The sequence below is a fragment of the Hemibagrus wyckioides genome, linkage group LG15 (assembly GCF_019097595.1).
Source record: "Hemibagrus wyckioides isolate EC202008001 linkage group LG15, SWU_Hwy_1.0, whole genome shotgun sequence".
Taxonomy (NCBI): domain Eukaryota; kingdom Metazoa; phylum Chordata; class Actinopteri; order Siluriformes; family Bagridae; genus Hemibagrus; species Hemibagrus wyckioides.
In genome coordinates this window covers 1671800-1815837 of record NC_080724.1, presented here as the reverse complement: position 1 = coordinate 1815837, position 144038 = coordinate 1671800, and the positions used below count along the sequence as shown (strand labels likewise).

General features: G+C 41.2%; 7 protein-coding genes and 1 long non-coding RNA gene across 14 annotated transcripts; 2 read left to right on the top strand and 6 right to left on the bottom strand.

Annotated features, from left to right (window-relative positions):
• Positions 1-22725: 22725 nt before the first annotated feature.
• On the bottom strand, positions 22726-26948 carry hsd17b10 (hydroxysteroid (17-beta) dehydrogenase 10). Its single transcript, XM_058409069.1, has 6 exons — positions 26856-26948; positions 25346-25510; positions 24920-25084; positions 24598-24726; positions 24391-24499; positions 22726-24258 (listed from the first exon to the last, which is right to left on the bottom strand). Exons 1-6 carry the CDS (start codon positions 26877-26879, stop codon positions 24068-24070), a joined length of 783 nt encoding a protein of 260 aa, XP_058265052.1. The 5' UTR covers positions 26880-26948; the 3' UTR covers positions 22726-24067.
• A 489-nt stretch (positions 26949-27437) lies between these two features.
• Positions 27438-35733, bottom strand: LOC131365668 (uncharacterized). The gene is made up of 3 exons (XR_009206726.1): positions 35685-35733; positions 29982-30067; positions 27438-28557 (listed from the first exon to the last, which is right to left on the bottom strand). It is a non-coding gene; the product is annotated as an uncharacterized LOC131365668 (long non-coding RNA).
• A 5367-nt stretch (positions 35734-41100) lies between these two features.
• On the bottom strand, positions 41101-54895 carry fam120c (family with sequence similarity 120 member C). 3 transcript variants are annotated; one of them, XM_058409278.1, is made up of 16 exons: positions 54365-54895; positions 51093-51339; positions 50894-50976; positions 50658-50786; positions 50403-50505; positions 50154-50254; positions 49773-50053; positions 49011-49257; positions 47578-47749; positions 46953-47202; positions 46542-46656; positions 46245-46454; positions 45902-46118; positions 44574-44709; positions 44397-44460; positions 41101-44137 (listed from the first exon to the last, which is right to left on the bottom strand). In XM_058409278.1, the coding sequence occupies exons 1-16, from the start codon at positions 54893-54895 to the stop codon at positions 43856-43858; spliced, it is 3168 nt and encodes a 1055-aa protein (XP_058265261.1). In that variant the 3' UTR covers positions 41101-43855. The 3 variants fall into 3 exon arrangements, with proteins under 3 accessions (XP_058265261.1, XP_058265262.1, XP_058265263.1); XM_058409279.1 differs by having other exon boundaries at positions 50154-50227; XM_058409280.1 differs by having other exon boundaries at positions 54323-54456.
• Positions 54896-56057: 1162 nt separating this feature from the next.
• LOC131365599 (isocitrate dehydrogenase [NAD] subunit gamma, mitochondrial-like) lies at positions 56058-68198 on the top strand. The gene is made up of 13 exons (XM_058409281.1): positions 56058-57284; positions 58228-58275; positions 59468-59565; positions 59636-59751; positions 59848-59908; positions 60863-60995; positions 61162-61295; positions 62198-62300; positions 62591-62737; positions 62848-62942; positions 63410-63470; positions 65370-65487; positions 66287-68198. Exons 1-12 carry the CDS (start codon positions 57207-57209, stop codon positions 65472-65474), a joined length of 1179 nt encoding a protein of 392 aa, XP_058265264.1. The 5' UTR covers positions 56058-57206; the 3' UTR covers positions 65475-65487; positions 66287-68198.
• An 18003-nt stretch (positions 68199-86201) lies between these two features.
• On the top strand, positions 86202-108630 carry avpr2ab (arginine vasopressin receptor 2a, duplicate b). 2 transcript variants are annotated; one of them, XM_058410799.1, is made up of 6 exons: positions 86202-86609; positions 93479-93822; positions 95264-95509; positions 101080-101226; positions 101833-102472; positions 105841-108630. In XM_058410799.1, the coding sequence occupies exons 2-6, from the start codon at positions 93481-93483 to the stop codon at positions 106041-106043; spliced, it is 1578 nt and encodes a 525-aa protein (XP_058266782.1). In that variant the 5' UTR covers positions 86202-86609; positions 93479-93480; the 3' UTR covers positions 106044-108630. The 2 variants fall into 2 exon arrangements, with proteins under 2 accessions (XP_058266782.1, XP_058266781.1); XM_058410798.1 differs by having other exon boundaries at positions 86203-86609; positions 93473-93822.
• A 10805-nt stretch (positions 108631-119435) lies between these two features.
• On the bottom strand, positions 119436-127205 carry sephs3 (selenophosphate synthetase 3). The gene is made up of 8 exons (XM_058409673.1): positions 126796-127205; positions 125491-125594; positions 125231-125338; positions 123341-123495; positions 122802-122892; positions 122582-122681; positions 121308-121520; positions 119436-121224 (listed from the first exon to the last, which is right to left on the bottom strand). The coding sequence occupies exons 1-8, from the start codon at positions 127076-127078 to the stop codon at positions 120935-120937; spliced, it is 1344 nt and encodes a 447-aa protein (XP_058265656.1). The 5' UTR covers positions 127079-127205; the 3' UTR covers positions 119436-120934.
• Positions 127206-127666: 461 nt separating this feature from the next.
• On the bottom strand, positions 127667-130253 carry ssr4 (signal sequence receptor, delta). The gene is made up of 6 exons (XM_058409675.1): positions 130093-130253; positions 129637-129755; positions 128513-128587; positions 128329-128418; positions 128144-128209; positions 127667-128034 (listed from the first exon to the last, which is right to left on the bottom strand). The coding sequence occupies exons 1-6, from the start codon at positions 130154-130156 to the stop codon at positions 127930-127932; spliced, it is 519 nt and encodes a 172-aa protein (XP_058265658.1). The 5' UTR covers positions 130157-130253; the 3' UTR covers positions 127667-127929.
• A 1160-nt stretch (positions 130254-131413) lies between these two features.
• On the bottom strand, positions 131414-142505 carry ikbkg (inhibitor of nuclear factor kappa B kinase regulatory subunit gamma). Of its 4 annotated transcripts, none has more exons than XM_058410382.1 (14): positions 142379-142505; positions 140737-140930; positions 140349-140635; positions 140164-140235; positions 139426-139614; positions 136657-136718; positions 136405-136452; positions 136114-136216; positions 135912-136027; positions 135622-135774; positions 135087-135177; positions 134823-134966; positions 132409-132583; positions 131414-132042 (listed from the first exon to the last, which is right to left on the bottom strand). In XM_058410382.1, the coding sequence occupies exons 2-14, from the start codon at positions 140918-140920 to the stop codon at positions 131918-131920; spliced, it is 1749 nt and encodes a 582-aa protein (XP_058266365.1). In that variant the 5' UTR covers positions 140921-140930; positions 142379-142505; the 3' UTR covers positions 131414-131917. The 4 variants fall into 4 exon arrangements, with proteins under 4 accessions (XP_058266365.1, XP_058266364.1, XP_058266366.1 ...); XM_058410381.1 differs by having other exon boundaries at positions 142158-142499; XM_058410383.1 differs by having other exon boundaries at positions 131414-132039; positions 142158-142497.
• Between the last annotated feature and the right edge of the window lie 1533 nt (positions 142506-144038).

The window sequence follows — 144038 nt, the reverse complement described above, 5'->3', positions numbered from 1 at the left end:
TCCTCTTTGGCCTTCCTCTTTGCCTCCTGCCTGGCAGCTCCATGTCCAACATTCTCCTACCAATATACTCACTCTCCCTCCTCTGAACATGTCCAATAATCTGGCCTCCCAAACGTCCCCCAAACGTCCAACATGAGCCGCCCCTCTGATGTACTTGCTCCAAATCCTGTCCAACCGTGTCACTCCCAAAGAGAACCTCAACATCTTCAGCTCTGCTACCTCCAGCTCTGACTCCTGTCTCTTCCTCAGTGACACTGTCTCTAAACCCTACAGCATGGCCGGTCTCACCACTGTCTTGTACACCTTCCCCTTGATTCTCGCCGATATTTTTCTATCACACAGAACTCCCGACACCTTTCTCCACCCATTCCAACCTGCCTCCACTCGCTTCCTCTTTCCCACACTCTCCATTATTCTGGACTCTTGACACCAAGTACTTAAACTCCTGACTCTAGTTACATTTAGTTAGGATTTTTTAATTTTAAGATTGCAATAAATCAGATTTAAGATGATTAAACCTATTTATAAAGATGTCTGTTCACTTCAAGCTCGCGATAGTCTCGTCCTATTGGTTGATTTATTTTTTGTTTCTTAAAAGATTTTTTTTTCCATAATGCTGATAGAATAAAAATATTTAAAGCTTGAAATTAGTTAAAGAAAACTATAATTAGGATTATATTTTTTTATTATATATCTCATATATGTTTTATTGTAACCTTATTAACTAAATGTGACCAGATTTAAGATATTTTCGCTTGCTAAGATTTTTTTTTCCAAGTGAAAAATCCTTTAAAAACACATATGGACCAACAGCAGACTGGACGATTAGTGGACGTGACAATTTGATGTGCTACGTACTCTTGATTTCAATCAAGTAGAGGCACTCGTCAGCAGGCGTTCCGCGTCTCGCTCTCTCTCCGCGAATACAGGAACAAATGTGTTTACTCTCTTCATAATGAATCACCGCCTGAAGAACACTTCAAATGTTTAACAATGATTCCCGTTCGCACCGTTTTCTATAATTAGTGTGCGTGGCACAAAATAGAATTTGTTCTTCAGCCATAATCGTGCAAAAAGGTCCATGCAGCTAAAATTGTACTAGAATCTATGTAAATCTAAGCGAATTATAAACTGTAGGTTCTATAAAATGAAAATAAATGTAAAAAGCTGCCAAAGAGAGCAATGACAAATGGTAAATGTTCTGACTGTAATTGGATTAACACCCAGATGTTTAATAAATCAATAATGATGATAATAATTCCACTCCTATCTTCGATCTTCTATTCGTTTTGTCGATTGTTTTCTAATCACGATCTGCACTATCACTTGCCTGCAATGTTGTTACATGGTTTTCATTACAATACACTGACCAGACTAATAATTTGCGAAGATAATATCTTATTCACTCCCACTCTCCCTGTCTCTGTTTGATTTCTTCTCTCTTGCAATCTGCAGTCTATTTCAAGGGCAGTGGTGTGAAACGTTTGTGTTGCTTTGCCTTGCTCCGGCTGCTGTGACTGTACAAGTCTAGGAATAAAAAAATAACAGTCAACCCTTTCATCACAAAAAAGAACAAAAGTTCACAAAACCCGTAAATGTCTCATGGACACCCTAAAGTTCAGGTGAGGTGAGGTCTGACCTATTCCAGTGCACCACCTTTGATCTCTGTGCAAAATAAAAGTCTGATCTGATGTTACAGGGTGATGTCTTGGGGAAAAAAATAACCATCCAGGGAATACATCCTGGAAAAAATGCCAAGGTGCTATGTATACACACACACACACACACACACACGCACACACACACACGCACACACACTTGCAATAAATATAAAGATGCTATAAATATTTATCAGCATGTTTTTTGGGAAGTTGGTGTTGGAGAACCCAAAGGAAACCCACATGGACACAGAAACACCACACAGACAGACCACTGATCCTCACATCTTAGTAAGTGGAACTTCCCTGAAAATAAACACATTGATTACAATAAACCAAATATATATATATGATAATTAAACCGACACTATATTGGCAAAAGTATTGGGACACCCCTCCAGATCATCGAATTCAGGTATTGTTTTTCAGGGGTTGGACTCGGTCCCTTAGTTCCAGTGAAAGGAACTCTTAATGCTTCAGCTTCATACCAAGACATTTTGGACAATTTCATGCTCTTTGTGGGAACAGTTTGGGGATGACCCCTTCCTGTTCCAACATGACTGCACACCAGTCCTGACCTCAACCCCATAGAACACCTTTGGGATGAATTAGACCGAAGACTGTGAGCCAGGCCAAAACTGGGACCTTTACATGCACATGAATGTAATATGGAGTTGTCCCGCCCTTTGCAGCTATAACAGCTTCAACTCTTCTGGGAAGGCTTTCCACAAGGTTTAGGGAATTTTTGACCATTCCTCTAGAAGCACATTTGTGAGGTCAGGCACCGATGTTGGATGAGAAGGTCTGGCTCACAGTCTCCTGTCCAGCTTTGATGAATTGGGATCCTAAAGCTAAAAACTTTAACATACTGTACCGAGGTTTTTATATGAACTGTATGGATTTTGTGGAACCACACGGAACACACATGATGCTACAAAGAGTTTTAATGCTGCATTATGAATTCCGAAAGCAAAGTATCTTCTACAGCAGATATTAAACACAACACTGGCATTTACATATGACAACTGCCAAATTCTCTGATACACAATCCTACTCAGGGAGACACTGTATATTACAGTCAGTGTGAAATTATGTGTGTCATACTGAGTTGGATGTGTGTGTGTGTGTGTGTGAGAGAGAGAGAGAGAGAGAGAAAGAGTGAGAGAGAGAGAGAGAGAGAGAGCGAGAGAGAGAGAGAGAGAGATAGAGAGAGATTGTGTGTCATAGGTGTTAATCCAAAACTGGGAATCATGCCGCATGTGTATAGCCGCCTGTTTAAAGCTCACTAGTGTCCTGTATGGGTTTCAGTCTGCCTCGCTGCTTTGCATAATTGACCCCCTGTTTGAATATATTTCAATATATTAAATCTGATTGGTCATAAACTCTTGCAAAAGTGTTTTATATGCGGCAGCAGGTTTTTTATGTCCGGTCTCCAAGGTGATTATTGATGTCATCTCATATCAAGAATTTTCCCTCATTTGAAATGAGAGCCATGAGGAAGCAGTGGACAGCTGTGGAATAAAAATATGAAATGGAGTCCTGTATGTGAGAGAAAACACAGAACAATTCATATACAATTCCGTCGGATTTTACCGGGTCATGATTTTGTAAAAACAAAAAAAAAATATATATATATATATATGAATAGTCAGCCAATCATTTCTCCTTGAACAACTTGCAGAGTAATCTTTAATCTTTATCATTAAAAACTGATCTTCATGGCATTAATGAAATTGATTTTAGTTTAATAGTTCAACCTCTTTCACCACCATGATGATATTTCCTACATTAGTAACAATGCCATTGCTGAGAGTGGCTCCACTGGGATTAAGCACTAGATACAGAGCTTTGTCCAGATCTCCGTCTCATTTGTACGAGCTTCTCAAACATATCACGCTTGTCATCTGCTAGACCACCGACTAGCCAAACTGAGTCTCTGCTGTAACTTGCGACTGTCACTACGTTTTAGATCTTTGAGTCTGTCATCTGTTGTCTCTACTACTTCTACATCAGAAGATTTTTCTGCTTGTTGTTCTTCAGGAGCTAACAGAGGAACCTAACCATGCGATGGGAATGATGGGAATTATGAAAATGCAGCACTAACGTACAAATTAGCACCAGAATCATGTTTTATTTAGGATGATATTTTTCCCCCTAAAGAAGAGAAGATTTCATGTAGAATTATTTTTTTTTTTACGTATGTACTTATCTTCTGAAAGATCTGGAACAGCAAGGCCAATGCTTTTGTGTTTCTTTTACATTTGGATTTGAGATCCAGCTTTCATTTTCTGATATTTATATCTAGCTGTGCGATGTGGTAACTCAGTGGTTAAGGTCCTGGACTACTGATCTGAAGGTTGTGAGTTTCAATCCCAGGTCCACTAAGCTGTCACTGCTGGGACCCTAAGCAAGGGTACGCTTAATTGTACAAAAAAGGTAAGTCGCCCTGGATAAAGGTGTCTGCAAAGTGCCAGAAACAACTTAGAACATGACCTGCCCCTTTATTGGCAGACTGTACAAATGCTAGATGTGCAAAAGTTTTGGAACAGATGACCCTTAAAGTAAAATATCAGTAAACCGAGTAATTTGGAATCTGTATTTCTGCTTCTAATGACTTTTACAAATGGTGGACTGTGATACCTTTACCTCTGTCTGGTGGAGTTTGTTGGTGATGTCACTGTTTGTTGGTGATGTCACTGTTTGTTGGTGATGTCAATGATTGTTGGTGATGTCACTGATTGTTGGTGATGTCACTGATTGTTGGTGATGTCAATGATTGTTGGTGATGTCACTGATTGTTGGTGATGTCAATGATTGTTGGTGATGGCAGTGATTGTTGGTGATGTCAATGATTGTTGGTGATGTCACTGATTGTTGGTGATGTCAATGATTGTTGGTGATGGCAGTGATTGTTGGTGATGTCACTGATTGTTGGTGATGTCAATGATTGTTGGTGATGTCAATGATTGTTGGTGATGGCAGTGATTGTTGGTGATGTCACTGATTGTTGGTGATGTCAATGATTGTTGGTGACCAACACAACTGATTGTTGGTGATTGTTGGTGATGTCACTGTTTGTTGGTGGTGTCACTGATTGTTGGTGATGTCACTGATTGCTGGTGATGTCACTGATTGCTGGTGATGTCACTGTTTGTTGGTGATGTCAATGATTGTTGGTGATGTCACTGATTGTTGGTGATGGCACTGATTGCTGGTGATGTCACTGATTGCTGGTGATGTCACTGATTGCTGGTGATGTCACTGTTTGTTGGTGATGTCAATGATTGTTGGTGATGTCACTGATTGCTGGTGATGTCACTGATTGCTGGTGATGTCACTGTTTGTTGGTGATGTCACTGATTGTTGGTGATGGCACTGATTGCTGGTGATGTCACTGATTGCTGGTGATGTCACTGTTTGTTGGTGATGTCAATGATTGTTGGTGATGTCACTGATTGTTGGTGATGGCACTGATTGCTGGTGATGTCACTGATTGTTGGTGATGGCACTGATTGCTGGTGATGTCACTGATTGCTGGTGATGTCACTGATTGTTGGTGATGGCACTGATTGCTGGTGATGTCAATGATTGTTGGTGATGTCACTGATTGTTGGTGATGTCACTGATTGTTGGTGATGGCACTGATTGCTGGTGATGTCAATGATTGTTGGTGATGTCACTGATTGCTGGTGATGTCACTGATTGTTGGTGATGGCACTGATTGCTGGTGATGTCACTGATTGCTGGTGATGTCACTGATTGTTGGTGATGGCACTGATTGCTGGTGATGTCAATGATTGTTGGTGATGTCACTGATTGCTGGTGATGTCACTGATTGTTGGTGATGGCACTGATTGCTGGTGATGTCACTGATTGCTGGTGATGTCACTGATTGTTGGTGATGGCACTGATTGCTGGTGATGTCAATGATTGTTGGTGATGTCACTGATTGCTGGTGATGTCACTGATTGTTGGTGATTGCACTGATTGCTGGTGATGTCACTGATTGCTGGTGATGTCACTGATTGTTGGTGATGGCACTGATTGCTGGTGATATCAATGATTGTTGGTGATGTCACTGATTGTTGGTGATGTCACTGATTGTTGGTGATGGCACTGATTGCTGGTGATGTCAATGATTGTTGGTGATGTCACTGATTGCTGGTGATGTCACTGATTGTTGGTGATGGCACTGATTGCTGGTGATGTCACTGATTGCTGGTGATGTCACTGATTGTTGGTGATGGCACTGATTGCTGGTGATGTCAATGATTGTTGGTGATGTCACTGATTGCTGGTGATGTCACTGATTGTTGGTGATGGCACTGATTGCTGGTGATGTCAATGATTGTTGGTGATGTCACTGATTGCTGGTGATGTCACTGATTGTTGGTGATTGCACTGATTGCTGGTGATGTCACTGATTGCTGGTGATGTCACTGATTGTTGGTGATGGCACTGATTTTAGTTTTTTTCTTCACAGCTGACCCAGTATTTCTGTTATGAGCTGTTGTTCTTCACCTTGGCCGACCTGTTCGATGTCTGATTGTTTTTAAACCAGCTGCTTCTTTTTTCCAGACATTCCAAATTTCCATTGTTGTGTTGGTTATTCCCAATAATTATGCAATTTTTTTTTCAGCCTCAAAATTTTCAGGTTTTTCTCCCATATACAGCTCTCTGATATCATCCAGGGATCATCCTTTTTCACAACAGATGCTGCCTGAAACCCATGGCACAACAAGTGCAAACGTTCAGAGCCTTTAATTGTTGAAATAATTTATCTAACAGGGAACATCGGGGCAACAAGAGACACCTATCAGTCATGTGTTACAATATTTTTGACCATTTGAAAAACGTGTGGGTCTAAACAAAAAGTGGCATGTTCTAAGTTGTGTAACCCATCCAGATGTAAAATATCCAAAAACAAAAGCAGAAAATCGTATCTATCGTCTTATATTCAGTCTCTGATCTCAAACCCAAGAATTGGCCTTGCCGTTCCGATACTTTCCGCAGAGACTGTATAAACTCGGTGCATGTGAACCTGCACTAGTAAAAGCACAGAGCACACTGTATGTGAAAGAAATGAGCATTAGATTCGAGCACAGCGGGGAGTCTCAGTCCGACCCTGAAATGTTTAATAGCCGTTCTTACAGCTTAAATTTAAACTCTTGTGAATAGAAGGTACTCTTCTTTTCTTCTTCTTTAGAAGCTCTTCAACTAATAAATTCTGACTGGCTCAGTCTCAGTCATGTACTGCACTCAGAGTGAAAGGGATAGGAGGACATTTATACAGACGATTGAAGCAGGCTGATAAACTAAACTCCACATCTCCTGGGTCATTATCGTTACGACTAAAGCGCTTGCAATAATTATTTGGAATAACTATACGGTATGTTCTGTACCTGCTGGTCAGTAATGGCTGTTTGGTGATCCCATTGCCTGGTAGATGAGGGCTTATGATCTGTAAACATTAGCTACAGTCGGTAAGTGTACGACCCCATAAAACAGCCAGTCGTAATCACAGGTATACCTGATAAACTGCTGTAGAAGTACATATTTAATATCTATACATATAAACCTCAAATAACCTTCATTCTCATTAAACCCTGAATTCAGACGCCGGATCTTTTGTCAAACTGCAAAATGGGTCTTTGTGCTTTAAGTGTTGCAGGCTGCAGTATATTACTTTTTTATTACTTGCTCTTTCAATCCGTGAGTCATTTAAATGCCTTGATTAGTGAATAGAATGGTCTATTAGCATATAAAATCAAAGTACATGCAAAATGGATGTGTGTATATGTAGGTGTGACAAGAATGTCTGGTTCGAGCAAGCCTTTGCCCGAGGCTTGACGAGTCACATTTCTCAACTCTCGTAGCATAGAGGCAAGCTGCCATGCTTCACTGGCCCTGATAATTATTTCTTATCTCTTCTGCCTTGCTCTTTCTCTCAATTTCCCAAAAATTTCGCTTGTATGTGGAGTTCTGGACTTCCTGTCCCCATCCCAGTGGACATGGCACAGAAGTTGGAGCATCATTGTGGGCTCGGGTCTAGACTAGATTAGATACTGTTCTCTAAATGAGAAATAAAAGGAATTAAAAAGAAACGTACTCTGTTATCACGCCGTTTGAGTTGACTGTGCGATTTGTGGTCCGCACCTGATAAGAAGTCTCTACGGTTATCTCAGCAGGGCTTTTCCACAGCTATATCTAAGAGGAGGTTTGAAACAAACAAGATGATCAGAGGGCCAGATTTAGCGCTTTCCCATACAGATTGTTTGTGAGGAGCATGTCCTTGTGCTGCGCTAAAATGATTTAAGGTCTAATGCACATGAAGTGGAAAGGGCTACGGTAGGTGGTTTTGAAGATCTAAAGAATGGTTCAGCTGCACGATATCGGGTCTTAATCTGACCATCTTGGGGTTTTTTGTTGTTGTTGTTTTTGCTTTGAGGTGAAAGGTACAGAAACCACTTCAGCTTAACAAATATGTGGGATGGGCTGAGAAAACCTGATATACGTCACTCTAAAGACCGGAGTCCACACAACAGATTGTCTGAATTTAATCAGCGATTATTTCCCCACTGACGTACGAGCGAACCAAAGATCAGCGGAGTAAAGAGACGAAGACGAGGCTTGTGTTTAAATGCCCTTATTAACTTTTACCTCAATCAAAGTGAGAACTCATAACTCTTTAACATTTGGCAGTCATGCTCAAGATTAGATTATAAATATAGAGGTAGAGGTGTCTTTCAGTAGCACTGGAGGTAACCTTTGCATTGCTAGAACTTTCAGTTTTGTGCTTGGGTTTTAACTGAGATATATTCAAAAGAGAGAAAAAAATAAAGCTTTTATGTGTCTGGATTGGGAATCTGTGCACAGCGCAATAAAGGATCTTCATTTAATTGTGTAGACAGCTGAGAAGATCATCAGAGTCTCTTTTCTCTCTTCACCACACGCTGCATCCACAAAGCCAACAGCATTGTGGACGACCCCACGCAACCCTCACACACACTCCTCACCCTCCTGCAGTCTGGATGAAAAAGGTAACGAAGCATTCGGGCCCTCACAGCCAGACTGTGTAGCAGCTTCTTCCCTCAAGCCGTCAGACTCCTTAATACCCAGAGACTAGACTGAAAGGAACATATACACACACACACACACTCATATTTAACTGTACATGTCTGCACTCAATTTTTGCACACCAATTTTTAACGCCGCTTGAAAACTGCTGCTATATATCTAATGCTTACAATTGAAGCATCTTTACTTGCCCTTTATAAAACTCTATAGCGCTGCTCTGTGTACTCTACTGTATTGTTGTGTAGTGTATTGTACTGTCTGTCTTCTGTCTCACACTGTTTGAACAAGTTTGCACACATGCACTTGATGTAGAACTGTGACTAAGAAATGTACTAAGCCCTTAGTTCAGGGTTATTTTATGTAGCTCTGCGTTTTTATGTTTCATTTCACTAAGTACTGCTCCAGTTATATAGTCATTTAGGCCTTCAGTAGTGCATAAGACATAAAAAACGTATTTCACACTGAAAAAAACCCCCAAAAAACTGGAGCTGACTATTTTATAGAGTACACAATGTACATCTACTCACATATTGTTGTAAGTCACTCATAGTCAGAGTTAATAGTTTTAAACTGTTCACTTAAACTGAATGGATTTAACTAAAACCTATAAATAAATCCTGATGTCAAATTGGATCTAATTTTCTGTATAAATACAAGTAATAACTAAATCTTTCTAATGTACACTGATCAGGTATAACACTCTGACCAGTGACCGGTGAAGTGAATAAGACTGATGATCTCCTCATCATGGCACCTGTTAGTGGGTGGGATATATTAGGCAGCAAGTCAACACTTTGTCCTCAAAGTTGATGTTAGAAGCAGGAAAAATGGACAAGCGTAAGGATTTGAGTGAGTTTGACCAAAAGGGCCAAATTGTGATGGCTAGACCACTGGATCAGAGCATCTCCAAAACTGCAGCTCTTGTGGGGTGTTCCCGGTCTGCAGTGGTCAGTATCTATCAAAAGTATCCTTTAAGTCTTGTGTTGCGAGGTGGGTGCGTGTGCATCTCTTACCTGGGGAACACATGGCACCAGGATGCACTATGGGAAGAAGGCGAGCCGGCGGAGGCAGTGTCCTGCTCTGGTCAATGTTCTACTGGGAAACCTTGGGTGCTGCCATCCATGTGGATGTTACTGTGACACGTACCACCTACCTAAGCATTGTTACAGACCGTGTACACCCTTTCATGGAAACGGTATTCCCTGATGGCTGTGGTCTCTTTCAGCAGGATAATGCACCGTGCCACAAAGCAGAAATGGTTCAGGAATGGTTTGATGACCACAACAACCAGTTTGAGGTGTTGACTCGGCCTCCGAATTCCCCAGATCTCAATCCAATCCAGCATCTGTGTGATGTGCTGGACAAACAAGTCTGAACCATGGAGGCCTCACCTCACAACTTACAGGATTTAAAGGATCTGCTGCTAACATCTTGGTGCCAGATCCCACAGCACACCTTCAGGGATCTAGTGGAGTCCATGCCTTGATGGGTCAGGGCTGTTTTGGCAGCGAAATGGGGACCAACATTACACAATATTAGGCAGGTGGTCATAATGTTAAGCCTGATATAGGAAAAATGGTTGTACAAATGTAAATGATGAGGCTAATATTGAAGCGGTAAATAGAACTAGTTGAAAAATCTTTACTGTAGGGGTAGGTGTAAATTATTGTACAGTTAAAAGGTTACAAAAAGTGTGCAAGATAATCGAACACATTATGGACTGGAGTGTGTGAAGTGTCCTGAACATTCCAGCACTGAACAGCATGTAAAATCGGCCGGCGTTGTACTCAGTTTGAGTATGAAGTCTGAAGTATATTTGGTCAAGTACTTTTGACTTGCAGCTGAACACATTAACTCTATTGTCTAGCTGCTTGCCTAATGAAAGGATATAAATAAGAAAACGTGTCTCCAATGCACATATGAGTTCGTGATATGGCATATACAACAGCTTGAATCGTTTTAACTGTCCTTACCGCCTGCATTCATGTGACGGGAGATTTCCCCCCCTGCAGGTTATCCCAGAATAGTTAAAAAGATGTAAATGCTGATGACAGTCAGTAAGCAGCGAGTGTCCACAGTCATCCACCCCACAGACATTCATTTGTGCCAACAAGCACCACAAATAAAAAGCCTGCTCCATTATGGAAATGCAGAATAGTTTGACTTGATTGGCAGCTGTTAGCACTGAACCCAGAGCCTCAAATGAACCAGAGAATATATTTGTGCAGGATTGGCTTGTTTTGATGAATGCTGTGTGAATTTCTGTTCTCCACCCCTGAATGTGTTGCTGGCATCTCCTTTCATTCACACACACACACACACACTCACACACACAGAATCTCTCTCTCTCTCTCTCTCTCCAAGCACAGGGTCTATAGCCTGCACTCCACAGATAAAATTGTGCACAATGCCTCTAAAAGGCTCCATAAAGACACAGAACCCAATGTTTCAGACAAATGTATTTGCGTCCATAAAGACCGAGAGGTAGATTAGCCGTGTCAGGCTGGGTTACAGTATTGTTGCTTCTGAAAGATGTTGTAAATGTGGATTCGGGTGATAATTCATGCTTTCAAATCAACCCATGAGGGAAGGATCTCTGAGGTCAATGAAATGTGATGGTTGTGTGTGTGTTTGGGGGGGGGGGGGGGATCATTTAATAATCCTTTGACGTTGTTGTTGTTGTTGTTGTTTAGCATTGTCAAGTGTGTTTATGCATTTCTGTGGAGGACGTTACAGCCTTACCTTCTTTCATCTTGACAGAGAAAAAAGCTATTGTCCCAGATATCCCAAATGCCTGCATTGAAACCAGGCTGTAAATATGTTGAAAGAAAATGAATGAGTGTAGTTTGGACTAGATACACACTCCCAATGTCTAGTCCTTCAATATTAAATCACTGCCTGCACGGTACACAGGAGCTAATAAATGTGCTGTAATCTATAAGTAAAAAAGACCGGGAGGAATGCCATCTTTTTTCAGCCGACGTCTGTATCTCTGAGGTACTGTATATGCTTTTGTGTGTGTGTGTGTGTGTGTGTGTGTGTGTGTATATATATTCAAGTGTGTGTGTGTGTTTTTCTGAGCATCTCAGAGATGGATTGTGGCATGTCAGAACAGCTCTCCCTGACCCAGATAGATGACACTTCCCAGCCTTCCAGCTTTCTCCTTCCCTCCACGTCTCCCATGGGTCCATTCTCTCGTTCTTCTTTTCTTTTGACTTCTCTATGGAGTAGAATGCAACCAATGCTGAGGGGAAAGAAGAAAATAGAAAAAAAAAAAAAAACCCGAAAGCTCAAATGTGCCTCAGTGAGCCTGTTCTTTATATTCCATGCACTTTTGTTAGGAAACACATTGTTCCTTAATCCCACAAACAGATGCAGCTCATTGTACTCACAGAAGGCTCTGATGATGTTTTGTGAAGTCTTTGAGATTCTCGTTGCTCAGCGGTACACAAACGGCTGCTTCTTGTTTGTCCCGCTGACCAATTACAAGCGGAAATAAAACACAGCTGATAAAAAAATGGAATTAATATTCACTGCCCGATGTTGGGTTGCGCCACATGCACACGTTTACTCGTGATTCTCTCAAGCCTGCCTATAGTTATATTCTTTAACAAGGATTTTATCTTTGTTTTTTAATCAGGAGTGAATTTCTAGGATGGGAGATAAATAATGATGTGTTGGTGTGAGTGTAAAAGAGATGAACTTCCAGCCTTAAGCCTTTTTTTTTATTTTAGATTGGAATTTTTTTTTATTTTTTATGTTTAGTTTGGAAGGTAACAGATGGTGTGAGTGCATATGTCATACACTGGGGATTTTATTATTTTGAGCCAAAACCAAGAAGTACCAAGACTAGAACTGTGATATTGATAGTGATACTTTGCAATGTCCTTATAAATATCCACATAATGTGAAGTGAAGTGAATAATGTAAAGTAAATAAAAAGACTTGCAGCATTCGCTTTTAGCACTTAACGTGTAGTTACTGGACATAAACGATAAACTGGAGGAAATGGAAAGATTTTACTAAAATAATGCAACCAAATGCACTTTATTCATTCTTATATTTTATTTATTTAACACCGATCAGAATCCATAAAATATATAAATAACAGACATAATCCGAGGCTCATCTCATACTCGATCACCTGTGTGCTTTACTTCCTGTTCATTTACAGACCTTTCCTTATATAGGCGTAGGAGAAAACTAATGAACAGGGCGGAAAGATCATCATGTCCTCGTGGAGATGTCTCCTCGTTGCTTTAAACACTCTGAGTATTGCTGACATTTTTAGTTGGACATTACAGAGCCCAGGACAGTCACTAACACATTTTATGTATCTATTTTAATGACAGTAATCGGAGCCTAAAGACATTTAGCCAAAGTGTTCTTCAGAAATTACTTACAGAAACTTTACCCTGCTGGGATTGGTGTCTGCTCATTCAGGTAGAGGAGTTCAGGAAGACGAAGCCACTCTCCTTCCTGCATCCATCTCCCTGTGTAACAATGCCAGAAGGGGCAGTATTTCTGAAAGACAACAACATTTCCACCCAGGCTCTCATCACATGACCATGAACTGTCCATAAACTGTTCAATTACTAGGTTTTAATGGACGTGTCATAAAGACATCTGTTTAAGAGTGAGACTTATATTGCCAAAAGTTTTGGGACACCCCTCCAAATCATTCGTGTTGTTTTTCAGGGGTTGGGCTCGGCCCCTTAGTTCCAGTGAAAGGAACTCTTAATGCTTCAGCTTCATACCAAGACATTTTGGACAATTTCATGCTCTTTGTGGGAACAGTTTGGGGATGACCCCTTCCTGTTCCAACATGACTGTACACCAGTGACCAAAGCAAGGTCCATAAAGACATGGATGAGTGAGTTTGGGGTGGAGGAACTTGACTGACCTGCACAGAGTCCTGACCTCAACCCCATAGAACACCTTTGGGATGAATTAGAGCGGAGACTGTGAGAACAGACCTTCTCGTCCAACATCAGTGCCTGACCTCACAAATGCGCTTCTAGAGGAATGGTCAAAAATTCCCATAAACACACTCCTCAACCTTGTGGAAAGCCTTCCCAGAAGAGTTGAAGCTGTTTTAGGGCGGGACAACTCCATATTACATTCATGTGCATGTAATGGCAGACGTCTCAGTTTTGACCTGGCTCACAGTCATCGCTCTAATTCATCCCAAAGGTGTTCTATGGGGTTGAGGTCAGGACTCCTCCACACCAAACCCGAAAAAACAACACCTGAATTCAATGATTTGAGGGGTGTCCCAAAACTTTTGGCATTACAGTGTACAATAAGAAAAGACAACTTATTATAGATAAACACTTCTTTATTAAATGTTTACAAAGTGTATTAATGATTAGTGACTAAGCCATGATATTGAGTGATTGCTTGATATTATTAATGTGTCATAAAAAATGAAACCAAAAAAAAAAAACACTGAATTTGAAATTAGGATCTGATCCTCTCAAATGCACATGTGGCAATGAGGCATAGTTAAAGCCAATGGGTATTATGAAAACTGCCAAACATCTGTGCATTTTAGAGCAGATTAACTGGCATCAATCAGGCTTTAGTTCATGTAATCACAGTCCGCATGTTCAGCAAAGAGATTAACAGGCTGTAACCAGTGTTTCACTCTTGCCGGCTCAGTGATGACATTATACTTTCCTTCAAGATTCAAATGAATTGAATTCTAACTTCATGAATTTTACATCTTTTGTTTTGATAGAACATGTCTACCTATTTGTCTTTCAGAGAAAATCATTGTCAATGACTTTCAGGATATAAAATGTAATGAATTCAAGCTGTAGTCAAAGATTAACAGAAATTGTTACAGTAATATACACCGATCAGCCAGAACATTATGACCATCTGCCTAATATATGTGTAGTTTTGGTCCCCCTTTTGCTGCCAAAACAGCCCTGACCATGGACTTGAGGCATGGACTCCACTAGATCCCTGAAGGTGTGCTGTGGGATCTCGCACCAAGTTGCAAGGTGGGGCCTCCATGAATTGGACTTGTTTGTCCAGAACATCCCACAGATGCTGGATTAGATTGAGATCTGGGGAATTTGGAGGCCGAGTCAACACCTCAAACTGGTTGTTGTGGTCATCAAACCATTCCTGAACCATTTCTGCTTTGTGGCACGGAGCATTATCCTGCTGAAAGAGACCACAGCCATCAGGGAATACCGTTTCCAAGAAAGGGTGTACACGGTCTGTAACAATGCTTAGGTAGGTGGTACGTGTCACAGTAACATCCACATGGATGCAGGACCCAAGGTTTCCCAGTAGAACATTGACCAAAGCAGGACACTGCCTCCGCCGGCTCGCCTTCTTCCCATAGTGCATCCTGGTGCCATGTGTTCCCCAGGTAAGAGACGCACACGCACCCGGCCATCCACGTGTAAAAGAAAACGTGATTCATCAGACCAGGCCACCTTCTTCCATTGCTCCGTGGTCCAGTTCTGATGCTCACGTTCCCATTGTCATTGCTTTCTGCAAGGGGTCAACATGGGCACCCTGACTGGTCTGCAGCTATGCGGCCCCATACACAACAAACTGTGATGCACTGTGTATTCTGACCCCTTTCTATCAGAACCAGCATTAACTTCTTCAGCAATTTGAGCAACAGTAGCTCGTCTGTTGGATCGGATCACACGGGCCAGCCTTCTCTCCCCACGTGCATCAGTGAGCCTCGGCCGCCCATGACCCTGTCTCCGGTTCACCACTGTTCCTTCCTTGGACCACTTTTGATAGATACTGACCACTGCAGACCGGGAACACCCCACAAGAGCTGCAGTTTTGGAGATGCTCTGATCCAGTGGTCTAGCCATCACAATTTGGTCCTTCATCAATCTCAAAGCTCAAATCCTTACACTTGTCCATTTTTCCTGCTTCTAACATCAACTTTGAGGACAAAATGTTGACTTGCTGCCTAATATATCCCACCCACTAACAGGTGCCATGATGAGGAGATCATCAGTCTTATTCACTTCACCTCTCAGTGGTCATAATGTTCTGCCTGATCTGTGTAATTTACATATAAAGATCTAAGCCTGCTTTGTGTTATTGTTCATTTTTCCAGGCTGCTCCAGTTTTAATTTTCAGTTCCGTTGCATTTACAGTATATAATGACTTTCACAACACTCATCATCATAAAGCTGCTTTGCAGAAATCTGGGTTTTGGGCCCCTTGAGCAAGTGAAAGGCGACAGTAGGGAGGAAAAACTAAACTCAAAGATAGAGAAAAAACCTTCAGAGGAACTGAGTCTCAAAAAAGAAGAACCCAGCTTCCTCTGGTAGACACTGCGCAGTGGAATTACAGTAGGAGGAGTGAGAGCAGGAGAAGTATGAAGTACAATAGTGAGATTATCAGAGGGATTCCAACACAGTAAAGATTCCTGAGGCAGCTTGGGGAAAAAAAATGCTCTTCTTATAAAAATCTATAAATGAATACGAACATGGAAGATAAGGAGTGCAAAATGAATAAGTCATATCATAGCAGGAGTTGAAAAGAGAGTTGATGAATGATTGTCTGTGTGGACTCACTCAGTCTTAGCACAGTGTCATCGTCTGGTGTATATGGACTCGGCGTATATAAGTATTTCAGTGGCCTGAACCATGTAACAGAAAGAAAATCCTGTAGCAGAAGTGATGAGTGAATGAAAAAAATAGTGGCTAGATCAGCGACTAGCTTTCTAAACACAATAACTACAAGACAAGTCAGCAGGGGGATTAGCTCTCACAGAATTTTCATTTTACTTCTCTCTCTGGTCTGATTAGCAAAGTAATGATATTTCTTTTTTGCTTTTTTAATGACAAAAACAGAATGTTTAAAGACAATTGCACAGAGAAGTGTGCATTTATACTCTCCATGAGCACATTTTTGGAGGTTAACTCGTTAGCTCGTTTTCCCAGAGGTCAAAAACAATGGAAATTTTTGTTGTGTTCAATGTTTAGCATTGAATTTCTTTGTTATGTCAAACTCCACAGTGGTGGTTCATGACACATATGAAAGTAGAAGCTTCATGAATTTGTACTTTTTCATCAGTAAGGATATGTTTTTACCTAGCCTATAGGGTCAATAGATTTATAGAAAAGTTTTCACACAAATGTTTACATATTTATGTTTACATATTAAATTTTTAGGTAAATGGAGACATCAAACCCGCTTGTTCATGAGCGTCTAAAATTTTATCTGTTATCTTATATGTTTTATCGTCAACCATTAAAACTGTGTAGGGTTCACATTAACCTTCTGTTTGTCACATACACAATCTTACACAGTACAACATGTAGTGGAATGTTTATTACGACTGTCCTAACGATGGAAATAAAAATGTAAAACTAGATTATAAAAATATAAGAAATAATTTAAATAAAAAGATAAACCAAGAATATAAAATATAAGAAATAATTTAAATAAAAATGTAAAACTAGAATAGAAAATATAAGAAAATACTCCAGAAGAAAAGAAGAATTTAAAATAAAAAGAATATCAAGTATAATAAGAATTTAATACAAAATAAAATGTATAATAGACTATCGTTATACAATATATACAAATAAAAATAGAATAAAAATAAACAATAGGATATTAAACAAATGGAATAAACAGAACAGTTTATCCCAAAAGAGGTAAAAAAAAAAAGTCTCACGCTGAAAGCCAGCAGAGTCCTGACTAATTTTATATCAGACTTCCAGTGATAAAATAATTAATTTAGTTATATTAATTGAAAATGTCTGATAAGTTGATTTCCATTATACCAGCAGAATGGAATGCCAGTGTACTGGTAAAAAAGAGTTAAAGATCCAAGGAGTGCCTTGATGGTGCAGTGAGCAGCATCTCCATGGTCCTGGGCCTGATCCTGTGTTTACACTGGGGTTCTGCTGGGTTCTCTGTGTCCAGAACCATGCAGGTAAGCAGCATGGCTACATTAAAATGGCCTTAGGAGTGGATGAGTGTATAAATGCATGATGAATTCTCCTGCCTTAAGACCACTGTTGCTGGGATCGGCTTCGGATCCACCAGGACACTGATGAGGACAAAGCTGAAGATGAATGAATGAATTAAAGATAAGTACATAATATCTGATTAAGCGGAGACTCCAACATGCCTAGATATAATTAAATCTAGAATGAAAAATGGAAAAGGTAGAACATAGTGCAGTAATAAAGGAAATTTGAAGGAACTTCAGCTTCTCTCCTTTCATAATTTATGGTAGGAATACAACAACATTTCTACATGATGTCTATAAACCCCCAGAAGTGATGTACTCTGACCAGGCATAACATTATGACCGCCTGCCTAATATTATGTTGCTTCCATAACAGCCCTGACCGTCCTGCACTGTGTATTCTGACCCCTTTCTATCAGAACCAGCATTAACTTCTTCAGCAATTTGAGCAACAGTAGCTCGTCTGTTGGATCAGATCACACGGACCAGCCTTCTCTCCCCACGTGCATCAATGAGCCTCGGCCGCCCATGACCCTGTCTCCGGTTCACCACTGTTCCTTCCTTGGACCACTTTTGATAGATACTGACCACTGTAGACCGGGAACACCCCACAAGAGCTACAGTTTTGGAGATGCTCTGATCCAGTGGTCTAGCCATCACAATTTGGTCCTTCGTCAAACTCAAAGCTCAAATCCTTACACTTGTCCATTTTTCCTGCTTCTAACATCAACTTTGAGGACAAAATGTTGACTTGCTGCCTAATATATCCCACCCACTAACAGGTGCCATGATGAGGACATCACCAGTCTTATTCACTTCACCTCTCAGTGGTCATAATGTTATGCCTGATCTGTGTATTATGTTTAAACATTATACATCAATCGATTACTGGAAGGCTATTCAGTGGCTGGAGCTCTTATAAGTAAAGTATTTGCGAGTATTCACAGTTGTCGGTGTAAGCAGCATGTGTGCAGGATCATAAATAGTGAGTACGCTCATATGCTCTGGAGCAAGACCAGTTCTTTTGCTTAGTAGCGGTGATTAGTGCAAAATTATACTGACAGACAATGTTGTGTGGATAAAATAGGGCTGCAGTGGGACTCTGCATTCTGGACTAATTTGAGCTTGTTCAGGCAATAAAGGCATGAACTAGTTTCTGTGTATTATGTGAGGATTAGTAGGTTTTTATCAATATTTCTCAGACGGAGAGAGGCGGTCAGGTTCGTAATGTTTTGGACTATTGTTATTTTGTTGTTTATTACACTATATTGGAATTTAAATTAAATAATTATTATGAGCTCAAATCGCAGACTTTAATTCAAGGGTATTTACATCCAAATTAGGTGAACCGTGTAGGAATTACAGCACTGTTTTATTTTATTTTTTAAAGGACCAAAAGTAATAGGACAAACTAACAGACATGAATTAAACTGTCACTTTCAATACTTGGAGTTGGAGTCTGAGCAATAAACATCACCAGACACTGTGTTCTTCCCTGGTGATGCTCTGACAAGGCTTTTTACTGCAGCTCTTTCAGTGTCTGTCTGTTTTTGGTGCGATTTATTTTTTTTTCTTAGCCCTCGGTTTTGCCTTCAGCAAGTGAAATGCTGCTCAATTGGATTCAGGTTAGGTGATTGACTTGGCCACTGTGGAATATTGCACTTCTTTGCCTGGAAAAAAAAGCCCTGGGTTGCTTTCGAATTTATGCTTCGGGTCATTGTCCATCTGCAGTGGAAAGCACTGTCCAGTGGGTTAAATAGAATTTGACTGAATTTGAGAAGATAATAAAGTTCTATAGCCTTCCCAATTTATCCTTGTCAGCAGTCACATCTTCAGTAAATAAATTTGTCTCATCTGTCTTTAAGGTCAGACCTGTACAAGCTTTTACACCGATCAGCCATAACATTATGAGCAGTGAGAGAATAAGACTGATGATCTCCTCATCATGGCACCTGTTAGTGGGTGGGATATATTAGGCAGCAAGTCAACATTTTGTCCTCAAAGTTGATGTTAGAAGCAGGAAAAATGGACAAGCGTAAGGATTTGGGGCCAAATTGTTATGTCTAGACCACTGGATCAGAGCGTCTCCAAAACTGCAGGGGTGTTCCCAGTCTGTAGTGGTCAGAATCTATCAAAAATGGTCCAAAGGAAGGAACAGTGGTGAACCGGTGACAGGGTCATGGACGACCAAGGCTCAATGATGCACGTGTGATCCGATCCAACAGACGAGCTACTGTTGCTCATATTGCTGAAGAAGTTAATACTGGTTCTGATAGAGAGGTGTCAGAATACACAGCGCAGGACGGGTCAGGGCTGTTTGGGCAGCACCAACACAATATTAGACAGGTGGTCATAATGTTATGCCTGGTCAGTGTATATAAGTCTTTGCGATCTCTAATCTGTCCTTTCTGTGTTTGAGGTTTTGGTGAACCCTGTGTATTTTCTCAGGTCTCTTGATTGTTGACCTACCTCCTGGACGGTGTTCTTGATCTGACCAGAGGTTTTTCTTTAACCGGGAAAGAATTCTATCATCCACTACAGCATTTTAGATCTTACAGGCCTTTTAGTTTTCTTGAGCCCACCAGTGCATTCATGCTTTGTATGAATGTACCAGAAAATTGATTTGGCCGCACCTTATGTTTTTGCTATCTGTATGATGGGTTTGTTTTGATTTTTCAGTCCAGTGATGGCTTGCTTCACTGGCAGTGACAGCTCTTTGGACTTTATATTGAGAAGTAACTGCAACAGCTTTCAAATGTAAGGGAATAACACAGCTATGGAACAGTTGAGAAACCAATTGTTTCATTATTTTTAATACACTACACTGGTCTCTCGACTGGTCACTCAAAGTCTGCACTTTGAGCTCATTTTAATTATTTAATGGTGCAATATCAGCCAAAGAGCACAAGGTAGAATCTCAATGATGCAACAGCCATGTGAGTCCAAGAGAGCATAATTGTCTGGGAGAGGTGTGGTAAAATCTCTCTGCCTGATCAATCACAACCACACTAGCCAATCATAGGTGTCTGTGAGCTCATGCATGCAGAAGGTAGAGGATAGCACTTTCCTCAGAGTGTGTTATGCTACTCCATTAGCAACAGTTGAAAAAGATGCCGTCAGCTAACGTCACACGCCTCAGAAGAATCATGCAACAGCCTTCACACGCCCTCGCTGGTAACTCTCATGTAATTGGTGGAAATTGACCATAACTAAATTAGAGAAAAATTCTGGAAAAAAGAAAAGAGGTCAATAGCTGCTGAGAAAACTCTTTTGGGAAACTGGTCCAGAATGCGTGTTTGTGTTTGGTCAATTTATAGAAACACTTTATGTGCCAATTAAGATCCTGTTTCATGATCATGGCAGGAATAATTTACATATCAAACACACCTAGCCATTAGATTTAAACCTAATCATTAAAACAGCAATCGCTGTCAGTGTCTATATAATTATGGACCTGACTGCATAAATAGAAAGGTTTTTCATTTCTACACTTCACATAATATATATATATATATATACATATCAATCAATCACAACAACAATATATATATATTTGAAGCTCATTCAGTCTAGCAGCATCTCTGTGTTCCGTTCGGCTCTTGCAGGATGACATTCTGAACCTTTTATGAAGAAGATGTCTGATTTATACTCTCTCACTATAAACTTTAGTGTAGTGGTACTTGAGACCCGTCTTGGTCTCGAGACCACAAATCAGTGGTCATAAACTCGAGTCTCGAAACAAAAACACCACCCAGGACCATAAGGTTGTACTTTTCCGTTACAGTACAAAATATAAACTTCTGTCTCTGTATGTGGATTTATATAAGCACCTAAAACATGTCACATGACCAGCTTTCAGAATACTTCTCATGTTTAAAACAATACAGAGCGAGTATTTGTAATGCACAGCTGTGTTTGGTCTCAGGAGGTTATATTAGCCAAAACAAATTTTTTGAAAAATGTGCTTTAATTATGTCCTTTAATTAAAGGAAATGTGCTTCGATTCACTAATCTTTACACGTTGCATTTATTTAAACTGACTTTATTTAATGTTTAATTTAATTTTATTTTATTTAAACTGACCAAATTTAATGAATAAATTTTAAAATTAATTTTTTGGGGGGGCATAATTAGCAAACACGGTGTTTATTTACTCCACACATGCTCCCTAACCTGCAATGCTTTGACAGAATTACACTGCAGATCAATGCTGAACATGTCCTGTGTATTTATTTGTACAGAGTGATCATTATTAATTTATAATTTATAATTATAAATATAAATTTTAGTTTTAGGAGGAAAGTTAGGGAAATACTACAAGCATCAAATGAATCCATCAAAGCATCTAGATTCAGTCTTGACATGGAGTCGGTCTTGGTCTTGGTCTTTGCCTGGTCTTAACTCAGACTCCATCGTCTATGTTCTTGGTCTTGAGGTGGTCTTTAACTCAACAGTCTACATTTTAAAAGGCTTCAGACTGAAATGCCTTGCAAAGCATTTACAATAGTTAAGTGCTGCCCCCTGGTGGTGATCTTGTGTCTTGCAGCCACATTCTTAGCAAATTGGTGCAGAAAATTGCTTCACCTTCAGAGGAAAATCAGAAAACAAGGCAGACCTTGAAGCTGAATGACTCCACAGCAGCGGAGTCTGAGCCTACAGTGTACACTGACTCTGGATAGGAAAAATGTCAGGTGACCATTTTTCACCTTTCTTAAACTGTTCACTTTAGAGGATCACAGTCCACTGTACTGACTACTTTACTGACCAGTTTTCTGCTCTGCAGTTCACCTGATATAATGTGCTAATGGTTTTTCATTAGATGAAATATTTACATTTGGCAGATGCTCTTATCCAGAGCAACGTACAAGAGTGCTATGAAGTCTCTATCAGTGAATGCACTGACTCACTGGCTCAGTAGGTCACAGACTTAGGATACCATCAGCCTTTATACTGTGTTGGGTTTTATTTTTTTTTATTCTACATACAACAATGCATAAAACAAACAGGGAGAATAAGAGCTTAAGTGCTTCAGGAAGATGAAGGTGTTTGAAGACGGTCAGTGACTCGGCTGTTCGGACGTCTAGGGGAAGGTCATTCCACCACCTCGGTTCCGGAACAGAGAAGAGTCTAGATGTAGACCTACCTCTGACCCTGAGAGATGGTGGGACCAGTCCAGCAGTGCTAGTGGATCTGAGGGAGCGAGGTGCAGTGTGAGGAGTAATAAGAGCTTTGAGGTAAGATGGTGCTGGTCCATTCTTGGCTTTGTAGGCAAAGGTCAGTGCTTTAAATCTGATGCAGCTACTGGAAGCCAGTGGAGGAGCAGCAGTGGGGTGGTGTGGGAGAACTTAGGCAGGTTGAAAACAAGTCAGCTGCATTTTGGATCATTTGTAATGGACAAATTGCGTTCAGAGATAGACCTGCCAGTAGAGAGGAGCAGTAGTCTAGTCTCGAAATGACCAGAGACTGAACAAGCAGCCTGTGTGGACAAAACCGGCAGAATCCTTCTGATGTTGTACAGAAGAAACCGACATGAACGTGTGACATTAGTAACATGGGAGGAAAAGGACAGTTGATTGTCCACGGTTACACCAAGGTTACGAGCAGTGACCAAAGAAGAGATCAGGGATGAATCTCCTGGAATGACCAGCAGTTCCACTTCAATTACAGTACATTTCAATAATCAAGGCATTTCACTTATGTGCAGTCTTGTATATATTAGTCTTGTGTACATTTTATTTAATCATATTTCTTTCTTTTTTAACCTGTTCATTTACATTTCTTTCATGAATGTTGTTTAAATGTTCTTGTTGATGTCCGAGAGCTGCCACGCTTAATTTTATTTTATTGTAGACAACAACAAAGTATTGTACATTATCTTTTCTTAACGTGTAGAGAAAAAAAAATCCTAACAGATGTGAAACGTGATGATGACCACAGATGATGGTCAAATGTACTGTAGGCTGTCCTTAGTGCTGCCTGTAGCGTTGTACAGATGCAGAATGAGAAGACTTTCCCAGCTTTTCTACAAGATATTTTATTATTTATTATTTGATTATTTGCAGTGTGTAATCTGATCAGGATCTTAGTAAATGCACTTCAGGCACTTCCCAGAACAGTATAAAGGCTGTTACTGACCTGAAGAGCAAATGTACTCACACAACCAGGTTGGAAATTCAGAGCAAGACTATTTGATATAAAAAAATATCTACAGATTTCCAGTGGTTTAGAAAAAACACACCCAAGCAGCAGAACTGAAACTGGGAATGCTCATCTGGCTCTATACCATTAACCCATTTTATTTTCACAGACACACACACATCCTGTCAGGTTGTGTCTTCTCCTCTGTGTGTTTCTCTCCTTCTTAAGGCTGCATCCTGATGGCTCCATCCAAGCGAATGACCTCACCGTTGATCATGGGGTTTTCAGCAATGGCCGCCACGAGATGAGCAAACTCAGCAGGGTCACCCAGGCGCGATGGGAAAGGCACCTGTCGTGCGAGAAAACTCTGCACCTTCTCAGGAAGACTAGCCAGCAATGGTGTAGAAAACAAACCTGAGTGGAAAAGTGATGGGACATATGTAAACATATCCAAGACCATAATACATACTATACAGTAGGTGTCTGCTTAAAGCAGAGCGCATGACAGAGATGTTCAGTATGCTGCATATGAACAGAAGTACTGACCTGGGGCAATAGTGACCACACGGATGCCCATAGGAGCCAGATCACGAGCAATTGGAAGAGTCATTCCCACGATACCACCTTTAGATGCAGAGTATGCAGCCTGACCCACCTGATAAACAGAGGAAAATGGGAATAAAGCTGCACAGCAGCACATGGGATGAATTCAGCATCACAGGAGTGCTGGGACATTCAGCGATTCAGACGTACCTGCCCGTCAAATGCTGCAACGCTGGCTGTGTTAATGATGCAGCCCCTGTGTCCATCAGCATCTGGTTCATTCTTGCCCATCATCCCTGCTGCCAGTCTTATTACATTAAAGCTGCCTGCAATATTTACCTTGAAAGTATAGAAGGAAGAACTGAATAAGGGCATTAAAAAATGAATTAGACTCAAATGTGACACTGTTTGCTGTGCTTATGCTGTGTTTATTTATTATGAAATCTCCAAGGTGGAAGAATTCAGCCCTGATCTCTTTTTACAAACACTAATCCAATGTTAGGGTGGTGCAGAAGAAGAGCACTAAACTCACGTTGATCACCCTACTGAAGTCTTCCAGACTGTGAGGGACATCCTTTTTGAAGTTGTACGTCTTAACGGCGACAGCAATACCAGCGCAGTTCACCGCCAGGTCCAGATGGCCGAACTTCTCTTTGGCCAAATCCACAGCTGAGCGCACATCTGTCTCGGATGTTACCTAGATCAAGAGAGGTATATTAGAAAGATCCATGAAGCTATATACAAAATGCTAGAAAGCAATTCTAGTGTAAACAATTCTAATGTCTCTTGTCAGGAATATTCCTTCCTTCCTTCCTTCCTTCCAGAAATATATATATAAACATCATAACTAATCTGTCAGAAAATGCTGGAAGTTTTATATGGTTATATATTTTAGTTAGAGAGGTGATGTTCTTTTCTGGATGCCAAACAACATATCCTAGCATATGGTGGTACTTACATCAGCTGGAGCAAATGCACAGCGCTCGCCAAGAGCTGCAGCCACACTGTGGCCTTCTGAGCTGGGAAGGTCAAGGATTACGGCGCTCGCTCCACGGTTGATCAGACGCTCCACTGTAGCCCTGCCCAGACCGGAGGCACCTCCTGTGACCAACCCCACCATACCCTTAGAACAAGGAACAAAACAAGGGCACGTCAAGTTATTTTTTAAAGATCATTAACCATTTTAAGCTCGATGAGGCATAGGCACTATATATTATCACCTCAGCTCAATAATAAACATGCAAACATATACAATAACTCTGAGTATTTATTGTGTAATTAAGTCTATTTGTTCCATATAAATGGACTGCAGTGCCATGCAGGGTGTGTCCATCAAGGTACTCCGGGATCTAACATAACCCTAGGACAAAGTGGTTGCTTAAGAATCATAAAGGATGAATTAAATTAATAACTTTATCATCAGGTCAACATTTCTATCTTGACCATGGTTTGTAGCTCCTATTCATGTTCTCACTCCCAACTCCCAAACAGTAGGTTGGAAGGATGTCTCTAAACTGCCTCAAGCTGTGGAGAAAAGTGCGAGTGTGTGCATGGACTGGCAAACCATTCAGAATGTATTCACGCCTTGGGTCCAGGCTTTCAGGTACAAGTTCCATGTCCACCGAGACCCTGACCAGAGATACAGCAGTTACTGATGTGTGAATGTGTTTGTGTGTGCATGAACTGGCATCCCATCCAGGTTGTATTCATGTCTTGGGTCCAGGGTTTCAGGTACAAGCTCCGTGTCCACTGTGACCATGACCAGGATATAGCATTTACTGGACATGTGTTAATGTGTTTGTGTGTATGTGCATGGATTGGCATCCCATCCAGGGTGTATTCATGCCTTGGGTGCAGGGTTTCAGGTACAACCTCTGTGTCCACTGAGACCCTGACCAGAGATACAGCAGTTACTGGACATGTGTGAATGAGACAGACTGATGGAGATCCCTGGTGGAAGTTTAGATGGGAAGTTCATACATTAAACAACAAAATCTAAACTTTCCTGGAAATCCTTTGGGATAAATTAAGTAATAGAGCTATCAAGAGAGTAAATATTAATCTCTCTGCCCATCACCATGTTTGAAATCTTATAATCTATCAGCACGCAGGTATTAACAGGTAGGGACCACGCAACTTGACCATCAGAAATAACATCTAACCGGACTCTTCTCCCCAACTGGACTGCTAAGTTGTAAACAAACAGTGTAAATAAAATGCATGTTGTTGCAGCCGCAGTAAATAAACAGAACCTAAACAGCTTATGGTCACTTTCTTAACGCTGCCTTTACACCACGACACTATTGGCTAAAGGAGGCTGGAAACTTTCCGTGATATAAACACGAGGTCGAAAATGAAGCCATATATTAGAAGTAAAGAAGAAATAAATACCACGGAGCATAAAGAGGCTTCGATTCATGACCTTCTCATTAATCTCATTCATTGTTCCAGTTCCATTGCTCTCTCACCTTGAGATTTCTGATGTTCGCCATGTTTGTGGGCGGCACTGCTCGCAGCGTCAGAGAAGAAAAAAACGGACGCAACTCCTTCCTCTATTCTATTGGCTGATGTTTTTTTGATTGACAAGCGCTCACACCAATCAGATTACAGACCAGGATTATTAAAGACGTTCTCCCCGTGCCTGCGTGGGTTCCTCCCACAGTCCAGAAACATGTACATTAGGTTGATTGGTAATTCTAAATTGCGCGTGTGTGTGTGGTGACCTGTCCAGGGTGTACTCCTGCCTTTTGCCCAGTGTGCTGCCTCCAGCAAATCCCTGTGACCCTGATTAGGAATAAAGAGGGTATAGAAAATGGACAGGTGGATGGATTATTAAAGTCAAAGCTGGAAACGTTAAGTTCACTTGTTTCTCTGGATCTTCATGGTGTTCTATTGCACATCTATTATGCTGATCAAACCACTGTTTACTGAATATGGCTATTTATTATTATATCTTCTTATCATTTTTATCATCAATGCTATGGAAAATCATTTTTAATCATTTCTCCACAATGGCAGTGCTATCTCTGGTAGTAGTTAAGGTTCTGGGTCGTTGACCGGAAGATCAGGGTTGAAGCCCCAGCACTGCCAAGCTGCCACTGTTGGGCCCTTGAGCAAGGCCCCCAACCCCCCTTGCTCCAGGGTGCTGCATCATGGCCGACCCTGCGCTCTGACCTCAACCCTCCAGGGATGGGATATGTGAAAAAAGAACTTCACTGTGCAGTAATGTATATGTGATAAAGACAACTTAAAATAAGACAGGAGGAGGTGGAATATCTAAAAAAAATTTTTCCTCTACAATACAGCAAGTCACTCTGCGCAGATGTTGCTGACTCACAGCACCATGGCTTGATCATGATATGAGTATCAGTTTCACACGTTCTCCTCATGCCCATGTGGGTTCTCCAGTCTCCTCCCATCACCCAAAATATCACCAGTAGGTGAATTGGTGTGTGTGTGTGTGTGTGTGTGTGTGTGTGCATGCTGGTGTGTGATGGACTGGTTCCTGGCTCATGCCCAGTGTTCCCAGGATAAGCTCTGCTGCTGAAGGTGTGAACCTGACCATGCTTACTGAAAATTGAACAAATGAATGAATGATCCAGATCTATGCCGCTACACAGACATTTTTTCTGATGGATTAAAACTTACAATAAACATGACAATTTTAGAATAAAAAGGAAAGACAAACTTCAGAAAAAGCACTCAGTTTATTGAAATTACTTTTTGAGGAACAGACAAGAGAAAACATTCAGAAGTGATTTATAATAAAATAAGAACAGTTTCTAATAACTGCTGTGGTTCAGGACTCCGGCATGAAAGGCAGTAAGATGTATAGTTATCTCCAAAAAAGGGCATAACATACCAAATCCCTACAACAACACAACTTACTACCTCAGCACAACCAAGCCACACCTGGATATGACCCATGCTGGACGTTACACTGGAGCATGCGGGTTTTCCCCTTTCTCTCCGTCCACGCTGCAGTAAGGTAGCCGTGAGAAAGACAGTAGACTGTATAGTTATCTCCTAGATCTGGTGTGATCCCAAACTATACAAACTACTACCTCAGCTCACAGCACCACAGACCAACACTGAGCCAGGAGGAACCGCAGGTTCTGGGTATATTCACTTCAACAGGATGTGCAGCGCTGAACTGGACAGGGTGCCGACCTGAGAAGACAGAAAAATATATTTAAACCAACATAAGGGTAGAAAAAACACTGCATAACATTTCAAAACTCTAGTTAACCAAAGCTAATTTACACAAAAAGACTGAATCTAGACATGTTGGTGAATGCAGTGAACAGACGGTACTCGAAGTCGCCGTGTTGGAAGCAAGAAAAATGGCACCAGGATGCACTATGGGAAGTAGCCAAGTGTGAAGCTCTGGGCAATGTTCTGCTGGTGTCCTGGAATTCCCCTTCATGTTTATTCCCTCGGCCTCTGATTTCATCCGGGCAACTCATATTGCAACTCAGTAGTGTGTAAGGCCTCCACGTGCCTGTATGCACTCCTGACACCATCTGGGCATGCTCCTGAAGGGACGGCAGATGGCGTCCTGTGGATCTCCTCCCTGACCTGGATCGGGGCATCAGTGAGATCGGTTGCTTCAATTCATGACCCAGAGGTTACAATTGGATTCAAGGATGGGAAATGTGAGGGTCAGTTAAAGGCATCAATGCCTTCATTATCCAGAAACAGCCTCCACACTCTGGCTACATGAGGAACCCAGAGCCCACTGCAACAGTATAAGGTCAGACAATGGCTCTGGTATTTCAACCTGGTACCTTACAGTACTAAGGGTATTTTTGTCTAGCACGTGGAAGACTGTGAAACCCTCCAAGGATAATCCTCCGCAGACCATCAATGAGCAGTGCAGCATAACTTTCCCTTTGATCTCACGTGTGGTCAGTGTGAACCTGCTCTCATCCGTGTAGAGAACTGGCCACAGGACAATGTCAGACCTGCCGATTCTAGTGTTGTCTGGTAAATGTAAATCGAGCTCCACAATGCTGGACTGTGAGCATGGGTCCCACTAGAGGATGTGGAGGTCAGGACGTCATGCCACCATGGAGTCTGGTCAGAAACATGCACACCAGTAGTCTGCAGTAGGTCATTTTGTAGGGTTCTGGTAGTGTACCTCCTCACAAAGGAGCAGAAACCGCTCCTACTGCTGGGTTGTTACCCTTCTACAGCCCTGTCCAGCTCTCCTTGTGTCCAGCCCGTCACACAGTATCTCCTCTGTGATCTTGACACGGCAAACCTCGTTGTGCCATCCTGAAGGAGCTGCACTACCAGTGTAACTTGAGTACTGCTTCATGCTACAAGTACAGACAAATCAATCAGGATGGATAAGGAGGGAGAAATTGTCTGTGGCCACAACTACAAAACCAATTCCTTTTGGCCAGTTGCCTTGCTGTTGCCTCTCCAGTGAACCTGATGTTACTTTTTCTTGCACCAAAGCAATCACATAAGCTTCACATAAACTGGACAGCATGATATCCCTGAAGTGTAATTGACAGAGTTATACTGTGATACTTTTTGAGCAGTGTAAAATCAGTGCTGGACCAACAGGAACAGTAAAGAAATCATACCCAGGAAGATAAAGTCCTCTTGGCAAAGCTCAGCCTACATGGTCGCACCATCCTCAGAGAAACACTGGTGTATCCTGTTCTGGAAACTACACACAAAAACAAACAAACATTTTTACATTTATCCAGGTGCAAAGAAAGCAGGGCGAGAGCTACTTAAAAACCAGAGACAAAAGCAACTGATAGCATTTCCATTTAATAGAAGAAGAAACCTTTATTATCTCCACACACACACACATTACAGCACAGTGGAATTCTTTTCTTCACATATCCCAGCTGAGGAAGTTGGGGTCAGAGCACAGGGACAGCTATGATACAGTACCCCAGGAGCAGGGAGGGTTAAGGGCCATGCCTAATATTGTGCTGGTTCCCCTTTTGCTGCCAAAACAGCCCTGACCTGTCATGGCATGGACTCCACTAGATCCCTGAAGCTGTGCTGTGGTATCTGGCACCAAGAGGTTAGCATCAGATCCTTTAAGTCCTGTAAGTTGTGAGGTTTGGCCTCCAGGACTTAAAGGGTACTTTTGATAGATACTGACCACTGCAGACCGGGAACACCCCACAAGAGCTGCAGTTTTGGAGATGCTCTGATCCAGTGGTCTAGCCATCACAATTTGGCCCTTCGTCAAACTCAAAGCTCAAATCCTTACACTTGTCCATTTTTCCTGCTTCTAACATCAACTTTGAGGACAAAATGTTGACTTGCTGCCTAATATATCCCACCCACTAACAGGTGCCATGATGAGATGATCACCAGTCTTATTCACTTCACCGGTCAGTGCTTCAGAGTGTTATACCTGATCGGTGTATATCTAAGCACTTGAAAAATTTTACAATCAAATATTCTGAAATATTCTCTCTCGCGCACACAATCTTATCGTATCACCTAATATTAGCTTAGCTACATTCTATAAAAAAAATAAATAAATAAAATTCTGAATGTCCACACACAGTAGGAAACATTATTCCATATTTTAGAAGAAATGAGACTATGTTGAAAAATTTCATTTAAAAATAATTAAACAGCAACATTTGCTTTGCATATTAAGACAAACTTGCTGTTAAAGCAACTGGAAGAAACATTGTTTGTAGAGACAATTTTTTGCAAAAGCATGTGTGTTATAGGATCACCCTCATCATCTGAAAACATCCTTATGTAGTATCCTTATGTAGAAAAAAGATTCCGAGTTAAACATGCCGTATACACCGATCAGACATAACATTATGACCAGTGCCAGACTGATGATCTCCTCATCATGGCACCTGTTAGTGGGTGGGATATATTCGACAGCAAGTCAACATTTTGTCCTCAAAGTTGATGTTAGAAGCAGGAAAAATGGACAAGTGTAAGGATTTGAGCTTTGAGTTTGACGAAGGACCTGTGATGGCTAGAAGAACTGTGATGGCTAGACCACTGGATCAGAGCATCTCCAAAACTGCAGCTCTTGTGGGGTGTTCCCGGTCTGCAGTGGTCAGTATCTATCAAGGAACAGTGGTGAACCAGTGACAGGGTCATGGGCGGCCGAGGCTCATTGATGCACGTGGGGAGCGAAGGCTGACCCGTGTGATCCGATCCAACAGACGAGCTAATTTTTCAATTTCAATTTATTTGTATAGCGCTTTTAACAAAGAGCATTGTCTCAAAGCAGCTTTACATAAACAACAAACAGTCCTAGGTGTTATCCCAAGTGAGCAAGCCTGAGATTGCTGTGGCAAGGAAAAACTCCCTTAAATGGTATGAGGAAGAAACCTTGAGAGGAACCAGACACCAGCTACTGTTGCTCAAACTGCTGAAGAAGTTAATGCTGGTTCTGATAGAAAGGGGTCAGAATACACAGTGCAGGACGGGTCAGGGCTGTTTTGGCAGCACCAACATAATACTAGACAGGTGATCATAATGTAATAGCTCACTGTCTATGATGCAATAAAAGCAAGAGACAGGGAGGAAGGATGCTTTCTTGAAGAGAAACAAATAGCAACTTTGCCTGAAATGACCGATCCTATTAACCACCGGTACAAAGACGAATCTGTCCACCTGTTTCAAAATGGCAGTGAACTACTCCCTAAAGGCAAACAGTTGAAAACGCCGGTGTGTTTGAACTATGATGCATCATATCACCCCTGTATTGTTTATCCAGCTCTAGCAGAACCTCTCAAGGCTACACGGAAATTGTTTTTTGATATATGGTGCTAGTGAGCTGCAGGGAGAGAGAACACACACACACACACACACACACAATCTTCAATCTTTCAGTACTAGAAGCAACAGAATCACCTAAGGATTCCAGCAAGGTGTGTTTAAATCCGTCAGTGTAAGCTGTTCTAACGTCCTTGTTAGCGAGGCCAATCAAATGCACAGGAACAACAGAAAAATAAAATATATATTCTACCTGCCAGTAGACGGTTATTAGCGACAGCCTGCATGGGAAAATAATCCACGCTGAGATTATGTGATGCAACTGGACTCAACACAGTAACTGCTGAACAATTAACAACAGTGTTTTATTCCTTTGCACCACAGCAATTAATTTGTATCTGGATATAAAATGCAGTTTTAAGTGTGTACTTTTTTTAACAGGTATAATTGCACCTTTACATGGAATTTAGTAAGCCTAGATAAACCTTTGGGAATCTCCACTCCTGAGCAGATATGATCTGGGCGATGGATTATTCCCAACACACTCATGTGGACTGTGAAGCTGCTCTATAGCATAGATAAAAGACGTGTGGTATCTGGCACCAAGATGTTCGCAGCAGGTCCTTTAAGTCTCCTTTAAATAAGTTGTGAGATTGGAGCCTCCATGGTCCGGACTTGTTTGTCCAGCACATCGCACAGATGGTTGCTCTGATTGAGATCTGGGGAATGTCAACACACTGAACTCCATCATGTTCCTCAAACCATTCCGGAACAATTTTTGCAGTGTGGCAGGGAGCATTATCCTGCTGAAAGAAACCATGGCTATTAGGGAATACTGTCAGCAAGAAGGTGTGTACTTGGTCTGCAACAATATTTAGGTAGGTGTCAAAGTAACATCCACATGAATGTCAAGGTTTCCCAGCAGAACAGCTTGCCTTCTTCCTATAGTGCATCCTGGTGCTATTTCTTCCCCAGGTAAGAGACGTCCACGCACCCAGCTATCCACATGAAGTGGAAGAAAACAATGATTCATCAGACCAGGAGATTGCTTCCAGCTCTAATGCTCACATACCCAATGTAGGCACTTTCAGGAGTGGTCAGCATGGGCACTCCATGCAGCCCAATAAGCAGCAAGCTGTGATGCTTTCTATCATAGCCAGCATTCTTCTGTTGGGTCAAACCAGACAGGCTAGCCTTGGCCGCCCATGACCCTGTCGCCGGTTCACCGCTGTTCCTTCTTTGGACTACTGCAGACCGGGAACACCCCACAAGAGCTGCAGTTTTGGAGATGCTCTGATCCAGTGGTATAGCCATCACAATTTGGCCCTTTGGTCAAACTCAAAGCTCAAATCCTTACGCTTGTCCATTTTTTCTGCTTCCAACACATCAAACTTTGAGAAGTGACTGTTCACTTGCTGCCTAATATATCCCACCCACTAACAGGTGCCAATGATGTATATGAGATGATGAGAATCATTATACACATTTGATATGACAATTTCTGTCCCTGAAAACACCATTTTATGTCTCAACAGATGCAACTCAGCAGCTGAGGTGCGTACAGACACAACAGAGACGGTGTTACAGTTTGAACTCGCAAACCTCCAATCAGAACGTCCACACCCGGGGCCTCAACCACTTCCTCTTAATCAGCGGTTTTAGTTTCTCAAGCCAGCAGTGAAACAGTGGAGCTCAAAACCACAGCAACACTTTTCAGCATGATCCTTGTAGCAACACAAACCAACCGTAACAATGATCCAGAACATAAACTAGATCAGGTTAGTGATGGTCTGAGAGTGGTGCTAAGTTAACATCACCAGACTGACTATGTACAGTGCAGGGCGGTAACCCAATAGCACGACCTGTATGTGTTTAGTGCTCCAAATATTTGGATTTGTACCGAAAGTAGGCAAGGCCTAAACCCCAAACGGTGTCTCATTAATGAATGTGGCCTTTCTTGTCCCCTGAGCTTCAGTTCTGCTCCCTCATGACCACAACCTTCATATCCAAGTGCCCACATGAAAGTAAAAACCGCCGCACTAGTCATTTGTCACTAGTTTTGTGTAGCATGAGGCAGAACCTGCAATCCAGTCAGGTCGTACAGGTAGTCCAGCTCCTCCAGGATGTCGTCAGAAGGAGGGTTGGTGTGTTTCCTTTCAAGAGAATGAAGGAGATACTGGGAGATGGGCTGTTGCACGAGGAGACCTGGACAGGGCTGTAGAAGGGTAACCACCCAAAAGCAGGAGCAGTTTCTGCTTCTTTGTTTGAGAAGAAACAAAATGACCTCCAGCACACTACCAGTGTGTATATTTCAGACTAAACTGTCCATGAAGACCCGATATCCTCTAATGGGACCTGTGCTCACGGCCCAGCATCATGCCAGACAACACCAGAGCTGCAAAAATCGCTCTATTACTTTGATTACTATGACAAATTCCAAATTCCTCGATCTAATAAATCATCTGTGGGATGTGCTGGACCAACAAGTCTGATTCTTAGACAAAAAGCCTTTATTATCGCCATACATTACAGCACTTTTCTTCATATATGCCAGATGAGAAAGTCGGGGTCAGAGCGCAGGGGCAGCTATGATACTTGCCCAGCAGTGGAGTTTGGTGGTTTCAACCCTGTTGCTCGGGACAACAACCCAGAGCCTTGACCACTTGAGCCACACTGCAACTTATAGGACCTGCTGCTTATGTCTTGGTGCACAGCTTCAGAGGTCTCGTGGAGTCTGAGCCTTAAGACACGATATTAGGGAAGTGGTTTTAATGTTATGGCTGGTCAGTTTATATTGCATCATGGGGCTAAATTCTCATGTATATGGTTAATGTACAGGAATGACAATACAAAAAACACACACTTGAGTTGCCACAAGAGATCAAGCTGAGGTTATTTATCTGAAAAACAAAATGCCAAAACATCCAATAATTCATTTAGATAAAGCCCATGTAGCTCGAGGGCACCTTTAATCATCCCACAATACTAAGATCAATGTGAAATATACCTGATGAGCTCGAGCTCGCTTTAATAACGTGAACAGGCCAGAAATAATTTGACCTGTATGCTTAATGTATATATTTAGTGAATATTAAGTGAGTCTGCGGTTATAGTGTCTTGGTTAACATTACTAGCTGTTTATTATAGTAACTAAGCATTAGTGTATGTAACTAATGGTACACCTATATGGTCACGCTTTTCCCAGCTAAGTTCGCCTGACCACGCCGAAATGGAGAATAAAAAGCGCTTTTGCTCTCAGACACGTTAACGGAAAAAACTAAAACCTCTGAGGTTAAGACAGTCTTAGTGAAATATGTGTTTATTAATCGCAGTTAAATACAGTGCTGATTAATCAGATACGCTAACACTGTAATACTGTTCCGAAAAAATGGCCGCTGGAAATGATGGGCACTAAACGTTTCGGCACGCTTCAGAGACGTGGCCTTCGGATATTTCCGTTCCCGTTTTTAGTTCATTTTCTAAAGCACTACAACAAAAAAATAAGATTAAACCTCGAACACCCCCCGCAGATATTTACACGAATAAAGAAACGGTATGATTTTGCTCACCTGAGACGCTGACTCCTACATGTCTCCGCCATCTTAGAGCAGCAGCCGGACGATCCTGTAATATCGCGAGACTTGGATTCTCGCGGCTGTGTGGTGGAAGTGGGGGGCGTCGGCTGTCAGTGGGCGTGTCTGTGGAAAGTGGAACACGCTAAGCGGTTTATATCGAAGAAGTTATCATTTCAGTAATCGGGGTGATGTGTTTGCCTTCGTTGAGTAAACAGCAGCATTATCGAATATTTTTATTTTATTTCCCCCTTATTTTCCAGATTTTCCCTGTTAATCACTGTTACTATGGAAACGATTATCAGAGCGCATTAATATACACCTGTGATTTGCCTTGAAACAGGAACTACTTTCAGAGCTCCTAGAATGATGATCAACAGTTAGTTCTGCTTCACTAATCTGACCAAAGTTTACATTAGGTACAAAACCGTCACTACAGGCAGTATACACCGATCAGGCGTAACATTATGACCACCTCCCTAATATTGTGTTGGTCCCCCTTTTGCTGCCAAAGCAGCCCTGACCCTTCGAGGCATGGACTCCACTAGATCCCTGAAGGTGTGCTGTGGGATCTGGCACCAAGATGTTAGCAGCAGATCCTTTAAATCCTGTAAGTTGGTTAATAACGCAAAAACAAATGAACCTATAAATACTATCAGCTTAGAGCATAATGTGTTCCAACAGGGGTAATGTTTAGGAATAATAAATCCATAATAATTTCTTTTTATTCTTTTTATCATAAGTGGTTTCTGGTAAAAAAAGGTTTGAGAGCCACACATACATTATATTGTCAAAAGTTTTGGGACACCCCTCCAAATCATTGAGTTCAGGAGTTGTTTTTCAGATATTGGGCTCGAAAGGAACACTTAATGTTTCAGCTTCATACCAAGACATTTTGGACAATTTCATGCTCTTTGTGGGAACAGTTTGGGGATGACCCCTTACTGTACCAACATGACTGTACATCAGTGACCAAAGCAAGGTCCATAAAGACATGGATGAGTGAGTTTGGTGTGGAGGAACTTGACTGGCCTGCACAGAGTCCTGACCTCAACCCCATAGAACACCTTTGGGATGAATTAGAGTGGAGACTGTGAGCCAGACCTTCTCGTCCAACATCAGTGCCTGACCTCACAAATGCGCTTCTAGAGGAATGGTCAAAAATTCCCATAAACACACTCCTAAACCTTGTGGAATGCCTTCCCAGAAGAGTTGAAGCTGTTATAGCTGCAAAAACTCCATATTACATTCATGTGCATGTAATGGCAGATGTCCCAAAACTTTTGGCCATATAGTGTATTAAAATACACTTTAATGCACCACGGACTCAGTTTAGTATGATCAGTAAATCACTTTTTTTAGGTATGAAATAATTTATAGTGAATAGAAAGATGTAGAACATTGTGTTTTATTTATTTTATTGGTTTATAGAGGACTGTATTGTTTAACACCATTTTCTTCATAAAGGAATGTCTCCCCCTTCTGGCGAATCTGAAATATTGTTAATAGAGTTTAATTAATTAGAGTTCAATTTAAAGTCACAATTATATAATGTCAGAAAAACTATACAGGTTGAATGTCTATGCTATTAGTCTAGCGATTTTATGATGATATTTGTAAATTATTTTATTAGAAGAAAGATTCAGAAAATTCGAGAAATAATGCAGCAGCTTCTTTTCATACACAACGACTCAGTTCTTAAAGGCATAAGCACCTGTTATCACTGCAGTAGAATTCAGGCTGTATCTCAAATAGTAATAAATTGGACCAGAAAACATCTCCAAAACTGCAGCTCTTGTGGGGTGTTCCTGGTCTGCAGTGGTCAGTATCTATCAAAAGTGGTCCAAGGAAGGAACAGTGGTGAAGCAGCAACAGGGTCATGGGTGGTCAAGGCTCATTGATACACGTGGGGAGAGAAGGCTGGCCCGTGTGATCCGATCCAACAGACCAGCTACTGTTGCTCAAACTGCTGAAGAAGTTAATGCTGGTTCTGATAGAATGGGGTCACAGTGCATCACAGTTTGTTGTGTATGGGGCCACATAGCCACAGACCAGTCAGGGTGCCCATGCTGACCCCTGTGCACCACTGAAAGCGCCTACAATGGGCACGTGAGCATCAGAACTGGACAACGGAGCAATGGAAGAAGGTGGCCTGGTCTGATGAATCACGTTTTCTTTTACATCACGTGGATGGCTGGGTGCGTGTGCGTCTCTTACCTGGGGAACACATGGCACCAGGATGCACTATGGGAAGAAGGCGAGCCGGCGGAGGCAGTGTCCTGCTCTGGTCAATGTTCTGCTGGGAATCTTGGGTCCTGCATCCATGTAAATGTTACTGTGACACGTACCACCTACCTAAGCATTGTTACAGAACATCTACACCCTTTCATGTAAACGGTATTCCCTGATGGCTGTGGCCTCTTTCAGCAGGATAATGCACCGTGCCACAAAGCAGAAATGGTTCAGGAATGGTTTGATGACCACAACAACCAGTTTGAGGTGTTGACTTGGCCTCCAAATTCCCCAGATCTCAATCCAATCCAGCATCTGTGGGATGTGCTGGACAAACAAGTCTGAACCATGGAGACCCCACCTCACAACTTACAGGACTTAAAGGATCTGCTGCTAACATCTTGGTGCCAGATCCCACAGCACACCTTCAGGGATCTAGTGGAGTCCATGCCTCAACGGGTCAGGGCTGACCATCACAATATTAGGCAGGTGGTCATAATGTTATGCCTGATCTGTGTGCGTGTGTATCTTCTATATATGTCAAATTGCTTTGAAAATTCACAAATAAACAGAGGACTTTTTTTTTTTTTTTTACTAAAAGAATAAATTTTATTTCAGCACTGTAAGTCATTTTCCAACCATACAAACATGACTGCCAAACTCCAAACTCTTTCTCTCTCAGCCTTTTGGCTTTCTTCTCGATGCATCGTGAATTCAGACCACAACGGCAAGACAAATAAAAAAGGTTTCTTTCCCAAACAACCTGGTGCTTTCTTTTGACTAAAATGAGAAACTGTTAATAACGATCATAACCATAACAGCAATAATAATAATGAAGTTTCACCCTTCACTACACAAGTTCTTTTGGAGACCTTGATGCATGCATCAACGCGTTTTATCCTGGTCAACGGATCGGATGACGGAACGTGTCGCCTACAAATGAGACTGGGTCGTCACTTGAAAATGTTGACAACAATGCAGGGGCAACATGCTCTAAAAAAAAACAAAAACAAACAAAAAACGAAGAGGATAAAACAAGGGCATTCATCCAGCAAGAGTGGGGGGGGGGGCATGGTGCCATTGTACACAACACACTGCTGTTATCGCTAAAGGGCTCAAAACCTTACAACACCGGTCAAAAGCACATAGGCGGTCCTGTGCCGTGAAGGGCTTCAAAAGCTAGGGGTAGAAAGGGAACAGTTTTTAAAGCAAAATAATAATAATAATTCAGATCTAATCTCCAGACACTAATCTACAGGAATGCACAGGCAAGGACACTTCACACTAACATGTGGCTGACGCTTATGTGCTTTACATTTACCTTAGCCATGACTACTGATGAAGCTACATTTCCCAAACTGTAACTGGAGAAGGTGCTAGGATTTAACCGCATCAAGACTTGCATCGGAGGCTATGCTTCATTAACAGGGGGAAAACAAACTAACAATTGTTAGCCCAAAAAATAAGAAAACGGACAACACGCACCTCAGCCACGTTTCACCAAAAAAAAGATGTAAATACGTTGTTTCCTTCATTTTAATATTTGTCAGTGGACCCATAATATCTGTTACGATCTCAATGACTCGATAGTAAGATCTCTTGATTTCCACGAACGAGCGGTAATTCGGGTCGGCGAATAGAAAGATAGGATGCACTTTGGTTTTTTTAGTAGCAGAGAGAACTCTGTTTTGTGCAAGGATGCAAAGGTTAATGTTGAACTGATCAGCTTTTGAATGATCTTCACTGATTAATTGAAGCTGTGTTCGACAGAGTTGAGGTTTAGTCTGACGGCTAAAAAATTTTAACCCAATGGTGAAGCGGTCGGAAAAACAATAGCTGTACGGTAAAGATACCTAACATCGTTACGGCTTCAAATATCTATCTGTGCTAAGTGCATTTAATACTAATTGTAGCAATGGTCAAAGGAGTAATAATGTCTTTTTTTTTTATAACAACAACAAAAATAAAACAGAAAAAAAGGAAAAATAATAACACAATTTTCACAATTTCAAACCAAAGATGGTTAGGTTAGTTTTTCTCTCTCTCTCTTTTTTTTTATTTTTGTATTCAAATGCTGAAAATATCCGTTTCCAACCTACGATTACATACAGACTGATTATAAGCGTAATTATTATTGTCGTTAATATTATCGTTACTGTTAGTATGATGGGGTAAAGGAGACAACACTGCAGCAGGAGCAAGAAAGTCCACAACCAAGACGTGATAAAAGACGTGAAGAGAGTTGAAAACAGGATGAAAACGAGGAGGAAGAACAAACGATAGTGACGGCCATTTTTTTTTTTTTTGTTCGTTTTTTTGTTTTTACCACAGGGAAGAAAATCGGGTTATTGTTGTAGAACTACAGAAAAGCAAGCACGTGAACTGTGTGTGTGTGTGTGTGTGTGTGTATTAGTAACGCTATATTCAACACCGAGACAGGGATTTGTCAAATCAGCAAACAAATAGTGCAGTACAGGAACTATCGCCATACGAATAAATCTGCGCATGGTCTATATTACCACTGATCGAATAGGACTGATTAGGATTGGGGGGGGGGGGGTTAAAGGTGTATGATAAGGTTTGGGTGAACCTCAAAAATCATAACATAGATCCCTTAAAATACCTTAATACTGTAAATGATCATACATCTGCAATCTACGCTGGGTAAAAGTCAACTCTCAACAAAAATGTCTGATTAAAATGGCAAATAAGAAAGAGGTTAGAAGAGTGGGGAAAAAATAAAGAATACATAAAAAGCCAGATAAGAAAAGCTCTGCAGAGGGTAAGTTGGGAACCACACAATCTGAAATCACTAATTAAGCATTACAAGTAATCAACTATATCAAATACAAAAAGAAATCCTAAATAATGTTACATTTTCTCTTGTACTAACTGGTGTCTCTCTAAAAGAAAACATCTACATATGCACATGTGTGTGTGTGTGTGTGTGTGTGTGTTTGAGAGTGTGTGCACACATGTTTATGTCCATTTCTGGGTGTGTCTGAATGATGGGTTTGAGACTAAGATTAAGCTAACTGGAGCTCTAGGAGAAGAATCTGTGCCTGCTTATTGAACTTTTGTATCTACCTTAAAATGGAAACTGAACAATGATTTACAGTAAGTCTGAAGTCGATTGCTTGTTTACAGGAATAAACAAGCGCATTTCTATTTTATATATATATATATATATATATATATATATATATATATATATATATATATATATATATATATATATATATATATATATATATATATATGTGTGTGTGTGTGTGTGTGTGTGTGTGTATGGTGTACTTAATTCATGATGGAAGATCCTTCCATTACGAGCACTGCTGAAATTTCATCACGCGCAACGACCAAAGTCTGAGCTTCAGAACAATCGCCTGCGCCCGCGTGCGTGTGTGTAGTATCGTACGGGTTCGCGTACAGTATTTGCAATGCTAAGGTCTCGATTAATACCGATCTATCATAGTTCATACGTGTCTAAGACGGTCGCATCATGTCCTTAGCGGACATGAACCTGGACACGGTGTGTGTAAAAAGGTTACTGCTGACTATTTGTGTATATCTGTGCGGTATACGTATATAAACTTAAACAAGTCAAACTAAATGGAGGGGATTTCCGCAAAACCTTTAGAACATACAAGCATAAATATGTCTGTCATCCGGCGTTATTTAGAGCTTTTGATATACTATTTGTGGCACACGATAAACTATCATCTATCCATATCGTAACAAAATAAGGTGCATCTTATTAACATGCCTGCACAGACACCAATGAAATTCTGTATTAGAGATTTCTAATTAAAATTATTTGTCAAAAGTCTAGTGTATTTGTTCTTTCATACAAATCGAAGCTCGCTCCCGACATCTCCGTAATTCGTAGTAAAAAAAAAAAAAAGAAAAAAAAAAAAAAGTTCCCGAAGGAGCACTCCCTTCATGTGAAGGTGTAAAGTCGAGTTTCCAAGCCGCAAGATTTTCGTGTCGAACAGACTACTTTAGACCCATCTACCCCCCCACCCCCACCCCGATAAAATGCTCTCTGAAAAGTGCACAAGGTTCATGGTCAATCGTAGAAACGACACGTACGGGTTTAACGTCACAGAAACAGAACACCATGTGTTAACGTAATGGAACGGTGTGGGATTTTCCACCCAATTGTCTTGCAAATTTGGGAGTTTGACTTCTTTATGTCCAGTTTCTTGGTCTTACGTAGACTAAGGACTGCAGTTCTATAATTGTACATAAATAATGTAAGTGCTTTAAGTTGGGTTTACAATCCATTCCAGGGGGCGTTTCCTTTACGGTTTAGTGCTGGGGTTTGCATATCAATAGCTATATCTCGGGGCATAAGGTGCTTTAAAAAAAAAAAAAAATTAAAATAAAAATTGATGACCCTATTTAGCAGCTCTGTCGATGAGGATCACAAGTGTTGACTGAATAGGTGATGTTGGAAACATTAAAAAAATAATTCAGTATTGCTGTATGAAAAAGCTACTGAAAGAAGAGACAGCAAAGCAATACCATCCCTGACTGGCAAAATCAGCAGCCTCACATCTAATGTACTTTGTTTTATTTTTACATCATACCTCTCAGCAGAATCTGGATGACTGAAAACGAATAAACAACTGAGAGTTCGTCATCATCATCGTGACACGAAGCCATTTTTCTGCAACAAAAAAATCAGGATTTTTTGGACCCTTATTGTATGCTGCAAAACAAACTTAATTTTCAAAGTGTACTGTTATAAAAACACAAAATATGACAATCCCCTTAAAGGGATTCAAACAAACCGTGCTATTGCCTAATAATGAGTAGAAACTGATGCTATTCTCACAATCGAGCAGCTTTAAATTCACTGGAAGCCGTATCACTATTTGTCGGGACAGTCCCTTGGACGCTAACCTACGACGGCACTGGAGTCTCTCACTGTATGCAGGGACAATTTATTAACTCTAAACAGGGTCCTAATTCGATATTTGCCTTGCCTGCATAATACAGCGATACAACTAGCAAAAGGGCTTCTGCTTAAGTACTATGAATTCATTTATAAGAATATCATTAAAAATAAAAAAGAAACGTGCAGGTTTTGACATCTACTGCGATCAAATTACCAAAAACTACAACAATGTTTGCTGATAAATCACCAAATATGTGGAGAAAGGGAAAAAAGAAAACAAAGAGGAAGGGATGTATATCTACACCTATGCATTTTAGATGCATATAAGAAATGTGAAAATGTCAACGCAATAGTTCTTTGCTACTTAACAGATAGTAAATACAAAGCTCATGCCAACAATTAAATGTTTTGTATATAGATGGAGGGGGAAAGCCATGGTGCACTAAATCTGCATGATGGCTCATGGTTCAGCTGACAAGGTCTTCTCTGGAAATAAGTCAAAAATTAAAAACAAAAACGCTTTGGGTCTAATTAAGCTAAGTATGCTGCTCTTACAATGTACTGGCTATAAGTGTAGATTTAATTAGAATATATTTGGGTGAAAGGGGCCAAATGTCGCCATACTTGGACAATAGTACAAATATAACCAACAATCTAAATTGTTTAAAAAAAAAAAAAAAAGTTAGAAAGGTGAAAAGACTGAGAGCTCGTCACAATGCTACAACCCTGATGGGGCAGTGGAAAGGCTGAGGTCCAGAATCCAAAAGATTCAGTGCAATGTGCAATCAAGTGGTTGTGATTTTTTAACTTTGCTCAGTTTCAAATCAGAACCTACTGTTATAAGGTGACATAGACCACACCCCTTCTCACACTGTCCATCTCTAGTTTCCAGCATCTGTAACATCATAAATTATTTTTTATGACAACACGAAGTGGCTACTGTGCCTAATTATGTTTTACAAGGAAAAAAAGGCAGTCGAACTTGGAACATTCCCTCTCCACTCAATCGTTCTCGTTAAACTATGGGATGTAATTACTCCTCTTTTTGTAGTGCACCATCTGACGAGCAGTCGTCAAGGCAACATGGGGCCTCTACCTCCACCCCATCTCCTGATTGGTTGTCTTTGCTGGCTAAGGCACACTGGATTGGCTGGGCCAGTGGTGGCAGGTCAACAGGTTGGCCAGTGGTGCTTCCTGAAGAGCTGCCGTTCAGTTGCTGGGATACGACGCCGGCTCTCTCAGTAGGCCGTCCCACTGTTTTGGGCTCCTCTGCCAGCTTTGGGGGGCTGGATGAGGGAGGTGAGGAGGAAAGATTCTAGAGGAGAAAGTAAATTGCAGCAAATGAAATGATGAAGACTAGGAAGCTCAAAAGAAACTTTTTTTGGAAATCTCCCACTCTCACTGTTCTCTTTACATTGTTTGTAGCTATAACTAAAGATCACTTCATTTGTATGTGGAATCAGAGAAAACGGGCTCTTGGATTCTAGCATGTTTGCAAAAATGATCTCATATGAACTGAGGTTGTTTGAGAAGAACACATACAAACGACAAATCAGGTGTGTAATTCGTGTTACCTGTGTTCGATTTGTGGTAATTTTCTTTCCTCCCCTTCCTTTTGGTATCACTTCTTTACCCCTTCTACAACAGAAAGAAGACAAAGTTTCAAGTCCTCATTTCACTGCATTTTATTACTTTAACCTTCTTGACTAGTGTTGGAATTGCCACATGGAGTCCTTCCTGAGTTGACTTACCCCTTGCCTCCTCCCACTGATACCACTTGTACGTTAAACCCTCCTCTGCCACGCACCGGTTTGTTTCCAGCCCACTGGCCAACAACCATGCCAGCAATCTCTAGCTTCCCCCCTTGAGGAGGTATAGACTGGATACCTGTGTTGAGAGTCAAAGTTTCACAATATAAATCATGAGCTTGTAAACAAAACACACAATATTAAATCTATAATTCATGCTACGGCAGTTTAAAACAAATGACCATCATATTACAGAGACCAACTCAAAATCTATAGCCCTTCATTTTAGCATAATTCATTTAGTGGCTATTTTTACACTGGGAAAAAACAGCAGTGAGAAGGTACCAGCGTAGGAAGCCCATCACCGCTAAACCTTTCTTTTTAATTCCACTTCACAATGGACATGAAAGAATGATTTTAACATAGAAATAAATTAAACAAGGACTCCAAATACAATCCAGCCATTTTAAAGTGGGCATTGGCCAACATTTTAACACCACCTTGAAAGAAATAATCCAGTATTTTCTAATCTGAGCTCCAAATACTGCATCTATGATGTACACTATAGTGCCAAAGGTTTTGGGACACCACTCCAGATCATTGAGTTCAGGTGTTGCTTTTCAGGGGTTGGGCTCGGCCCCTTAGTTCCAGTGAAAGGAACTCTTAATGCTTCAGCTTCATACCAAGACATTTTGGACAATTTCATGCTCTTTGTGGGAACAGTTTGGGGATGACCCCTTCCTGTTCCAACATGACTGCACACCAGTGACCAAAGCAAGGTCAAGGAGGAACTTGACTGTCCTGCACAGAGTCCTGACCTCAACCCCACAGAACACCTTTGGGATGAATTAGAGCGGAGACTGCGAGCCAGACCTTCTCGTCCAACATCAGTGTCTGACCTCACAAATGTGCTTCTAGAGGAACAGTCAAAAATTCCCATAAACACACTCCTAAACCTTGTGGAAAGCCTTCCCAGAAGAGTTGAAGCTGTTATAGCTGCAAAGGGCGGGACAACTCCATATTACATTCATGTGCACGTAAAGGCAGACGTCCCAAAACCTCTGGCAATATAGTGTATGTCCAATTACAATAAAGAAGAAAAACTATTTACCTGAAAAAACATAATTAATGCATTAGATTATTTTTAAGAGTAAAGAATTTGCTGTTAAGTTTTAAGAACATCCATCATAGCTTAATGTAAACAAGAAAGCCTTACTATGAATGGATACAACTTAAGAACTGCCAACTAACCACCTATGTTCAAACAGCTCACTCAACTACCAAAAGTACTGGGACTGATTGGACTTTACTCAAAACAGCTGTGGTCAGACCTGGGAAAGCTCTTGGTCGGTGCTGGTGGTGCGGAGGAGGCATAGAACCCAAGGGTCGAGGCGGATACAGTGGGTGCATAGGGTAGAAAGGTGGCACCATGGCAGGGGGAAGGAAAGCTGGGGGTGGCAAAGGTGGGGGTGGTGGTGGAGGCCGAGAGAGGTTGATGCCTTCCAAAATAGCCTGCCTCATCTTCTCGACTCGGGACACCAGCTCCTCCTGTCACAGCAAAGGGTGCAGGAGACAGCTTCATGTCTTAACCATTCAAAAGTTTACAAAAGCATCAACAGAAGCCAACAATTATTATGGAGTAGAAGGTGTAAGGGAAAGTGATAGGATCTGTACCTGGCCTTCACACATGTCCAGCAGAGCAGCCCTGTCTCTGGTAGCCTTTGCAAGTTTGCTCTGAAACAGCTTGCCATCGAAGAAGCCCCAGGGGCAGCAGTGATCCCAAGGGAGAGGCTGGCCACACACATCGTTCACAAATAGAGCAGTGTCCACGCCGCTCATAAAGAGAGAGGCCAGCTGCACACCACGGTTATCCACTTTCTCCACCTAATGTCAGACACACATTACTGCCATATTTATCCCAGCAAGCAAGCAATTATCACATTCACCAAGCTTGCATTTCTGGACACCAACCTTGAGTTCCTGCAGTTGATCAGGCTCATAGAGCTGGTTGGACACCGCTTGAGCCAAAAAGGCATCAAGCTCATGGCGTTGGAGTATGCGGCCACCTGGCCACTGCATCATATACCTGAAAGCAAGGACACCGATTTGCCATCATTTCTAATGACTAAAACAGCATACTCTACAGCATACACTATGATTGCAACATGCCTTGCAATGTTTGAGCAAACAGATTATTTTTAATTTAATTGAAGCTATAATTTATGACGATACACAGAGAAAGCCTGGATATGTTACAGAGCTCACAGAATGCTGTCTCTGTAACCGATCACAATGCACAACCAAGATGATTCTAAACACTAAGGGTTGCTGGGTTTTCCTGAGTAATAAAGTATTAGCAGTCGAAAAGTCCAGTTTCACTACCTGAGTACGCAGCACATGAGCAGCAGGTGTGATGGCACGCAGGACGGGTTAAGTAGGGCAGGGCAGTCTGATCTCATGCAAGCCAAGAAGGCTCGTGTGCGTCGACTGCGGTCCTCGGAGGCACGGCCGAGCCACAGACGCCTCAGATTAGGACAGGTCCACTCACGGAAACACATAGCTGGAACCAGCTCGGGGGTCAAGGCCGACTTGGCCTTACTGGCACACCACTCCTTAACTATCACTGGGGGCACTGTGGAGTCACGCAAAGCAACACTGACAAAGCAACCCAAGATCTGTGCAGGTCATATTGTTCAGATGAGATATGTGATCAGCTGAGGTTAAGAAAACTTCATATATGTTTTAGGGGGTGACAATTCACTAGTGCTATACTACATTATGATGTCTGGATTCTCACCAGAATATAATCTTTAAGCTTTAATATCTCTGGATTCATTAAAATAAAGTCGAGTCCTGAATTAATTCTCAACTCAGCAAGGATCCAGTCACATCCAGGCAATGTCAACCCCACTGACCCCCCACTACACTCCTTTTTTGCACTGTACTATATTTAACGTATAACAGCATCACCACACTCATTATAAGCTTCACTCTGTCCCACACTCACCCTCTAGTGGCGTGCGCTTGCGCATGGCCATCCTTTCCAGTCTCCGCTGGGTCTCAGCCAGGCTAAACAGCACGCCATAGGCATACTGCCGTGCTGAGCGGAACAGCAAAGAGGCAGGAGGCAGGTCAGGGTTGCACTCATCCTCTATACACACTGGCATCTTCATCTCCCCCTGAGATACACAGTGAGCAATCACATTTTTTTTAAAAAATGAACAGAAGTGCTAATAAAAGGCTAAAAGTGAACAATGGAAAAATATTTACATCCCTGACCATGGTGTCGTTAAAGCATGATATGCAGAATACGCACTTACCTCTCTTTTCATAACGATCTTACAGGTAATCACTGAGGTCTCTTTAGATCGACTCACATTTGTGAATAACTTTATAACGTATTAAACAACTTCTGACAAACCCATACAATATGAAAAACGTTTTTTAACAAGACGGTTGAATTTTCTAACTTTAGTTGTAGAATACACCAAACAACCCAGTAGAGTTTAAACAAAGTTCAAACCTCTGGTCAGACTTCCACTTTTGCTAGCCTCAGGTCTGTTTAAGAAAATAATAATAAAAATAATTCTCACTGGGATACTCTTAGCACAACAACGGCATCCTGGCACAGATGGACAATAAAATCCAGAATGTGAACTTTATTTCCCCTGACCCATTAATTTTTAAAACATGTTAGTTGAGGACGAAATCTGCCAGAAAATTTTGAAGAACTTTTGGACAGTGGATTGGAAAATTAGCCTAACCATTCCCAGGTTTTACAGGAGACATGGGACCAACTTCAGACCTCAACATGTGGAGTGATTGATACACAAAAACAATAAAACCGATTAAATAAAAGGTTAAAATATACAAGTTAAACCAGACCCCAAATTAGACTACCTAAACAATCAGTTTTGATCCTTATGATCACATCCTGACCCTTCTGTTACATTAAAGGAGTACGACAGTAATTGTTATGTTGAAAACCTTTACCACTGAAACTGACAAAAAGCACGTAAACTGTGGTTCATTATGACACTTTATAAATAGAAGAAATTAATATTGTGTGTATATCCACTTAGATTAGATATTTGTTAAGCATTGGAGCCCTTAGTAACTACGAGGTTCACAAAACTGATAACTTAATTGTTCTAAAAACGAAGGCCCTTTATCATTTCATTAGCAGTGCATGCTGTTGTGAAACAATTAAATAAAAAACAAGCACCTGTGTGTGTGTGTGTGTAAAAGGTTTCTTGACAAGTAGAGCAACTGCCTCACTCATCCTATGTAAATAATCCTTTTAAAAATACATGAATCACTCTTAAACCATTTGCTAAACACTCTCCACCCTGAGAAAGAATCAGTGAGTGAAATGACAGTATAACTGAACACTTACATTTTTATTTATATTAACCACAGAGAAGAAGAAAGCTGCAGTACCTTGGTGAGGATGTGGTATATCTGTGGGTACATGAGACCTCTTCTGTGTCTGTGCTCAGCCACTCGTAGCACCTCAGCGCTGACCTGTGGAAGGGGTGGGGTCGTAATGTCCATGTGACTCCGGGTTGCCATGGACAGCAGTGACGGAATAGATGGCCCACTCCCGTTGCCTTGGGGACCCTCCCCGGAGGCGCCACCCCCACGGCCACTGGGCTCTTCCCATCTAGAGGACTTATCAGCCAAATGACTGAAAAGCAAGAAAGGACATGGTTGAAGACACATACAAAATATTATTTGCTTCAATCGATGCATATCAAGGTAGTACATCTAACATGACATGCAAATCAGTGTAAATGTATGCTTTTATTGGCATGTAAACAATACAAAATAAAACTCCCTTATGCAACCTTTCTTTGTGTAATGGGGGTAATATGGAGGGACAGACGGATAAATGTGGACCGTTACTGCTGTGTTCAAACACCTCTGAATCTTTCTGATTTTTACGCATGGCTTCTGTATGGCTGTGATAGAAACGATAGATCTTGGTGTACCTGGGACATGTGATGTGATAAGATAACCAAATGAGTTCAGCTTGTGGTATTTGAAAGGCACACAGAAATCTCAGCATGGAGTCTGGTACTGCACAGCTCGAAAACATGAAATAATACACAGCTGCTGCTACCCATATTAGTAAAAAGCATAATTTTTCTATTAGAAGTTTGTCACTAAATTCTGCTAGCTTGTAAAATATATAAAACTCACTTAGTGCTGGTGTCATTTTGCTCCTCCCCATCTGAAGACGACGACGGTGATGGGGAAGGGCCCGAAGGAGCAGCTGTGTGGTGATTGGGCATTCGGTTCCCAACTTGACTGGAATCATAAGGAGCGGACCAATCACCAAAACCTATTTTCCCAACAAGAGAATCATTGCATTCCTGCAGTGGTGGAGGTGGGTTCTGGAACAGAAGGGCAGAGGTTGGGCCGGGGCCGTAGGGCCCACCGGGATAAGGCACCTTAACACCTGACACCTGGGGTGGACCAACCTGTGAAATAAGGTGAAAAGAAATTAAACCACCAACACAAAGATGATACCCAGGATGGGGGAAAAAAACGAGAGATTACAAATTTTATACAAAAACTTACCTGGGCTTTCCCAGGCTGTACTGCACCCATGTGGCCTGGAGGACCACCAAACTGACAAGGCCCAAAACCTGGCACTGTGAATAAATCCAAGAAGAGAGGATCTAATTATAAAAGTGAAAAACAGTAAGAAAGTAAGCTCTCAGCTTAAGGCAAGAGATCAGAGAGCAATTACTCAACAGGTACTCAGCAGAGTTGCAGAACATGTAATAGACATCAAATAAAATACATATCCATGTGGACAGTACTTACAGAGGTAAGGAGAAGGTCCCATGGTAAGAGGTCTGGGTTTACTGGCCGCTGAAAAGTATTCCACTGCCTTCTTAAATCTTTCGATTTTATCTTCGGTCCGAGACTGCGCAAAAAATAAAATATGTTGATCAAATTTACTTTAATTCTATAATGTGACCCATTTCCTCATATTTCTCAAAAGACTTTGTCTTTAATTAATTAGTTATAATTAGCAACAGCATACTAGAAGAATCAAAGACCATAATTAAGATGTACCTGAGACTGTTTGAATACATCTCTGGCCACAGCATCCAGGTTCCCAAGGTCCTGAATAGATGCAACGTACTCTGACACAGCCTTAATCACAACCTCACAGGGAGGGAGAACTAACTGGTGAGCCCTTACCTAAAAAGGAGCAGAGAAACAATAGGAACTGATGCAGCGGCTAATTTTCCTACATCTACCCAGTTATCAATGACAATAGCAGTAACAAAAACAGGGGGTAACGGCACCTTGAGGGAGGCAAGAGGGTGCTCTGGACCCAAGAGACTCCAATGAAAGGCAGCCAGATCTTCATCTGGCAGAATGTGGTTACCTGAGGAAATAAGAATTCTTCAGATTAGACCAGATCATTCAGAACAAGCTGATATGTACCAGAAGTTAACATATGGCCAAACTGTGGTCTTGCTAACTGTGCTGAGAGTTACTTACCAAGCAGGGCAGCAAAGATGGGCAGGTGCTGGGTTTTGAGACCCAGCTGGCGGGCAGCCTCAGACAGCAGGTACTGGTGAGTGGTCAGATTCTTGCCATTCCAGGAGAGCTTGAGCGCATGAGAGCTGAAATAGGCCGGGACATTGCATAGAGCGAACTCTGAGTCCTGTGCAATCAGGCCCTGAAATCCAAAGTCTCTGTACAGAGATAGCACCTCCTGGTGGTGGTCCTCTAGGGTCTGAACCACCTGCAGAAAGAAAGGGAAACGGACTTCAGCCCAGGAATTTCCCTACCTTCTTTGTGCTGTATTATACTCCTGCCCGATTTAACAGTAAGCACACATGCTGGACTCGACGCAAGTGTGTGAATATAAAACAAAACAAAGATAGCTAAATGTTACTGTTTCTCTTAAGCAGTAAGTAAAACCAGCAATCTAAGGATTTATACCACAGCTTGGTTGAATGCTCGAATCTGATTGGTCAGAAGGTGTGTTATTTTCATACCACAGCACGGCTCAGGCAGTAACTACGACTGTAACATGAACGATATGTCAATATTAATTCATTACTTCTAATACATTACTGCTTCTATAAGAGCTCGTACACAGGGACTTGTATAGCAGGCCACATAAGACTAATAAATAGATTTTAAATTATATATTGCTTAACAATGAGAAGCAGTGGTAGCTCAGTGGTTAAGGTGTTGGATTACTGAACGAAAGGTTGTGAGTTTGAAGCCCAGTTCCACAAAGCTACCTCTGTTTGACCCTCAATCGCTCAGTTGCATTAAAAAATTAGATAAAATGTAAGTCGGACAAGACTTAAGGGCATCTGCCAAATGCCAGAAATGCAACAAATAAAACGCTTCATCGCTTTCAGGAGACAATTATGGAAGGAGTATTAGTTATAAGTACTTTGTAACCATCAGGGTGCTTGGCAGAGATCATAAGCATTGGAAAATCTAAACAAAAGAGATTTCAGTAAAAAAAGACAAGCTGATTTTACCCCAAGTGAGAGAGAGAGAGAGATAGAGAGATAGAAGCTGGTCAGGGAATTACTTTATAGTGACTAAGTAATAACAGGAACTAATTTGTTCCACATCGTTAAATCTTACTAAACTGTTAAAATGCGAGTTTCATACATTAAGTTAAACATTTTAGCCACTGGCAAATCACTCTGGTTTATGAAAAATAGCACATTATATTTTAGCTGGAAGCTGCTCACAGGTCTGGACATCTCAGCTGACACGTCTCTAAGGATGTGTAATGGACATTTATAATGGAGCCTATATCTCCATGCTACAAATGGAAGACACTAGATTTCTGACCAGGTATTTATTGGGTCACGGTTCCCTCAATAGAAACTAAAACCATTTTTATTTACTCTCGAGATCTTACATGATCAACGAATTGCATGCTCAGCAGACACAAGATTGTGGGTCAGCAACTAGATTTGACATGAGGCTACATTCTCACTGTCTGAGCCAGACCACAGCTGCTGCAAAATTAGTCCCGAGACCAAAACAATATTAGACCTGAGGTTTTTGAGCCTGGCCTAGGTTATAACATTCTTGTACCACCTAGTAGTTTTACATACTACTTGGGACAGAGATGATACTCATGCTTAAACCATTTCCCTACTTGTTCTTTCTTGCAAAATCATATTTGTGACCAAGAGAAAACAGCAAGCATTTGGCTGGTGTCTGAGCGGTCCGAGTCTAGGTGTCTGAGTCTAAGCATCTCTGCTTGGAATACATGAAATAGACAGGCTAGTATATTCGTTTTTGCTGGGCATGTTTAACTGTGAGCTGACTGCAAAGCTGGATGAGATACGTGAGGTCTCGTGCTACTGTACTGAGCTCCATTTTGTCAGCGTTTCCGCCTACAGCGTGATGCTGATTGCGAAAAGACGGCCCAGGTATATAATCTGCTTGTCCTCTGAGCCCAGGCTAGCGATCTGTCCACCCCTGAAAATAATACATTAGTATGGCACTCGACACAGCTTGCAGTTTTCTGATTCAGAAAAAAGCCTGCAAGTTCTAGTGTACTCGTCTTTCACCACATTAAGCTAGGTGATTTATTTTGCTTGGCTGAAGAATCTGTGGTCTATACTCCATCCAGAATAACGATCGGTTGTCTGTTAGAGAACAGTCTCATCAAGTTTATACCCTTTTCCAAAACACTATGTGAAATAACACCAGCATTTGAATGACTCAAACAGTGGACCAGTTTTCGATTAAAATGGCAATTCAAATAAAGTTTTTGGATGACAAAAAAAATGTAAATATGCGTTCAACGAATTTCAAGGGAACTAAACCACTGAGATGAGGAATGAATCTGGCAAATTGTTCGGTGTCTAAAGGAAAGTTTGGGCAGTGTGTTAACATCTGTCCAAGTGATGTCGTTTGATTGATATCTGGCTTCCAAATATCATGCCATAACAACCTCACAGGCTGTTGCCTGAAAGCAATAATAATTAATGAGAATGAATAGTTCCTAAATATGTATGTAAAAAAAAGCGAGATTTCTGATGAACACTTATGATGAACAGTGGAATCACACACCCAGAGCAAAACTTTAAACACTTGTCTAAGAGGAAAATAGTTTACATTATTTATTGACTTATGCCTTTTATGGGTCTATATGGTATTAAGTAAAGAAACAGGTGTTATTAAAAAACTATGGCTCTATAACAGGATGGTGTGATGCCATCAGCAACCCAAAATTAAACACATGCATATAGCAGGACATCCCTACACCACGGTGAAATATAAATAAATCAAATGTTTACATGTATTACTGAATGACCTTTTAACTACTGAGTTTATTTAACCGTGTAATTCCTTCATCACCTGTAAATGATTTCCTGTCATCACTTGTGCTATAGCAACTATAAACAGTCATGCCTTTCACAAGTCACTGCCTTGCTGTATCAGAGAATTTACTGACCTTTACAAAGTGCTGACACCTGAGACTCCTTCCATAAATGTTAGTTAAATGTCTCCTAACAGAAAAGCTATATTATTAGGATTGGATTATGTGGAAACAGTAATAATAAAGCGAGTATAATGTGACTTAAAGCCTGTTGTTTGCCTCGCAGCACGAGCTCCTGTCTGAGCTGAATCGACACCTGCTGACCAATCAGATCGGAGAGCTGAACAGCGCTGTTGAATAAGGTGCATTGACCTGTGAAACTTTAAATCTGGTGGAATAATCTGATTCTGTAACTCACGGTTGTCGGCATGTCTCACAGCCGGTTATGAGGCGCACTCACCCGCACGCGGAAGCGGAACATGGCGAGGCGGACGCAGTGGCTGAGGCAGGCGGGCGGCAGGAACCAGGCGCGTGGGGGCGGTGTGCCTTTGCTGCCCACGTGGTTGACGATGAGCTGCGCCGTCTGTCTGTGGGCCTGTGCTCGGCGCGCCCACTCGGGCCAGCGCTCTTTGCCCAGCGTGCCATTGAATGCGACTACGAGCTCGAGGCCGCCCTGGTACAGGCAGGCCTGCGACAGCGCCGCCAAGTAGCCGAGCATGGCGTTCCACTCGCCGCCGCACACCCAGTCGGTCTGGTATCCGCCGTAGAGGCGCTGCAGGCCCGAGTCTGCGTCCACGAGGATGCGCGCCGGCGGCGGAGGAGGAGCGGGCAGCGCGTTTGGGTGATGAGGATGATGGTGGGGATGGGGATGATGGTGGTGGTGGTGTGGAGGATTTCGGTTCGCAGTACGGCCCAGTTTGAGGAGATCTACCGGAACCGAGGCACCCGGGCACCGCTTTTCCAAATACTCCTGAAAGCCCTGCACTCCCATATTTTTTGTGTACTTCGGTCCTGTTTACGTCTCAAGACTCTCTGTGTGCGCGCGCGCGTAGTAGATGTGGCAGATGAGCACGCCCTTTCCAGAGTTTTAAATCAGTTTATCTTTCTTATCTGAGTAAAGAAGCGTACAACTGGATAAAAAAGGGGGCTTTAAAACTGAGTCGTGTCTACTGAGCGTGTAAAATCTGTGAAAGTCTAGTCGTGGGCGAGGCTATAGTTTATATCTGAGCGTGCAATGTGGATATCCATTCTTCACTCTGCGTCTAGTGGAACGCCCAGACCTCGAACACCTGATTACGGATTATTTGATTAATTTTTAGTGTCGCCTAGGTGGGAAACCATGACCGAGTTTTACGATGTTACGGTGGGAGATAACGGTGATGTCGACGGCGGTGAAGAGGTCCAAAATATAATCCTACATGCTAGCAAACTAGCTTTACAGTGGCTAACTTACGGAGCGGAAAAAAATAAATAAATAAATCCCAGTCAATTTGCTTGGATAGTTTCTTAAATCGTATCTGATTGCAACCGTTGGATTGTGTAAAGTCTGTGTTAAATCGACAAGACGCTAGCCAAAGTGATTTAACCTAAACCTGCAGCTTTTGCAGCGAACACACCAGCTACCTAGCTAACTTAGCTCGTTAGCCCGGTGTGACTGACGAATCAACTAGCCTAAAGAAATCTGAGACATGTGCGTTTCGGAATGAAATGGTTGGTTAAACATAAAACAAAGTAAAATAACTAAAATAAAACAAAAACAAAACGCCACCGTAAGCTCCCTCGCTCTCTAGCTCACTCACAACTTCATACTGAGGAGAGGAACGTACTTTCAAGCGACGTCGGCCATCTTGCGACTTCCCCGCGGACCAAGAAATAGTGGGCGTGGTGCTTGAACGGGGAGAATGGGGAGGAGTCGGATTGTTGGAATTATGGGAGCTGGAGTTTGTGGTTAATTAACAGCAGCGCGAAGACTGCGTATAAAACTACAACTACCAACATCTTGACCAGTGACCCCGATTCCATGACAAGTCCAATACGAATAGTTAATTCAAAAAAATATATAGGTTTTATCTGTGACACGAAACAATGCGTTTTAAGTTTTGGACATGATGACTCAAGTGAATTGGTTCTTTACCGGTTAACTAAGTCCATTTTTTGCAAGTTTTACTTTCTCGACCGACTGACCGCGGCCTAGAAAACGCTGAGCTGACTGCAATGTCCACCCTGGGCTCTAACCCACATCTATGCTTTATTATTTCTGTGTATATGCGACATCACAGGTTTACGCCTAAAAATAACTTCCATCTCGGCATGTTCCTTTCTTTTCCTCTCTCTATATGGGGCACACAGTATTACTGGACACTTTACAGCTGAATGCCTGGAATAGGAATGACATGACTGATGACGTCATGGGTGATGTAAACTCTTGAAATGTCATTCATCTGATTAGTTGATGGACTACTAGTTTGTGACGTATACTTCTGCTGAATAAAAATGCAATATAAATGAATGTTCTATCGTTTGTTAACATACTCTTTTCTTTTCTTTTTCAGGCTTACTTCTTTACATGCATAAAAAGAATCGAGATAACTATATTGTGTACATATATTGATGTATTGATTTTCACATTTTGGGAGATGGAATTCTTTCAGATCCTTCAAAATCAGAGAAATTCTAGGTTGTTTCTTTTAGCCTACTTGTAAAAACTTAACAGATAATAATCATGTAGTTACACATTTTTCCCATAAGCCCTTGGATCTAGCCAGCTCATTTACCTAGCTATTAGGTATAATTTACATTTTTTTTATGTTAAAAGGACATCATTTGAATGATTAATGGGTGAACAGAAAATAAACCCCATTTTAGTGTCTCCATACAGCTGTTACTGCCTCTCACAGAGAAGTGTTAATGTAACTTCATGAGTACTCTCTGTTGGTGTTATCTCAGTCACGTGGCAATTAAACGACCTGAAATCTTAATTTATATTCATTAAGTTGTGAATATATCATGATTTATTGAAACAGTTTGGTGCACTATAAAAAAGGTAACCGTAATCTATGCATCATAAGCCCAACATTTGAAGCTGTGGTCAGTTTTATAAAGTCTCGTCAGTAGCTAAATTCTAACAGCAGTGGGCGCTGATGTGAAAGTGTCCAGCAAGAGCTTGAACAATCCTTCAGGACTGTCCTTGCACGGATCGTGAAACGGCTTTACGTTATTGGATTTGTTTGGACTGCTGACTGACTGTTTGTGGAGATCTTTTTCTGCTTTCCGTCATTTGCATTCTGATATTTGGAAGCCAGATGTCATCCGCTAGGTCAGTGTTGTCGCTCTCCAAGGTGTACCAGCCCTGGGCCGGATTAAAGGGCAACACGGTCAATGTAAGGCTCTTCTAATGATTCAGCACGCCAGTGTCATGGTTTACATGTCTAAGGTTCCTCACGTGTTTTATTAGTGCGGTTTATTGGGCCACGTGTGCACGTCAGCGGTGTGGCTTCACGCGACCATGTCTACAAGGTCATTGAGATTTTGTGAGCTGTTACTTCCTCTTAAACATCAAAAGCATGTGTCTGAGACCTGGCTGTTACTGTTAAACTTGTTCTCTACAAACATCGACATGCAAATGGATGAGCTGTGAAGTGTATTCGCTACACTATATTGTCAAAAGTTTTGGGACATCTGCTTTTACGTGCACATGAATGTAATATGGAGTTGTCCCGCCCTTTGCAGCTATAACAGCTTCAGCTCTTCTGGGAAGGCTTTCCACAAGGTTTAGGAGTGTGTTTATGGGAATTTTTGACCGTTCCTCTAGAAGAGCATTTGTGAGGTCAGGCACTGATGTTGGACGAGAAGGTCTGGGTCACAGTCTCCGCTCTAATTCATCCCAAAGGTGTTCTATGGGGTTGAGGTCAGGACTCTGTGCAGGCCAGTCAAGTTCCTCCACACCAAACTCACTCATCCATGTCTTTATGGACCTTGCTTTGGTCACTGGTGTGCAGTCATGTTGGAACAGGAAGGGGTCATCCCCAAACTGTTCCCACAAAGAGCGTGAAATTGTCCAAAATGTCTTGGTATGAAGCTGAAGCATTAAGAGTTCCTTTCACTGGAACTAAGGGGACGAGTCCAATCCCTGAAAAACAACACCTGAACTCAGTGTTTTGGAGGGGTGTCCCAAAACTTTTGGCAATAAAGTGTATATCTTGTCATTGTATGGACTAATGTAATGCGTCAACTTGGTGCTATTTTACCACAAAACATAAGTTTTATCAACTTAACTAATGTCCGTCTGTTTATAACTGTCACTCTGTTATCTCTGAATGTCAGGTGATAAGACCAGTGACATGCAGCAGGAGAGAGAAGTCCACTTACACTGTAAGTGTTCCACCATCTATGTTGTTCCTTGTTTTTCTCTGTTTTCTTTTAGAAGTACACACTGCTACAGCTCCAGAAGCTCTATAGATGATCTCAGTCCATCACATGGTGCCATACACACATTCACACTCTCAATCATGCCTAAGAGCGATTTAGAGTAGCCGCTGTGTCCATTATGGAGTTTTTTTGGCTGTGAAGAACTCAGGGAGCTCTGCATAAGATGAGCATAAACCCCATGCATACAGGGAGCTCCTGATTTCCTTCGCCAAGATTCATCAGGTGATTTTAGATCGAAGGTGTTCATGATAGAAAAATTAAGCTGGAATCCACACTGAAACTGACCGTACCTCATTCTTTAGAGTTTCTTTTGTGCATTCGTTTGTCTTCACTAATCGCTTTATCATTTTTGGATGAACGTAGACGAATCTTAGATATAAATTCATATATGGAACATCTCTGTATGTATTTAGCACAGATCAATATTAAAGTCATCATGGAAACATTATTTAAAATACTTTGCAGCAACAGTTTGGGGAAGACCAACACATGGGTGTCCACATACTTTTGGCCATATAGTGTATGAGCTACAGTCAGTAATTACGCCTATACCGATAAAACAGCCAAAGTGCATGTATATAATGTAGACTGGCCATGATGGCAGCACAGACTTGGATATTTATTGCACAAATGTTAGCACTGGCTCAGATATTTTCATTTTCTCATCACTGACTTGTTTTCTCCATCACATTCACTTACCTATCTACCCCACCTTAATTATGCGTCGTCGTCCTCATCGTCAATCTCTGGCAAGGTTATTGTGAGTACTGTGTGTGTGTGTGTGTGTGATGCAGTGCACTGAACCACTGTATTATAAAGGTGCACTAATTCTTAAACCCTACCATTTTTAATTAAATAAGAGAAACGCCTACGCAAAATGCACCTTCAGAATATAGTGATGGATGGCAGACGTGTGCTACAGACTACAGGATCAACATAGGTGTTCATTTCTACCTGAATAAAATGCAGTTCATTTTCTAGTCAGATTGTGTCCAACTATTAAGTAGAAATAAGAATATTTGGATGTTCACTCTTACAGCATTACTCATAGTGACCTTTGCTTTGGTATGACTATCCATTTGTAGTATTTGGTGATTTTAATTATGCGAGTCTATCTCCTGTTTCCACACTCCAGCCCCCTCCTGCAAAATATGGAGGCCGACACACGGTAACTCTGATCCCCGGAGACGGTATCGGACCCGAACTTCTGAGCCACGTCCGAGAGCTTTTCAGGTTTGGGAACGAGTTTTACTTTGGATCTTGGGAGATTTGGGTAGTTTGACAGATTTAGATCTTCGCACAGGTTCTGCTGCGTCCCTGTGGATTTCGAGGTGGTGAAGGTGGACTCCACGGCGACGTCAGAGGATGACATTAATAATGCTGTCACAGCCATCAGACGCAACGGAGTTGCACTAAAGGGTAGGATAACGTTGTGGAGGTGGACAGGTTTTAAAATTTATTCTATTCAACTTCAAGTAGGTCTTATAGTTATTCATGCGCCTTTTTTTTTTTCAGGCAATATAGAGACCAATCACAAACTTCCACCCTCTCACAAGTCCAGGAACAACATGCTACGGTATTATTATTAATGTATCAGCTTCATTTGTCTGTTTAGTAAGTTCACACTTTCAGCTGCTGTGATTATAAAACTCCTCAGCTGCTTACACTATATTGCCAAAAGTTTTGGGACATCTGCCTTTCCATGCACATGAATGTAATATGGAGTTGTCCCGCCCTTTGCAGCTATAACAGCTTCAACTCTTCTGGGAAGGCTTTCCACAAGGTTTAGGAGTGTGTTTATGGGAATTCCTCTAGAAGCACATTTGTGAGGTCAGGCACTGATGTTGGACGAGAAGGTCTGGCTTGCAGTCTCCGCTCTAATTCATCCCAAAGGTGTTGAGGTCAGGACTCTGTGCAGGCCAGTCAAGTTCCTCCACACCAAACTCACTCATCCATGTCTTTATGGACCTTGCTTTGGTCACTGGTGTACAGTCATGTTGGAACAGGAAGCAGGAAGAGGTCATCCCCAAACTGTTCCCACAAAGAGCATGAAATTGTCCAAAATGTCTTGGTATGAAGCTGAAGCATTAAGAGTTCCTTTCACTGGAACTAAGGGGCCGAGCCCAACGCCTGAAAAACAACACCTGAATTCGATGATGGAGGGGTGTCCCAAAACTTTTGGCAATATAGTGTATCTCAGGCTTCTCAATACACTCATACAAAACACTCTTTCAGCACACTTGCAATGGATATATTACTATTCGGCATTATAGAAGACAGTTGTAGTAACTAGAATCCCGCTGTCTTCCATCAGCCAGAAGAAAATTCATTCCTTTCGAGTCTGATTCTTCTCACGGCTTCTCCCTCATGTCTTCTCAGGAAGTTTTTCCCTGTCACTTCTTATGTGCTGTGTTCGGATCTAAATCTACTTCTAGACATACGTGACAGTGTTTACTGACAGTGTTAACAGTGCTATATGAATTAAATGGATTAAAGTACAAAGTACACTGTCCCTTGTTTAAAACCTCAGCACATCGCTGGACCTGTATGCTAATGTGATGCACTGCCAGACTCTCCCTGGTGTCCAAACCCGACACAAGGACATAGACATCATCATCATTAGAGAAAATACAGAAGGAGAGTACAGCAGCTTAGAGCATGAGGTTTGTGCCAGTTTTACTCGTTTTTTTGTCACGTACACACACACACACACACTGTACACACACACTAATAATTAATTGAAGAAACAATTGCTAGATTCACCGCAAACAACATAAATATGTACAATGATGATTATCTGTAGTACCTTCAAACTTTGTATTTCCTCAGAATGTTCCAGGGGTTGTTGAGTGTCTGAAGATCATCACTCGGATGAACTCTCTGCGGATCGCCGAGTACGCCTTCAAACTTGCCCGAGAGAAAGGTCGACGCAGGGTCACTGCTGTACATAAAGCCAACATCATGTCAGTTTCACTCTACGATGTTTACTCTTATTCTGTATTCCAGATTTTCTTTTGAAAAAGTAAAAAATATTACATAGATTGATGCTAAATTGTACACTGCACTAGTAGTTGTAAATATAAATGTAATTTGCTATATTTGCTGGATTAATTACATCATGAATCTACACAAAGTTGTGAGGGGCAGTGTACTGTGCAGAATTGGAATATTTTTCTAGACTCTTGTAGCCTCCTGGTGGTCCAGTGTCAGGATCCTGCACTCCCATTGCCGTGGCCCAGGTTTGATTCCCAGGCAGGGAGCTAACCCAGCCACTGAAGAGTTAACTCTCAGTGCAGGTCCAAAGCCTGGATTAAACGGAAGGGTTTGCGTCTGGAAGTGATGGAAACGTGGACCAAATGATCCGCTGTGAAGTTGAAGAGTTGAAGAATCAACAACAAACATCTTTCTAGAACCTTGTCCAACATTTGTTTTAAGAGCTCATTGGTCTTCATGATGCTGCATGATACACTATATTGCCAAAAGTTTTGGGACGTCTGCCTTTACATGCACATGAATATAATATGGAGTTGTCCCGCCCTTTGCAGCTAGAACAGCTTCACTGGAACTAAGGGGCCGAGCCCAACCCCTGAAAAACAACACCTGAATTCAATGATTTGGAGGGGTGTCCCAAAACTTTTGGCAATATAGTGTATGTTTTGGGGCCTCAAGCAATCACAATGTTCACATTGTTTGATTTGTAAATATTTAACCATTTAACTATTTCTGTATTATTTGCTATTTGCTTATGTTATGAAACGTCAAGTGGGTGAATACTTATGCAAGACACTATGTTAGACTTTCTGCCATGCATAAATGAAAACAATGAACATTGAGCTCCATTTTGTCTTGGCTTTGCTCTGTACAGGAAGCTGGGTGATGGTCTCTTCCTGCAGTGCTGTAAGGAGGTAGCAGCGGGATATCCAGATATTACTTTTGACAACATGATTGTGGATAACACCACCATGCAGGTATTTGCCTACCAGCATGCACTCAGAGATTACGAATACACTGATCAGGTATAACATTCTCACAGCACACCTTCAGGGATCTAGTGGAGTCCATGCCTCGATAGATCAGGGCTGTTTCGGCAGCAAAAGGGGGACCAACACAATATTAGGTATGTGGTCATAATGTTATGCCTGATCAGTGTATTTCTCTACATGCTATTGTTATAGTATTTATCAGAAACAACACAGGTACCGCTGTTGGCTGAACGGTGCAAGTGAACCTGTGTATCTGTTTATTTCTGTGCATGCAGCTAGTCTCCAAGCCCCAACAGTTTGACGTGATGGTGATGCCAAACCTCTATGGTAACGTGGTCAGCAACGTGTGTGCTGGACTCGTGGGTGGCCCAGGTTTAGTTCCAGGAGCCAACTATGGCAAAGACTATGCTGTTTTCGAAACCGTAAGAAAGAGCAATCACACTCCACACTTTAACTGTTTATCAAACATTTCTCAGAAGATTCTTGTAATACTCCAGACATTCTCGTATATTGTTTGTGCTTTGTGCGGCAGGCTACAAGGAACACTGGGAAAAGCATTGCTAACAAGAACATTGCAAACCCCACAGCGACACTGTTGGCCAGCTGCCTCATGCTGGATCACTTGAAGTGTGTAAAGATTTAATATCCTCTGCTGATTTGAAAGATGCAGATTGTTGTGATTCAAAACTATTTCTAGAGCTTTAATAATAATTTGATTTTGAAGGTACCCTGAGAATACTGCTTTTCATAATAACACAATGCAACCGATCTGACCAGTGCTTTACTTGTTTCGTGTATTATTGTCATTTTTCTGGTCCGGACATTATCACAACACCCAGATTGACACATCTCTCTTAGAAGGCAAATGTTTAGGCGCATAGGGGGTAGGATTGGTGGAGAAAAGGGGCATCTGTTTTGACTGAAACTGCATTTTGACTCTCTACAAATGACCAGCTGCTCTTTTAACATATTCTGCACTCATTCTTTGTCCAGTTGGGCCAATGTCTGTTCTAGAGATGACCTATTCATTCATTGTTTGTGAAACCTATGGTGTTTAACATTTACTTGTGTTCTTCTTCTTCTTCTTCTTCTAGACTTCATGATTATGCCAGCATCATTCGAAAAGCAGTCCTTACAACTCTGTCTGAGACTCAGGTACGATTGAATCTCATTAACTTCATTGCTCACACTTGTTCAAGTATGTGGAGTTGAATCTATTACCCTGGTATGATTAGCTCATGGAAGAATACCTTGTTTTGTAATCATAGCAGCCAAACAAGCTTTGGTGTGCAGTTTCATATCAAGCTACAGTGGAACCTCAGTATACGAATGCCTTCTCTTACGAATTTCCACCTTAAGAATTGAAATTTTGCAAGGAATTTGCATCGATATACGAAGCGAACCAAACACTGGCTAAGTTGCGCGTACGTCTGGGAGCCGCTCAAAGCTGAAAGCCGACCGAAGCAAGTTTACATATTTTAGGAATTTTTTTCAGTCAGAGAAAGCTGTGTGAAAGAGTCAACCCATGATACCAACGTTGTCTTCGGCATGCATTTAAAAGCTAGGTGATTTTTCGGGTGTTTTTTTGTTGACAGATTGGTGGCATGGGTGCTCTGTTCTATTTTTAACCCAAGCTTGGTGGCATGACTTCCTGTGTGGAGCCTTGACATGGAATGCTTGGCTTGGGTCAGTTCTTTGTAAGCAGACGTACAGTTTACATACGCGTCATACTGGTCATACTGGTCATATTTTTGGGAGCTGCATTTACATTATTTCTTATGGGAAAATTCGTTTCAATACAGATTTTCACCTTTCGCCTCCAGAACCACTTCCAGGAAGGCTGGAAAAATAACAATATGCAAATGTATTAAAGCCGTGAGTGTCATCTGGCCTTCATAAGAGTCATTCACCCATACTGTCGAGTGTGATATCACAAATAAATTTAATGCTGAACACAGGCCTTTCCAAAACAGGTGCAAATTCCCTGTTTTTAGTCTCTGGTACAAAGAGTTTATTAAACTAGCAGCAAAGATGTGCTAAATATTAGAAGCAGAGGACGTGCCAAAACATTAGCAGCATGGAGGGATGTGTGTGGGCAGGGGTGGAGGTGGGTGTGGGGGTGGATTTTGGTGGAGAGTGTGTGCTGAAAATGTATAGAGTTGATAGGTGAGAATAGGGACAGATTGTATGCTGGTTTAGCCTACTGATGGCTCTGAGGTAGACGCTGTGGACACTGATACACCTGTAGCACCTGTAGGTTGGTGAGAAGTGTAAGCAAGAGTGAGAGGGAGGTTTGGAGAGGCCGTGGGTACTGTAAGTTTCTTAAAGATCAGGCAGTAGGACGCTGATGATTCTCTGAGCATTGTGCTTTCCTGATCAAAACCCATCAAGCACCATGATGAAACTGGCTCACATGAAGACCATCCCAGTAAAGCAAGACCAAAACTGACCTCTGCTGCAGAGGAGAAGTTCATTTAGAGTGACCAGCCTCAGAAATCACCAATTAACAGCACCTCAGATTAGAGGAGTTATGAAGGCTTTACAGAGCATCAGGAGCAGACATATCTCAATATCAACTGTTCAAAGGACATTATTGTGGATTTCAGCCGCCTTCAGCATTGTTTTACAATGTAGAAAGAAATAAACATCAGGAAAGACCATGGGATTAGAAGATGTGTCCAAACTTTTGACTGGTAGTGTATATATTACTATAAACATACATGTTGACATCCCAGGATGTCTCTCTTAATTTGAGGGTACTTCAACCTTTTGGATTAAGATACTTTCTCAAACTTTTCAATGTACACCAGAAGTATGTCAATATAGTGTCCTTATTTATTTGTGCACTCTCTCTATCCAAAATTACTCAGTCCTGCCTCTTAAAAGCAACTCCACTGAGATATTACCCTGTACATGTTGAGCTCTACAGCTTTCCATTTTCTTGCACACTTTGTGTACTTTGATTCAGGTCAGGACACAGACTGTATATAACAGAGATCTTCATTACTAAGTATATAGAGTATATATCATTCTGTTTTCCTCCTGCATGTGCAGTTACACACAGCTGATCTGGGGGGTCAGGGCACGACATCGGACGTGGTGCAAGCCATAATGCAGGAGGTTCAGAGGAGCAGACTGCATATTTCCAAACCCATCTGAACACCCACATCAGGTAGGAAACCTCGATTTATAGACAACAATAAGAATGCAACATTATGTAGTGTAATACTTCAATATTTCTACATACAGCAGAATGTTGAATTCTGATTGGTCAGAAGGTGTTGAATACTTTTCTGTAACAGCAGTGGCTAAAATTTTCATTAACAGGAATTAATGTTCCACAATATTAAATGTATTTATACACTGACCAAGCATAACATTATGACCACCTGCCTAATATTGTGCTGGTCCCCCTTTTGCTGCCAAAACAGCCCTGACTCATCGAGGCATGGACTCCACTAGATCCCTGAAGGTGTGCTGTGGGATCTGGCACCAAGATGTTAACAGCAGATCCTTTAAGTCCTGTAAATTGTGAAGTTTGGCCTCCATACAGGACTTAAAGGATACTTTTGATAGATACTGACCACTGCAGACCGGGAACACCCCACAAGAGCTGCAGTTTTGGAGATGCTCTGATCCAGTGGTCTAGCCATCACAATTTGGCCCTTCGTCAAACTCAAAGCTCAAATCCTTACACTTGTCCATTTTTCCTGCTTCCTGATGAGGAGATCATCAGTCTTATTCACTTCACCTGGCACCGGTCATAATGTTATGCCTGATCAGTGTAAACAGAAAAAATGTGGATGTTGCAATAAGAAAAACGAATACTCCAGGATGTGCTATTTATGGGAATTTCATGGTGATTTTAGTGTGAAGTTTCCTCCTACAATATATCGCCTTTCATTACACACACACCAGGACTTGAATATATGTGCCATAAATAATATGTTTATTTTTTTTATGATCTTTAGGTAGAAATCTTCAATCAATATATACAGCAGAATTGTGTGAAGCTCATGTGTGGATGTGTTCAGTCGTGTGTGTGGCTTTACAACTTTAAGCTACAGCTTTGTTAATTCAATTGCTCTGTGTATGCTACATGTAGGTTAAAGTTATAATACGCAAAACTGTGACAGTCATTATAAAAATTAACCGTGAGTGGTTACAGGTGTAGTTTATAGGGTTTTTTTAATATCCAGAGTTTACTTGAAAAAACTAATGCTGTTTCACTTCACTCAGAAATTACACAGAATTTACGCCATTTTTACTGCTACAAAGTGGCAAAAAAAACAAAAAAAAACACCTCAATACAAAAATCCAACAAGCTTTGAATCTTTGAAGGCTGATTCAGAGTCATTACCTCCTGTTTAGTCAGTGTTACAGATTCAACAAGCTAATACACTATATTGCCAAAAGTTTTGGGACATCTTCAACTCTTCTGGGAAGGCTTTCCACAAGGTTTAGGAGTGTGTTTATGGGAATTTTTCACCATTCCTCTAGAAGTGCATTTGTGAGGTCAGGCACTGATGTTGGACGAGAAGGTCTGGGTCACAGTCTCCGCTCTAATTCATCCCAAAGGTGTTCTATGGGGTTGAGGTCAGGACTCTGTGCAGGTCAGTCAAGTTCCTCCATACCAAATTCACTCATCCATGTCTTTAATGGACCTTGCTTTGGTCACTGGTGTGCAGTCATGTTGGAACAGGAAGGGGTCATCCCCAAACTGTTCCCACAAAGAGCATGAAATTGTCCAAAATGTCTTGGTATGAAGCTGAAGCATTAAGAGTTCCTTTCACTGGAACTAAGGGGCCGAGCCCAACCCCTGAAAAACAACACCTGAATTCAATGATTTGGAGGGGTGTCCCAAAACTTTTGGCAACATAGTGTATGTGTATGTTGATACTCATTAAAACGTCAAGAAGTGCTACTTGTCAACGTTGTGAGCAGCCGAACAGATCTGTCACCTCTTGAACCCTGAGCTAGTCGGAGGTACAAGTTGTGAGCTTTATTCGAACACAGTCATAAGTAATCATTCTTAGCCAAACACTTGGACATTATTAAACCCACCATGTGTACAACTAACACTCAGCATGAGCCTTAAATACATATTCAACACACTGAGGCATGAAATATGGCAGCACACCTGCTACAAGCACCTTTAACAGGGATTCACAGACACATTTATCTGTACTATTTATACAAACGTCCCCATATCGTACGTTTACACGACACCGGAAAACACGTTTAACATGTTATTCAATCAGCAGTATGCAGGAAATGGATACCTCTTGATGAACATTTTATTTTTTCATAAATGTCTAGGGATATTAAAGTTACCGATATGTTCCTCTCAGGCTTTTTTTTAAAGCTTCCTTTGGCAACCGTACAGTCCGAGGTTTATTATTAGATTTATTACAGATACATGGAACCAAGGATTACTGTGTTCATAACTTGGCGTGTGATTTATTGTGATTTGATGGCTGCTCACTTGAAATATTGCTTGCTGCTTTAATTCTGGACCAACAAACACTTCAGTTCTTAAACACCGTCTGTGAGAAATACAATTTGCACCTAAAGCCATAGGTTTGCTATAAGATGGATCGTTACACTAGGACAGAAAAATAAAACCATTTTTTTTGTGTGTGATGAGTGATGTTTCCTGTATGTGGATAGAAAAATAGACTTTTGGATTTCATAACGCTGTTACAGAAAACCGATACTCATTGTGTGTTAATGTTCAGGAAAATAAACACCAGGAATCTACGGTCGTAATAGCATACTGAGTTCTTGGTCCAGTGTTTTTTGTGTTTTTTTCATGAATGTAGCACTGTGGATAAAGTATAAGCCGGTGAGATTGTGTGCAATAAATACTTCTCACTTCAAAAACTTCTTTTTGTGTATTCTTTGTCATTTTTAGCCAGTTGATGCTGTTCCACAGAGCGTTCATTGCCAATAGATGGTGCTGAAATTCAGTCATCAAACTTAACAAAACATTCCGAAATGTTACCTAACGTCATAAATGCATACATCTGTACACGCACGTGGACAAAATATGCTCCGGCCTGCGGGCATGACCGCTGCATATTTATCACTGGACGATTTTTTTAGGTGTTGGATGGAAACATTTTGACGGCTATCTCTCATAAGATTGCTATTTAAAAGTAGATTTCTATAAATTCTTTTTTTAAATCAGTTTAACTGGAGACTAAAACTCAAAATGATCTCACACACACACACACACCTCAGCTCTGTCTTGCTCTACAGCAGAATGCTAATAAAAGTATGTTTAATTATGTTTTCTTTCCATCATAAAATAGATTTGGCCCTGCAGAAATGGAGCATTTAGCATCCAGCAGTTTGTCTAATGAAATCATGCGTCCGTTGATGCAAATTAAAAGTCTGTAAATAAGCAGATATGCCTCCAATTTTTCCCTCAATCTCACACCAAGCTTGTTGTTTAAGTAGTTCGGACAGGGTGGCTTAGTGGTTAGCACGTTTGCCACACACCTCCGCGGTTGGGGGTTAAATAAATAAATCAATAAATTAATTGAATTCAATAAAAAAAAAACCATTGACCCATTTGTAATGGTGTGATCAAATAATAAGATAAAAAAAAGAAAGAAAACACAGACTGTAGTCACTGGAAAGACAAGAGCTGATTTGCTTGAAGTTTATTTTTGTTTAATAGTCATTTATTTTGTGATGGAAAAATATCGGCGAGAATCAAGGGGAAGGTGTACAAGACAGTGGTGAGACCGGCCATGCTGTAGGGTTTAGAGACAGTGTCACTGAGGAAGAGACAGGAGTCAGAGCTGGAGCTAGCAGAGCTGAAGATGTTGAGGTTCTCTTTGGGAGTGACACGGTTGGACAGGATTAGGAAGTTAGGGAGGCCAGATTAAGATGGTTTGGACATGTTCAGAGGAGGGAGAGTGAGTATATTGGTAGGAGAATGTTGGACATGGAGCTGCCAGGCAGGAGGAAAAGAAGGCCAAAGAGGAGGTATATGGATGGAATAAATGAGGATATGAAGCTAGTGGGTGTAAGTGTTGAGGATGCAGAAGATAGGGATAGGTGGAGAGAGATGATTCGCTGTGGAGACCCCTGAAGGGAAAAGCCCGAAGAAGAAGAAGAAGAAGAAGAAGAAGAAGAAGTGTCATTTATTTTATTATTTCAGTAGTAAATTATCTGTATACTGTAAAGATACTATGTCATTTTACTGAGCCAATCAAAAAGTGTATGAAGTGAACGGCATCTGAATAAAGGTCTTGAGTTTGTATGAGGCTTTGACTCACATGATGGCATGGGGTTTGGAGCCGCTGGGACTTAAACTAGTGTATAAATTAAACTAGTGTATAAACTAGTGTCTTCTAATGAAGAAAACGGCCTGTGTTCATCAAGCTAATTTGAGTGCTCTCTCTTAATGAGAAAGCAATTGAGTGGGGCTTAAAAAAAGGTACTCTGTCTTTGGCGGTGAAGGAATGGCAGAGAAAAAGTGTGGAAAGAAAGAAAACCAGCTTGCCGGATAAAGAAGTCCTCTCAGAGAAAAGGAGGTGTGGATTGTGTTCTACTTTCTTGCAGGTTTGGTTCGTTTAGCATATGTTTGGCTCAATACGTCCATTCAGAGTGGATTTGTCCTAGGAGACGATGGTGTGAGTATGAGACAGCCGCTTTACAGTGATCAGAACAGGAAAAATCACTTAAGCAGAAGGAAAGAGAAGAATAACACCTACAGCAAATTGTCTTGCTTTCTTCAATCAATCCTATCAGAAAACATCTGGTATTTCAGTCCAACACTGAATCCCCAGAACAGTAGGAGTTTCACTACAGGTTGTAGTATATGGTGTGCTTGTGTGTGTCTGGTGCCAAGTGCAACATGGTGAAGAAGGCAGTTAAGTTACATTCCATGAGCTGAATGTAATCAGAACCTCCAACTCCCACGTGAGCCATCACGAGCACTGCCATCTTTTCTAGTGTTCTTCTCACCCACTAAATGCTGGAGCTGATGAAAATTCCTGTTCTCTGATTGCAGATCCACACCAGATCCGACCTAAATGGGCTGTTTTTCCAGCTTTATGCTTACCTATATCAAATTGCAGGCATACAAAATCCATTACAGCAGCTGTCTTCGGAAATGAAATCTTTGCGTGAAAACCATTAGTTTCTTGCTGGTCTGCTCCTCATTCAGCATGTCATAAAGGCCAGCAGAGGCGAGAGAGAGCTTTATTTACTTTTTCTCACACACATATTAAAATATGATGGGGATGTGGTAGCTTAGTGGTAAAGGTACTGGAAGGTTGTGAGTTTGAATCCCAGGTCCACCAAGCTGCTACTGCTGGACCTCTAAGCAAGACCCTTAACCCTTAACTGTATAAAATGAGACAAACTGTAAGTCACTCTGGATAAAGGCATCTGCAAAAAAAAAAAAAAAAAGAAGCCATAAATACTCATACGTGTATTTTAATGTGTGTTAGTTACACACTTTGAAACTTATTCGCTATGCCGCACCTCATTTTCTTCTTTTTCTGCCGTATGAGCTTTTTAATGTAAACATACACTGATCAGGCGTAACATTATGACCACCGACAGGTAGCAGGAATAAGACTGATGATCTCCTCGTCCTCGTTAGAAGCAGGAAAAAAAGTGTAAGGATTTGAGCGAGTTTGACCAAAAGGGCCAAATTGTGATGGCTAGACCACTGGATCAGAGCATCTCCAAAACTGCAGCTCTTGTGGGGTGTTCCCGGTCTGCAGTGGTCAGTATCTATCAAAAGTGGTCCAAGGAAGGAACAGTGGTGAACCGGTGACAGGGTCATGGGTGGCCAAGGCTCATTGATACATGTGGGGAGCGAAGGCTGGTCCGTGTGATCCGATCCAACAGACGAGCTACTGTTGCTCAAACTGCTGAAGAAGTTAATGCTGGTTCTGATAGAAAGGGGTCAGGATACACAGTGCAGGATGGGTCAGCAATAAGGGAAACCAACACAATATTAGGCAGGTAGTCATAATGTCATGCCCGATCGGTGTACACACAGCTGCTAGTGTATCATCATACCAGCATGCCCACTGATGATCATGTTGTGCTTGCCGGACACGTGCCATGCACCTTAGGACCTGCTGCAACGTTCCATAATCCTCTTCAGTAGTGCTGCTCAGGATCTCCAGGCTGGGTCAGAAATTTTGTTGTGCCTAATTGTGTTTTGCACTTACTGTAAGTCCTGAGAGCACCTGTAAGCCAGAACAAATCCTTGTGGCCACCCAAGCTGTTTCTGATTTCTGATTTCAGGGAAACACACAAGATCAGTGTGAATTCAGCAACCCAACCATGCACCGTGAGAGCAAGATTAAAGTATGTGGTTTGACTTTTGCACGTCCTGGCCCTCTCCCAGGGCCCCCTCTTTCCCTAAACAGCTGCTGCCTTTTCCATTCCTCTTTCCCTACTTGCACAGCTTCCTCTTTCTTGCTCCCTGTCAAAATGCCTGCTGTCATTCCATCTGTCTTGTTTTTTTTCCTTTCTTTCCAGATTCGGCGTCCTTCCTCGGTCCCACCAGGTGTGCTATGCCTATAAAGCTCTTCACGATCACGTGTAATGGAGCAACACGCTGCCATCACTGTTATTTCTTGGGTTTCCTCTCGCTCGTGCAAAAGGACAAGCACGGGGTCCTCTTCGTGGAATTTCTAAGGGCTATTTTCATTTGGGTTTCAATAGAAACACAGCTTAAACTTATTGCTCATGATTGTATAAATAGGTTTCAAAGGATAGCTGACAGAGTGTAAGCCATATATATGCAAATGGTTATGTCTGTGTGTGTGTGTGTGTGGGAGGGGGCGGGGGGTGATGGTGAGTGATATCATGGGTGTGTGTGTGTGTGTGTGTGTGTGGGAGGGGGCGGGGGGTGATGGTGAGTGATTTCATGGGTGTGTGTGTGTGTGTAGGAGGGGGCGGGGGGTGATGGTGAGTGATTTCATGGGTGTGTGTGTGTGTGTGTGTGTAGGGGGGGGCGGGGGGTGATGGTGAGTGATTTCATGGGTGTGTGTGTGTGTGTCGGATTATGTTGTGTGTTTCCAGTTATGCTGGAAAACTCCAGCTGTAGTTATGTGCTGGCTAAAAGAGCAGACACCTGTTACTTCATGTCTTTGATGCAGCAAAATCAAGAAAGTTCCAAGATCACATTAATAATGAGCTTGGCATGCACTTAAAAAGTGTGTTACTTTACTATGTGTGTGTGTGTGTGTTTATAGCTCAAGTACATCCCTTATGCATTTGCTTGTTCTTGCTGCAGGTTAAAGTCATTTCAAACATTCTCAGACCGTGACCTGTCTGCACACATTAGCCGTCCTTATTATACACACACACACACACACACACGTAACTAACACGTTTTTTCCCCTCCATGAATCAAAGCATCTCTTGCTCAGTACTTCCCATCTGTTTTCTCTTCCTTCATTATTATAAGAATTCCTTCCTTCGTTAATGCTGGAATCTACCTTCTCTGTTTCCTCCATTAATAACCAATTGTTTCATAAAGGAAAGCAATCAGATAATGAGAGTTTCCTCTGGGATTCTTTAGTTAATCATTATCACACCCTTCTTTGCTTCATTCTATTTCCTTATCTGGGATTTTTTTGTATTATTCCACTCATCTGTTGACCGGCTTTATTTGCCCATCCTGTGCCTTCCCATGAAAATCATGCCCACGTGCCTTCTACCCACGTACTCTAGGACATTACTTAAACTCACTTGAGACTAGAAGATTTAATAAGAGACTAATTCTTCATTAAATTCCAAGTTTAATGAAGGACTAATTCCTCATTTGTGGTGACTGCCAGACAAACTACTATCATCTCCAACGGTTTATTATGGACAGCTGGCAACTGGGTCTGGAGCACAATATCAAATTGTTCTTCCCTTCCTCCTTTGGAGTTCCTCCCAGACATTGTGTATCGCTGGTGTCTGAATACTTTGAAATCAGACTCGTTTCTGTGTGTCTGTGGTATAAAAATGTTGTAACATCGCTCACCACATGATACCAATTCTCTCTGGCCTTCAGTCTGGCAAATTAAATAATAATAATACAAAAAACAACCCTGCAATTCCCTACTCATTGGATGTTGGATAACCCTTCAGTGAACGAGTGCGACGGTCTCGGTTGTTTTATTGGCTTCAGCTTCCTGTCGAGCCTCACATTCGCAAATAACTGTTCACGTTGAATCGAGCAAGAGAGAGAGAGAGAGAGAGAATTTTTAATCATTAGTGTCATAGCAACCTAAACATCATTTCTGGATCTGGTTGTGTTCTGAAACGTGACGCTTAACGCCTGTGAACAACAGCAACAAGATGATCTATAAAGCCAATAATCATAATCACAAGATTTTACATTTATGTGACAGGATATTATATTTTGGTGGCCAGCAATGCAGGTTTTAGTCAGAACCATTGCCAGTGATCACGTGGGCAGATGGCTTAAGTTTCAAATGTGAAGTTTTATTGTCATGCTCACAAGTAAAGTGTACAATATGCAACATCCTGTAACCTCATTACAACAACAGACTTAAAGTACACTGATCAAGCACAACATTATGACCACCTGCCTCATATTCTGCAACCCTAACCCTGCCAAATCCCATCCTGCACTGTGTATCCTGACCCCTTTCTATCAGAACCAGCATTAACTTCTTCAGCAGTTTGAGCAACAGTAGCTCATCTGTTGGATCGGATCACACGGGCCAGCCTTCTCTCCCCACGTGCATCAATGAGCCTCGGCCGTCCATGACCCTGTCTCCGGATCACCACTGTTCCTTCCTTGGAGCACTTTTGATAGATACTGACCACTGCAGACCGGGAACACCCCACAAGAGCTGCAGTTTTGGAGATGCTCTGATCCAGTGGCCTAGCCATCACAATTTGGCCCTTTTGGTCAAACTCGCTCAAATCCTTACACTTGTCCATTTTTCCTGCTTCTAACATCAACTTTGAGGACAAAATGTTCTTTTTATTGTGTCTTAATTGTTGGTACTGGATAAATAAAGATGGGATAGAATCCAGGGGATATTTTTCACCATCTTCAACCATCCAGTTTTGCTGAGCAAGAGCCCATTGTAGCCTTCTTGTAGATACTTTTTCTTGACTGACGAGTGGAAGCAGCTGTGGTCTTCTGCTGTAGCCCCTCCACCTCAATGTTTGGGGTATTGTTCATCTGTTCGGTCTGTTTCTGCTCACCATGGTTGTAAAGTTTAATTATCTGAGTTTCTCTTTCATCAGCGAGATGTTTCCACACCCAGAACTGCCATCACTGGATGTTTATCTTTTTATTTTGTTGTTCCTTTTTATAAAAACCCTAGATGTCTTTAGTTGTGTATGTGAAAGTCCCAAGAGATCAGTAAATCATTCCATGGTCAAAGTCACTGAGATCACATTTTTCCCTCCATTCTGGTGTTTGATGTGAACATTACCTGAAGCCCTAGGCCTGTAGCTGCACGATTTTTGCACACATTCCTGCCACATGATTGGTAGATAATTGCACGAATGAGCAGATATACAGCTGTTCCTAATAACGTCTTTGCTGAGTGTATGGCACATGTAATATAAACGAGGAATACACACAGCATACTTGCAGTATTTGAGGCAATGAAATCATTGGCTGTTTAAGAGTCTTATCATTTTTGCTAAAAAAAAGCTGCCCCTGATCCAGGATGTGCGTGTCCTGATGGACCTAAGCCAATTACCAGAAAGAAACAAACAGCGTGTGTGGTGTTGATGTTTGCCTTCTCTTCCCCTCCATCGATGCTTTCAATCAGAGAGTTTATTCCTCAGTCCAATTATTTGCGTTACTGAAAAGGCTTTCTATTAGATGACTATTCATCACAGGAGAGATGCACAAACATAAAAATGCTTTTAAACCTCCCAAATAGTTCTAGCATCCACTTCCTTTCCCAATTAAAAGCGAAAATAAGGACATGCAGGCTCCTATGCTATAATTCCGTGTGATATGGAATGGACGGTATTCATAAAACCACATATGTGAAATTAGTCCCCCCTCTCCTTTAACCAAGGGGAACTGGTCATTTTTCTTTTTAGTAAAATATGGAGGGGTTGAAAAAACGAGGCATTTATTTCAAAAGGAATTAATGTACATTTGATAAATTGCTCTCCAGTGCACAACCTCAGCGTGTGTGGTAGCCTGATATGTCAAGCTCGTACCGTAATCTACAAAACACACATATTCTCCAGCCTTAAGCAATGACTCATGAGAGGACATACTGAAATTTATGTTTAATATTAATGGAAGGCTTTGTAAACAAGCAAATCCGGCTATATCCGTTTCTAAACAGAACATTTTTTGTAACCAAAACCAGAAGAGAGGCTCAGGGACTCTCCCTGTTTGAGAGAGAAAACGACTTTCTGGTCTCTATATTACCAATTTACATGTTTTTTCTTGTAACCCAGCTTGCATTTCATATGTTGCCTAGACAACATGGTTGGACATAATAGACTGGTGAATGTGGAACCGATTAATTGACAGTGACTTTGCAACCTGGTGGCTGAAAAGGCTATACAGCGTAACATCTCCCATAGTTGATGTAAATCTCCACTTTGGGTCGTGAACCGCAAAGACCCAAGTAACTGACAATAATCAGGACATGACACAGCAAGACAAAGTGAAGGAAATGAAGGAAATCATCTTTCAATGAATGCTGCAGATGCAAACAGTGGACTCTCTTAATGAAGCACTTCCAATGCTCCACTCAACCCAATCACACCCAGCAGACAGCCTCACACGAAAAACAACAGGGCACACAGCCTGGGTCATTCAGTAAAACCTCCAAAGGCTTCCAGGGAACTGAATGATTAGAATGGATCTCCACCCATACTGATTGCTGCTAATGACGATAACTGGAGACTCATTAATTAAAATGAAGTCAGCTGATATTAGGACCACACTCTACTCAGACGACTAAATGAAAAAAAAAGTGTCTTTATCACTCTTGAAAAGTGGTCTATCTATAGCGTGGTGTGGCATGCAGCCTCTATAGCAGCTGTGTTTTCTCAGCCAGAGTGGTTCGTATGCATGACGTCAAGCTTACAGTACATGCTTTTCCTGGGCGTTGTATGTGATGAGAGATCACACTTCTCCCCTTCACCATCGATCTATTAATCTTTATCATCTCCATTCATCTCTCAGCCTCCCTGCTCAGCTGCCCTCATGACTCTTTGGGTTTATATACCCGCAGAGAGAGCCATCTGTCTCCTCTACCTCTGTCTTAATTAAACGTGAATGCTTATAGCCCCGTGTCCCATCCGAAATGACAGTTGACCTACATAGAGGTAACTCTAACACACTGGTTCAGTGATCTTGACATAAATATTGCCTTGCCTCACCAATGTGTCCGGTCAGAGGCATGTTTTTAGGATGTTTCTAATCTGCTATAGCTTTTGATATTCATTTCCTCAGTCAATGTTGTGTATGTAAATGTAGAATGTGAAAACTTGGAGCAATTCATCCAACAAACCCCAATGAGACATCCCTTTAAAAGTATAAATATGCTCATAATGCAGAGATTACGCTCAGGTTATGTTGACTTTATGTACAAAAAGTTGACTTGTAGACTTACTTTACATTAATCTACTGTAAAAAAATATTTCCATGAAAGTACTGTAATATCTTAGAGAACTAAATAACACAATCTAGTCCGGTTTCAACTAGATTGCAACTTACAACTAGTGCAAGATAAAACAGAGCTGATGATTATGAGTCTTGCTCAAGGACCTACTTTGTACCCAGACCTTGTAAACTATATCTCAAATCTTTAACCACTGAGTCACCATTACTAGCTCAACTAGATTTGTGCATTATTTTATACAACAGAAAACAGACCAGTGCTTTACAGTAAATATGTTTACAGTCATTTACTGTAAATTACAGTACTTTACCCTGATGCAAGGTAAAAAGTGACATTAGACATTTAATGAGGATGTGCTTCTTCCACAGTGCTGGTGCTGTTTAAGGCTAAGTTCGTTCAGCCAGTTCGTTCAGCCCAGCTCTGTGACCCGAGAGAGCCGATCTTCATCCAATGAGAGACGAAAAACATAGACATCCCTGAAACCTGGATGTCTGTAGGGGTTCCAGACTCAAGCCCACAGGGTTCTCCATGCACTGTGCAGATATCTCTCAGGAGAGAAGTGGGGTGCATGTTTGATGATCAAGAACTTGTGGAGGAACCTACACTCTAAGAAGTCCCCTTTTTCAAAAAACAGTATGGGAACATGAGCAAGCAGAAAACTGTGCACACTGAGACCATGTTCATTATGGCCAGGGACTTCAACAAAGCAAACCTCAGAACAATATTTCCAAGATCTCACATGCAACACATGGGTTTTTAGACTGGTGCTACTCTTCCATCTGTGATTTCTACAAATTCCTCCCTCACACACCTTTCAGCAAATTGGACCCCTCTAAACTGAAACAGGAAGCACCTGACCCCAGAATGATTCAGCACTGGGCGGATCAGTCGGATTTTATGCTACAGGACAGTTTTGATAACATGTACTGGGAGAGTTTTCAGTCTGCCTTCAATGGTGACATCAAGATTTACTCAGATACTGTGATGTGTTTAATCAAGTGTATAGATGTTTTGCCGACCAAAACATTTCAGACCTGTGGAAAAGTATGCCCTAAAAATGCTAGTACAGAAATAAGACAGAAGTACAGTTCAACACCAGTGACACAAAAGATGTGGAAGGGAATCAACAATATTACCAAATAACAGAAATAAACACTATATCTGCAAGGCTGCAGGTCCAGACGTCTTCAAATTATGCACAAGCCAATTAATTTCCCTTTTCCTGTAGGTACATTCCACATGTTTCAAAATCTCCACCAGTACCAAAGAAACCTAAGGTATCCCCCTTGAATGACTGGTGCCCTATTGCTCTGACCCCTAGTTTCAGGAAATGTTCTGAAAGACTACATCTGCTCTGTGCAGCCTGCCTCACTCAACCAACTGCAGCTTGCTTACTGTAGCAACCACATGACTCGTGATGCCATTGCCTTAACCCCACACACTGCTCTCTTCCACCTAGGCAAAAATACCATTCTGCCCTCCAAACTCCAGACTCTGTGTCTGGACAGCTCCTTGTGCAGCTGGATCCTGAACTTCTTGCCTGACAGATGCCAGATGGTCAGAATTTTCAACATCACCTTCCCAATGACCCTCAACATTTGAGCCCCACAGGGCTGTGTCCTCAGACCTCTTCTGTTCTTCTTATACATTTATGACTGTGTGGCCAAACACAGCTCCAAAGCTATCATCAAATATGCAGATGACACATTAGTGGTGAGTCTGTTCATCAACACTGATGCTGAAAAGTGTCCCCACAGCACTGTGAGCTGAGGGTTTGGATCTACTACCCTGCATTATCTGCCTTATGGAAACCTTTCAGAGGCTTCAGACTCATGTCATCAAGCTCACCGTGTTCTCCAAGCGGTGTGTGGACAGGACGAAAGACCACTCGGGGAAAGGCAGAGGCAGGGATGTATGTTTTATCATCATCAGCTTGTGGTGTGATCAAAGGACTGTACACTCTATCAAGTCCCCCCTGCCCTGGAATACCTCATGCTTCCACTGGCTACCAAGAGAAACCACGGCACTTATTATCACAGCTGTGTACATCCCCCCTCAAGCAGGCAAAAACCAGCCACTCATGGAACTTTATGGGAACATAAGCAGGCAGGAAACCGCACACCCTGAGGCCACGTTCATTACGGCCGGGACTTAAAGCCGACCTCAGAACAATAATCTCAAAAGATTTCCAACACATCACTTGCAGCACACTGGAGGAGTTTTCCCAGCTCCCAGCTGCTGAAAAGTATCCCTACATCACAATGCTACCACCACCATGCTTCAGAGGAGGGTTAGTGTTCTGAAGGTTGATGAGCAGATTTGTGTTTCTGTTACTTTGTGCTATGGACATAAAGTACAGCTTTTTTTTTTTCAGACCAAAGACCCTCATGCTTTCTGAGTGTCCAACATACCCTCCTTTCAACAAATCGAGATGGCAGCTGGTTGCACCAGAACTAATCTCACCACAAGGGGGTTAATACTTATTACAATCACAACAAGAAAACTCCACGTATACAGGGTGCAGGTGCAAGGCAAACATCCTGATCACTAAAACCCCCTCTTCAGTATTATGGGCTAATTTGTGTAGTTTCGTGGCAAATAATCACAATTAAGCCCATGGGGAAAAGTTGAAGGTGGTGCATACTTGTGCATGCAATGTACACTACTGATCTGGTCTGATATGTAGAGCTGCATTATACTGTTCTCTAAGATAAGCCTAGGTAGACACTGGCTGTAATTACTGTCACAGAATGAGGACAGAGTTAGTCACTAAGGCACCAATGAAAAATAGACATAATGAAGCAGCACTGAAGTGGGGAGAAGATGATATAGATGCTACCTCTTTTAATTATCCCACAATATATTAATCAAATAATGACTGGTGGATGCATTGCTTTAACAAAAGACTGAAAGTAAATTGGTGTGTGTGTGTGTGTGTGTCTGAAGTGGGACACAGTGAATAGAAAATAGAAAAGCTTTTACTCTGTCAATGCATAAAGGAGGAGAATGCATGCCTTCAGGGACTTGAATGAGTGTGTATATATATCTGGCTTTTTTTGTATTGTGTAAAATCAATCCTCATATGCTTGCTTTAATCTGCTTAAAATGTTAATTCTAAAAAAATATCAGTGTAAGTATAGCCTGGGGCCCAAGATGGGAATGACATTTTACTTGGAACCAAGTTACTAGTCTTGAGTCCAGAATTCCATGCCTCTGTAAGAACTTACAATGCACGTATCAGTCCTTTATATTATTCATTTATAGATTTTTTAGAAGAAACAGCCAAGTAGGACTTTTCCAAAACATCACACAGTCTAATAACCACGAATTCCCTAAACATTAAGTAAAGATGACATCATGCCTGTGGCGAAACCTGGCTTCCATATGCTTTTACAAACCTGAACCTTTAACCCTTACTTTTATCCTCCGTACATAACAGAGGACAGCTCAACATCAGGCTTACTGTGGATATTGCCCAAGCTTGGGACAAACCATTTAAAAAAGGCCCACAGGGGACAGGCCACAAAATGTAAATGGCTGTAACCAATAACTGAACTGTAATTCATTCTAATGCCCCTCTGCTTTACCTTTTTATGTACCTGACATATGCATATGTTTAAGCAGGGTCATGTCAGGGTCCTACATAGGGGGAAATAACTGATAAGTGATATCCATTATGACCATTATATTTGGATCAAATAGACATATTTTAAATGGTTTTATTCTGCAAATAAATGGACAGCTACATCCTCCTTACCCTCCCTGAGGCTTATCATCATATACAACAATAATTATTCTCAATAATAAACAAAATATATGTCAAAATCCCCAAAAAATCATATATGTTACTCATTTCAATGTTCTCTCAATCTAAATCTTAACTTTATAAATTATAAGTGACAGAATATAATGACTCTGAGAGGCAATTTCTGATGGCAGAGTAAAGATTATTAAGAGAATATATAACATCTGCTTGTGTGAATTTAAAACCAAGCTCCAGGTAGAACACTTAGCACTCAAGTCTTCCTGAAGTATCCACGTTGTATGATCTGCCTGGCTTCATAATCTGTACATAGTTACTGTAGGAAGGGTCAGGGCATCTACACATTTTGGATGTACACTATATTGCCAGATGTTTTGGGACACCACTCCAGTTCATTGAGTTCAGGTGTTGTTTTTCAGGGGTTGGGCTCGGCCCCTTAGTTCCAGTGAAAGGAACTCTTAATGCTTCAGCTTCATACCAAGACATTTTGGACAATTTCATGCTCTTTGTGGGAACAGTTTGGGGATGACCCCTTCCTGTTCCAACATGACTGCACACCAGTGACCAAAGCAAGGTCCATAAAGACATGGATGAGTGAGTTTGGTGTGGAGGAACTTGACTGTCCTGCACAGAGTCCTGACCTCAACCCCATAGAACACCTTTGTGATGAATTAGAGCGGAGACTGTGAGCCAGACCTTCTCGTCCAACATCAGTGCCTGACCTCACAAATGTGCTTCTAGAGGAATGGTGAAAAATTCCCATAAACTCCTAAACCTTGTGGAAAGCCTTCCCAGAAGAGTTGAAGCTGTTATAACTGCAAAGGGCGGGACAACTCCATATTACATTCATGTGCATGTAAAGGCAGACGTCCCAAAACTTTTGGCAATACAGTGTATACTAATGCATAATGGTAATGCATTTGGCAGATACCCTTATCCAGAGCGACTTACTTTTTTTTTTTATCTCTTTTTATACAATTGAGCAATTGAGGATTAAGAGCCTTACCCAAAAGTGGACGCTTGGTGGACCTGGGATTTGAACTCACTGGTCCAACCTAACATAACTACAGAGCAACAGGAATGTTAAGGTTGTCTCCAGAACGCTCTCTTACACAGTGGTGAGAGAAGGTCAGCAGAGAATTTGGAAATAGCCCATGCTAAGAGTAGTTTTTTGGGGCGCTGGAGCCAGACCTGGCCCCCTCCTAGTGAAGACTTATTCTGTTGCCAACAGTTTGAGTAAACTCTGAAGAGTTGCTCATTTGTCATCTGATTTACATGAGTTCCAAGCATGTGCACACCAAATGTGTGTTTGCACTGAGAGTCCTTGGTGTATTGCTCGCCCAAACGTAGAGTAATATTTGAAGAGGTCGGGGAGAGAGCTGATTAGAATAACAATGATAATGATAACACAACGGTAACTGGGAGAGGACCAAATTTGTTTTGGATAAACAGGAATAGTGAGAATAATTATTACATTCTTTATACACATCCAACATCATCTAACATAGGTCCTCTCTTTGTTTCTTTCTCAGTCAGCAGTGCAGGTCTCTGAAATAACACTACTACTAGCGCTGCTGATGTATAAACGCACTCCCACTCAGCCCTTTGAGTGTGGATGAAAAGAGTATTTTTATAAAGCCAACCGGTGCTTGAAGAAGGCCTGTTAAACCAGTCACACGTCAATACAAACTGTATTTCTGTTGAGGTAAGCAGTCTGCTATTGATGTTTACACTCTCGGCTCTTAGGTATATCTTCAGCTCTTCGGCTATTTAGGTATCGATCTTAAAGCTTTAAATCAATTACAGTGAAACCGATTGAAAAGGTGTGCAAAAAAACAAGAATGGTTCCAGGGAGTCGTCCTGAGAGTTTAATTGGTTGACCTGTCGATGGAGTCCACCATAAAACATTAAGCACACTAAAGTGTTTATATATTTTCACTCTTTTTAGTGAAGGACCTGATGCCACATTAGGACACTGTAAGAGCAGTTACAGTTAGAAGAAAAAAAGCGTTTGTTTTCTCTCACACCATTTTCCAGCATCTGTTTAAGAGAGGTAAGGAAGCTGAACAGTCGGAATAACTAAAGCACTGCTGCATCGGCATCTTTAGGTAGAAATGAAGCAAGGACTAAATCACACCACTATCAGCAAGTCAAACAGCATTGTGGGTAATAAAAACCCGTTGATCAAACTGAAAATAGTGCAGCATGTTAATGAGAAGAAAAAAATCAGCTCAAAATTTTATTACGAAATACATCATGAATGTATTTCAACATTCGACATTAAAAAGTGGGAAAAATAGGAGAAGTCGCTTAGATACATCACACAAATGATACTAAAGCATACATAACACCTAATGGACACACACTCAGCCTTTGAAGTGTGAAAGAAGTCTGTTACACACTGACCAGAGACAGGAGGCTGCCTGCACCAGGTCAACCCCAACCACGCCAGTGTCTCTGCGGTCAGGGTGAGGGAGTACAAAGTTCACATAAATCCACCACTGAGGGTCAGTACTTACCCAAACATCACAGATCTCCCACTTATTCAGCTCTCCAGCTCTCCTGCTCCAGTACAACACAATGTCCACATCTAAAACAATAGCGCTCTTTCCACATTCGTTTCCTTTTGTTATTGGTCTCTCAGCTGGAGAGATAGATTATGAAGACCCAGTAGGAGGAAGAACGGAACTTGGTGGAAATCTCTGTTTCGGTTGGCTTATACAGAGGTGTTTAAGCTCATGCAAAGTGAAGGAAAAATACAGCTGGTGAATCTCGTTCTTTTTCCTGCACGGTTTCTGTCAGAAGAGCAGGTGTTTAAATCATGTTCAGTAACATAATATGACTTGTGTTTAGATATTCAAGTCTTATTATTGCCATATGTTCACCATTCAATGAAACATGATTAATTCTACTGCCAAATGAAGCTGTCAAAACTAATGGACTTATTATTCTCTAAATCTCAACTTGGCATCTCTGATGTGGGCGGAGCAATCCTCAGGAGATTGGCAGGTTAATTGTGAGAACCAGGTAATGTTTCTCAGGCTCAGAATCTAAATCTGCAAGAGAAGACAAAAATGATAGGGAGAAGGCATTGTCACTGACCCTGCATGTAAGTAACACTTAAACTGCTGTCATATATTAACAACTGAATTAAAGCAAAGCTACACTATATTGCCAAAAGTTTTGGGACGCTTGTCTTTACATGCACATGAATGTAATATGGAGTTGTCCTTTGCAGCTATAACAGCTTCAACTCTTCTGGGAACTCTTCAGGACTCTGTGCAGGCCAGTCAAGTTCCTCCACACCAAACTCACTCATCCATGTCTTTATGGACCTTGCTTTGGTCACTGGTGTGCAGTCATGTTGGTACAGGAAGGGGTCATCCCCAAACTGTTCCCACAAAGAGCATGAAATTGTCCAAAATGTCTTGGTATGAAGCTGAAACATTAAGAGTTCCTTTCACTGGAACTAAGGAGCCGAGACCAACCCCTGAAAAACACCACCTGAACTGATTTGGAGGAGTGTCCCAAAACTTTTGGCAATGTAGTGTAGGTGGTAACAAAAAAATGAATAAATTGATCATTTAAACACTTGACGTTCTGTGCAAATGTGTTTAATGTTCAAATTCTCATTGTTATGAAAAAAAATGATAAAGGATCATACTCTTTATTCAAATACAATCATTCTCTTAAACTTGCTTGAAGTTAGAAATAAAATGCTAACAGTAAGTTAGTGTCCCTTTTTCATAGAAAACAAAAAAAAGTTTGGGATTTCTTACATCTCATTAACTTCTAATACAAGCTAACATGCATGCTAGCAGACAGCTCCCTCAGTACAAATGTAGTGCTGATGTAATACAGGCTCAAAATTATTAAACCAGACTTAACACTGATTCTGATTCATTACTTTACTGACTTTATACTTAATCAAGTCGCTATATAATATTGATTCTACTGACTTTTTATAGATACTGATGGAACAGATTAATTAGATAGGCTTGTAAATAAACTACTGACTTAATCTTCAATTACTGAGATTAGATTCTTTCTAATTAAACTACTGACTTAATACTGAAACTAATTAATCACTGATGTAGTACTGATTTTAATTAAACTCCAGAATTAATATTGATAGTGAATAATCAAATTACTGCTGTAATGCCATATTGACTGTAATTTAACTACTGACAAGACTGATTAAGATCAACCCAATTACTGACGCAATACTGACTCTGGTCTGTAAAACTGTATTTTCCACATTATACACACACACACACACACACACACAGAGAGAGAGAGAGAGAGAGAGAGAGAGAGAGAGATCACAAACATATACATACACACAAAAAGAGAGAGGGAGAGACCACACACATATACATACACACAAAGAGAGAGAGAGAGAGAGAGAGAGAGATCACAAACATATACATACACACAAAAAGAGAGAGAGAGAGACCACATACATATACATACACACAAAGAGAGAGAGAGAGAGAGAGAGAGAGAGAGAGAGAGAGATCACAAACATATACATACACACAAAAAGAGAGAGAGAGACCACATACATATACATACACACAAAAAGAGAGAGAGAGAGACCACAGACATATACATACAGAGAGAGAGAGAGAGAGAGAGAGAGAGAGAGAGAGAGAGAGATCACAAACATATACATACACACAAAAAGAGAGAGAGAGACCACATACATATACATACACACAAAAAGAGAGAGAGAGAGACCACAGACATATACATACAGAGAGAGAGAGAGAGAGAGAGAGAGAGAGAGAGAGAGACCACATACATATACATACACACAAAAAGAGAGAGAGAGACCACAGACATATACATACAGAGAGAGAGAGAGAGAGAGACCACATACATATACATACACACAAAAAGAGAGAGAGAGAGACCACATACATATACATACACACAAAGAGAGAGAGAGAGAGAGAGAGAGACCACATACATATACATACACACAAAAAGAGAGAGAGAGAGACCACATACATATACATACAGAGAGAGAGAGAGAGAGAGAGAGACCACAGACATATACATACAGAGAGAGAGAGAGAGAGAGAGAGAGAGACCACATACATATACATACACACAAAAAGAGAGAGAGAGAGAGAGAGAGAGAGAGACCACATACATATACATACACACAAAGAGAGAGAGAGAGAGAGAGAGAGAGAGAGAGAGAGAGACCACATACATATACACAAAGAGAGAGAGAGAGAGAGAGAGACCACATACATATACATACACACAGAGAGAGAGAGAGAGAGAGAGAGAGAGAGAGAGAGAGACCACATACATATACACAAAGAGAGAGAGAGAGAGAGAGAGAGAGACCACATACATATACATACAGAGAGAGAGAGAGAGAGAGAGAGAGAGAGAGAGAGAGAAAGATCACAAACATATACATACACACAAAAAGAGAGAGAGAGACCACATACATATACATACACACAAAGAGAGAGAGAGAGAGAGAGAGAGAGAGCGCACTGGAGGGAGGAGACGCAGGAGCCATTGGCGTTTAGGTAGAAGACATAAATAGAGAAGGGGAAACGCCAACAATCGATAGCTCATGGAAACCTAGTCCTGTTTTCTTTCTTTCTGGAGTTTATGTTCAGTACAATATTACTGCGCTTACAGTGTAACATTATAGTCTATTAATAATATTCTAGAGAACTTTACCTCAAGGTCCAAGCACTGGAATGAACTGGCCGCTCGGACTCGAATTTTTCGGCGAGATTGTGAATGAAACTTCGACTGATGGCTGAATGAAAAGGAAAGCTGATGAATATGAAGAAAACGGACTCGGTGTTGATTCGGACAGCAGTGTGGATTAAAGAGCGCCACTGAGCGCTGGGACAGAGCTGCACCAGGCTGGACACTGATAAGGTCAGTAACTAAGAAACACAGCTCAGGATAATACTCAGTCTTCCTTTGACAAGGCTTTAATTTGTGATCTCATACGTGAAATACTAGATACATAAGATATATCTATATATCTATATATCTATATCTGTAATCAATATCAGGGCCATAACTTGTAATGGTAGTTTGATGCTCTGCAGATGTTCTTGTGTAGTAGCCCAGCTGTTCCCACGCTCTCTGTTTACACAGTCCTGAATGTTTGAGGATCAAAAAATGGTTCTAAATAAAAGGCACTTTAAATTAAAATAGTGGTAAATAACAAGGACAATAATACCACCAACAAGGTAGTAATATAGCAATGTAATAGCACTGTTATAACTAACTCATTATTATTATTATTATTATTATTATTATTGTTGTTGTTGTTGTTGTTGTGTAACTTGCTTGTATTATCATCGGATATTGTCATTGCTGCTTACTAAAAATGATCCACTTCGATTCACATTAAAAAATAAAATGAAATAGGTCCCGGAAAACCGCAAAGCTTGATTTATTGGCAACTCTTCAATAAACAAAATAAGTGGTAAATAAATCAGCAGGTTGCACAAGCTATTCACACGGCAGAGTTTGTTTTTTTTTGCATAATTAAAGAAAACAGCGACACACACTAATGACAGGATGAGTACAGCCATTCAAGTTGCTGAACGCAGTGCTTGATTTCTTTTATTCTTGTTCTAAAGTCATGTACGGGTGATGTCAGTGAAGTGAACTTTTTGTATTGAGCTGTCTTGTTTAGGTTAATTAGGTGTCCTGTGTAAAGCTTGTGCATTAGTGACCTATGTGTCGGTTATGTCATGCGTAATTATAAGATCCTGGAGTTATTCATAGCACGTTTGTTTGGAGGTTATGTTCTGCGGCTGGTTTTTGTCAGCTTTGTTTTCTCTTCATAGCAGTCGAGTTTTTTATGTCTGGTCAGAAATACAGGCTATACTGTTGTACTATTGAAGCACATTATATTGTAATCTGTTGTTTTATTAAGTAAAAAAAGATGTGAGATGAAAGAATCGTTAGTTTTACTCAGTCTCTGTTGGGGATAAAATGTTCAACAAGGTTACTGCTGCAGCTGGTGGAGTTATTCTAGAGTTATTCTTACACCAGTAAATATAAAAAAATGAAAATGCAGAGATATGGAGCTACATACACACGGCTGTGGGTTCATGTGTGTGTGTGTGTGTGTGTGTGTGTGTGTGTGTGTTTGGCCAGTGCTACTATATAAAACTGTTACGCAGTAGACAGATACAAATATTCCAGATGACCTCAGGTATGAGCAAATTGAATTATTTTTGTTGAACATCTTTCATTCTTCTATCTCAAGAGTCTCCTGGTCAGTGTCATGATGAGTCTGAAGTCAAAATAAATAAGTGTGTAAGGCAGGAATACACTCTGGATGGGATGCCAGCACACACATTCACACCTTGGGTCAATTAAGATATTTACCTACCGTTATTTTCTTGGGAGGAGCTCAGAAACCGGAGAAGGTCGAGGGCTTAAGGATAAAATGTACAGAACTCCATACAGACAGTAACCAGAGCTCAGGATCAAGCCGAGGCCCCTCGAGATGTGAGGTGACAACGTTACCTGTTGCATATCACCTGTTTGAAAAAAAAAAAAAAAAATATATATATATATATATATATGTATATATATATATATATATATATATATATATATATATATATATATATATATATATGTATATATATATATATATATATATATATATATATATATATATATATATATTAGAGCAATTAAATTAAATAAAACTGTTATGAAGCTGGTAAATTAGACATACGTCATGATACAAGAAGTTATTTTTATGGCATTGTCTTCATCCACAGAATATTCAGCGAGCTGTTCATCTATTTAGAAAACAAAAAGCATGAAAACACTTTAAAGGTGATATGTTCAACATTCTGGAGCTAAGAAGTGGTTTCAAAGTCACTCTAGGTCTCTTAAGTTCTTAAGTGAATTGTACCCCGAAGGAAAATTGTAATCTATCATCCCTGCCATCCCGGATAGACAGATTAAGAAGAAGACAGTATGGTTTTATTTGCAGTGTAACGCATTGCGCAGTAATGTGTTTGATCAAGGCAGTTTATTAGAGGTTAATGTGTGTATGCCCTGGTTATTAGTGCATATTAGGGGCCTATTTCCAAGATCAAAGTAAATGTATGTTTGCACCCGAGGCGCTAACCTCTCTCTCTCTCTCTCCTTCTGCCTCACACGCACTTTTACCTTCCAGCTCTGTGCATGCTTTGTTGGCATGACAACATTACAAAAAGTGGCCGTCCTTCCTCAAAATGATGTTTTAGCCTGTATTCAAGACTCGAAGAAAATCAATTTAGCCTTCAAGGTGCTATGAGTTTTGTTATTCAAACAAACAATAAAAACAATCCTGGAATACTAGGAGAGGAATGAAGGTGTGTCTGTGTAGAGGACTATACAGGAGGAGGGAGCCAAACAGGGCCTGGGGGTCACTGACCACATGAGGTTGAACATTAAAGGAGAAAATGGGTGGAAGCGGGTTAGCCAAACAGAAGAGCCAACCAGATGCTGAGGGGTGAAACACATACACAAGTTTTTCATTTGGCATTGAGATATTTCTTTCTCAAGAGAGACGCACGAAATTGAGGGGGGGGGGTTGTCGGGGTTATGAGTAGTGGGAATCACATAACCCAGCGGCAGTATTACTTTAGGAATACTTTAGGAATACAATTTCTCCGTCAAGGTGTAGAATTTCGTCTCGTCTGCCTTTTTAACTGTAAGAAATAAACCGTACTGCATTAAATAAACAAAACCATAGTAAATAAAAAGATCCATCTTCATTGCACAACCTCCCCTATTCATAACACACACACACACACACACACATCCAGATCTCTTCATCTCCACAAATCTAATCCTTTTATTATTAACCTCTGCTTAAGAAAAAATAGACACATAGATCAATTACTAATAAATTGTTGGGGTTTTTTTCCTGGGGCGTTTTTTAGAGATCACAGCCCAAGTAACGAGGTCCTGTGTGGCAGAATAAAATGGTGAGAGTGAGATGGCAGATCAGGAGCAGAAGATAAACAGATGAATAGCAGGTGAAAATGCTGCTGCACTCAGTGGTTGGCCCAGAACGTCTTACTGGCCATCTCCTTTTTATCTTTCACCCTTTTGACCTCGAGGAGGAGCGCAACGGGGATTTTGGAATATATTTAGAAACATATCACTGGCTGCTGCAGTTCTTAAGCAGTCCACAGAGAAAAAAGAAAGAGAAATCAAAGGCAGTAATAGAAAGCAAGATCTCTGTGGTGAGATCTGAGATCTCAGAACTGATATAAAATGGCAAACTTGTTTGTAATGGAATAAAGCCAGACTTCTCAGAGATTTTTGAAGCTGGATTGGACGGCTGCATCATGGTGCTTCTAGCACGCTTCATGGCACTCAGTGGACACCGTGTTTCGCACCTGTGAAGCTTTCTTTCAGGAAGTTGATCAAATAGAGGGATTTTGTTTCTCACAAAGCATTCGGTTAGTGGCATGGCAGGAATGTGCGTGCAGGCATAAAGGAAAATATGACGTCTGTTCGGGAGTGCTGTATGGAAAGATAGAGTGTTGTGTATCAGCTGGTTATCACCTCCATTACTCATGATCATACGTGAACTGATTATGCAACTGATTTGCATTTCATATATATAAAAGAAACTAGAAAATCATCCACAGGACTAGCTCAAGTAATAAACAAATCCAGTGAAAAGTGAAATGAAAAAGAACAGACACAAGAAATACGACAATAAATCTGTGAGTGAGAGTTGAACATACATTCACAAGCCACTTTAATAGGAGCACCTGTGCCCCTGCTTTTATCCAGTCAATCCTGCAAACATGCCAAGAGCTTTAGACATGTCAAACACATCAAACATCAGAATGGGGAAAATGTGATCCCAGTGACTCAGCAGTGGTTGTTGGTGGCAGCGGCAGAGAGGCTGGTTTGAGAACGTCTGAAACACCTGATCTCCTGCGATTTGCATATTCAACTATATGTCTCTAGAGAAAAAAGAAAGAAACAGTAACTCAAACACAACCATGATGAGCATCTCACACAACCAAACCCTTAGGTGGAGGGACTACAACAGCAAGAAGACCACATTAGGTTCCACTCACCCCAGCTAAGAACAGGAATTTGAGGTTCTAGGGAGCAGAGACTCAAGCCTGGACATATTCGAAGACTAGAAAAACATGTTGTGTGTGAAATTTCCACAAAACGAACATCTGACTCTGACATCATTCCACATCTGACTCCAACAACCATGCCACTGGCATCACATGTTTGGTGTGAACATTTACTGAAGCTCTTTTATGATTTTATGCAATGCATCGCACTGCTGCCACGTGATTGGCTGATTGGATAATTGCGTGCGGTGTTCCTATTAAACGGCTTTTGTTTTTAAGAAATGAGGACACAAATTGGACTGACACTCAAACAACATGGACTTAGACCAAGATCTTGTTTGGATCTGAAATACCAGAAAACACAGACTGTGCTTCTAGTCAACAATGCTGAAAATAGACGGCAGAAACTATACGTTCAGACCTCTGTCTGGAAATTCTTCTAATTTTGAGATTTCAAAACTATATAATATAAAAAATTTGCACTGTCTAGGTTGTGACATTGCCACAGATTTCCTAATGGCCGTACCCTCAGTCATTAAATCCTGAAGTCCAGGAATGGCTGCATTGTTTGGTCAGCACAACTCTATCCACTGCACTTCATCTATCATCCTTCCTTTTTCCTCATCAGTGTCTCTTGAGAGCTTACTCAAAGGTTTTACAGAGAACTTCAGCAAGTCATAGAAGTATTATAAAAAGGCATGCACTTGTTTTTTGTTATGGACATCTTCATGAGCATAATGACGGCAGATGTTATTGCATAGATTCATGAGCCATGTTTAAAATACTAAAACAGTACTGTAGCAGAGCTGATCAGTGTATGAAAAATAACTAACTACGGTTCAGTAATGGAGCAGCTTGCTGATCTGTTTTTGCTTATCCAAGGTGTATTTAAAAAAAAAAACAATCACAGAATTTGATTTTGAAACATAAATATTCCTAATCAGATAGCTACCAAGCCAACAGAGCTCATATTCATATTAGAGCTAGCTAGTAAACCTTTAGGGAGTTCGCTAAACTCACTAACACATTATACGCTGTATATCAAATATTCAGCTGTCCAGTTTCTCTGGTCTGATGAGCTTCACTCAGCAAAATAATTGACATATGCGCATATACTATATATATATATATATATATATATATATATATATATATATATATATATATAATGTTTCTTTGCTTGTAGTGAGATGATACACTATATTGCCAAAAGTTTTGGGTCACCTACCTTTACCTGCACATGAATGTAATATGGAGTTGTCCCGCCCTTTGCAGCTATAACAGCTTCAACTCTTCTGGGAAGGCTTTCCACAAGGTTTAGGAGTGTGTTTATGGGAATTTTTTGAGTTTGACGAAGGACCAAATTGTGATGGCTAGACCACTGGATCAGAGCATCTCCAAAACTGCAGCTCTTGTGGGGTGTTCCCGGTCTGCAGTGGTCAGTATCTATCAAAAGTGTCCAAGGAAGGAACAGTGGTGAACCGGCAACAGGGTCATGGGTGGTCAAGGCTCACTGATGCACGTGGGGAGAGAAGGCTGGCCCGTGTGATCCGATCCAACAGACGAGCTACTGTTGCTCAGATTGCTGAAGAAGTTAATACTGGTTCTGATAGAAAGGGGTCAGGATACACAATACAGAATACAGGTCATAATGTGTGGTCATAATAGGTGGTCATAATGTTATGCCTGGTCAGTGTATAACATGATTACACATTACTTTATTATTCTTTCTTTTCTTTATTATTATTTCTGTTCATTCTTTTTTTAACTTTAGTTTATTTACATCCCCTTCTAGGAAGAGCGGCCGGGTTTTTGTTTCACTGCAGGTTGTATGCTTTATATAACTGTATTAGACTGTTAAAGATTTGTCCTGCGTGGTCCTATGAGCAAACTGCCAACAGGGATGTTTTAAAAGTGATGAGGAAACAGAATGTTCGAACAGGAAAAGATAAAACAGGAAGGTTGATTTTTCACTTTATATTGTCTTATTTAAATCCACAAATCAGTAACGGTCAAGCATTAAAAGGTTACCGGTCATGTTAGTTGTTTATCCCGGACTTTTGCAAGCAAGGACTTGTACGTAACCCCTGCTTTACAGCAGAGAAAGAAAAACAAAGCAAGAAACTCCTAAGTGTAGACAACAAAGATGATGCAAATTAGCATAAATACATGAGACCACGCAGAACAGACCTCACCGGCTCTGAAAGCCACTTCAGCATTTTAAGTCTATTTTAATTATGCACTCTATCTCTCATGTTGACTTTGATGTGTGAGGGGAAAATGCCCCAAAACTGATCCACGAGACATGATGGAGATTTAATTGCCTTCATGTTTTGGTTGAAAAGACAGATTGGATTTAATGAGAGCCTTAAGCACTTTCTGTCGAACATTGCTAAAACAATAGCTGAGGCTGCACAGTTAATCTGTTGAGCATGATGGAGATGTACTTTTTTTTTAATGAGCTCGTTTGATATATGCAATCTGCTTTTCTTCAACGTTGCCTCTCTTCCAAATTGAGAGCAATTCAGGAGAGCAGCAATCTGACGACTGAAATCCGAGTGGATTTGGGATTTAGGGTTATTTGTGAGAACAGAGTGTCTTAATTGGTGCAGGTTCGCACCCATTTCTTTTCACTGCTAATCTTCTCGATGTTTGTTTTCTAAGCCACAGGCATGACAGCGGCCTCTTGGGAAGTGGATTCAGCTCAGTCCAATCATTCTCTGTTCAACCTGAGCAGTAGCTTCAGCAGCACGGACACCTTCCTGTGGGTGCTTCCCTACCAGAACAGCACAGAGATGACATGGAGCCCCACCTCGCAGCCAGGTGCAGCCAGGGTACGAGACCCTGCTCTGGCACAGGCTGAGATCGGAGTGCTTAGCCTGGTGCTGGCACTTACCACTCTGGGCAACAGCTTTGTACTGTGGGTGCTGCTGCGCAGGAGAAAACACCATGCACCCATGCACCTCTTCATGATCAACCTGTGTGTGGCTGACCTCGTTGTGGCCTTTTTCCAGGTATCTACTTGTGTAGGTGAAGATAAAGAGGGTGAGAAAGGAGGATTTGGAGATTAATAATTACAATTCAGTGTAAGGATCTGTGGTTGTCTGTCTATATGTGTGTGGCCCTGCGATGGACTGGCGACCTGTCCAGGGTGTACCCCTGCCTTTCGCCCTATGTGCGCTGGGATAGGCTCCAGCAGACCCCCGTGACCCTAATTAGGAATAAAGCGGGTATAGACAATGGATGGATGGATCTGTGGTGTTTGGTTCCTCACCTTTAATATTTTTGGACCTTTGTTGTATTATGAATTATTGAAGCCTCCTGGTGGTCCAGCGACAGGATCCCGTGCTCTCGTTGCCGCAGCCCAGGTTCAATTCCTGGGCAGGGAGCTAACCCAGCCACTGAAGAGTTAACTCTCAGTGCCCGTCCCAAGCCTGGATTAAATGGGAAGGGCATCCGGCGTAAAACCTGTGCCAAATCAAAACATATCCCCTGTGGCGACCCTGAACAGGGAGGAGCCGAAAGAACAACAACAAAAACAGCTGTATTATGGATTATTGGGTTCTATCATTTTTTGGGGTGTTCTGAGACCCTACATTTTTTTCAATGTTTCTGTAACTTGTTGCATGATTGTTAACACTAACATTCTTTAACCCTAAAATTCCTGACCCCTATGCAAACGCAACTGGGTCGCAATGACCTGCATTTGACATAGTTGTTTGCTTGTTAATATATTTATTTTTCATGTGATGACATTTGTTCACTTCCCAGGTAAAAATACACTCACTGATCAATTTAAATCAATTAACATTTCCACCTCCATTTCTGATCAATCCTTGAAAAATACAAAAATATTCTTACCGACAAACAAAACACATAATGAATCAAAATCAAAGGAAATGCATGTGGGTCCCCGTGGGATAGTGCTGAACCTATGACCAGGAAGTATAGTAATCTACAAACAAGATTTTTGAGGAATGTTTTTATGTTTTATTCCAAAAATCATACCCCATCAGGTCAATATGTATTCTAGAGTAAACATTTTATAGTTAGTTATCTGACAAGGCTGTGTGAGTAATGTTGTGCAGGAAATAAAACTACACAAGATGTTTTTTGAACAATGCAAGAAATGCAATGTTTCTGAAAAAGTTTATAGAATATTTGAAATGTCATAAGTATTCTAATAACATTCTTTGTTAACCTCGAGAGCTGAATTTTATAAGACATAAAAGCCATTATTTCACATTATGTTTACTGCACAGTGCAGGAAGTACAGCTCTGTATCAAACCTCACTATTGCACCTTGTTGTTGCCCCTATCCTGAACATATTGGAGATCTCGCTATTGTTTCCTCCGTTTCTCAGAGTCACGGTTGGAAGCCTCGGACAATAAATTGGCAGTGAGCTTCAGGGTGTGCCATTCATCTAGTCAGTTCCATCTCTGTTATTCCCACAGGTGCTGCCGCAGCTGCTTTGGGATATCACAGAGCGCTTCCAGGGCCCAGACGCTCTGTGCCGCTTTGTCAAGTACTTGCAGATTGTAGGCATGTTTGCTTCCTCGTACATGATTGTGGCCATGACAATGGACCGCCACTATGCCATCTGCTGCCCTCTGCAAGCGTACCGTGGAGGCAAACCTTCACGCTGGAACACGCCCATCATGGTGGCCTGGGGCCTGGCCCTGACACTCAGTTTACCACAGGTGTGAAGGACAGGATATTGAACATATTTTGTCTTTGAAGTCTCACCTTGGTTGTAATAAAGCTGGCAAGAAATAGCAAGTTATATCTGGAGTAGATATGTGGTGATAGAGGTTTATATATGGGGTATAGGAGAGGAGGTAGAGGGTTATATTTGGGGTATATGAGAGGAGATAGAGGGTTATATTTGGGGGTATATGAGAGGAGATAGAGGGTTATATTTGGGGTATATGAGAGGAGATAGAGGGTTATATTTGGGGGTATAGGAGAGGAGGTAGAGGGTTATATTTGGGGTATATGAGAGGAGATAGAGGGTTATATTTGGGGGTATATGAGAGGAGATAGAGGGTTATATTTGGGGTATATGAGAGGAGATAGAGGGTTATATTTGGGGTATATGAGAGAAGATAGAGGGTTATATTTGGGGTATATGAGAGGAGATAGAGGGTTATATTTGGGGGTATATGAGAGGAGATAGAGGGTTATATTTGGGGGTATATGAGAGGAGATAGAGGGTTATATTTGGGGTATATGAGAGAAGATAGAGGGTTATATTTGGGGTATATGAGAGGAGATAGAGGGTTATATTTGGGGGTATATGAGAGGAGATAGAGAGTTATATTTGGGGTATATGAGAGGAGATAGAGAGTTATATTTGGGGGTATATGAGAGGAGATAGAGAGTTATATTTGGGGGTATATGAGAGGAGATAGAGAGTTATATTTGGGGGTATATGAGAGGAGATAGAGAGTTATATTTGGGGTATATGAGAGAAGATAGAGGGTTATATTTGGGGTATATGAGAGGAGATAGAGGGTTATATTTGGGGTATATGAGAGGAGATAGAGGGTTATATTTGGGGTATATGAGAGAAGATAGAGGGTTATATTTGGGGTATATGAGGAGATAGAGGGTTATATTTGGGGTATATGAGAGAAGATAGAGGGTTATATTTGGGGTATATGAGAGGAGATAGAGAGTTATATTTGGGGGTATATGAGAGGAGATAGAGAGTTATATTTGGGGTATATGAGAGAAGATAGAGGGTTATATTTGGGGTATATGAGAGGAGATAGAGAGTTATATTTGGGGTATATGAGAGGAGATAGAGGGTTATATTTGGGGGTATATGAGAGGAGATAGAGGGTTATATTTGGGGTATATGAGAGGAGATAGAGGGTTATATTTGGGGTATATGAGAGGAGATAGAGTTATATTTGGGGTATATGAGAGGAGATAGAGGGTTATATTTGGGGTATATGAGAGGAGATAGAGAGTTATATTTGGGGGTATATGAGAGAAGATAGAGGGTTATATTTGGGGTATATGAGAGGAGATAGAGAGTTATATTTGGGGGTATATGAGAGGAGATAGAGAGTTATATTTGGGGTATATGAGAGAAGATAGAGGGTTATATTTGGGGTATATGAGAGGAGATAGAGAGTTATATTTGGGGTATATGAGAGGAGATAGAGGGTTATATTTGGGGTATATGAGAGGAGATAGAGAGTTATATTTGGGGTATATGAGAGAAGATAGAGGGTTATATTTGGGGTATATGAGAGGAGATAGAGAGTTATATTTGGGGTATATGAGAGGAGATAGAGGGTTATATTTGGGGGTATATGAGAGGAGATAGAGAGTTATATTTGGGGTATATGAGAGAAGATAGAGGGTTATATTTGGGGTATATGAGAGGAGATAGAGGGTTATATTTGGGGTATATGAGAGGAGATAGAGAGTTATATTTGGGGTATATGAGAGGAGATAGAGTTATATTTGGGGTATATGAGAGGAGATAGAGGGTTATATTTGGGGTATATGAGAGGAGATAGAGAGTTATATTTGGGGGTATATGAGAGAAGATAGAGGGTTATATTTGGGGTATATGAGAGGAGATAGAGAGTTATATTTGGGGGTATATGAGAGGAGATAGAGAGTTATATTTGGGGGTATATGAGAGGAGGTAGAGGGTTATATTTGGGGGTATATGAGAGGAGATAGAGGGCTATATTTGGGGGTATATGAGGAGATAGAGGGTTATATTTGGGGTATATGAGAGGAGATAGAGAGTTATATTTGGGGTATATGAGAGAAGATAGAGGGTTATATTTGGGGTATATGAGAGGAGATAGAGAGTTATATTTGGGGTATATGAAAGGAGATAGAGGGTTATATTTGGGGTATATGAGAGGAGATAGAGGGTTATATTTGGAGGTATATGAGGAGATAGAGGGTTATATTTCGGGGTATATGAGGAGATAGAGGGTTATATTTGGGGGTATATGAGAGGAGGTAGAGGGTTATATTTGGGGGTATATGAGGAGATAGAGGGTTATATTTGGGGGTATATGAGGAGATAGAGGGTTATATTTGGGGTATATGAGAGGAGGTAGAGGGTTATATTTGGGGGTATATGAGGAGATAGAGGGTTATATTTGGGGTATATGAGAGGAGATAGAGGGTTATATTTGGGGTATATGAGAGGAGATAGAGGGTTATATTTGGGGTATATGAGAGGAGATAGAGGGTTATATTTGGGGGTATATGAGGAGATAGAGGGTTATATTTGGGGGTATATGAGGAGATAGAGGGTTATATTTGGGGGTATATGAGAGGAGATAGAGGGTTATATTTGGGGGTATATGAGAGGAGATAGAGGGTTGTATTTGGGGGTATATGAGGAGATAGAGGGTTATATTTGGGGGTATATGAGGAGATAGAGGGTTATATTTGGGGGTATATGAGAGGAGATAGAGGGTTATATTTGGGGGTATATGAGAGGAGATAGAGGGTTATATTTGGGGTATATGAGGAGATAGAGGGTTATATTTGGGGGTATATGAGAGGAGGTAGAGGGTTATATTTGGGGGTATATGAGAGGAGATAGAGGGTTATATTTGGGGGTATATGAGAGGAGATGGGGGGTTATATTGGGGGGTATATGAGGGGAGATAGAGGGTTATATTTGGGGTATATGAGAGGAGATAGAGGGTTATATTTGGGGGTATATGAGAGGAGATAGAGGGTTGTATTTGGGGGTATATGAGGAGATAGAGGGTTATATTTGGGGGTATATGAGGAGATAGAGGGTTATATTTGGGGGTATATGAGAGGAGATAGAGGGTTATATTTGGGGGTATATGAGAGGAGATAGAGGGTTATATTTGGGGGTATATGAGAGGAGATAGAGGGTTATATTTGGGGGTATATGAGAGGAGGTAGAGGGTTATATTTGGGGGTATATGAGGAGATAGAGGGTTATATTTGGGGGTATATGAGGAGATAGAGGGTTATATTTGGGGGTATATGAGAGGAGATAGAGGGTTATATTTGGGGGTATATGAGAGGAGATAGAGGGTTATATTTGGGGGTATATGAGAGGAGATAGAGGGTTATATTTGGGGGTATATGAGAGGAGATAGAGAGTTATATTTGGGGGTATATGAGAGGAGATAGAGGGTTATATTTGGGGTATATGAGAGGAGATAGAGAGTTATATTTGGGGTATATGAGAGGAGATAGAGGGTTATATTTGGGGTATATGAGAGGAGATAGAGGGTTATATTTGGAGGTATATGAGGAGATAGAGGGTTATATTTGGGGTATATGAGAGGAGATAGAGGGTTATATTTGGGGGTATATGAGGAGATAGAGGGTTATATTTGGGGGTATATGAGGAGATAGAGGGTTATATTTGGGGTATATGAGAGGAGGTAGAGGGTTATATTTGGGGGTATATGAGGAGATAGAGGGTTATATTTGGGGTATATGAGAGGAGATAGAGGGTTATATTTGGGGTATATGAGAGGAGATAGAGGGTTATATTTGGGGTATATGAGAGGAGATAGAGGGTTATATTTCGGGGTATATGAGGAGATAGAGGGTTATATTTGGGGGTATATGAGAGGAGGTAGAGGGTTATATTTGGGGTATATGAGAGGAGATAGAGAGTTATATTTGGGGTATATGAGAGGAGATAGAGGGTTATATTTGGGGTATATGAGAGGAGATAGAGAGTTATATTTGGGGTATATGAGAGGAGATAGAGAGTTATATTTGGGGTATATGAGAGGAGATAGAGGGTTATATTTGGGGTATATGAGAGGAGATAGAGTTATATTTGGGGTATATGAGAGGAGATAGAGGGTTATATTTGGGGTATATGAGAGGAGATAGAGAGTTATATTTGGGGTATATGAGAGGAGATAGAGAGTTATATTTGGGGGTATATGAGAGGAGATAGAGAGTTATATTTGGGGTATATGAGAGAAGATAGAGGGTTATATTTGGGGTATATGAGAGGAGATAGAGAGTTATATTTGGGGTATATGAGAGGAGATAGAGGGTTATATTTGGGGGTATATGAGAGGAGATAGAGGGTTATATTTGGGGTATATGAGAGGAGATAGAGGGTTATATTTGGGGTATATGAGAGGAGATAGAGAGTTATATTTGGGGTATATGAGAGGAGATAGAGGGTTATATTTGGGGTATATGAGAGGAGATAGAGAGTTATATTTGGGGTATATGAGAGAAGATAGAGGGTTATATTTGGGGTATATGAGAGGAGATAGAGAGTTATATTTGGGGTATATGAAAGGAGATAGAGGGTTATATTTGGGGGTATATGAGAGGAGGTAGAGGGTTATATTTGGGGGTATATGAGAGGAGATAGAGGGCTATATTTGGGGGTATATGAGGAGATAGAGGGTTATATTTGGGGTATATGAGAGGAGATAGAGGGTTATATTTGGGGTATATGAGAGGAGATAGAGAGTTATATTTGGGGTATATGAGAGAAGATAGAGGGTTATATTTGGGGTATATGAGAGGAGATAGAGAGTTATATTTGGGGTATATGAAAGGAGATAGAGGGTTATATTTGGGGTATATGAGAGGAGATAGAGGGTTATATTTGGAGGTATATGAGGAGATAGAGGGTTATATTTCGGGGTATATGAGGAGATAGAGGGTTATATTTGGGGGTATATGAGAGGAGGTAGAGGGTTATATTTGGGGGTATATGAGGAGATAGAGGGTTATATTTGGGGGTATATGAGGAGATAGAGGGTTATATTTGGGGTATATGAGAGGAGGTAGAGGGTTATATTTGGGGGTATATGAGGAGATAGAGGGTTATATTTGGGGGTATATGAGGAGATAGAGGGTTATATTTGGGGGTATATGAGAGGAGATAGAGGGTTATATTTGGGGGTATATGAGAGGAGATAGAGGGTTATATTTGGGGGTATATGAGAGGAGATAGAGGGTTATATTTGGGGGTATATGAGAGGAGATAGAGGGTTATATTTGGGGTATATGAGAGGAGATAGAGGGTTATATTTGGGGGTATATGAGAGGAGGTAGAGGGTTATATTTGGGGGTATATGAGAGGAGATAGAGGGTTATATTTGGGGTATATGAGAGGAGATAGAGGGTTATATTTGGGGTTTATGGAAGTGTTAGAAGGTTATATTTATAATTTTTGTATTTTTTGAATAATATATATTTATTTATTATATTCAGGGTACACGAGGGATATTGTGATGTCCATGTCTGTCCTTCGTAGGTCTTCATCTTCTCACGGACTGAAGTGGTACCAGGGGAGTTTGAGTGCTGGGGCCACTTTATTGAGCCATGGGGCCTTAAAGCCTATGTCACCTGGATGACAATAGCTGTGTTCATTCTACCAGCCCTCATCATCACAGTGTGTCAGGTAACTTGTCTAATTTCATCCATTCAAAGTGTCTTTGTCTCTAAGGAACATCAGTACACTCTCTCCTGGCTATTTTGGCTAACAATCTATTTTCCTCTTCACTGTGCTTCATCTGTAACCAGACTTTTCGTCACATCCATATCACCCAGATTAATGCAGCACATTCCTCTCATGGCTTGTGTGCATGTACAGAATGTACCAAGAGCCATCAACTATTTCCCAAGCCAGAATACTCTGCCTGACATGAGATTATCAGATCAGTCTTCTTTGTCAGCAGTTCTCTTTTCATCACTCCAGCAATGCTAGAGGATGTTTCCACATTTCCACATCTAAACTGTTTAGATAGAGAAATCCCCCCGCAGATATTCATTTTGCGTCTCTTGACATTATAATACGATCCACGATCTCAGATGATGTTCTACCATGAGAGTCTGAATATGAAAACTTTCATTGTTATTATAGCAACTGCATGACAGAAGATTGTATCCACAGTAGAGTAATGGAGGTTGACCACTTCAGCTTGTTTTGTTCTGTGGTTAAACGCATCAAGTAAATACAGCAGTCATTTTTCTGCCGGTGAATAACTGTTTTATCCCTCCGTCTCAGGTGCGTATCTTCAGAGAGATACACGACAATATCTACCTGAAGTCAGAGAGAATGGTGACAGCGGAGTTCAAGAGGAACTCTGTGGTCTTTCATTTCCCTCAGAAAGAAGGACATCACGGGAGGTCTGGTAGAGACAGAGACTCACAAGGCGGCCCTAATCATCAGACCGATTTCCATGGATGTCATTGTAGTAACTCCGCCCCTACAGACCTTCAGAATTCGTATGACGATCTTTCCAGTCCTGAGCCATTTGGAAACTCCACATATAACCCCTGTAATTCCTGTGACCCCTGCTCTGTGCCCCTGCCGTCCACGCAAATCTCCACTTCAACCGGCCCTCCCTTAGAGAAATTCTCTCCTGATCCATCTGATCCGTCTTACGCACATGCCCTGACAGCCAATAGTGTATGCGCTCAGTCCAGAGCCTCATCCTTACTGGCTGGCCAACTTTCAGGAACTCCTGAACTCTGGCCAGATGTGTTACCAGATCATCCCCCACCACCTCCCCCTGGCATTTCTAAGGCCATGTCAAAGACAGTGAGGATGACTTTGGTCATAGTGTTGGTCTACACCATCTGCTGGTCTCCTTTCTTCATCGTCCAGCTGTGGGCAGCCTGGGACCCGAACCCTCCAGACCAAGGTTTGAATGGAGCCTATGTGAATCGAATTCATTACATGGTCCCTAACTGCACCTGCACTCTCACAGGTTACAGAAAACAGCAGAGGTGTGATTGTTGCTTGTGCTCATCTGCTTCCTTCAGCACCGTGATCATGTTACAGGCCGCAGCCTGTAATAAATAGCTTGGTTGCATTCCCAGTGTTTGTTTTCATCCTTGTCAAGTGCTCTGTAAACAGACTGCACATTTCACCACTTTCAGTCCAGGCTAGAAGACAGTCACAAGGAAACAAATGAAGGACCATTTAAAGCTCTCTTTCTCTTAACAATATAAACCTGCTGGATTTGTATTAAATCTTTTTTTTTTTTTCATATACTTACAAAGAAAAAGACAAGTCACTTCCAGAAGTATTGGCACTCTTAAACAGAGTATAATTAAATCATGAAATATTTTGCTTTGAAATTATATAGCAAAACACGTGTCTTGTTTTGAAAGCTGTGTTTGGTCACACGTGTAATGAGGATTGTTACGGTTAAGCTCCCAAAATGATCCCACAAAATATAAAGTATGTGTCAAATAAATAGCAGAGTCAGTATTTTCACCATTTTGAAAATAAGTGTCCACATTAACAGGAACACCAATACACGTGTGCATCCATGCAGGTACAAAATGAGGCAATTATGTGGCAGAGGCACAGTCCAAAAAATCACGCAGATACAGATCTAGAGCTTCATTTATTCTTCAGAATTCGGAAAGGGAGAAAATTGTGATCCCTGTGACATTTATCATGCTATGGATGTTGGTGCCAGATCACGTATCTCAGCCCATCATGGGCACAGACTCACTGAATTGGATTTTTTTTTCTGTCCAGTTTTGGTGAGTGTGTGTCCATGATAGCTTCAGATTCTTGATGAACATGATGTGGCCTTCTGCTGTTGTAGCTCATTCACCCCAAGGTCAATGTGATGTGCATGCTGAGAAGTTTTTCTGTTCATCATGGTTCTAATTATGTGAGTTATTATGTCCTTTCTGGCAGTTCAAACCAATCTGCCAATTTTCCCTTATCTACAAGGCAGTTCCACCCACAGAACTGTCACTCAGTATTTTTTATTTTTTGTACCTTTCTGCAGAAACTCTAGAGACCGTTGCCTTGTATCTGCATGATGTTTTGCCTGGTGCTTCTGCCACAAGATTAGCTAGCTGATTAACTGCATAAATGAGCAGGTGTACAGGCGTTCCTATTAATTGGAAGGTGCGTGTATAATATTTGAAGCTGCTAAAGTTGGCACCTTTTCCTTTCTTATATTAACACTGAATCCTGGAGAATCGGTCAGTACCAATACCCATTCATTATATGTTTTTAAAGTGTTGAGCTTTAAAATATTTTTTCTTTTTAATTGAAGCAGTTAAAAGCTAACCTCATTCATGCAGCAGTCACTTACATTTAAATTTAATAATATAATAAACTATGAAGGATAAATATAATAAAAAACAATTCTAATAGAAAAGTAAAATAAGTAAATAAATAAGTAAATAACTTCTCTAAATTCAATTCTAATTTTTGTCATTCTTCAAAATCCAATCCATTGTAGTGGCTTTTAATAATAAATAAAAAACTCTACTTTTATGTGGGAAATTATTGGCAACACTGAAGAATTTTTAAAATCAAGAGAGAAAATGCATAAATTATTTAAAATAATATCATTTATATTATTCACAGGAAATGCGGTTCTTGAGCTTTGGGGTTTTTTTTCTAAACAATTTTATAGTCAATTTTGTGTCCACATGCACAGATGTAACCCCACCGAGGTGCACTGTAATCGTACTGGCCCTGTGCAGCATGTCCATGTCTATATTAAAGTAGGCTTGTTGGAGTTTGACCAGCCGGTTGCCAAGTAACCAGTACCTCACCAAACAGATGGCCTCTGATTTGGCAGTACGGCTGGTACCGTATACCCCTGCTCTCATATTGCAGTAATGACCTATTATTCAAATTACTCAGTAACGAATTTTCTCTCAGCTGACCTAAAGTCTAGATGTTGGGTTGGACTTAAAATATACAGTATCTGAATTATTTATGGCTCAGTGAGCTTCGGTGTCCTGGCCTAGCTAGAGTATTGTTGCGTGGTAGCTCTACAAGAAAAATCTTAAGAGTATGAGACCCAAGAGAGCATGGTAAACCAGTCAAAAACCTAATGTGTACCCCAAGACTGACAAGCTACAGTAAAATACTTCCTTTTTATTCCTGAGTTTTCCAGTTACAAATAGATCAAATAGCAGCTTGCCATGAATGTGAGTTGGGAGTCCATAAAAGGTCTCCATTTTTGTCTTGTCATGTATCTCAAGTGGATTCAAGACACCAGTATAGTACAGAGGTTTTCTAATTGAATCACATCTGATGTTAAATTATGTAGATGAAAAAATTATGATGTTTATCTTATGACTAATTCTGATCTACTGATGATGAGAGCTGATCCTGAATTGAATTAGACATATTTCTCTATGATACACTATATCGCCAAAAGTTTTGGGACGTCTGCCTTTCCATGCACATGAATGTAATATGGAGTTGTCCCGCCCTTTGCAGCTATAACAGCTTCAACTCTTTTGGGGAGGCTTTGCACAAGGTTTAGGAGTGTGTTTATGGGAATTTCTGACCATTCCTCTAGAAGTGCATTTGTGAGGTCAGGCACTGATGTTGGACGAGAAGGTCTGGCTCACAGTCTCCACTCTAATTCATCACAAAGGTGTTCTATGGGGTTGAGGTCAGGACTCTGTGCAGGCCAGTCAAGTTCCTCCACACCAAACTCACTCATCCATGTCTTTATGGACCTTGCTTTGGTCACTGGTGTGCAGTCATGTTGGAACAGGAAGGGGTCATCCCCAAACTGTTCCCACAAAGAGCATGAAATTGTCCAAAATGTCTTGGTATGAAGCTGAAGCATTAAGAGTTCCTTTCACTGGAACTAAGGGGCCGAGCCCAACCCCTGAAAAACAACACCTGAACTCAATCATTTCGAGGGGTGTCCCAAAACTTTCTTGTCCAACATCAGTGCCTGACCTCACAAATGTGCTTCTAGAGGAATGGTCAAAAATTCCCACAAACACACTCCTAAACCTTGTGGAAAGCCTTCCCAGAAGAGCTGAAGCTGTTATAGCTGCGAAGGGCGGGACAACTCCATATTACATTCATGTGCATGGAAAGGCAGACGTCCCAAAATGTTTGGTAAAAACATTTATATGGAAATTCAAGATTTTATTTGTCACATACACAGTTATATACAGTATACAACTCCTCCTACTCCTCCTCCTTAGACGGTACATATAAATAACTAAATAAAACATAAGCAATGAACAAGAAATAAAAAGAAATATGTATTGTGTTTTGCAGGAGTAGCATTCACCATCCTGATGCTGCTGGCCAGCTTGAACTCTTGCACGAATCCCTGGATCTACACAGCTTTTTCCAGCAGTGTGTCACGCGAGCTGCTGGCTCTGCTGCGCTGCAACGTGCCCACCACACGCCGGGGCTCGCTGCCCGACGACTCCACCACAACACACACCTCAACAACCACCAAGGACAGTGTATATTGACTCGCACACGCAACCACACATGGATTTACTGCCAGATTCAAATCCAGCACTTGTACCAGTTGTCACACCCATGGGCAGCAAGCATCATGAAGGAAGTTCAGTAATTTAAATGTAAGTGGTGGAACAGACTTTTGCATATGTATGCATGTGTGTGTGTGTGTGTGTGTGTGTGTGTGTGTGTGTGTGTGTGTGTGTGTGTGTGCGTTGGGAGACATGTCAAAAATAAGCTGTGAGAATGTGAGACATTGCCAGATGTCTGAACAGGAAAACTACTCCAGACTGGTAGAGGACCAGATGCCACTATTTGGAACGGAACAGTGGTTGAGAATATTGTGGTGGACACTAGGCTCCTGCGACACTGCCAAACAGATTATTTCAGGTTACCAAATTTGAATGATGTCAGTATTACTATAAAAGAAATGCTGGAAAGTGCTTTGTCATTTCTGCAGTGAGAGATGAAGACCTGATAAGACCTGATAATAATGGACTTGAGTTGAAACGTTTATCTGGACTTCCAGGGCACTTTCCTTTAGAGCTAGCGGAGTATACCTGTTACTTGTTTCCTTGCTGGGAAAATTACCGACAGCAACGTTTTCCATCTTGTGACCATGACCGCAACCCCCGCGTCACTCTCGTCCTCTTTCCTGTTCTCGACTTTTTTGGGTAGTTGAAGAGGTGGGTTCAGCGTGTTATGTAAATACTGCTGACTATTGTTTATCTTTCCTTTGACGCTGCAATGTTCGCAGCAGGGAGTGAAATGAACAGCAGAACCCTTTGGAAGGTAAAAAGGAACAGAAATAGGCAGAAAGCTCAGCTGCCCGGCCGCCTCAGACAGGAAGAGTGAGTGTCTTTACAATGCTGGAATTAAGAGGAGTTGGCAGCAGGCATGAGACAAATGCAAGTGCTCCGATACAACAGCGCAATGAAGTGCAGCACATGGAGGAGCTTATTACAGCTGCTGTACATACAGAGACGGTCTCATATGTGCTCTCTATGACTGATTCCCATTCCTCAAGCATGAATAATGAGCCTACCCCAGCCGAGAGTGCTGACAGCCTGCCGTCAGGGCGTTCTGATGATTAGAGCACAATGCAGGAGTATGGCTCAGCAGCAGCAAATGCACTGCAGCCTGATATTGAAAAGGGAAGTAGGTTTGTTTCGTGGTACAGTCACCCGAACTGGGTTTTCTCATAATGTCTCACAAGTGCCCTGAAGCTGCAACCCATGAAAAGGGAACGCAATGGCAGCACAGTGGTTGATATTAATGATGTCAGAGGCATGCGCATAAATCAGCAGGACTGAATCGAGGACCGCCAGGCCACCTGAGTCTCAGGTTAAGAATGGCCAGAGGATAGGTTTGAAGTAGCAGGGAGAGCTTTTCTAGGCTACCCATATGTGAGGATAATGGTGATGATTTTGCTGTCGGTACTCATCGAGGAAAGAAGCAAATGAGAATTCTCTACTAGTTCCTAAGGAAACCAGCCCAGTGGTACTGCAGGAATCGTAAAGCCAGAGTTACTTTAAAATCTGAGAATGCAGTTAGGGAATATACCAGGAAAAAGCACTTATTAGTAGTATGGAAGTGAGCTCTACTGCTTTAGACATGCGTACATAGCATCAATGGCATGGTGCTCAAAAAATAAACACACAGCAGGGTTCCTCTATTTACATTCACCTGTCAAGGCCACGATGAAGCCAAAGCATTGTGTGACTGTACAGAGGTGCAACACAATGTAGACCGTGTTTATGTAAAAGGCGTGTGCAGCCTCCAAGTTCTCAAACTGGTGGGGCCAGTATAGTGTACTAGGTTCTATTTTACAACATTTTGCGTAGGACTTAAATACAATACAACACTCTGGAAATAAATGAAAACCCACCCAGTTGTACACTTTTAACTGTTGCCTTTCTCAATGATGAATGCTATGTAAACTTTTGGAATTTGTCCTAGCCTTTGGTACGCTGGTGTATAATATAAATTCTCTGTACCTGTTCTGTTATAAAGCAGAGTAAAGAGCGGAAATGAATATCTTTTAGCTCTACCTCCAGCTGGTTTCTGCTCTCGCAAACACCTTTCATGGTTGGAATTAGGGGACCATTTCTATCCTGTTCAGATGTTCTAGAATAACTTATTTGTATAAAAGATGTTCTAATATGTCAAAGGAGTGAAAATATGCATAGGTTAATATATCGTACTGACAAAAAACTTACCTCTGGAAGTGCCCATATTATATGTTTTGTTTTGTTTTGTTTTTCCCTCAAACTGTGGGGATTATGTGGATTATTGTCGCTATATGAAATGAAAGGTAAAAAAAAAAACAAGACTTTTATAGAATGGATAGTTATAGTGACTTACATTTTTATGTTAATCATAGCAAGTCTATCACCTCGAGCAGCTGTCTATATTTTTGTCAGTTTCCTAAACTACTCGATGTGAGAAATTAACATCTGCGTAAAAAGCTTTTGTGTCTGTATTTTGAACATCTATACAGTATTTAAAATATAATCAGAAACGTGTTTTTCTTTGTTTTGTTTTGTTTTGTTTTTCCACAGAAAGAAAATTTATTTAAAGTACATACCTGATGTATGGTATCTGCATTATAATAAACATTGTAATAAATGTTTTAAATGCCTACAATAGTTCACTGATTTTTTTTTCCTTAAAGGAAATAGAAAATAAAATAATATGGCAAATTATTTACAAACCTTAAATATTTCATAATAAGAGCCATGGTGCAGCTGGCATTATTCTTACAGTACAACACAGCAAAGGGCAGAGGTAAGGGTAGAGGAAAGAGGAGAGGAGAGGAGAGGAGAGGAGAGGAGAGGAGAGGAAAGGAAAGGAAAGGAAAGGAAAGGAAAGGAAAGGAAAGGAAAGGAAAGGAAAGGAAAGGAAAGGAAAGGAAAGGAAAGGAAAGGAAAGGAAAGGAAAGGAAAGGGAGGGAAGGAGAGAAGAGGACAGGAAAAGAAACAAAAGGAAAGGAAAGGTAAGAAATGAAAAGAAGGGACGGAGAGGACAGGAAAGGAGAGGAAATGAAAGGAAAGGAAAGGAAAGGAAAGGAAATAAAATGGAAAAAAAGAGATGAGAGAGGAATGGACTAGGATTAAAAGGAAATAAGAAATGAAGAAGGAGACACAGAATAAAACATAAAGAATAAAACAATAGGGGAGAAAACGATATGAGGCAAGAGCAGAAAGGAGTCTGTCTCCTGTCCCTCTCTCCCAATAACACAATTATCCTGCAGCGCTTTAGTTAAAATTCTGTCTTTGACTCAGATGATTATGAGACACCAAAGCTGTGTTTCATTCATTTCAGCTTCCATCCACAAAAACCAGTGAGACCAGACAGCAAACAACACTGTGTCTGCTTGAAGCATCCAGCTGCCGTGTTAAAACATCTCCATCATCAATCAGTGATACAGCCAAGGCTTTTTCTTGGTACTGACTGAAGTCATTCGGGTTTAAAAACAAAAGATGAATATGAGCTGATTTTCAGCTTTCATTTCCTGAAATTGACACTGAGATGTTTTAAACAAACAGAAACATTGCAGAAGAAAGAAAAAGGCAAAGAAAATACAACAATTAATGGAAAATAAAGAAAGAAATCACTGCTGTACTAACCAGATATCGGACAGGTCACACAAAAAAACAACAGCAGATGATGACAGAAACCAAGTGACACCAACAACAACCTCCACAGGGCTGAGGTGATCACATGAGGTATCATAATCCTCCGTTTCAATACTTTTAGAGCAGAAATATAGAAGCCATACCACAAGATTGAAACCACTTGTCAGCAGTAAGACGATGGTAGCAGCAGATGTTTACAGAAACCCATCTAATTGGGAGGAACTTTGTCATTCCACCAAAAAAACACATGCCAGAGCTATTTGAAAAAGGAGAGGAAGTGGAATGTTTTAGACTGGCTGAGTCAATCACCAGACCTTAACCCAGCTGAGCACCTCCTGAAAAGGAGACTGAATGGAGAAACCCCTGAAAACAAAGGAAATGAAAGAAGAAAGAATCATAAAAGAAGAATGCTGCAGTTGGCCGAGGTCAGTGGCTCACTGGCTTGATGCAGTTATTGCAATCACTGGATATGCAACCAAACATTAAATATTACAGTTTTTCTCAGTTGCTTTGGAGCATTTCTCGAATCGTCCTTAATATTTGCAAACCAGTAAGTGCATTCTCAGAACAATTTGTACAAACAGCACAACACATTGGATTTCTTGCAAAAGCATGTACTTTACTCAAAATCCTTAGGTATTCTCTCAAAAGTAAGTTTTTGTGTCAATGAAAAATGTCATCGCCACCAGAATGACCAGTCCTTTTGTCATTGTTTATATACGGTATAAACAAAATGTTTAGTCATGTTGTCAGAATGACAGTGCATGGTTTCAGGACTTCCTGATATAAACTATGGTTTGGATTACAGTGACTGACAATGCAAAAGGCTGAGTTTCTTCTGTATGGGATCTATGAATTTCAACTGCACAAATTTACACCTTACTGTATGTGGGATATTGATTGTAAGAGACTGAACAGGATTCACATTTTATTGTACTTTACTAGTGGACTGAAAAAAAAGAATTACAATATAACATCATATAATGTCGTTGTGATAGAAAATAAAAGGACACAAAAGCACAATGGGGAAAAATATATAAAATTACAAAAGGCAAACATAGGAAACACCTCTTAGGCAAAACTGTGCATGCCGTTGTCTGTCTATACCCCCTGACCTCCCAGTCTGTCAGGCCACAGGTTTTCATCCACATCACAACAGATCTCATCCCTTGCAATACAGCGTGGAAAAAATCTTCTGGAATGTCTAATCCAGCCTCTGCAGGCTTCCACTGTGATATCCTCACATGCTGCATCCATGGCAGCCAGAAGGGTCATCTGAGTATGTGGCTGGCAATCATAGACCTTCCATCTCCATGCTGAATAAAACTCCTCAATTGGGTTAAGGAATGGGGAATAGGGTGGGAGGAATTGCATCAACATTCTGTTATGGGTGAAAAACCATTGCCTGATGATGTTTGCGTGATGAAAACTCACATTATCCCAAAGTATCACATATTTTGGCAAATCATCTTGAAATGGACCCCTCTCATCATCAGGGATGAGAGCCCTATAGAGGGTCTCTAGGAAGGTGAGGAGATGCTGTGTGTTGTATGGGCCTATAAGGGTATATGAGTTAGCACACCCTGCTCTGAAATAGCAGCACACATAGTGATATTTCCTCCCCGCTGGCCTGGCAAGTCAACAGTAGCTCTGTGGCCGATGACATTTCGACCACGTCTTCTGCTTCTGTTCAGACTGAAGTCTTCCTCATCCACGTATATGAAGGTGTAAGGTGGTTCACTTGACTCCAGTTCCATTATAAGCTACAACCCAGAAGATACCCAATTAGTTATGCATTTTCATTTCACAAGATACAGTTATATCAAATGTACACACATACTGCGTGTTATTTTCCTAAACCTATAGCAAATGTATATAGGTCACACATACTGTAATATAAATAAGCCAATATAAAAGTTTATGTAAATTAGTTACTGTATGCACATACAGTAGATGTTTTACCTGTACATACTGGGTACCGTAGCTCCTTCACTCTGTCCCCATTCCTTTCAAATGGTACGTGGTACAGCTGTTTCGTGGTCATGTGATGTCTTTTCAATACCCTGTCAATAGTTGAGATGCTTACAGACTGGATGTTTCGAAATAAATTGTTGTCTTCTACAATGGCCCTCTGTATTTCCCTTAGCCTAATGGCATTGTTTGGTCTGACCGTGGTGCAAATAGCCTCCTCCTGCTGAGGTGTGAAAAGGGGTCCTCTGCCACCCCTACGAGGTAATCTTTCAGTCCTGTGTGGAAAAAATACACTAATACAATTCAGATATACTTACACATGTTTGTGTGTTACAGAATGTATATCCACTATAACAGCACAGTCCACACTGCTGGATTACAGACCTGTTCTCTCCACGAAATGTTTGAATAATTGAAGAAACAGCTGATCTCCCAATATTTGGCTGTACCCTCCGACCCGCCTCAGCCGTTGTGAAGCCATGATTGACAACATGGTCCACAATAGTGGCTCTAATGTCATCAGAAATGTGTCTGTCTCTGGCCTCTTCTTCCTCTTTTTCCTCTTATCCTTCCAGCATGCATCCTTATTCTTATTCTTGGCTCTTGACCATGTTCATTTCCTGGTTGTTCCATTTTCAACAATTGTAAATCTGTGTTTTGCTCTTTATATAGGCATGCCAATTCACGAGATTCACCTCGAGAGATTGACCTGTTTTAGAGAACTAGTTGATCATTGGTTCTTCACGCCCCTTCATTAGTGACATTCCAATTTCATCTGCACAATTCATCAATTCAAGACACATTTACAAAAAACAGGGTTTTTTTTTTTTTATTTCTTTGTTTTTTTTTTTGAGACAACTGGTTTAACTATTTTGCATTCAGTGACTTGTGCAATGAACTGATGCTGAAATGTTTTGGGGGTTAAGATTATTTAGATGAAACTAGTATAATATATTTTGATCAACATGACAAACAAGTGATAATGTAGGAAACAGCAGATAATTGTACACAATCAATTATATGAATGTACAAAAGCATTCGCAATTTGATCAAAGCAACGAGAAATGTTCATATGATGTGCACAAGTGACTAAATGATGTGGCGGCTGAACAGGTAGTTTTGAGAATTTCTGATCTGAGAAATGCTCCAAAGCAGCTGAGAAAAACTGTAAGACCTATAGAAAGATAGGATGTTCTTCCATCAATGGTTCCATGTCTCAAGTTGTTTAGCACATCCATCCATCTTCTATACCCACTTTATTCCTAATTAGGGTCACAGGGATCTGCTGGAGCCTATCCCAGCACACATTGGGCAAAAGGCAGGGGTACACCCTGGACAGGTCACCAGTCCATCACAGGGCCACACAACCACACACACAGGAATTACCAATCAACATGTTTTGGGACTGTGGGCCAAAACCAGAGTAAACCCACACAAGCCCAGGGAGAACATGCAAACTCCACACAACCCAGGATTTGAACCCAGGACCTTCATGCTGTGAGGTAACACTGCTAACCACTAAGCCGCCAGGCTGCCCCTTGATTAGCACATCTAGATGTAAATATCAAGCATTTCTCATATTCATCTTTTCATCATGTCTTCAACAAATAGCAAAAGCAAATGCTTGGGGCTAGACTAGAAAATCTAGAAATAAAGGAATCATTCTCATTGAAAAATGATAAAGACATCAGAAGATCAATCTGAGTTCTGTTCCATATGGAGGTACAGAGTTCTGAGAACAGCTGCAAGGGGCAAAAAAGGGGAAAAAATCAGATCAGATATCGAGTCTAAACCACAAGAGCTCTTATCGGTTTTTCTATACACTCTCATTTTCAGTTACATCACACACACACACACACACACACATACACACACACACACACACACACATACACACACACACACACACACACATATCCTTAAGTGACCAGGTCACCTATACTAATATAAAATCCAGTAGATCAATCTAAAGGAAGTAAAGCAAAGGAAAGGTGGCATGAAAGGTAGCAATTTAAAGTCTCCACTGACGCGTTATTATAAGATTGAGTCATTGTTTGTCTGGTTAGTGCTAATGAGTTCTTCCCTTAAAGCCAATTGTTAGTATTGATAACATACACACAGGCAAGTAGACTCTGGAGACCCGGTAGATTGAGGTTGGCCAGGCCAGATTGGACTATGTGCGAGAGAATGCAGGAAGAGCTCCAAAAAAGACATTGTTTTAGAAAAAAAAGAAAAGAAAAGAAAACGTGTATGAAGAAAATGGGGTGTCAGGAAGGAGAGCAACACATGTGTACAATTAGGAGCTGATTTCTTCAGGAAGGGAAAAGCATACCAAATGAAAAGAAAAGGAGAGAACAGATGGACAGACGAAGAGAAACAAAATGGTTTTCGAATGTGCTTTAAGTTAATAGCAGGACAGAAGAGGACCTGACTCTGGCTGAATTCCAAATTGCTCACACTGGATGTATTATACACTAGCTGTTGTGGGGAACTGTCATCAACCATATGTGCTGAAAACACAACCAAAAATAGACATCTAAGTTTATATGTTGAACATTTTCCTTCTGCTCGCTTTTAGAGTTATTCTCCATGTTGGGTTGCATTCACTGAGCTAAAATTAAATGAAGCATCACCAACACAGAGGGACAACCGGCTAGGAAAACTGTCCCGAGTTCAGTCCACTGATATAAGTCCATCTTACATGCATCTGTTTTCAGCCAGGTCAAAATGTAGGGCTATGCAACTCATCTGATAAGGTAAGATTTTAGATAAAAATAGATTTTAGAGATAGACAAATCGATAGATAGAGGGAGGGACGGACGGACTGACAGTCAGACAGAGAGATATACTTTATTAAACCCATGAGGGAAAAGATACAACACACACACACACACACACACACACACAAATATAAATTGTAAAATTATCTGTATATATATTATAAATCCGTTCAGTCAGCTGCATTTTCACACTAAACCTTTATATTTATGAAGAATAAACCTTTACCTTTTATATTAATGAAGTTAATTAAGTGTAGAAACTCAGTGGCTATTAGTTACTTTCCTTTCTGTATGTTTACTAAGATGATGCATATTTAGTTTTGAAAAGGAAAGAAAGATTAAGAAGGACTAAGAAGTGAAAGGTGTGTGTGTGTGTGTGTGTGCTTATGTTTCCTTGAAGGCCCTTTTTTATGCTCACAGCAGGTCAGTCTGTATAACTGCAGCGAGGAGAAACAGGGAAAATTTTCACAAAATGAAAACGGAAAGAAATATGTGAAATGCTCTAGCCAGCTGCTTGGCAAAGGAGTACACGGTGTGTAGTGTTCCAGCGTTGTGAATTCTGGAAGACGACTTAAGCAGCAGTTCATGTCTGTAGATAAATTGGCCAAATGTTATGTGACACCAGGAACCAGGAATTCTCTTAACAGAATTCAGAGAGACGAAATTCAAATCCTCCAAACACACGGATATTGGCAGCGGCAAGCTGTGTTTTGCGGAGTGATTTATTTATTTATTCATATCACCCTCATTTTACTGTGCAGCACTTTGTCTGATACTTGTTATTTACATTTACAGCATTTGGCAGACACCTTTATCCAGACCGGATCATTTATACAGTTAAGGGCCGTGTTCAGGGGCCCAGCAGTGGCAGGATTTGAACTCATTACTTTTCCATCAGTACAGCAACAGCTTAAACACTGAGCTACCACTACGGTTCAAGAAACTAACGAACTGTATAAAACAACAGACATCAAACAAATGTCCAACTTTAACGAGTTTGTGAGCTCATGGATAGCCCCGCAGTAAAGCGGCCCAGGGTTGGAAGACCAATCCTTCACATAGCTGCCTCTTTTTTTAGTTTAAAAATAACATGGACACTTCAGAAGAAGAAAGCCTCAGCCTCTCCATCCTTGTGTTCTAGATGAAGAACTGGCTATATTTCATCATAACCTGTACTTTCAAGTTTACTTTGAAGCAAAAATAAAGTCATTAATACCTTCATTCATCTTCAGTATGTGCTTTATCCTGGTCAGGGTTGCAGTGGATCCAGAGCTTATCACACACACACACACACACACACAGACAGCTAGTTGGATTTAGCAACTTTGCAAGAGCCACAGACACGTTTTGTCCAGGATAAATGTGATGCTGCACTGAATTATTCTTTGGAAACTTTCGACACGACGGCTGCCAAGATGTCATGTGGAGAGTATTCGTTTACGATTACTGCAAACCTTTTTTTACTGGTTATTGCTTATCCTGTTTTCATTAAGGTCACTTTTATTGCTGTGCATGAGTGAAATATGAAGGGAATGTGATGGGGAAAGGCTCGGGAAGTCTGCAGGCCTGTCATCTGGGTTTTTAACCATTCGCTATTTTATTACAGACATAATGAAAATGACAATGCGCTTGAATCATACTGTGCTCATAAAAAGTCTCTTTTTAGACTTTAAACTATTTTAGGTCCCTCTGAGACGCCGTATCTTCTATGAGGGGATCTTTTTTTTCTTCTTTTTTTTTTCAACATCAATCACTCCCTGTTTTAGGGCACTTTCCAAGTGCAGTTAAAAAATAACAAAGGGACATTAATAAAAATACACCAAATATTCTAGGTCTCAGGAGGACAAACTCGTATTAAACTTCAGAAGAAAGCATGCCTTAACCTCCCCTGATCAGTACCGATCCAACATGTTTTATAACTAGGGTTTGATTTTAATAATATTTAGTTACGTTACTAAATGTCTTTAAATAATCTACAGTTCTGACCATCACTACTGTAGATGACCAGAGCCTTAAAATACACTAGATGACCATAAACTTGTGAACATCTGACCATCACACCCATATCCAATTCAATTCAGTTTATTTGTATAGCTCTTTTAACAACGGGCATCGTCTCAAAGCAGCTTCACAGAACATAAGAAACTATAAAGTTTAAAGGTAAGTTGGTATTTTATCCCTAATAAGAAGCCCGAGGCGACGGTGGTGAGGAAAAACTCTTCGAGATGATGTGAAGGAGAAACCTTGAGAGGAACCAGGCTCAGAAGGGAACCTCATCCTCATTTGGGTGACACTGGACAGTAAATAATCTAAAAGTAACTAATGTCCTCTCTACAACAGCATCCAAGAGCTCCTGAGGAACTAGTAGGTCAGTGTAGTTTCTGAGATCATTACAGACAATTATTCCTTGCAGTCGCAAGCTGACCAATGCAATGGCAGTTCAGTGATGGTGTGATAGTCTCAGAGTGGTTCTGTCCACAGCAGTCCCCTGGGTCATGGCTGTTCACACAGATCTATCCACAGCAATGAACACAAATCCCCCCTGAACACATGCTGTACTACAACTGAAGTACAAATTTGAAGAAAAATTTGACCACAGGAGCTCTGAAGGTGTGCTGTGGTATCTGGCACCAAGACGTTAGCAGCAGACCCTTGAAGTCCTGCAAGTTGTAAGGTGTGACCTCCATGGATCAGACTTGTGTGTCCAGCACATCCCACAGATGCTCGGTCGTATTGAAATCTGGGGAATTTGGAGCTCCATAATCTTAAATGAATGGTATTAAACAGCCGAGGGAGAATAAATCTGGAGTGGGATGTTCACGAGGGTGACATTCTCAGGTGTCTACAAACTGTTAGCTGTATAGTTTCAGCTGTATGGTGACCACTTTGAAAGAAAAAAAAGCACACTTACCTAATTCTTTGCTTGATTGTGGTGTTAAACAATAGGGATTTGGAGAAAGAAAATATTTTTGAAGCTGTGACAAGCATTACATCTGGTTCTCTCAGCTTTTGAAAACTGAAAATATTGTGTATAACATTATGTGTGAGCTGAGACTTGTTTGGGCATTGTGTCCAAAATGAACAATTTTTCATGAAGCTATTATCTGGAACAGCAGGCCTCATTCCACTTAACAAGGGTCAACTAGCGGTGAATACAAGCAAAAAAAGCAACCACTTCTATCTGTCTTCTGAATTGATGTGTATAATTACATATATATATATATATATACGGAACATTATGAGCGCTGACAGGTGAAGTGAATAACAAGGGCCAAATTGTGATGTCTAGACCACTGGATCAGAGCATCTCCAAAACTGCAGCTCTTGTGGGGTGTTCCCGGTCTGCAGTGGTCAGTATCTATCAAAAAAGGAAGGAACAGTGGTGAACCGGAGACAGGGTCATGGGCGGCCGAGGCTCATTGATGCACGTGGGGAGAGAAGGCTGGACCGTGTGATCCGATCCAACAGACGAGCTACTGTTGCTCAAATTGCTGAAGAAGTTAAAGCTGGTTCTGATAGAAAGGGGTCAGAATACACAGTGCCGGACGGGTCAGGGCTGTTTTGGAAAAAGATGGCCTGGTCTGATGAATCACGTTTACTTTTACATCACGTGGATGGTCGGGTGCGTGTGCGTCTGTTACCTGGGGAACACATGGCACCAGGATGCACTATGGGAAGAAGGCGAGCTGGCGGAGGCAGTGTCCTGCTTTGGTCAATGTTCTGCAGAGAAACCTTGGGTCCTGCCATCCATGTGGATGTTACTTTGACATGTACCACCTACCTAAGCATTGTTACAGACCATGTACACCCTTTCATGGAAACAGTATTCCCTGATGTCTGCGGCCTCTTTCAGCAGGATAATGCACCGTGACACAAAGCAGAAATGGTTCAGGAATGGTTTGATGACCACAACAAATTCCCCAGATCTCAATCCAATCAGGCGTCTGTGGGATGTGCTGGACAAACCAGTCTGATCCATGGAGGCCTCACCTCACAACTTAGAGGACTTCAAGGATCTGCTGCTAAAATCCTGGTGCCATATTTACATGGATATTTACTCCACCCGATGATCCAGTTCAGATCAAATCCATCAGTGTTTCTTCTGGACACATGCCGGACTTTAATTCAAGACATTAGGCATGAAAAAATCTGATATATTTTGTACAAAGCAGTTGTCATGATCAATATCACAAATTTGCTTACGTTTTTACTTTCCCTTTATGAAATATTTAAAAAATTCTATAAACTCTACATGATCTCTAAAAGTGTGCTGGAATTCCAGGAATTCTTCCCATAGTGCATCATGATGCCATCCCATCCCATCCCATCCACGGATACACCCAGCTGTCCACATGATGTAAAAAAAAATCTGCTTCCTCACACCAGACCAGGGTTTTCCCTTAAAATTTGATTATAGATGTTTATGATTTTTGTATTACTGAGTCAGGGCAATAACTTTTATATAATGAGCTTTAAAAAAATATTTGTAGGTCAGTAAAGAAAGCAGTGTATTAAATTACAGAGCAGCTGGGTTTTGTAAGAATTAAAGTTTAATGAACTGTCTCCAAGATTTCTCACCAAACACTGCAACACTGACTGTTTAATATATAGTAGTTTTTTAAATGTCTAAACATATACTACACACACACACACATTATTTATTTATATAGATAGATAGATAGATAGATAGTATGTGTGTATGTGACTGTGTGACATTCATACAACTGATGTAGAGTTGTTAAATATTTCACAGCCAGGCCAGACAGGTGTGAGTATTAGTTCAGTGCATAGCGTCATTGTCATCAGTTCTAAGCTTTATAAGGTCACCTGCTTATGCTGACATGGGCCAGGGCTGATGTCTGGACTACACGTGTCCAGGAAACCATGTAACACACGCTTTAGTGTGATGATCAGACACTGTACTCTGCTGCCACCTCGTGGTAAACACGTCACAATTACATTTAGAGCATAAATCTAAACACGTCACTGAGTGAATAAGCAAAAACTCAGACCATTTACACAAATCCCTTGATGAGTTTTATTGTCTTAAGATGACATGTAAATCAGGACAAAGGCCTGAGGCAGCTGAACAGATGAAGCAGACCAGCTCCCACGCTTCCTTAAAAATAACATCAACTTTTCCCATCCCCACTGGCTGAGGTTTAACAGGAAATGCATCATGATCAGGAAGAGAGAGTGCTTCTGATCCACTGCAGCAGTTCAGCTGAAAGCCTCTGGGATTCCGGCCTCGCCCATAGGACCAAAGAGAGCTGCTCAATCCTCTCTCTGATACACGGGGAGGACTCAGACATCAGATTTCCCAGTGGTGAAAATCAGAACGCTAGCACAGAGAGAGGAGGAGTGAGAAACACCTCAGCATTGATAGGAAAACAGGCTTGCCGTAATTCTAAGCATCACACAAAACTAAGTCCCGAAAGCTACTGCAGACTAAATACATGATGAAAAGGACGGACCATCACTAGCTGAGACTCTAAAACCCCGACATTAACCTCGGTACAGAGACACATAACATGATCAAATGCAAAACATTTCAAAAATAAACACTAATGCACAAATTCCAGAGACCGAAATGATTGTAAACACAAAAAAATCATTCACCCGACACAGACAGCTACACAACTACATGAGAAGCTGATCAGAACTAAAACAATGGCATCACAATGATCGGTTAATTAATTTGGTTGATTGCTTTCAGAATTATGACACAAACACAAATCATATAATTAAATATCAAATAAATTACATTTTCCCGTATTAAATATTATTTTCAGCAATTTTTTTGGCTTGATTTGACTGTATTATTGGAATTCCCTAAAGTTTGCTGATAGAATGTTTTCTGACGTATTTTAAGTGGCTCTGATTGTCCTAAACAAGATGCATCTGATCGAAAGGGTCTGAACTTTTTCAGAAATGTGATGTGACTCAAAACAAGCATCAGTTTTGCAAATTTTTAACGCTTGAACTCAGAGTGAACATTCTTTCAGCAAAAACATAACCCAGGGCTAACGGGAAAGGGGGCGTTTACAGGCTTTAACACAATACAATTGATGAGAGATTCTTCTAAATCACTGGATTGACAGAGGAAAGTGGATGAAAAAGAAATAAAATAGAAGGAAAAGCAATCCATTCCACCTCCCACCAGGTAAAAAGAAAATTTTTGGTCTGTTGCTCTCAACCCGTCGGCTGAACAGGGAGATGAAATGAAAAGCGTCGAGAATGCACATATCCCCTCCCTCATATTCCCTCTGAATCACACAAGCACCCTTGCATTCTCTCACTCATGCGCACACACACACACACACACACACACACACACACACTCATGCTTCCAGTCTTACCAGCACAAACTACATTCCACATATTCCCACAAGTACACAACCTTAATAACTCGCACAACCAGAGAGGCCACACCCACAGAGAGAGAGGTGAAATGTACAGAGCACAAACGTGAACAATGAACAATCCTATTACACTCTTGTGTTAGAGGCTGGGTCACTGCGCCAGGCTGGGCTGAGCTTCAGCAGGGCTACAGCTGGTGTTGGTGGCTGTGGGGGTTGTGATAGTGTTGGAGCTCTCCTGCTGTGCGTTCGCTGCTGCGAGGCCACGATATGGCACCTCAATGATGCGGGGCTTGTCGATGATGCGAGCGCAGCGGCTACCCTTCTCCACGATTCCAATGATCCAGGCCTGTTGTCCGTCGCCCAGTGAGCTCGTCCGGCTCGCCTTCATCTCGGCACAGAAACGCGCCGCCTGCTCTCGAGGCAGACAGATCAGCAAACCGCCTGAGAGACACAAAGCAATGGTGTGAAGACTTTAAACTACTTTCACTTTCAAAAACAGTTTCATTTCTGTCTCGAACCCTGACCTGAGGTCTCAGAGGAGGTGCCGTGCAGAAGGCCAAACAGGTTACCCCCGGCTTTACTGACAGCAGCCATCTTGGCGAGGATTGGCAGGTTGTGGATAACAAAGGCCACTTCGTTGCGCTGCTGCTTGGCGAGGTTCCGTGCATGCCCAATGATCCCGAAGCCGGTGATATCAGTGGCAGCATGTGCGTTGAACTTGTGCATTAGAGCAGCGGCTAAAATGAAATGAAATCATCAGTGAAAACGAACCCTCGGCACTTAGCCGTGCGACTCAGAATCTGTCGACTGTAATTAGGAAAGATAATTAAAAATTTATCTGCAGCAGTCCTGGAATATGCCTGCACTGCACTTCTTTGCTCCAACGCATTTAAATCAGCGCAGCCTTTTAATTAACCAGCGAGCGTGTTAGAAACATTAAATGAGCAGATCCAGAGTGAATTCCGATTACGCTGCAGGGAATCGAGAAGAGGTTATTAAACAAGGATTTTCCATAATGTATTCCAACTGTTCAGTAGGAAAACGAGATGGAGGAAACATCTACAGGAACATACACTGATCAGCCATAACATTTTGACCAGTGCCAGGTGCAGTGAATAAGACTGGTGATCTCCTCATCATGGCCCCTGTTAGTGGGTGGGATATATTACGCAGCAAGTCAACATTTTGTCCTCAAAGTTGATGTTAGAAGCAGGAAAAATGGACAAGTGTAAGGATTTGAGTGAGTTTGACCAAAAGGGCCAAATTGTGATGTCTAGACCACTGGATCAGAGCATCTCCAAAACTGCAGCTCTTGTGGGGTGTTCCCGGTCTGCAGTGGTCAGTATCTATCAAAAGTGGTCCAAGGAAGGAACAGTGGTGAACCGGTGACAGGGTCATGGGCGGCCGAGGCTCATTGGGGAGAGAAGGCTGGCCCGTGTGATCCGATCCAACAGACGAGCTACTGGTGCTCAAATTGTTAATGCTGGTTCTGATTGAAAGGGGTCAGAATACACAGTGCAGGACGGGTCAGGGCTGTTTTGGCAGCACCACCACAATATCAGGGAGGTGGTCATAATGTTATGCCTGATGGGTGTATTTTCTCTCGATTGTTCCCGTAGAGAAAGCAGAAAACGGTGTGCTGAGTTGCCAAGACATGATCTTAGGTATTGTTCATAATGGCACAGTATAAAATAACATTCCCATTAAATGCAGTAAAAGCAGCAGGTTTGACTGTAGTGAAGCTTTGAACATATGAGATATTATGAGAATCATTTCTAATCGATCTCGGCCATATTACCAGTGCGGTTAAGGGTAGCCATGTTGAGCATGGCCTCCTGATAAGCATGCTCCACCTCCTCCTTCGAGATCACCAACTTGATCTTGTTCCATTTTTCTGGCTGAGAGAATGAAGACAGAAATTGGAAATCAAGAAAACAAAAACATACAAACAAACACGACCACAGCGGAGGGCAGAATGTGTAAAGGTGGAAAAAAGATTTTTTAAAAAAAGCTCGTACTATGTTGAGCCACTGATGAGCGTTGACGGCTACTTGGGTTCCGAGAGGTTTGGTCAGAACAAGCACGTCTCCTGGTACAGCACCATCTGGCCTGTGTGGAACGCATAGAAGAAACAGAGAAATGTTGTCTTTAGGAATATTTCAAATACCATCAATGACTTTAACAAACATTTTATTATAATAATTTTTTATCCAAAATTTTACTCCAGTTTTAGAAAGTTAAAATTAATTCAAGTATTTATTTCCATTGGGTTTCCAGGACAAGTACTCTAGATAACATCCTGTAAATAAATTTAACAGCAGGCATGTGGCAGGACACATATATAAATATTATGCAAATGTAAAGCTGTATAGAAATGTTTTTGGCCATAAAGGAATACATTTTTCTGAAAAAAAGCTCTCAAAATACATCAAAATGTGTGAAACAGAGTGCACAAAAATAGGTATCTAGTTCTCCATGCTATTAAAAAAATCCTCTTGCACTCTTGCTCACACACACACTTCCAGTATATAGGCAATATTCCAATTAAAAGACTCACATGATGAAGTCAGTAGGTGGGCACACTACCGTAGCCACGCCCCCTATGATGATCCAAGGGTTCACAACCGTCTGTCCGCCCGTCACAGAAGTCCCGCCCTCTTCAGCTGCATCACGAAAACCTTTCATCATTAAAGGCATCACCTGCTCTCTCTCCTGTAACAAAAAGACCACAGAAACAGATTCAACACTGCATTTAGCTCTCTGTTTAACATCAAAAGGAATCAGGATGCCACTTTAATTTAGCTTGTTTAAGTATTACAACTTCCTTTAGCTTTAATACATATCCTTTTAAAAATAGCATAAAAATGAGAAGTTTGATGCTCGGTTTCCTTAATGCAACTCTACCATTACACAATGCTGCACAGTGCGTTGCATGTCACACAAATGATGAAAGAATGTCGGTTGGTTTCAAAGTTTAGATAAAAATCCAGACAAGCAAACAATGTGCCATTAAAAATGTTAAAGTCCATTCTGTAAACGGAGAGTCACTGTAGTGAGCTCTGTGGCTCTGTGATCAGCAGCAGCACATAGGGTTGGATTGACCCGAGCATAAAAGTGCATGGTCAGTGTTTGGCCAGACTCAAAGGCTGCCTTTTGTTCTTCATGTCAAGCTTAAAAAGTGGGATCAGAGTAAACACCCGAGCTCTAGCTGAAAGTTAGACATTCATCCAGGTGAAAAAAAAAACACTGAAACTGCGCAGCCTGAATATTCATCTAAGCTGAAAATCATCAGTCAAAGGTATAAATACACTGCATGAGACTAGTACATAATCCTAATTCTGATATTAATAATCCTTAATGGTAAGATGTGTGACTAAGGCAGTATATACATTATTTTGGCAGTTCCCTACAAATTAAACATTAGATACACTATATTGCCCAAAAGTATTGGGACACCCCTCCAGATCATTGAATTTAGGTGTTGCTTTTCAGGGATTGGACTCGTCCCCTTAGTTCCAGTGAAAGGAACTCTTAATGCTTCAGCTTCATCCCAAGACATTTTGGACAATTTCATGCTCTTTGTGTGAACAGTTTGGGGATGACCCCTTCCTGTTCCAACATGACTGCACACCAGTGACCAAAGCAAGGTCCATAAAGACATGGATGAGTGAGTTTGGTGTGGAGGAACTTGACTGGCCTGCACAGAGTCCTGACCTCAACGCCATAGAACACCTTTGGGATGAATTAGAGTGGAGACTGTGAGCCAGACCTTCTCGTCCAACATCAGTGCCTGACCTCACAAATGCACTTCTAGAGGAATGGTCAAAAATTCCCATAAACACACTCCTAAACCTTGTGGAAAGCCTTCCCAGAAGAGCTGAAACTGTTATAGCTGCAAAGGGCGGGACAACTCCCAGATGACAGGCCAGTCAGGTTCCTCCACACCAAACTCACTCATTTATGCACTGTGCAAGGGGCTGAGCCCAATCCCTGAATTCAATGATTTGGAGGGGTGTCCCAAAACTTTTGGCAATACAGTGTACACTCATTTAATACTAGACTTGATTTATCTATTATTACAAATTTTCCCAATTGGAAAATAGCTGAATAAAGGTGTTTTGAGGACAGTTTGGGGTAAACAGCACAAGTGTCAAAAGCACAAGTAAACTCCACCAGAGTCACAGGATTAATTGCCACACAGCTATTACACCACGGCTCTTCCTCTTCTTTTATTTACTGAAAGATATTTAGTGACAGAACCATGATCTCACCACAGAGTGTTCAGCATGAGCACTTAACACACAACACAGAGGGGGATTTCTTTAGCATTTGCAAATAAGCAGTGTGCAGGAGCATTGTGCAAAACGTCAGGGTTTCCCACAAACCACATGAGCTTATATTACCCTGATCACAGGTTATAGTGCATGTGTGTGTGTGTGTGGCTCACCTTCTCGTTCATCTTTTGACTGACGCTCAGTAGCATCAGCATGTTGTCACATTCAGTAATTCCCATGGCGTACAGATCGCTCAGCACATTTGCACATGCTATACGACCCTGGAAGAAAAAAGAACAGCACAAATACAGCACGATGCTTCGTGAATGGTTAACATGAAATAAGTAACCAGTACGTCGTTAATAGATGATGGAAGACGATGTGCCCTTGTGCAGATGAACAAAACACAGAAGATGTCTAGGGTAATACTTACCATCATGTAAGGATCTTCGACTAAAGGATAGAAGAAATCTGTGGTCTGGATCAGGGACAAACCTCCGTGCCGCAAAGGAATGACACAAGAATCCATCCCAATGCCTGCAACATATAGATGATTTTACATGAAATTTCACGCTGGCATCATAGATTTGAATCACAGAGGTTACTCATTAATGTGAAAATGGACTGCTATCATCATCAGGAAGTCACAAGCATTTTTCCTTCAAGCTGCAAGCGGACAGAAAGCCGGCTGAGTGTTAATGAATTATTTCTTCAGTGCATAGTTCAGCTCAGCGCTCAAAATAATTGCATTTTCTAATATTTAGATCCAGTTTCACCTTAAGTGCTGAAACAAAACTTTCTTATATTAAACTGTCTTTAATTAAGCCCATCAAAAATGTAAGTGTAAGTTTAATTTACTTTTTTTTTTCTTATGTCTCGGCTATTCCACAATGTGACCATGGTGAAAATGACCGGATAAAATCTGTTTTAAAAACTTGTAAGCAGTTTAGGAAATACTAAACTATTTATGATCATCAGGAACATACACCGATCAGCCATAACATTATGACCACTGAGAGGTGCCGAAGACTGATGATCTCCTCATCATGGCCCCTGTTAGTGGGTGGGATATATTAGGCAGCAAGTCAACATTTTGTCCTCAAGGTTGATGTTAGAAGCAGGAAAAATGGACAAGCGTAAGGATTTGAGCTTTGAGTTTGACGAAGGGCCAAAGTGTGATGTCTAGACCACTGGATCAGAAGTGTGGTCCAAAGAATATCAAAAGTATCAAAAGTGTACTTTTGATAGAGTATCAAAAGTGGTCCAAAGAAGGAACAGTGGTGAACCGGCAACAGGGTCATGGGTGGACAAGGCTCATTGATGCCCGTGGGGAGAGAAGGCTGGGCCGTGTGATCCGATCCAACAGACGAGCTACTGTTGCTCAAATTGCTGAAGAAGTTAATACTGGTTCTGATAGAAAGGGGCCAGAATACGCAGGCAGGTGGTCATAATGTTATGGCTGATCGGTGTTTGGCATGAAGAGCAGGAGGAACAGGGTATCTCGGCTTTGACGTCACCGGCTAGTCAATAAAATACTGATAGCTGATAACCAGGTGTATATTTTGAAAATGCCATTTTATTTTAGTCTAATATGTAAACTGGTAGCCAAGTACAATAAGCCAATATATATTAAAATTCTTTAGTATTTTTTGACGGCGCCATAGTGTACACTACAATTGTGTCCCTTTTACAGATCCCTCGCTCTATCAGTCCACAGCGACGGTGTAGCCGAACTCACCTAACCGGGGACCGTGTGAGACCGAGGCTAGCTGACTGAACTCCGAGACCACGTCCCCGGCTCCAGTCTCCGCTCCGTCCTGTCCCGGCTGAGCCTCGGGCTCCAGTCCCTGCAGGAGTTTGAGCAGTGTCTCCTGCGGGACTTTACACCCTCAGCCTTTCATATCAGAAAAGGCCGTGAGGCGAAAAGTGCGGTCCAGGCCATGGCTTTCTGGAGCCTGGTAGCCGGCAGGGTAGAAGGCCGAGTATCCTACCGAAGCGACCGACGGCGGCGGAACGGACATGGCTAGTTCTCGCCAGTTAATCGCCTCTCGTTCAGACGGCGAAATAACGAACGGCGTGGACTAGTAAATGTCGTTTCCTACAAGGAAGTGAATATGGAGGCAGTAGAGACGGTTGCAGCATATTGGCTGTTGTGTACAAGGTTGAATCTCAAATAGCGCCCTATGTGGAAACGTAGTGTACTACAAAGGGAATAGAAACTATTACTTTATACCCTATGTAGAGCACTTAAATAGAGAGCATGCGGGCATTTGGGATAGAGTCAGAAACCGTTTTCGGTTGATACCATTCCAAGTCAAAGACAAATAGTTACCGTGCAGTTGCGGTTTTTGAACTAACAAATTATTTAGATTTCCTCTTGACATAGTCTGCTTTTCCTGTTTCCAAAAACACTACTTGACAAAATAACCTCAGAGTAAACACAACGTAGCTGGTAATGCTCGATCTCGCTCAACCCCCACCCTCCCTGTCTTTTGTTAAAAATGGTATTGTCCAGTTATTAACGACGCCACGCGACTGGCAGAACAAGTAAAAAGCACGTGAAGCATTGTAATTATTTTTCTTGTGCTGGTAAAAATAATCGGACACCATTAAAAAGGGTCATTTTTATTCAATGAATTTCATTGACAAGCAGACATTCCAAAAGCCAGAATGTGTCCTCAGAACATCAAGTACACATCTAATAACACAGGTTATTACTCAGGCTTCCACCAACTGCTTCATAAAAAATCTTACATAGAAAACTGGTGATGTGATGTGAGCACTCACTGGTACAAGAAATACTTAAAGCCTGTTTATGAAGGAGTTTGTACATGACCGAGATGCTTTGACACAATTTCAGCACTTGAGATATTTATGCCTGAATTGAACTTTTAGTGCTGTAAGCCAAATAGTACAGGACAATGCCGATGACCGCTGCCAAGACCTCTGAGGACACCCAAGGACCGCTCCATGCACCCTGAAAAAACAAAATAAAGCATAGATTTAATCGAAAGACATCGTTTAAAATGTCCACACAACTATGCTTCTGTGTCACGTGGAGACACAAAGTGTCACGTTTTACTCACCCTGTGCTCCACATTGACAGAAAACAGAGGCTTGATGGCTTCTACATCTTCATTATTCCTCTGGGCCTGCAATAACATACACATTTATCATCAGCACCATTAATAAAAAACATGCTGGCTTTGTACATTCCATTAGCAACTCTCTTCAACATCGCTAAACATTTTAAAATAAAGATTTGTCTCACCTTACGCAGGGTGCTGTAAGCCTCCTCATCAAAGAACTTCACTTGATATGTGCCTGAGCTGGCTTCTTTGTGGGGAACGCTCCAGGAAACCTGCCAACAAAGAACGTGATCAGGGTTTAATTGTGTTTACAAAAGGCAAAAAGTCAAGATGGTTTAATATGACCCTACGTATGGCATCACATACCTGATATTTTCCAACATCCTGACCTCTGGTCACTGGAAACTGTTTGCCATTAACATCTGCATAGAGGGCAACGCTCTAGAGAGAGAGAGAGAGAAAGTTAAGTTGTCTTTATTTGTCACATACACCGATCAGGCATAATATTATGACCACCTGCCTAATATTGTGTTAGTCCCCCTTTTGACCCATCAAGGCATGGACTCTACTAGATCCCTGAAGGTGTGCTGTGGTATCTGGCATCAAGATGTTAGCGACAGATCCTTTAAGTCCTGTAAGTTGCGATGTGGGGCCTCCAAGGGCCACACCTTGCAACTTACAAGACTTAAAGGATACTTTTAATAGATAGTGACCACTGCAGACTGCAGGAACACCCCACAAGAGCTGCAGTTTTGGAGATGCTCTGATCCAGTGGTCTAGCCGTCACAATTTGGCCCTTCATCAAACTCACTCAAATCCTTACACTTTTCAATTTTTCCTGCTTCTAACACATTAACTGCAAATTTGCATTATTGCAAATATCCCATCCCTGGGGGTTGAGGTCAGAGCACAGGGTCAGCCATGACGCAGCACCCCTGGAGCAGTGGCGGGTTGGGGGCCTTGCTCAAGGGCCTAACGGTAGCAGCTTGGCCGTGCTGGGGCTTGATCCAGAGCCTTGACCACTTGAGCTACCACTGCACCAAGAGAGAGAGAGAGGCAGAATAGCTTGCTTGGGCAATGCTACAGGTTTGATTTGGCAGTAAGAGGTGGAGAAGGAAGACATTTAGAAGATGACTTCAAAGAAAAATGATTAAGCCATGTCCTTAACAAAAGTGTCATGGATAAAATGGACCTCCAGTCTGAAACGCTCATTTGTGTCTGCATGTGCCTTCTGTCAGTCATTTTATATACAGTTTACAATCTAATCTCAGGTAGGAGGAAAGGTGAATCTTATCTAACATACTTTAAAGGTCAGTATGGACACAAACAGCTGGACATCTGATTTAGAACCTGAAAATAACACTAGGGGTGCATTAATATGCCCAATTCGGAACAAACTGTTCAATCACGGTCATTCTGCTGGACGAAATGTACATGTACAAACGTTGTACATAAAGCTGGTGGTCCATACTGTAATTTTTTTTTTATACCTGTGCTCCATTTCCACAGGCCAGGCTCAGCTCTACAATGAAGACCGTCTCGGAGGAGATCACTGCGTCAGCGGTTGTGTATGATGAGGTGGAGATCACCGGCTCTGTGCAAGAATCAGCTAGGAGAAGAGAAACACAATTTTCTTTTACAAATATGGATGGTTTATGGTGCCATGAAAAACCTAATACTGATTAATCCTAGTACTTCCCCTACTCTGATGATCTACCCTGTCTGATACACTGCAGATTATAACTTTTTAGGACTGTTTGAAGGTTAAATGCACTTTCTGAGTAGAGTAGAGTAGAGTAGAGTAGAGTAGAGTAGAGTAGAGTAGAGTAACACACATTACAGGTAGAAACTCTTAGACCATCAGCCTTTAAAGATCTACTTAAATAGCGAACAGCGCTTTGAAGTTATACAAAAAGCAACAATGTAAAAGTTCAAAGCATTCCCACCTCCACACAGAGCCGCACACAGAGCCGCACACAGAGCCAACACAGCTACGATTACTCGCTTCATTTTACTTCTTAGTTGGTCGAGAGAACCCAAAGCCAGCAACTTCACACAGGAAAGAGGAGCTCGAGGATCACCCAATGAAAGTCACACAGACACGTCATGTTTCTGAACACGGAGTAGACCCGCTTCAGAGAGCGCCCTCAGGCGGAATCCGCCGCCACTACAACTACACAACTACACATACACTATACCGCCAAAAGCTTTTGGACACCCCTCCAAATCATTGAATTCAGGTGTTGTTTTTTCAGGGGTCAAAGTCGGCCCCTTAGTTCCAGTGAAAGGAACCCTTAATGCTTCAGCTTCGTACCATGCTTTGTGGGAACAGTTTGGGGATGACCCACATGACTGCACACCAGTGACCAACGCAAGGTCCATAAAGACATGGATGAGGGAGATTGGTGTGGAGGAACTTGACTGAATCCTGACCTCAACCCCATAGAACACCTTTGGGATGAATTAGAGCGGAGACTGTGAGCCAGACCTTCTCGTCCAACATCAGTGCCTGACCTCACAAATGCACTTCTAGAGGAACGGTCAAAAATTCCCATAAACACACTCCTAAACCTTGTGGAAAGCCTTCCCAGAAGAGTTGAAGCTGTTATAGCTGCAAAGGGCGGGACAACTCCATATTACATTCACGTGCATGTAAAGGCAGACGTCCCAAAACCTTTGGCTATATAGTGTATATATGGCACATGGAACTGACCAGTTTAAAAATGCAGTTGGAGAGAGAGAGAGAGAGAGAGAGAGAGACTGAAAAGTATTTATTCTGTTTGGAGTGAGTGATGCACTGACATTTTATCTATTTATATAAAAATGCTTTGGCAATATTCAATATTTTAACAGAGAGAGGCACTCAGACATGCAGAGACAGAGAGAGAGAGAGAAAGAGAGAGAGAAAAAAAGAGAGACACTCTTCAGCTGTTTATATTTTCCCCTTGAGGAGTCCTGATTATAGTAATATAATCTTTGCATTGTAATTGCACCGGTCAGCCAGTTATTTTTTCGGATCTTCCCGACATCTCTCCTGTTGTCAGTATGGACATGATACAAACCAATGTTCAGAGCTGGACAACATGATGACGTTTCTCCAACATGATAAATATCAGTAACGCCTGCACCAACATAACCCTGGAGCTCACACTTGTCATCACGGCCTGAAGTGAGGATCGTGTGTGTTTTTATCGGTCATGAACCTGTTTTATTTCCTCAGATTAAACCTGCATCAGATTTTTGCATTAAAGTGATATTTCTCCAGGATCGATTTCGATTTTTAATCTTTAAATCTCTCCATAATAGTCTGTACAAAGTATTTAATACATTCAAGCATGATTACAGACAATATTAACACACAATGATATGAATCCATACATTCAGAGAGACAGAGAGCACATTTAGAAAAGGACTGGTGTCACCGACAGATTTGTGCTGTACATGAGAAACACGTGCAGTACGTCACACCACACTGTCACACAGAGGCAGTACAACAACTTTTCTAACAGTTAACTAATATACTATGTCAAATAGTACACTACGGACAGTTCTAGCTCGCTGAAATAAAAATGTCCGTTGCAACTGCTGAGCATCTTCTTCTTCTTTTTGGTCAGCTGCAAAGGCAATAATGAGGCCTGTTCTTTTACAAAAACAATTCTGTTCATTGATTTTTTTTTTTTGTGCTTAAGATTGTTTACGCTAAATTTGCTGTGATGGGATTCCATCCCCGTAGCTCATGCTCGTTATTCTCTACGTGCGGCTCTCCTCTTCTCACTGGATACAGTCCATGACGTGAATCTGCAGGGTGTCCATGTCCGGAGCATTGTACTGACACTTAGGACACTGGTATTCATTACGATTTGGCTGTTGTATCCCTCCTCCTCCTGGAATTACTGCTACCAGAGAAGAAAAAAACAGACCAGTAAGACACAGAAAGCAAAGTACAGCAACACAATAGATGAGATATTCCAGTGAACACTCTTACAGCACCATCATCTGCTGGCCAGGCACTGATTTTGAATGTGTATAAGTATGCTATTTATGTCACAAGCCTTATATTCTGACTGGGGAGTGACACATGACGATTCATTTCCCATGCACATGCATGAGTGTCCTGATTTTAGTGACACACACTGACCACAGCATGTCCACAAGTGAAAACAAGAGCAGTCGCAAGACACAAACTGCAAGTGAGACTTGTCGCTTGTTAATGTGAACACAGAGGTAGTGATGAATAACAGAGGAGATATTAAAGTATATACCAGGTGGTGGAAGAGGTCTGTAACTGTCCATGTGTCGTTGCTGCATCTTCTCCTGCTTGTGGAGATTGAGTTCAGTGAGTGTTTGGTTGAGTTTTTCCTGCAGCTCCTCCTTCTTTTGGTTGAGCTCCTCCCGCGCCCGTCTCTCTGCCTGGAAGTCGGACTTGTAGATCTCCGCCTGAGAAAGAGGACACGTGTGTGAAGACATGGATGCAGTTTGGGCTGTCTCACAGACTTCCCATAGAAAGGGGAGGCTGGCATTATATGGCAAATGGATGAAACAGATATTTAGTTGTATATGATGGATGCTAGTTGATTAGACAAGCTAAAGAGAGAAGAGAATGCTAACCTGAGGAGAAAATCTGTTTTGTTTTTTTTTCTTAAATCTTTTATCTAGTAAACACTATTTTTCCAGTCATCTACAACATTAACAGCATGTATCTTAGGGATATTTATAGCTTCAGATTTCCAGGGAAATGGTTGGTGGAATATACACTATATTACCAAAGGTTTTGAAATCATTGAGTTCAGGTGTTGTTTTTCAGGGGTTGGGCTCGGCCCCTTAGTTCAAGTGAAAGGAACTCTTAATGCTTCAGCTTCATACCAAGACATTTTGGACAATTTCATGCTCTTTGTGGGAACAGTTTGGGGATGACCCCTTCCTGTTCCAACATGACTGCACACCAGTGACCAAAGCAAGGTCCATAAAGACATGGATGAGTGAGTTTGGTGTGGAGGAACTTGACTGGCCTGCACAGAGTCCTGACCTCAACCCCATAGAACACCTTTGGGATGAATTAGAGTGGAGACTGTGAGCCAGACCTTCTCGTCCTTCTCGTCAGTGCCTGACCTCAGAAATACCCTTCAAGTGGAATGGTCAAAAATTCCCATAAACACACTCCTAAACCTTGTGGAAAGCCTTCCCAGAAGAGTTGAAACTGTTATAGCTGCAAAGGGCGGGACAACTCCATATTACATTCATGTGCATGTAAAGGCAGACGTCCCAAAACTTTTGGCAATATATTGTATTCTTGTTACTCAGAATGAAAGTTCAGGAGCCCAAGTCTTATGCAGTTAATCTGAGACTCAAATAATAGTTAGAATCTAAACTTGAGTCTATTATTTTTTTACACTAGAACCTCGGAGTACAAACATAATTCGTTCCTAAATTCTGGTCGCGACTCAATTGGGTCGTAGGCTTATTTATTTTTCCTCATAGGAATACGTGTAAACAGAATGAATGTGTTCCCGATCACTATGAACCATATGAAACTTTTTATTTTTTATGGTTATTTGATTCATTAAAACAGTAACCCCTTTTGCCACATCAGCTGCTTTGTTGGCCTCTTTGTTTTTCAAAATTATCGAGATCGTCGACCTAGCCATATTATACTGCGTAGTGAGATCAGACACGCGTTCATGCTTGCCAATATATAATCATTTCATTTGATGGTTATTTTCTTTATCACCTTCTTCCCACTATCACTACCACTCTGCACTTTCTAAGGGGCCATGCTGGAATTATTTTGCGTAGAATAATACAAATAATATCGAGAAAAGGACACAATAACATTCACAGCTACTTGGTGCCCATACGATCACGACCGGAGACTGATCAGAACTGACACGTGTGCTTTTGTTTACCTGAGAGCCGGAGGCTTGAGTTGGTGGTTCTTGGGTCGTACTCCGAAAAAAATGGGTGTTCGTAGGAGGCGAATTTTTTTGGACATAACCCAATTTGTAAGTACTCTACAGGTGTACCTCTACACTCTATGAGGTTCTACTGTATATGTTACAAAAGAAAAACTTGCCATTGCTGGTCTTCACTGTACTTTACATTATCCCACATATCTGTGTATTTTTTTAATTGTGTTTTAGAACATACCTCCTGTTTGTGGTTTGCCCTAGGCTTTGCAATTTCGGTATCACTGAAACATAAGCACATATCTGGCCTACCTTTCCAACTTATTTTCATGACTGTAGAAGTGCTTGCCTTAATTAGTGCAGCAGGAGACCAGCAAGCACAAACCACAATCTTACTATTTTTGGCACTTGCACCACGCCCCTAGAAAGATGTACAAGTACACCGAGCAGCTTTGCCTCCCAACACGGGTTAAAACAACAGCAGTGTAAAACAGAAACATTCCACTTTGTCATTGAGACCCCACCACTGTTGTTGAGTTTGCTTATGTTGCCAGGGAGCCGGCCGGAAAAGATGGCTTTGCAACATGTTTAAATTGCTGACTACTTTTTATTGTAAACAAATCTCCTGAACTGATCTTTGGTAAATGCTTAATAAATAAGACCAAGCACATCAGCACATTTCTCTCTCACAAATCAAATCAGAGATCCAGCTGATGAAAATAAAAATACAGCTGCATTGAAGGATGAGGGTTTGCATATTTTTTCCTGCTGACCTGTGCTGTGAGCACTTCAATGGTCTCCTGTAAGGTCCTCTGTTGCTCCAGTTCTTCCTTGAGTTTGTCGATGTGAGCTTGTTTCAAGGCCAGAGCTTTCTCAGCTTCCTCTAGTCTATGAGAAAGCGTCTCGGTTTCTCCACTCTATAGACAGAGAGAACAACATTATCACTGCCTGAGCTACCCAGCTTCCTTATATGTAATCACTCCAATTACAATTAGTTAAAATATATTAATGTTAAATGACTAAATCATTTCACACACCCTGTGATTGGCTAGTTTTTCGGTTTTCAGTTTGGTGTCATAATCCTGAAAGAGACAGGTGTAAGCATGTTGGAGCTGAGCTAGCTTCCTCCTAGAAAGGAATGAACAGACGGAAAAAATGAAATTAAAGATCAAACCAGTCAATATTCATCAAGCTGGATATGAACACATGTCGTTACTAGCAGGTGGACAGTATGCTTGAAAGAACGCACTGATTCAACACTGAGTCGATAACTGGACCTGTACTGGTATATGACAGATTTGCCAAAAAAAGAACACATTTCTTTTACTGTTAAATCCCTGTGTTAGCAGAGTAATAAACAAAATGAGTGCATTTCAATTTAGAAATACTTTCACCTAGGTTTTTTTTTTTAACAAAGTTTGTGCAGTCATTCTGTATCCTTCTGACAAAGTTCAACAAAACTGTTCAACAAAAATTAATTTACTGAGCAAAGTACTCAATAAAATCACTGTAGCATCACCCTCTTATTTGTCACCTCTAGAAAATCAGCAGCAGCACCATTTTGGGCCTCACCTTTCCTCCACAATGACACCCCGCTCTTTCTTCAATGCTGCCTCCAGGTTTTGTGTCTGCAAAAGGAACTTGTCCACGGTTACACAATGCTGCTTCTTTTGCTCCTCCATATCGCGCTCCAAAGTCTGCAGGTTCTCTGTCTTACAGCACAGCCTAAGGAAATACGCATTGCCAAAATCAAACATGCATGTGTGTTTAAATCATTGCTGTGGCTATTGACCATGACACACACACACACACACACACACAATACTCAAATGTGCATATGTGCACCCAACATGTTCACTCGCCTTTCTTCTAAACGTCTTTTATCTTCTTCACACTTGTCTAGGGATGCTTGGCGTTCTTTCAGCTCACCAAGTAGAGAAGTGACCTGAGCCCTCAGAGCCTCACTGTCCTTGGTCAGCTGCAAAACGAAACAGACCAATTTGCACAAGTGAACAACGCACAATTGTCCGAGAGATGCGAAAAGCAGTATTTGTGTCTGCATACCTGAATATAATCCTTCTCTTTCTGTTTGAGTAGAGCCTCTGTTCTATCCCTCTGCATTGTGTTCTGTTCTAGTAGATTCAGTTTTTCCTGAAGCTCTCGATACCTACGCAAAAAGAACAAATAAAAGGCTTATACATCCAAATCAACACCTTTCTTTAAGAATACCTTATCAAATTGTGTTCCTTATTTTTAAACAGCAAATACACATGCTCTAAATGGACCGGTGGCGACTCAACAAAGGGAAGGAGGTACTGTACATGCACACATACAGTGAAGCACAGCTCTCCTCACCTGCCTTGAGTAGCCTGAAGCTGTTCTGTTAGTTTAGCCAAGTGAAAGCTAAGCAGACACATGGAGCAGAAGGTTAAGATGAACTTGATTTGGGACAGTCACTAAGAAAAAGTTTGAATCATGTACAGTAATCAAGTGGAGGTTAGTTATTGTCAAACCCTGAACAGAACCCACACACAGTGCAGAACTGAGTCCTTACTGGCCATTACAAAAAACAAAATAAAAAAAAGAAATCTAGTGATAGGACTGTACCTTTCTGGAGAGACTGTATAAGCATTTGTTTTCTGAAATGTTTCCTCTGTTACAGCACCAGTCTGGAAAAAAATAAAAAAAATATTTCCATATTTAAATCTGTTTCAAAACTTTGTCACATACACAATCATACACAGTGTGACATGACGTGGAAAGATGTGAACAAACGACTGTCCTGTGATGGAAATAAAAATGTAAAACTAGAATATAAAGTATAAGAAATACAATTTAAAGTAAAAGAAAACTAGAATATAAAAATATAAGAAATAATTTAAATAAAAATGAAAAACTAGAATATAAAATATAATACAATTCTTAAAAAAATGTAAAATTAGAATATAAAAATATCAGAAATAATTTAAATAAAAATGTGAAAGTAGAACAAAATATAAGAAATAAACTAGTAGAAAAAAGAAGCTAAAATAAGAAGCAAGTATTTAAAAAAAAAGAATATAATACAAAATATAATATAAAATAGACTATCATTATACAATCTATAAAAATAAAAAAAGAATAAAAAACAACAATAGAATAGAACATAAATGAAATAAGCAGAATATTGATAGTAAAATGGACAGTGAGATGGGTGGATGGATGTGGACAGTATATAGATAGAAGTTGAAATATGGACATAGTTAAGGTTAACGTCTAGTTTTTGTCACCTGAGATTTGTTGTTATTCCTGTTTAGGAATATCTAAGGTGTGCTTTCGTATTTCACTGAATGTGTACGACACACGACAAGGTCAGAGATCAGAGACGCAAGTTGATTTCTTTTTTCCATATGAATATACCTGCCATGTAACATATTTTTTCACTTTATTACAATATCGCAATGCATTAAAAGTACATTATTAAAGATTAACAGGCCATGACTCTTTCTTATCAAAGCCAGAAAGATAGTACACACCCTCAGACAACAACAGCAGTGCTCGCTCCACACCGACCCCAAGACACAAACTACATACTACATGAATGACATGTCACTTGTTAGTGTAAACGAAGGGATAGTCCCATTGAAGGGAAAGTGTAATGCTACAGCATGTATCAACCACAAAAGGCCCACAGACTTGTTTCTTCTGACCCATGTGAACTTGGAAATACTGAAATAGCCTGCAGTACACTGGGTGTCAACACTAACCAGAACTCATATCAGATCCACAGCAGAGCCACCACCACTGTACAGCAAGAGGAAGCTTATACATCACAGTGCTTAACTAAAACTGACAAACAGCAAGCTTTTATTCCCTCATCCAAAGGGCAGTTACCATAAACCATCGTATATATACATGCACTCTGGGTTCTCTAGGACTAGCCAAATACGAGTTGTGTGTTGTGCTGGCAGTGGCGTAAACAGAAATGAATGTCAGTGGAATGAGGAAATGACAAATTAAAATCCTGACTGCTGTCCTGATCTGTACAATCAAACTGGTAACTGGTATTTAAAGGCACAATATGATACAACAAAACAGGTTGGCTTACTGATCGGAAACCTGCCAGTTTAAATCTTAGGACCAATAAGCTGTTGCTGCCCCTGAGCATGGCCCATAACCCTCAATAGCTCAGTTGTGTTAAAAAAAAAAAAAAAAAAAAAACACTTTTCTACTTCCTACTACACCGATCAGGCAAAACATTATGACCACCTGCATAATATTGTGTTGGTCCTCCTTTTCGCTGCTAAAACAGCCCTGACCCGTCCTGCACTGTGTATTCTGACCCCTTTCTATCAGAACCAGCATTAAGTTCTTCAGCAATTTGAGCAACAGTAGCTCGTCTGTTGGATCGGATCACACGGCCCAGCCTTCACTCCCCACGTGCATCAATGAGCCTCGGCCGCCCATGACCCTGTCTCCGGTTCACCACGGTTCCTTCCTTGGACCACTTTGATAGATACTGACCACTGCAGTATTGGAGATGCTCTGATCCAGTGGTCTAGCCATCACAATTTGGCCCTTTTGGTCAAACTCAAAGCTCAAATCCTTACACTTGTCCATTTTTCCTGCTTCTAACATCAACTTTGAGGACAAAATGTTGACTTGCTGCTTAATATATCCCGCCCACTAACAGGTGCCATGATGAGGAGATCATCAGTCTTATTCACTTCACCTCTAACTGGTCATAATGTTATGGCTGATCGGTGTATCTGTCTTATAGACCAGAAATAGGAGAAATGCATAATCCCAACTGGCTAATACTATTTCTCATAACAGCTGCTGTTATGCAATAAAATGTGATTAAAAAAGGAACGGATTCATAAACTAAACTTTTATTATAATCAGTAGGCCTATAATAAATGTTATTACCCAGTAGTGCATGCACTTCCTTAGAGCCTGGATTATTGGTATCAGTTTATAGAAGAAATGCTGATGTGGCTGTTTGACACTCCTATGGAACAGCATACAAAGACATACTATAGAATCATGTGCAACCTCATGGCAACAGTGAAGGCCCACGTATGGGAGTGATGGTGAAGTGTCCAAAAATATTTGGCTGGTCAAGAATTTCAGTTAACTAAACCAACATTCAAAAATGTGACTTTGTGTGATTGTTTTTTGGTGCGTTTGTGTCATATGGGCTGGTTTGAGCACTTCACAAGCTCTCTAGAGCTTGCACAGAATTTATACAAATACTAACTATTTCTGTTTTTAATATTTATTTTGATGGCACTCAGCTATTTAGTTCTGTTAATCCACCAAGTTAAAGAAAAGTTTACCAGTGATTCAGGTCATGTGGTTTAGCGGTAGTATATAGTGAATGCAAAATGAAAGCACCTGAGTAAGCTGCATCAGTTTGAAGCGTAGCTGGTCCACAGTATTATGAAGGCATTCGATTTCTTTTTCTCTCTCCATTTTCGCCTTATCCAGTTCCTCATTTCTTCTCTTAAGCTCTCTCATTCCTTCCTCCAGCTTCTCTTTATGACTCTTCAGTATCCTTAGGATATCGTTAGAACCTTCACTTGGCTACAGAACACAAGAGGTGTATGGAGTTAGCAAACCAGCAACACTCTTAGTCAGGCATACTCAAAAGAAAGCTAAGTGGGGTTAGGGTTAGGTTTAGGTTTAGAGTACTGAAACCAAGAACAAGTTTCCTTTTTCACCCCTACCCACAGTAACAACCATGTTTAACTTAGTAAATGCATGCACAGTGCAGAATCGTCTATCAAGCTTGTGTGACCAAAATTAAGCTGTATTATGATAATCATAGTGCCTGGAGCAGTGCAGAATAACACCTTTTATTATGGCAAAAAAAAGAGCAACATGGAGCAGGTGGAAGAAAATAAACTAAAATTCCAGTCCCATGGAAGCAGGCACCCAGTTGAAAGAGTTTGGGAGGGTGGGGACAGGCTTACCTGACAGGGCCTGCTCTCTCGCCCATAGGGCAAGCTTTCACCAAAACTGTGAATATAACTATTGAGGGAACTATTCTCACTAGATGCCTAAACAAAGACATGAATAGACATTATAAACTAGAAACATTGTGGTGTATAGTGGAAAACATGTGTTCTCTACCAAACTTCGAGGCATTGCCTGTCTGTCAGTGTCTTGTTCTGTATCCACCTTCCGCTCACTCACGGCTAAGTCCTGGTAACGAAAGGCAATAACAAACAAATAGGAATCAGATTTTGGATAGATGCCATGTTTAATTAATGTCTGAGTGTAAAAAAAAAGATTTGACGCTGTTTGTGTAGACTTACATTAGGATCATCTGATAGTCCGTTACTGTCTGCACGGGAACTCTCTTGGTTCCGATTCTGACAGGCTGTCTCTGTGCCAACATCAACGCCTTGGGGTACGACTTGACTGCCATTGGAGTTGAGCTTGCCCAGCAAATTCTTATTCTCCTGAGCCAGCCGCTCAACCAAAGCCCTTGCGTCGCGAAACTTGCCACTCAGAAACTCTCTTTCCTCCCTAGATCTTCGCTGCCATCCCTCCATTTCCTCACACCTGTTTTTCAGGGCATCATTGCTCCTTTTTAGTGCCTCTGTAAAAGAGTCAGAAAAGTCAAAAAGCCAGCACAAATGACACAGAAATACAACAATCTGACACTGTGCTAGTCATTTTGAATGAAACGGTTTGCCATACCTCGTAACTGGTGGTTATCCAAAAGAAGTCTGCTGACCACTTCATGTCCAGCTAATTCAGGTGGCACTCTTAGTGATCCTTGAGAACTATTCGTTAGTGAGCCCTGACTGGCAGCCCCCACTGCTTCCTCTCCTGCCATGTCCCACTGGAAGGCGTTGACCCCGTAAGGCTGGGGCTGGACCATGATCTAGGACCTAAGACACACAGAACGCAGCATATTTGTGAATGGAACTCCCGAGCGTTACATTTTACTCCAAACCTCATTGCTAGTAACTGTCATCTTTGTTCTTTCTACAGCTTACTCATTTCTGACTGATTAAAACTGCCCGTGATTTAATTCCGTATGCTGGTGAACTTCCTTTTTAAACAGAAAGTCAGGGAGATCGAGTCACAAAGGCTTTGAGTGATTTACACATTAGTCAACAGCGTTCAGGAAAGACACCACACCTCACATGCCAAATCTCAAACATTTAACAACGGCTTAGCAAACTGACGAAATAAGAGGCAAAGCAATTAAACCAGAGCTTGTTTTTAAATTTATACGTAGATTTCACAAGCATGACAAGCATAAACAAAGTCTCAGTACATCCAAATACTCACTAACCTGCTGCTTCATATGCACACACAGACTGCATATAAAAATGCATACTGCACGAAACATCAGAGATTTGAGCTGAGCTCAAGATTTTAAGAGGGCTGGATTGTTTTGTGGGAGGATACCAGCCATGTCTGCTACAGAAAAGCACTGGTCTAGAGACTATTTACCTGCATGCAAATTTAATAAGCACAGGATGAGTCACAAGAAGCATCGTTATTTTTCTTTCTATACATGATCGTGTGTAAAATGACCATTAGAATAAAGACATGACACACTATGTATATGTGTGTTTGTGGTTACAGAGTTTAGAAACTCGTACAAAAACATACATTCAATCTCGACCTGTATTATTCTAGGTGTCTTTTACACTTTCTCGACTGTTAAAACCCTAAATAAGGGCAAGGTCAGTGTAAATCCCACAGCTGAGAGAAGTCAATCCTGACTTGGACTTCGATTAAACTTTCACTTCACTTGATTATGACCATTTCATTTGTAAACTTCTGCCAATGATAATGGACTAATCTATCCACCACTGACCTTCAGCTGTGACTGTGACGGACAGCAGGCGGACACATCTAATAATCACGCGTATGTTCACAAATTAAACGTGATTCCTAGGCGCCACAGTGACATTTCTCTCACCGGCTAGCTGTATTTTTAGCTAGTTAACTAGCTACCTGGCTAGCAAGATAAGAGAACTAAGTACACAGCTAATAAAACATCACCAACGCAGATAACACCCCAAGACGAACGAAGAACAATAAACATTGAATCAGATTTAAAAAGAAAAAATACAAAAACCGAAACCCAAATCCATTTTTACCTGGCAGTCCTTAAAGCGTATCGTATAGCTTTAGCCGAGTTAGCTGGCTAGCAAAACAGATAGCAGCTAACTTAGCGTTGCTCTGTGTGCGGAAGACTTGTTGAGGCGACAAAAAAGCGTTGACAAACACCCTCTCCGTTAGTGATTAACAATGGCTTCCAGATTCTGGTAACATATTTAAAATAAACGTGGCGTACAGACTAGCTTGCTAGAAGGCTTACTCAGTTCTATATGTTCATGTAGGTGGATAGTTCTGAGGAATTCCCCTTGTTTCTTCCGCACTTCATCACAGCAGCGCTGCCGCCGCAGAGCCCTGTCACTACCCGACCTGCGTTTCCTGCCCGACACGCACTGCGCATGCGCAAATATTTCATGCGCTCGAATCTGGGACACATTTTCTACGCCTACAAACAAAAGGCACGCGCTTTTACACACGCTAATTTTTATTTTATATATACACTCACATTTAATCAGCTATATTTGCAACTCCAGAGTGCACAAATTGTTCCATCAGTGACCAAGGGAGACGGAGTAAATCATGCATACGCGATATTGCCAAAAGTTTTGGGACACCCCTCTAAATCATTGAATCATTCAGGTGTTGTTTTTCAGGGGTTGGGCTCGGTCACTTAGTTCCAATGAAAGGAACTCCATACCAAGACATTTTGGACAATTTCATGCTTTTTGGGAACAGTTTGGGGATGACCCCTTCCTGTTCCAACATGACTGCACACCAGTGACCAAAGCAAGGTCCATAAAGACATGGATGAGTGAGTTTGGTGTGGAGGAACTTGACTGGCCTGCACAGAGTCCTGACCTCAACCCCATAGAACACCTTTGCGATAAATTAGAGCGGAGACTGTGAGCCAGACCTTCTCGTCCAACATCAGTGCCTGACCTCACAAATGCGCTTCTAGAGGAATGGTCGAAAATTTCCATAAACACACTCCTAAACCTTGTGGAGAGCAACAGAAACATGTCACAAATTTACCAGAGTGGTTTCATTGAAGAAAATGTCAATCTGGGTAAAAAAAAAATTGGTATAAATGAAGACTAAGGGGCATTCACGGGATTCAACAAGCATTTAAATGACTTCCATATAGAGGAAGATCTCTGGATACACCTGATTCATGACCAGGTCAGGTTAGCAATATGAGGAAAGAATGATTAGGTGATTGTCCAGATGTACTCTAAAATGTTATTATCAGACTGTGTGTTTCTGCGAAATGAGCGTCTCAGTGTCAGCCACTAGGGCTATGTTTGTGGACCTTGATGCCAGACTGGAGACTGATGGCTTTTCTTACCCAAAATAAATGATTGTATAAAACACATTCAAGAACTTTATAAAGAATGTAGTGATACTGGATGCTGAGATCTGAGATATCTAGTGTGGGTATTTTCAGGATGAGTAAGACCATTTCTATTTTGAAGGTAGTCAGTACAGCATTAGATGTCATTAACTATGGATATGATGAAGGAGAATAAGCTTCAAAAGATGGTGTTGAGCATTGTGTAAGTGACAGGATTGATCTCATTAGAGAAGGTGGCAGAGTCAGCAGTGTGAGCTGGGAGGGTTAGTGGCTGAGAAGTAAGGTAAAATGGAGCTTATGCAGATCAGATGCAGATGCTTCTTCAGGGTGTGGTAGGATTGTTATGATGCTGGAAGCCGCAGAGGCAGGAGCAAATAGAGTGGCATTTATAGAGCAGGAGGGTATGAATAGTTGATGATAGGCAGGGCAGTGAAGGAGAAAGTGACAGACACAATGTGATGATCTGAAAAGTGGAGCAGGAAACATTAATGTCTCTTGTGTGTCAGAGTGCAGTCATTGGAGGTCTGGTTAAAAGAGTATAAGAACGAAAGAACTCTGAAAGTCCCCAAAG

What these genes read in the sequence shown, in the direction of transcription:
- hsd17b10 (XM_058409069.1), bottom strand. Translation starts at nt 26,879, where the DNA reads ATGGCGAACATCAGAAATCTCAAG. An exon ending in TTGCAGCATTTGACGGGCAG is followed by an intron (nt 24,500 to 24,597) that starts GTACGTCTGAAT and finishes TCTGTTTATCAG; the next exon opens with GTGGGTCAGGCTGCATACTC. An exon ending in TGTGGTCACTATTGCCCCAG is followed by an intron (nt 24,259 to 24,390) that starts GTCAGTACTTCT and finishes TTTTCCACTCAG; the next exon opens with GTTTGTTTTCTACACCATTG.
- avpr2ab (XM_058410799.1), top strand. Translation starts at nt 93,481, where the DNA reads ATGACAGCGGCCTCTTGGGAAGTGGATTCAGCTCAGTCCAATCATTCT. An exon ending in TCGTTGTGGCCTTTTTCCAG is followed by an intron (nt 93,823 to 95,263) that starts GTATCTACTTGT and finishes TTATTCCCACAG; the next exon opens with GTGCTGCCGCAGCTGCTTTG. An exon ending in TGACACTCAGTTTACCACAG is followed by an intron (nt 95,510 to 101,079) that starts GTGTGAAGGACA and finishes TGTCCTTCGTAG; the next exon opens with GTCTTCATCTTCTCACGGAC.
- LOC131365599 (XM_058409281.1), top strand. Translation starts at nt 57,207, where the DNA reads ATGTCATCCGCTAGGTCAGTGTTGTCGCTCTCCAAGGTGTACCAGCCC. An exon ending in CACGTCCGAGAGCTTTTCAG is followed by an intron (nt 59,566 to 59,635) that starts GTTTGGGAACGA and finishes ATCTTCGCACAG; the next exon opens with GTTCTGCTGCGTCCCTGTGG. An exon ending in TCCAGGAACAACATGCTACG is followed by an intron (nt 59,909 to 60,862) that starts GTATTATTATTA and finishes TTAAAACCTCAG; the next exon opens with CACATCGCTGGACCTGTATG.
- ssr4 (XM_058409675.1), bottom strand. Translation starts at nt 130,156, where the DNA reads ATGAAGCGAGTAATCGTAGCTGTGTTGGCTCTGTGTGCGGCTCTGTGT. An exon ending in CCTGTGGAAATGGAGCACAG is followed by an intron (nt 128,588 to 129,636) that starts GTATAAAAAAAA and finishes CTCTCTCTCTAG; the next exon opens with AGCGTTGCCCTCTATGCAGA. An exon ending in CTGTCAATGTGGAGCACAGG is followed by an intron (nt 128,035 to 128,143) that starts GTGAGTAAAACG and finishes TTGTTTTTTCAG; the next exon opens with GGTGCATGGAGCGGTCCTTG.
- ikbkg (XM_058410382.1), bottom strand. Translation starts at nt 140,920, where the DNA reads ATGGTCCAGCCCCAGCCTTACGGGGTCAACGCCTTCCAGTGGGACATG. An exon ending in AAGAGAAGGATTATATTCAG is followed by an intron (nt 136,028 to 136,113) that starts GTATGCAGACAC and finishes TTCGTTTTGCAG; the next exon opens with CTGACCAAGGACAGTGAGGC. An exon ending in TTGAAGTGCTCACAGCACAG is followed by an intron (nt 132,584 to 134,822) that starts GTCAGCAGGAAA and finishes CCTCTTTCTCAG; the next exon opens with GCGGAGATCTACAAGTCCGA.
- fam120c (XM_058409278.1), bottom strand. Translation starts at nt 54,895, where the DNA reads ATGGGAGTGCAGGGCTTTCAGGAGTATTTGGAAAAGCGGTGCCCGGGT. An exon ending in CATCTTTGCTGCCCTGCTTG is followed by an intron (nt 50,977 to 51,092) that starts GTAAGTAACTCT and finishes TTATTTCCTCAG; the next exon opens with GTAACCACATTCTGCCAGAT. An exon ending in CTCATGTGCTGCGTACTCAG is followed by an intron (nt 46,657 to 46,952) that starts GTAGTGAAACTG and finishes CCTTGCTTTCAG; the next exon opens with GTATATGATGCAGTGGCCAG.